Source organism: Herpailurus yagouaroundi, unplaced genomic scaffold (assembly GCF_014898765.1).
Source record: "Herpailurus yagouaroundi ecotype Mexico unplaced genomic scaffold, PumYag 28, whole genome shotgun sequence".
NCBI classification, from domain to species: Eukaryota; Metazoa; Chordata; class Mammalia; order Carnivora; family Felidae; genus Herpailurus; species Herpailurus yagouaroundi.
In genome coordinates, this window is record NW_024412376.1 from 81127981 (window position 1) to 81272159 (window position 144179).

General features: G+C 36.2%; 1 protein-coding gene across 1 annotated transcript; it reads left to right on the plus strand.

Moving 5' to 3' along the window:
• The first annotated feature begins 22812 nt into the window (after nt 1-22812).
• TACR3 (tachykinin receptor 3) lies at nt 22813-115034 on the plus strand. Its single transcript, XM_040477072.1, has 5 exons — nt 22813-24107; nt 63268-63456; nt 66077-66227; nt 111015-111211; nt 113619-115034. The coding sequence occupies exons 1-5, from the start codon at nt 23560-23562 to the stop codon at nt 113929-113931; spliced, it is 1398 nt and encodes a 465-aa protein (XP_040333006.1). The 5' UTR covers nt 22813-23559; the 3' UTR covers nt 113932-115034.
• Nucleotides 115035-144179: the final 29145 nt, after the last annotated feature.

Consider the following 144179-nt stretch of genomic DNA (forward strand, 5'->3'; position numbering starts at 1 on the left):
TAAGTTTGTTCTCTATAGTTAAGAATCTGTTTCTTGGCTTGTACCTCTCTTTTTCTCACCCTCTGATCATTTATTTTGTTTCTTAAATTCCACATATACTGAAATCATATAGTATTTGCCTTTCTCTGACTGACATGTCTTTCTCTAACTGCATGTTGACTAACTGGAATTTAAATAAAAACTTTAAAAAAAAATAAAAACACAGTTAAAGAAAAAAAGACCCATATTCTAGAACTTTAGCATTAAAAACACCTTTTTTGTTTCATTCATTTTTTTTTTTGTCCAGATAATTATTTTGTCTAATACAATTAGGATACTTGCTTTTATAGTTTTTACCATTAATTTTGTATGTGTCTTGTTTACTTCATGGCTTTTGCCTTGTTAGACAATCTGAATATCTTTTATTATTTTAATGCCTGACACCTTCAGATTGAAAGTGAGGGGATGGAAAACTATTTATCATGCTACTGGAAGCCAAAAGAAAGCTGGAGTAGCCATACTTATATCAGACAAACTAGACTTTAAATTAAAGGCTGTAACAAGACATGAAGAAGGGCATTATATAATAATTACAGGGTCTATCCATCAGGAAGAGCTAACAATTATAAACGTCTATACGCCGAATACCAGAGCCCCCAAATATGTAAAACAATTACAAACATAAGCAACCTTATTGACAAGAATGTGGTAATTGCAGGGGACTTTAACACTCCACTTACAGAAATGGATAGATCATCTAGACACACTGTCAATCAAGAAACAAGGGCCCTGAATGAGACATTGGATCAGATGAACTTGACAGATATATTTAGAACTCTGTATCCCAAAGCAACAGAATATACTTTCTTCTCAAGTGCACGTGGAACATTCTCCAAGATAGATCACATACTGGGTCACAAAACAGCCCTTCATAAGTTTACAAGAATTGAAATCATACCATGCATACTTTCAGACCACAATGCTATGAAGCTTGAAATCAACCACAGGAAAAAGTCTGGAAAACCTCCAAAAGCATGGAGGTTAAAGAACACCCTACTAACGAATGAGTGGGTCAACCAGGCAATTCGAGAAGAAATTAAAAAATATATGGAAACAAATGAAAATGAAAATACAACAATCCAAACGCTTTGGGATGCAGCAAAGGCAGTCCTGAGAGGAAAATACATTGCAATCCAGGCCTATCTCAAGAAACAAGAAAAATCCCAAATACAAAATCTAACAGCACACCTAAAGGAAATAGAAGCAGAACAGCAAAGGCAGCCTAAACCCAGCAGAAGAAGAGAAATAATAAAGATCAGAGCAGAAATAAACAATATAGAATTTGAAAAACTGTAGAGCAGATCAACGAAACCAAGAGTTGGTTTTTTGAAAAGATAAACAAAATTGATAAACCTCTAGCCAGGCTTCTCAAAAAGAAAAGGGAGATGACCCAAATAAATAAAATCATGAATGAAAATGGAATTATTACAACCAATCCCTCAGAGATACAAGCAATTATCAGGGAATACTATGAAAAATTATATGCCAACAAACTGGACAACCTGGAAGAAATGGACAAATTCCTAAACACCCACACACTTCCAAAACTCAAACTGGAGGAAATAGAAAGCTTGAACAGACCCATAACCAGCGAAGAAATTGAATCAGTCATCAAAAATCTCCCAACAAATAAGAGTCCAGCACCACATGGCTTCCCAGGGGAGTTCTACCAGACGTTTAAAGCAGAGATAATACCTATCCTTCTCAAGCTATTCCAAAAAATAAAAAGGGAAGGAAAACTTCCAGACTCATTCTATGAAGCCCGTATTACTTTGATTCCTAAACCAGACAGAGACCCAGTAAAAAAAAAGAACTACAGGCCAATATCCCTGATAACTATGGATGCAAAAATTCTCAATAAGATACTAGCAAATTGAATTCAACAGCATATAAAAAGAATTATTCACCATGATCAAGTGGGATTCATTCCTGGAATGCAGGGTTGGTTCAACATTCGCAAATCAATCAACTTGATACATCACATTAATAAAAGAAAAGATAAGAACCATATGATCCTGTCAATCGATGCAGAAAAGGCATTTGACAAAATTCAGCAACCTTTCTTAATAAAACCCTGGAGAAAGTCAGGATAGAAGGAACATACTTAAACATCATAATAGCCATTTATGAAAAGCCCACACCTAACATTATCCTCTATGGGGAAAAACTGAGAGCTTTTTCCCTGAGATCAGGAACACTTCAGGGATGCCCACTCTCACCGCTGTTGTTTAACATAGTGCTGGAAGTTCTAGCATCAACAATAAGACAACAAAAGGAAATCAAAGGCATCAAAATTGGCAAAGATGAAGTCAAGCCTTCACTTGTTGCAGATGACATGATATTATACATGGAAAATCCTATGGACTCCACCTGCAGTGTGCTAGAACTGATACATGAATTCAGCAAAGTTGCAGGATACAAAATCAATGTACAGAAATCAGTTGCATTCTTATACACTAATAATGAAACAACAGAAAGACAAATAAAGAAACTGATCCCATTCACAATTGAACCAAGAAGCATAAAATACCTAGGAATAAATCTAACCAAAGATGTAAAAGATCTGTATGCTGAAAACTATACAAAGCTTATGAAGGAAATTGAAGAAGATATAAAGAAATGGAAAAACATTCCATGCTCATGGATTGAAAGAATAAATATTGTCAAAATGTCAATACTGCCCAAAGCTATCTACACATTCAATGCAATCCCAAACAAAATTGCACCAGCATTCTTCTCAAAACTGCAACAAGCAATCCTAAAATTCATATGGAACCACAAAAGGCCCCGTATAGCCAAAGTAATTTTGAAGAAGACCAAAGCAGGAGGCATCACAATCCCAGATTTTAGCCTCTACTACAAAGCTGTCATCACCAAGACAGCATGGTATTGGCACAAAAACAGACACATACACAAATGGAATAGAATAGATACCCCAGAACTAGACCCACAAACGTATGACCAACTCATCTTTGACAAAGCAGGAAAGAACATCCAATGGAAAAAAGACAGTCTCTTTAACAAATGGTGCTGGGAGAACTGGACAGCAACATGCAGAAGGTTGAAACTAGACCACTTTCTCACACCATTCACAAAAATAAACTCAAAATGGATAAAGGACCTGAATGTGAGACAGGAAACCATCAAAACCCTAGAGGACAAAGCAGGGAAAGGCCTCTCTGACCTCAGCCGTAGCAATTTCTTACTTGACACATCCCCAAAGGCAACAGAATTAAAAGCAAAAATGAACTACTGGGACCTTATGAAGATAAAAAGCTTGTGCACTGCAAAGGAAACAACCAACAAAACGAAAAGGCAATCAACGGAATGGGAAAAGATATTTGCAAATGACATATCGGACAAAGGGCTAGTATCCAAAATCTATAAAGAGCTCACCAAACTCCACACCCAAAAAACAAATAGTCCAGTGAAGAAATGGGCAGAAAACATGATTAGACACTTCTCTAAAGAAGACATCAGGATGGCCAACAGGCACATGAAAAGATGCTCAACGTCGCTCCTCATCAGGGAAATACAAATCAAAACCACACTCAGATATCACCTCACGCCAGTCAGAGTGGCCAAAATGAACAAATCAGGAGACTATAGATGCTGGAGAGGATGTGGAGAAACTGGAACCCTCTTGCACTGTTGGTGGGAATGCAAATTGGTGCAGCCGCTCTGGAAAACAGTGTGGAGGTTCCTCAAAAAATTAAAAATAGACCTACCCTATGACCCAGCAATAGCACTGCTAGGAATTTATCCAAGGGACACAGGAGTACTGATGCATAGGGGCACTTGTACCCCAATGTTCATAGCAGCACTCTCAACAATAGCCAAATTATGGAAAGAGCCTAATGTCCATCAACTGATGAATGGATAAAGAAATTGTGGTTTATATACACAATGGAGTACTACGTGGCAATGAGAAAGAATGAAATATGGCCCTTTGTAGCAACGTGGATGGAACTGGAGAGTGTGATGCTAAGTGAAATAAGCCATACAGAGAAAGACAGATACCATATGTGTTCACTCTTATGTGGATCCTGAGAAACTTAACAGAAACCCATGGGGAAGAGGAAGGAAAAAAAAAAAAAAAGAGGTTAGTGTGGGAGAGAGCCAAAGCATAAGAGACTCTTAAAAACTGAGAACAGGGGCGCCTGGGTGGCACAGTCGGTTAAGCGTCCGACTTCAGCCAGGTCACGATCTCGCGGTCCGTGAGTTCGAGCCCGCGTCGGGCTCTGGGCTGATGGCTCAGAGCCTGGAGCCTGTTTCCGATTCTGTGTCTCCCTCTCTCTCTGCCCCTCCCCGTTCATGCTCTGTCTCTCTCTGTCCCAAAAATAAATAAATGTAAAAAAAACAAAAAACAAAAAAACTGAGAACAAACTGAGGGCTGATGGGGGGTGGGAGGGAGGGGAGGGTGGGTGATGGGTATTGAGGAGGGCACCTTTTGGGATGAGCACTGGGTGTTGTATGGAAACCAATCTGACAATAAATTTCAAAAAGAAAATAAATAAAAAATTTAAAAAAATGCCTGAGTTACAGTCACTTATACTTACTGATATGACCAAACATTTGTTCTCAATTCTGTCACATTATTTATTTTATTGAAAGCCTACATAATGTGGTGTATTTCTTTTTATTTTGTCATATCTTTTGTTATGTAGATAAATTTATAATTTTTTGTTTTGACAATTGGCTTTATACTGCTAACATTAATCATGTATAATATTCTAGGTCTTCTCTTTTTCACACACTATTTTATGATTCCTACTATCAACAATAATTAAGCTAATAAAATCTTCTTCCCTTTTTCTCCCTATGCCCCAACGATCTGATTAAAATCATATTATTTTACTTTTTAATATTTATAAAGCAATTAGTAAACATTTCATTTTTATATAATCTCTCTCTTATCTGCCAATTTATGATAGTTCTATTATACCTATGATGCCAAAGCATATATATTTGTAATTTTTGCATCAGCCAAGCTAAACATTTAGCTTGGTCATACAGTTTAATATACTTTATGCTTATCACTATAGCTAATAGTAAAACTTCCCTTATAATTTCTCAGATGACTAAAATAATTATCTAGAAGATTATTCGTAAATAGTTCATGGGACAACACTAATCAATTATTCTCATGTTCGTAATTGTCTGTGACCTGTATTTGGATGGATATAAAATCCTTGCTTCCTCAAATATGTTCAGTAAGTTGGTCTATTATGAAATATTATGTTCAAGAAGTTTTGTACCCATTTGCTTTTTTTCCCTTATAAGTAATTTAATTCTTTCCTGGTTTCCAAATCCCTTTTTAAAGATCTTTGACATTCATTAATTTGTTGGTGTTGATCATTCTCAGTTGGAATTCACATATAGTATTGAAGTGTTTCAGTACATAGATTTAAGTATCACCTTATTTCATGATTTCTTTTATAATTATTAGTGTTTGTTCTAGTCCATTCATTGTCTTTCACTTTGGAGACGCTAATCATAGTATATTGAATAGTCCTTGCATGTCTAATTTTCTCTTGAAGAGTTTTTTTTTACTTTATTAATTTTTACTTCATTTTCCTTTAGAGATATTGTTATGAATCATACCTTATGATTAAATGTTAAAAAATGTTAAATATTAAAAATCGTTTCTTCTTCTGGAATGCATAAATGCAATCCAAGATCCACACAATAGAATCAGGGACAGGAAGGAAAAAAAGTATGAGAAGTGGGAGAGAAATTAATGCTATGTGCCTGTACCATCCCTCATTCCCTCTTCTCTATTTTCTGCACAATGTCTGAATGATACGTCCAATTATGAACCCCCTTTATGTTCACATATATTAAGTTTTAATACATATTTGTTCAATTTTGCAAGGTAGTAAGCAGCTGTTCCAATTGTACATTCAAATTTTTAATTCTCTACCATTTTGTAGAAGGTAAGATGCAATGTTTCTCAGCGTATTGTTCCACTGCACCTGCAATAAAATGAGTTCCTTGGTCAAATACTATATAAGCAGAAGGTCCAAACTGAAAGGTTTCCTGCTCTAGGCATTACAGTGTTGGAAGTATATTTTTTTAAGTTAATAGATATGTAAATCTAAATTCAGAATAAGTGTCTACACTGGTTAAGGCCTTTTGGTATCCATCCGGCATTATGGGTAAAGAGCCAATGTAATCTGTAAACTATGGGCCTTCCTAGATCTGCTCAACATGCAGCCATGGCTTCTTTTAGTCTTTAATATTCCTGTTGACAAACAAGTAAATACTGTAAGATTCTGAGACAGTAGGATACATAGTTCTCTGCCAGTCTGTGTATTTTTTGGTACCCCTCCCATGCCAACTCATTCATGTGTGCAAGGGATGACTTTTCAGGGACCATCAGGAGTATCTACTGGTTTATTTTAGTCCCTTTCTGAATTTTGATGGCATTCTCTTGGTGGGCATCAATATGGCCCACTTTGATTCCCACTTGCTAAATCCACAACGTTTTCCATAACATTGCACCCACTGAGATTACTTTTACTTCCCAGTTACCTATGTGTCATTTTCTATATATATTGCTGGTTCATTAGCTATTTCCTTATATATGTTTAAAAAATATATACCATATTATTATCAACCAGTCACAGTACAAATGCTTTCCATATTGTTAACCTTCCTCTCTTGAGTTATCTGTCAGCTATGTTGCATTTTTACAACCCTCAAATAACTGATCACTGGGAGGGGCCCATTTAGCCAGAATGTTAGGTAATTCCTCAGGAAGATTTAGAGTGGGATGCAAAGAATAGCAAGCAGCTGTGTGTTCATTTATGTAGTTGGCACCCTCAATGATTTCCCCTGTTGCATTTCTTGAATACTTCCAAGGACCAAGAATATTTCCATTTCTACTTACTAAGAAAAGTCTCTGTGTACTTCCTATCCTATTGGGATGAAGATCTGATATAACACAAAACAAAATAGGTATCTGAGGCCTCACAATACTTGCATGGCGTTCAACAATAGAAACTTCAATTAAAGCCCAAGAAGTTAACAATTGCTAACTAGGTATGGCAGTACAATAGGCACCAGTGTCTAGCAATACTAATAAAATTTCTTCACTACCCCCACGCTATTGTACTTACACAAAAGCAAAGAACTTCTCGACTCCTGGTGACTCAGTCACTCTATCTCTAAGGTTTTTGGATTGAGTGATCTCGACAGTCCCTCCAAAATAAGAGACTTCTGAATAATTTTTCTCTCCCTTGATTTTCTTTCTTCAGCCATCCAAGGAAATTATTTCTGCAGAGAAAATAATCAGTTTCTTTTAGGCCCAGGGAAAACAGTTGGGTCTATAAACTCTTGTCTGAAGAATTCTATAAATGAACTGCATTTTTCATAAGTTTATTCACTAAGATTTCAGAAACACAGTCTTAATTATAGCTCATCAGATAATACTTTTTATCATCAACAAATTTTAGCAGCCAAAAAAGACCAGCAGAAATCACTGCAAAGACTAAGATCAGAATTTTCCCATTTTAAGAATGATTTATTCAGGCATTTCCCCCACCATTTCCCCCACTATTATACCTGATCTACCCTAATGTAAAGAAACTAGAAGAATGTCAATAAGTCTATTAGTCTAGTATTTCTAGAGAAATAATGTTAAATACTTGAATCAAGGATTAATACTAGCTGAATAGAACGCAAGACATCAGGGTTGGATTAAGGGTCTGCCATATAGAGTAGAAATGGTAACTATAATCTCCTAAGATTCAACAAAATCCATCAGGTAGGTGGCCTTACTCTTCACACCACCCCTAGGACTCAGGAAGGTGGCACAAACAAGAGAAGAAATGTAGTTTTCTGTCATGTCAGCATCCTTGCATCCTGCTATTCTAAGTCAACAGGGGGAAATCTCCCAGGGACTGAAAGCAATGCGCCTTCTCTATGGCTGAAGACTGTGGTGGCAGTGAGAGAAAAGAGACAGGAAAAGGAAGTACAGCATTATGATCTTCTATAACAGATTTTCACCAATTGAAAATCAGTACATGCACACACACACAATCATTATCGTATAATTTATGCCTTTTTTATACTATACTAATACATTATGTAAATTTTAAAATATATACCAATAGCATAAAACATTTAAAGGGTGAGATAAATAATAAAAATAATAACAGTTCTAATATGCCCCCCCCATCCTAATGAATCTTCTTTAGCACTACGTGGAATATTTGCACCTCACTTGGAGAACGATGGTATAAAGAAGAGATGCTGGGATTAGAACCATTTATATTCATCTGGATGAAACAATGCTTCCCTTTTTTATTCTTTGATAAATTCTTATTCCTAGAAATTTTCAAATGTTATTTTTCTCAGTTTTTTCAGATTTTCACACTATTTTATTTTGTATAAACTTAATGCATTTTCAAAAATCCTTTAAGAATTTTGAACTTAAAGATTAAACTATCTTGGAAATTTTGTTTTGCCATAGGAAATAATAAAAATAATAAGATTATGAGTGTTGTTTCCAAATTACAGGCATACCTTGTATATATTTCAGGTTCAGTTCCAGACCACCACAGTAAAACGAATATCACAATAAAGGGAGACAAATACATTATGTTGGCTTCTTAGTGCATTTAAAAGTTACATTTACACTATACTGTAGTCTATTAAGTGTGCAATAGCATTATATCTTAAAAAACAGTATATATACATTAATTAAAAATATTTTATTGCTTAAAAATGCTAACTATCATCTGAGCTTTGGGTGAGTTGTAATCTCTTTGCTGGTGGAGGGTCTTGCCTCAGTGTTGATGGATGCTGACTAATCAGCTCATGGTTGCTGAAGGTTGGGATGGCTGTGGCAATTTCCTAAAATAAGACAACAATGGGGCACCTGGGTGACTCAGTCAGTTAAGCATCCGACTTTGGCTCAGGTCATGATCTCACAGTTCGTGGGTTCAAGCCCCGCATCGGGCTCTGGGCTGACAGCTCAGAGCCTGGACCCTGCTTTGGATTCTGTGTCTCCCTCTCTCTCTGCCCCTCCCCCACTCATGCTCTGTCTCTCTCTGCCTCTGAAAAATAAAGACATAATAATAATAAGAAAATTTTAAATAAGACAACAATGAAGTTTGCTGCATCAAATGACTCTTCCTTTCAGAAAAAATTTCTCTGTAACATGCAATGCTGTTTGATAGCATTTTACCTACAGTAGAATTTCTTTCAAAATTGAGCTCAATCTTCTCAAACTCTGCCACTGCTTTGCCAACTAAGTTTATATATTCTAAATTTTTTGTTGTCACTGAAACAATTTCCATATTTTCTTCACCAGAAATAGATTCCATCTCAAGAAACTACTTTCTTTGCTCATCCTTAAGAAGCAGCTCATCTATTAAAGCATCATCATAAGATTGCAGTAACTCAATCACATCTTCAGGCTCCACTTCTGATTCTAGATCTCTTACAATTTCTACCACATATTCAGTTACTTCCTCCAGTGAAGTAACTTTGAACCCTTCAGAATCATCCATGAGAAATGGAATTAACTTCTTCCAAACTCCAGTTCATGTTGACATTTTGACTTCTTCCCACAAATCATGAACTTTCTTAATGGCGTGTAGAATGGCGAATCTTTCCTAGAAGGCTTTCAATTTACTTTGCCAAAACCCATCAGAGGAGTCACTATCTATGGAAGCTATAGCCTTATAAAATATATTTCTTCAATAAGAACACTTGAGCATTTAAATAATTTCTTGATCCATAGGCTAGAGAATGGATATTGTATTAGCATCCATGAAAACAACATGAATCTCATTGTACATCTTCATCAGAGATCTTGGGTGACCAAGTACATTGTCAATGAGCAGTAATATTTTGAGAGAAATCTTTTTTTCTGAGCAGTAGGTCTCAACAGTGGGCTTAAAATATTCAGCAAACCATATTGTAAACAGAAGTGCTACCATCTAGGCTTTGCTGTTCCATTTACAAAGCACAAGAAGAGAAGATTTAGCATAATTCATAAGGGTCTCAGGATTGTTGGAATGGTAAATGAGCACTGTATTCAACTTAAAGTCACCAGCTGCATGAAAGTCTTAAATGGCATCTTCTTCCAACGGAAGGCTGTTTTGTCTACATTGAAAATCTGTTGTTTAGTATAGCCAGCTTCATTAATGATCTTAGCTAAATCTTGGATAACTTGCTGAAGCTCCTATATTAGCACTTGATGCTTCACATTGCACTTTATGTTATGGAGCCAACCTCTGCTAGCTTCCAACTTTTTTTCTGCAGTTTTGTCACCTCTCTCAGCCTTCATAGAGGTGAAGAGAGTTAGGGCCTTGCTCTGGATTATGTGTTGGCTTAAGGGAATGTTGTGACTGATCTGATCTATTCAGACCATTGAAACTTCCTCCATATGAGCCATAAGCCTGTTTCAGTTTCTTATTGTTCATGTGTTCACTGGAATAGTATTTTTATTTTCCTTCAAGAGCTTTTCCTTTGCATTCACAAGTTGGCTAACTTAGAGGGTAAGGTTATTAATTGGTCTAATTTCAATATTGTTGTGTCTCAGGGAATGGGGAGGTCCAAAGAGAGGGAAAGATATAGGAAAATGGCCAGAACATATACAACATTTATCAATTAAGGTGGCCAGCATATATGGGTGAGGTTTATGGCATCCTAAAACAATAATAATAGTAACATCAAAGATCACTGGTCACATATTATCATAATTAACATAATAATAATGAAAAGCTTTTAAATTTTAAAACTGTGAGAGTTACCAAAATATGACATAGAGACACAAAGTGAGGAAACACTATTGGAAAATGATGATGATAGACTTGCTCAACATGGTGTTCCCACAAACATTCAATTTATAAATAACTCAGTATCTATAAAGCACAATAAAACAAGATATGCCTGTAATATAGTTCTCTCATATTCAAGGATCAAATTAAAATCAATTTACTTTACAGATTAGAAAATGCATTTTTTCTTAAAATATACCTATCATATTAAGATCAGAGTTCTTTTTAAGAGAAAAGAAAAAAGAGAAATACTTCCTGCCCTTAATCATAAAATTTTGTGAACCTTAGACTCTATCACCATTAGATATTTGGCCACAATTTCCTAGAAGTACTTGATCTTTTTCTGTCAAGTAATTTACCCCTGCCAAGAACGTGTAATTTTTCAGGTCAATAATAAAACTCTCAAGTAAAATTTCTTCCGAGGTGCTTTGTTTCTTTGAGAAATTGATAAGAGCTAATTTCCATTCAAAATATCAGGGCATCTGGGTGGCTAGTCACTTAAGTGTCCAACTTCAGCTCAGGTCATGACCTTATGGCTCATGAGTTCGAGCCCCACGTCAGACTCTGTGCTGACAGCTCAGAGCCTGGAGCCTGCTTTGGATTCTACACCTCCCACACTCAATCTCTCTCTCTCAAAAATAAATTAAAAAATATATCTAACCAGTACAGTAATAGAAATTCAATATACATTGAACTATAAATAATTTTAAAATATGTGCCCTTTTACTTTCCCTTTATTTGTTGACTTTTAGAGAATGCTGATGTACTGTTTATTCATTTCACCCTGTGTATTTTACACACGTAATGTGTATAGAAATGATTATATGAAGCCTGTGTGATGATTATAGAAAACCATATTAGTCTCTTCCAATAATTTTCCAATTAAATTGAGGCCAAAGAGTGGTTGATTAAGACTGTGGGATTTGCTGTTATGACATCTGGATTTGAATGCTGGCCCTGTCAGTTAAGTTCAAATTATTTCTCTGTTAGTTTCCTCACTCATAAAATACAGATGCTAACAATTATGGCATTACATTTCTAAGTATATTTTTGGACTATATACATATTTATAGTTGACCCTCAAACAATGCAGGGTTTAGGGGCACTGACCTCCTATACAATCAAAAATCCAAACTTTTGACTCCCCAAAACTTTACATTACTAGCCTATTGTCTACCAGAAGACTTACTGATAACATAATTAACATATTTTGTATGTTACATATATTATATACCATATTTCTACAATAAAGTAAACTAGAGAAAAGAAAATCATAAGGAACAGAAAACACATTTACAATGCTATACTGTATTTAATGCAAAAAATGTGCACATAAGTGGAGCCATGCAGTTCAAACCCTTGTTGTTCAAGGGTCAACCCCACTCTAATGTCTTATGTATATTCCTGAAAGACTTCTTTCAGGACAAAAATATAGTTACATTAAAAAAAAAAAAAAAAGACGGCCTATGGAGAAAAAGGACCAGGGACATTCTTCAAAATTTATACAATTTAATAAAAAGAGCACTATCAAATCTTGCAATCAGTCCTGGGAGAGAGACTTTGGACTACGAAAGCAGGCTGCTTAACATGACTGAGGCAGCCTCAACACATATTAAAAATGCACCAACTTCCCAGTAATAGAGTTATCATTCCCTCATTTGCCAATCTCATGCCAGCTAGCACCTACAGGTACTTCGGTATAGAGTATCATATCTTTAGCTGTTGGGATACTGAGGAACTCTAAATGTTCCCAGGGAAAAGGATAAAACTTTCCAAGAGAAAAAAGGAAACTATCTGTGTTTCAACTAATTAGGAAGCATATCAATGTTATAAAAGGTAGGATTGGGGCGCCTGGGTGGCTCAGTCGGTTGGGCGGCCGACTTCAGCTCAGGTCATGATCTCGCGGTCCGTGAGTTTGAGCCCCGCGTCGAGCTCTGTGCTGACAGCTCAGAGCCTGGAGCCTGTTTCAGATTCTGTGTCTCCCTCTCTCTCTCTCTCTGACCCTCCCCTGTTCATGCTCTCTCTCTCTCTCTGTCTCAAAAATAAATAAACGTTAAAAAAATTAAAAAAAAAAAAGGTAGGATAGTCATTTCTGCACACACCTGCTGACTCCCAACTGTATAGGCAGCTGTATAGCAGCCTGCTACTAAACACTTATTTGTACAAGTTGTGTGAGGGAAGTACCTATGGAACATCATTAATATCATTCCAAATTAATCACAGTAGGAGAATTTTCATGTCCATGACCAAATCTATTTTATGTGAATGTAGATTACCTACTGAGATCCCACATGTGTGTGTTCATATGTATATATGTATGTATGTATGTATGTGTGTGTGTGTATATATATGTATATATATAATTTAAATTCAAGTATGTATGTGTATATATATATGCATATATATGTATATATATATACAGTATAGTATTAGTTTCAGGACTAGACCCCAGTGATTCATGACTTACACATAACACCCAGTGCTCATCCCAACAAGTGCTCCCAATGCCCATCACCATTAGCCCACCCCCCTCCTATCTCCCCTTTATCAACCCCCAGTTTGTTCTCTGCATTTAAGAGTCTCTTACAGTTTGCTCCTTCTCTGATTTTATTTTTCCTTCCCTTCCCCTATGTTCATCTGTTTGGTTTCTTGAATTCCACATATGAGTGAAATCATGTGATATTTGTCTTTCTCTACCTAATTTATTTCACTTAGCATAATACACTCGACTTCCATCCACATTGTTACAAATAGAAAGATTTCATTCTTTTTTAAAAAAATTTTTTAATGTTTATTTATTCTTGAGAGATAGAGACAGCGTGAGCAGGAGAGGGACAGAGAGAGAGGGAGACACAGAATCTGAAGCAGGCTCCGGGCGTTGAGCTGTCAGCACAGAGCCTGATGGGGAGCTTGAACCCACGAACCTCGAGATCAGACCTGAGCTGAAGTTGGATGCTTAACCGACTGAGCCACCTAGGAGCCATAAGATTTCATTCTTTTTGATAGCCAAGTAATATTCCATTATATATATATACACCACATCTTCTTTATCCATTCATCATCTGATGAACATTTGGGTTCATTCCATAATTTGGCTATTGTTGATAGTGCTGCTATAAACATCGGGGTGCATGTGTCCCTTCAAATTAGCATTTTTTTATCCTTTGGATAAACACTCTGCAGTACAATTGTTGAGTTGTAGGGTAATTCTATTTGTAATTTTTTGAGAAACCTCCATACTGTTTTCCAGAGTGACTGCACCAGTTTGCATTCCCATGAACTTGCAAAAGTGTTCCCTTTTCTCCACAACCTCACCAGCATCTGTTGTTTCCTAAGTTGTTAATTATTCTAAATTTTTGTTCAGCTATATTGCTTATATTTGTTTTGAACAAGTCTCTGGCTGTGATTTCTTCTTGACCTTTCTTTTGGGGAAAATTCCTCCTTTTTATTATTTTGGCTAAGTTTTTGTCTTTTGCGTATTTTAAAAGCTTGCTATGTGTCTTGCACCTGAGAGTACTTTTAGGGGTCATGCATTGTCCAGGGCCTGGCACTCCAGGAAGTGTTTCTGGTCTATGCCATGTGCACTCTGCTGTTGCATTTAGGATGCTCTTACCCACTTGTCAGTCCTCTGCAGAGCTCCTCCTTTCTTGCAGTGGTAGAGTGCTTGGACTTTTAACTAGGTGTGCTTTGATTTGTTTGTTGAAGTAACCCTGGAAAACAAAGCGGTGGGGGACAGGGGGAGCCTAATAAAAAGAGAAAAGGAAAGGGAACACACACACTCACACACCACACACACACAGAGAGAGAGAGAGAGAGACAGAGAGAGAGAGTGAGAGAGAACCAAAAACTGTCAGGCTGATTCCAAGGAAAAAGAAAAGAAAGAAAACAAAAAGCAGAAGAGAAAAGAAGGAGAAAGAAAATTTTAAAAGCCTGGTCCAAGAAACAAAAGATGAAATGACAAAAAACAAATCAGAAACTATGTGCCTGATTACAAAAGAAAAAAGGGAGGGAAAAAAAGAAAATGGGAGGAGTTGTCTGTTAGTGTCTAGGAGGTGGTGGCTGTGATGCTCTGGAGATGCTGCTTTCGAGAAGAGGCCAGCTGCATTGGCTCAGTCAGTCTTGCCCCTGTAAATAAGTGGTTGCCAGGCACAGAGGAGCAGGGTTTGGTGTAAGTGGGTCCCGCCTCTAATGGGGATTGCAGTGCTGCTCTCTGAAGTCCTGCAGTGGTGGTGGAGGGGGAAGGGGGGCTGGCGGGAAATGGCACCACCCCAGTCTTTCAACCTCAGTCCAGGGAATCTCAATCCCCACTGCTCAGGCAGCCCTCACAGAATAGCGATGGCCGTCAGCTCGTCCTGCTCCACAACTATCCTGTGCCTTCTCCCTGGTGCATTGGCTGGATTCAAAACTCAAAGTCTTAAAAGGACTCAGCAGGGATCCATTCCCCTCCTCTGGAGTAGAGCCTCTCCACCCACCTGACTAAAGGCCTTTGGCTGGCATCTGCAGGGTCTTTTGTCCTTGGGGGCCGGCGGGCGCCCCCAATAAACTCTCTTCCAAAAGTACCCCAAGAAGGGGACTGCTCTCTCCCAGTGCACCCAAGATGTAGACACCATGCTATGTATGCACTCCGGAGCCAGCTCTCTTCTCCCCAGGAATTCGTACCGCGGCTCCTCTCCAGAGAAAGTCTCAAATTGCCAAAATCTCAGAGTTTGAGCTCCAAAAGCTGTTGAAACAAGAACTGGTAAAGTTGAGCACTTCCAAAACCTTAAAGTTTGAGCTCCAAAAGCTGTTTACAAAAAAGAACCAGGACACTCAGTACTTCTTGCTCCACAGTCCAGGGTCCGGCGACGTTTCCTCTTGTGCTAACTTTATGCCACACTCGTTCAACTCCTCTCTCTTTCTCTCCCTTTTGTCTCTCCACAGAAAGGGTTCCCTCCCCTCCATGGCTCCACTGTTTTCTCTCCCCCAATTCAGATCCATGTACCTGGCATCCGCCAAGCTGTCTCCTTCCAACTGTGGAGATCCTTCTGCTGCTCTGCAGATCTACTTCCTGGATGTTCCAAGTAATTTGATGTCAATACAGCTGTGTTTGAGGGACAGGGAAAGCCCATGGTCCCCCTATTTTCAGCCATCTTAACTCCTCCCCTATATGTATATTTTTAAAACTATTGTTAATGGCCTCATCTTTCTTTTTTATTTTTTAATATATTAAATGTACATATTAGTGCAATAATGCAATATATATATAATTTGTTCATAAATACCCAAATATAGACTAAGCCATATAAAGTGCTGATCTTATTATAGACTATGTTCTTAAAATCTTCTTAGACCACTAAGAACATTTTGGAATAAATGCATATTCAGAAAATTTTGTGCATTATTATGAGCAAATTTTACCTATTTTCTCTTTGATAAACTTCCGTTCTTGTTGAGTTTATGCAGTGATAATATTTGAAATTAAAAATTATACCAACCAAAATGAAACATATGTAAATAAAGATATCAGCACTTCTGTACGCACTAATTTCTGATTCCTCCTTTAAATGATAGTAAGTGAATGTGTAGCACAGAAATTATATACCAATCATGGAATCCTGTAATTGCACTGATTAACTTTGATTTAATTAACAGATAGGAGTTCTCTAAGGAGCTCTTATTCTGAGAACTAAAAAAAAGCTGAATTATCCAGCTACTCCCACGCACACACATACTTAGCAGTTTTTAATTTAGAGTAATAGACACTTTAATGAGTTTTGAAAGATGAATTCTTCTCTTAATTATGTCACCTGTATCTCTTAAATCAACATAGGCAATGCCAGTATTTTTAGATAATCAACAGATGTCTTACCTACCACCCCAATGCTTACTTAAGTAAAACCTTTCTCCTTTTTTACAAAAAAGTAAACAAATCTTAATGTTGCTAGAATTCTTTTAATGAATTTGTATGAATATATTTTTGTTTTTTTGGAAATAATCTCCAAATTAATTTAGAGTATAAATGCAGGTAGCAAAGTTATCATCACTATATACTTCTATGGAATTATATCACACATGCATTTAATTTTCTAAAATTCCAATAAATATACTTGGGAAATAAGGAAGGAAAAAGATAGGAAGAAAAAAAAGGAAGAAGAGAGAAAATTTACGTTTTTAGCTAATACACTTTCCATTTTCTTGATTTAGCATAGTCCCAGTGAGAAGAGGAGATAAGAGAAATGTATCTTCAATTCAGTCATTCTTCATTCCCATCTCTCTTTGTGTAAAAATTCCATGCAAATAAGTATGATACTAGTGTTTAAAATGTACCCTGTACACCATCTGGACTCTGAATACAATGTAATAATTTATCTTGTGCTCAACTGAAGAAGCAGCAACAGATTCCAGTTTGAAGACTAGCTATTTGGTTCCTTAGGAAATATGGTGTGTACATATATCATATTTTATAGATGATATAGAGAATTCTTTATGGCAACTTTGGTAACATGATTTTCTCTTGCACACAAAATGTAGTACTCTTCATGTAATCTGTGACTATGTTATGCACGCATATGTTTAGAAACATTGGGAGTGAGTATATAAATCACCTCAAAGTCATCACTGTGGTTCATACCCAAGTCTGGTCCATGGCTCCAGTCTTCAAATGATAGTTACTCCAGTCTACCTTTGTTGGCTGGGTTTCAGTTCCAAAGAGATTATCTCTTTGCTTGCTTGCTTGCTTGTTGGTCAGTTTGCTGGAGTATTTTTTGTCATCAGTGCTATAGTATCTGAGTCTTGGCATGTTTGAAAATGTCTTTCTGTCAGCTTTATGTTTGAAAACAGAGTTTCATTAGTGGGATAAATTTTTTGGAATACATTTTCCTTTCCCTAAGAATTTTTAAGAATTCCTCCATTCTCTTCCAGCAGGTAATGTATAAAATTTCAAGACTATGTTAATTTGTTAATTTATTAAACTTACAGGTGATTTGACTTTTTTGCCCGTTGCATATAATATTATTTCTTTATCTAGAAGTCCAGTGGTCTTGTAACTTCCTTTGACTATGTCTTGACTTTATTCTTTTGCATAAATCTTGATTGTGACATGATGAATCCTTCTGAACTATTAGTTCTCCAGTCCTTTTAGGAACTGTTTCCTGTTTTAGGTGAAATTTACATAACATAAAATCCACCATTTTAACCATTTTAAACGGTACGATTCAGTAGCTTTTAGTACATTCACAGTGTTGTGCAATCATCACTTCTACCTAATTTTAGAACATTTAAAACATGCTCTTCTAATGATAGGAGAAAAGCCCATCTTTGATGATAGTAGGATTCAGTTTTTGGCTATGCCAAAATTATTTTACATTTATGACTTTTATATTTTTGATCTCACAAATATAGCTCCAATATACATCTTTGTACATACATTTTTGTCTGATTTTCTGATTACTTCCTTAGATCAAATCACTAGGAGCGAAATTATTGTACTTGAAGAGTGAGATAATTAAGATTCTTTTTTTAAAAATATAATTTATTGTCAGATTGGTTTCCATACAACACCCTATCCTCATCCCAACAAATGCCCTCCTCTCTGCCCATCACCACTTTCCCCTCTCCCCCACCCCACCATCTACCCTTAGATTGTTCTCAATCCTTAAGAGTCTCTTATGGTTTGCTTCCCTCCTCTCTGTAACTTTTTTTTTCCTCCTTCCCCTCCCCCATGGTCTTCTGTTAAGTTTCTCCAGATCCACATATGACTGAAAACATATGGTATCTGTCTTTCTCTGCCTGGCTTATTTCACTTAACATAATACCCTCCAGTTCCAACCACGTTGCTGCAAATGGCCAGATTTCATTCTTTCTCATTGCCAAGTACTACTTAAGATTCTTGATATATATTACTTTACATCATACCATTTCCTACTTTCTTAGTAATTCATACACTTCATTGAGGGCCATTGTTTTAAAAATGTTTATTATTTTGAAGCGGGGAGGGATTCATGGTATCTTTACTCATAGTCTCTTTAGTCATTGCTTCCCACCCAGTGCTTGATTTGCAAATCTATACCCAGCAGTTGAGCTGTTAGTCTTCAATTTAAAACATTCGTTAAATATGACCTTCAACATTGTGTCCCCCCCCCTCAAATATATTCAAGTCTTAACTCCTAGTACTTGTGAATATGACCTTATTTGGAAATAAAGTGCAGATATAATCAAGTTAAGATGAGGTATGTTGGTTTGATATACTGACCTTATATAAACCCTATATAATGACTTTGACATACTGATCTCATTATTAGAAGAAGTTAATTTGGACAAAGAAAAGGTGATGTAAAGATACACAGGGAACATCATGTGATGACAGAGACAGAATTGGAGTGTTGCATCTACAAGCCCAGGAACACCAAAGATTGCCAGCAACTAAAAGAAACTAGGAAGGAGGCATGCAATAGATTCTCCCTCAGAGTCTCCAAAAAGAACCAACCTTGCCCATATCCTGACTTCAGGCTTCTAGCCCCCCAAACTGTGAGAGAATAAATTCCTGTTGTTTTAATCCACTCAGTTTGTGGTAATTTATTATGACAGCCCTAGGAAACTAATATAAATGTCAAATGCTAATACTACAGAGAGGTCAAGGAAGTTAAGGGCGGAAAGTGACAGTTTGGTTTAACGTGCAGGTAATTGATAGGACAGTGCATTGACAGAAGAGTATTAAGATTTAATACTTAAGAATATTATTGTGAGTGAGGAAGTGAAAATATTGAGTTTAGATATTTTGGTAAAGAAGGTCATGTGGGAATAGAAGAAGAGAGAGAAAAGTAGTAACTAACAGGAAATGTGGCCAGAAAAGGGCTATTTTAATGTAGATTCTTACATATGTTTCAACCCTAAAGGAAAAAAAAAAGAGGGAAAGAGATGTTGAAAGAACAGGTAGCACAGATGAAAGAATGGGTCTTAGGAGAAGATAAACCACTTTCACCAAAATGATAACAAATGATGAAAAGATGGTTGAAATGCATGGAAATGTGAAATTCTTGACTGATGTTCTTAATTTTTTTCAGATAAAGTGGAGACAACTTGCTGAGCAGAATAAGGATGATGGAGAAAGAACACTGAAGGCAAGTTGGGATTCGGGAAAATAGGAACTGATCACAGACAAACCCACATGAAAGGGTATATGGTAGAGAGCAAGAATTTTCAAGTAGCACCTGTCTACACAATTGAGTGGAGTTGTATTGATTGTTGATTATTCGTTGATTACCAGCAATACTCAGTAAACTGATTGTAAGAGCCCACAACTCAGAGAGTGAAAATGACCCAATGTAATTGTAAAGCAGCTATGATGATAACAAAGAAAAAATTGCAAAGCAGGAGTCAAAGTGTGGACTATCAGATCTGAAATTCATAAGAAAAAAGAAATCTCAACACAGTGGGAACGCTGAACATACTGAAACCAAAAGTGTGAGAGAACTGTCAAAGAGAAGATTGATGTCAGAGAAATCTGAAATTCTGACCAGCTCCTCTTTCTGAAAATAACTTCTCCACCGGCCAGCACTAATACCTGAAATTCCACCTTATCATACTTGGGTTTTTTTTGTTTTTTTTTTTTTAATTTTTTTTTCAACGTTTATTTATTTTTGGGACAGAGAGAGACAGAGCATGAACGGGGGAGGGGCAGAGAGAGAGGGAGACACAGAATCGGAAACAGGCTCCAGGCTCTGAGCCATCAGCCCAGAGCCCGACGCGGGGCTCGAACTCACCGACCGCGAGATCGTGACCTGGCTGAAGTCGGACGCTTAACCGACTGCGCCACCCAGGCGCCTCAACAAAGAAATTCTTTAAGAGAAGTTGACAGAATCCAGAATTCAATGAACACATCCTCTTGTTCAGTTGCACACTCCCATTTTTCTCTATACCTTCCTATTCCACTATTCATAATACTTGCTCTAATGTTAAAAATACTGTTGGACTACAAGCTCAGTGAGGATAGGGTTCATATCTGGCTTATATCTTTAGTTTTACCTGCTACATTCCTAGTACTTGGCACAGCTCTTGGAAGGAAATATACTCAATACCGATGAGGGGAATGACTGAAGCAATGAATGAACAATAAGTCCTCTATGGGGAAACAGATTCTATAGAAGGTAGCTCTAAAAGGAAAGCCATGTCCTGGATTCCTCTCTTCCTCTGAAAGAACTCATTAAACCCCTTTTATTGTTAAGTACTTCTAATTCCATCATTATCACTTTTTTTTCATATCATTTCCACTCATGGCAAAGTCCAATAAAGGCAAAATCACAGACATGATAAGTAAAGCAACAGAGTAAACTGAATGGATTTCTACACAAGTAGGCAATTTTACAACTTTAAATATTTGATCAAAATATGCATAATTATTACCAAGTCACCACATGACTCATTTGATGAATGGTGCATGTCATACAAAAAAAAATTTTTTTTTAATTCTTCCTTGATTTCATTAGAGAAGAAAGAAGTTTTCATTTGTAACTCAAGTAATTTCTAAGTGGTGAATTGGCAGAAAGAAATAATCTACCTTTCAAAAGAAAATGGTTTAGTTTAGAATTAGTAAGCAGGACATGTGGAATCTCTATCAAATTCACTTACGATTTATCACATATTTTCATAGGCCTCACTGAGAAGAAATAGTAAATAATAACTTGATAGTTATCATTTTCAGCATGCATTTATTTTGAAGCAGAGTTGTATAATATATTTATTATCAGGTTGCTTCAAACTTATTTCTATATAGTACCTTGCTTATCATAAAAATTACAATAAGGAAAACAGTATCATTACCAATCATCCTAAGTCTATTTGTACAGTAGTCACTGCAGTGGGGTGCCTGGGTGGCTCAGTCTGTTAGGTTTCCACCTTTGGCTCCTGTCATGATCTCTCAGTTCATGGGTTCGAGCCCTGCATCTGGCTCTGTGCTGACAGCTTGGAGCCTGCTTCAGATTCTGTGTCTCCCTCTCTCTCTGCCCCTCCCCCACTCACACTCTGTCTCTCTCTTAAAAGATAAACATCAAAAAATTAAAAAAAGAACAATGATCACTGCAGTTTTTGAGAAATATGTTCTAACACCAGGAAACTAAAGAATACAGAATGTTCACAAATCACACACTACATTTTCTTGAAGCAAGTAAAACTTGCTATGCTAGTCTATCTTACTTGAAAACGTTTAGATAAAATGAGCAATGATAACAACAGCAAAGGGTGCTAACATTTATATAGGTCTCCCTCTTGCTTCCTGTTGTTGAAACTACTTGCTCCATATAATTAGAACTATGTAAATTTGATTTTTTTTAATATTCATTTTCAAATGAGAAAACTGAGTTTCAAAGAGTTCAATGTTTTGGGGGAGTTGCTAATATGTTTAGCCCTAAATCCCTTTGTTTCTGCCCCCAAGAAAATAATAAAGAAGAGTTTCTGCTCTGGAACACACTAATAAATTGCCTGTAACATCCATCTAAGCACAGACTACTTCCTCTTGCTTGTACCCTCCAGAGCCCTGCTGCTCACATGTTGCCAGCCAAAGCTCAGAAGTCAGGCCCTCTGGTCTGCACAGGACACTAAGGTTACTGTCATGCATCCTTATCAATGTGTCCTCACGACAGGCCGGAAAACCAAGGCGCCAAATGTCCAAAGCCGTATAACCAAATGAACATGTTTAAGTTCCTTACAAGATATGTTCACGCCAGGGAAATGAAAAGATGCAAGTGTCCTCGTCGTATTTCAAGAAAATCGATGATCTATCCTTGGTGGGTAACTGCATTCCAACGGGAGCAGAATCCTCCAGGAGAATCCATAGTCTCTGCCAGGGAGGAAGGCGGAGGAGACCGGTTTCTGGTGACGGAGATTAGAAGAGGAGAAACGGGTAGACTTTGCAAATGGGAGCGAGAGGAAAAGGGATCTGGTACGTGAGAACATAAACAAGCAGCAAGTGGGGAGAAATTCCAAGAGCCAGTGACACCTAACAAAATGCGCGTCTAGCTGTGCCCCCAGCTTGCGGCAGGTAATAGCCACACAAGCTCTTTCTGACAAATCTCTCCGCATCGTGCCCTCGCCCTAGAGGTGAATAGTTTAATTGGTTTAGAAACGAGCAGCCCACAATAGATGTCTGAGAACACAGACCTCAGTAAAAATATCTTGAAGTTAAAAGAGGAAAAACAATCTCGTACAGATTTTAATTACAGCTGAAAAAGTGCAGTCTTTCCAGCGCGTCTCACCGCGCGCCGAGCGCCTGCTGCGCGGCTACCAGTAGCGAATGAATGAAATGCAAAAGGGGCGACGGAGGAAAGGAGTGCAATCGTAGCCCTCGAAGGGGTTCGTCAGCTCCGCGGCCCCCACAACGTCACCAAAGCCGGGACTGTAAGAGACTATAAAGCCCGCTGCAGCGCCTGAACCTCAGTGATCCAGCCGGTGCCCGGGAACTCGCGCAGGGGCGATCCCGGAGTTCCCCGCAGGTGACAGCTCCTAACAACTCGCTTCTCGACTGTCTCATCCTTCCTGCCGGCTAGAGACGCAAAATCCTCGGAAAAAAGTGCTTCCCCCGTTACCCATCACCTGCTGGCTCAAAGCATTTCTTAACCATCAAGGGCTGCGGTAGCCTCTCTACCTTGCTTCCAGGCGGAGCTGAGGTCTGCCCACCAGCAAAGGGACCAGGAAGCAGAGAAGACCTTCGGCTGGCGTCCGTGAGTGGGGAGATCGGGGCTGCAGACTAGCCTCGATGGGTTCTCTCCCCGCAGCCGCGAACTGGACCGACCGCGCGAGCACGGCGGGCGCGGATCCCGGGAACCTGAGCGCTGCGCTCGCGGCAGGGGCCGCTCCGGGGGCGACTGAGGCTGAGTGGCTGCACCTGCTAGTCCAAGCTGGCAACCTCTCGGCCTCGTCCTCTGCCCTAGGACTGCCCGCTGCCTCCCCGGCGCCTTCGCAACCCCGGGCCAACCTCACCAACCAGTTCGTGCAGCCGTCCTGGCGCATCGCGCTCTGGTCCCTGGCATACGGCGTGGTTGTGGCGGTGGCGGTGTTCGGGAACCTCATCGTCATCTGGATCATCCTGGCCCACAAGCGCATGAGGACCGTTACCAACTACTTCCTCGTGAACCTGGCTTTCTCCGATGCCTCTATGGCTGCCTTCAACACCTTGGTCAACTTCATCTATGCGCTTCACAGCGAGTGGTACTTCGGCGCCAACTATTGTCGCTTCCAGAACTTCTTTCCCATCACAGCGGTGTTCGCCAGCATCTACTCTATGACGGCCATTGCCGTGGACAGGTGAGGAGAGAATAGGGAGGAAGGAGGGAGAAGGGAGAGAGAAAAGCTGGGCAGTGGGACAATGTTACCGATGACAGGGTGACAAGATGGATTTGATAAAAGGAAAGGGACTAGGAAAGAGCTCTTGGAGAAAGAAGTCAGGAACACATTGATAATGCCCCAACTGGCTGAACCAGTTTCTGCTTCCATGGCTTCCCCCATTCTCCCTCAACGCCCCCTGATCTCTATTAATGGCATCTGGAGGGACTGAGAAGACCAATGAGGGAGATAGGGAAAGTCTGTCATTCCAAGTAGGTCAAACTCAGCTAGAAACACTTAATACGAGCTTTCCCAAATGGCTTCAAACAATTGCTGCAAAACTTACGTTCTCTGTAAAATGTATTTTTTGGTCTTCCTTCTCTCTGTTAGTCACTATTCTGTCAGAGAAATGGACAATGAGTCACCCTCCATCCTTCCTTCCTCTCTCTGGTCTGCTGGTCCTCATCCCCACCCATCCTATTCTCTATCCTTGCTCCAAAGCCAATAGTGGTTTGGCCTCCCAGTCATGGAACATCCATCAGAGGTAATAATACCTCTCCAAAAGATTGCTGTATGCTATAAGTTTCTACAGGGTCTTGGGTTAGATTTCACTTTTAATAATCTGGGGAGGCTATAAACTGGATACACCCTGTGCCTGGAAGATTACATACAACCTAATGTTTCAGATAATGGGCAACAACAACAAAATACACACCACTTTATACATAGCTATTTAAGGTAATTTTTTAGAATGTTCCCCCATCTACAGTGAGGATTCTGAGATTCTTAAGCAATTAAAAGAAGCTCCAATACTTTTCTGGTATCTAAATTTTTAAAGTTTCTGTTTGTATTTGCTCTCTCCTATTGAACATTATGAACTATGCATATTTGTGTCAAGACAATGGTAAACCCCTACCTATTATTGAAAGCTGTTTATACTCTAATTCAATATTATTCTAAAAAATCAATAACTGTTGATCCCATCCCTGTTTTGTGATTGGCAGCTTCACGGGAGATGTGTGGGGGTGAAGTGACTTTAACTTCAAGACTCAATGTCCTCAACTTTGAAAAGAAAAGTGAGCTTCTTTCTATATCAACAAACCTGTTTCAAAATAAAATGAGACAATATTCTCACTACATGAAGCCACTACTATGAGAAAAAATAAGACAAAACCAACTCTTTCCGTAAATCCGTCCTCTGCATTTACCATTTTGAAACAGTGAGCACAAACTACTTTCACATGCTAGGCTTAGAGGATTAAACTGAAAGAGGAATGGTTAGGTGCCACTAATGAGGATAAATAAGCACAAAATCACATTTTTCAAAAGCCTCTGAAACTACTAATCTTCCCTTTATCCCTGATCGTCTACATGTATCTCACCCTTTCACTTTTATGGGGCAGAAGTGAATATAAAGAAGGAACTGAAAAAATCAGCTCCAAGTTGAGGAACAGGAGAAATTGCCTCTGACCTTGCTCTACCAAGATAGAAATGAATGTTCCTTTGGTTTGAGCGTCTGCCTTTTTGTTTTGTTTTGGGTTCCTTTCTAATCCATTACTTGTAAGCATGTGACTTTTAATGTGATCAGGAGGGACATTAGCATATCATGTTATAAAATTCTCCTGAATATTCTTCTTGAGATATTAATAATTCATTATGAAATTTGATGAAAATTTAGTGTGTGTGAAATTGATGTTTCAAGCCTAAGGGGTCAAAAGGGGTATTTTTCCATTCCATTTATACAAAATCGGAAGTGGTCTTGGAATTACTTTAATTGATAATGTAATGTTATTTCAGTCACTGGCTTGAAATTAATGAATATTTTACTATTCATTACTATTTCTTTAGTAGAAACATTATTTAATCACCAAAACAATACAAAATTTATGGAGCATGAAATTTGCAACAAAATTTGAAGCATGCTCAGCTCAGATTCTGAAAATCTTTTAAAAACTGTAATTTATAGTAAGACTTTGGGTAGACCACTGATGAAAAGAAATACAGAAAAACCTCATTAAGAAAATTTTTAGAATAAAATAAGACATATAAGTTATTAGAATTGCCAAAGTTTACCGTTCCACAGAATCTTTCTGCACTGGTGTCTTATCAAACATGAACTGGAAAAGTAGTCCTGTGATATCTGCAGTTACTTTATAGATTCAAGTTTACATGCTTGACCTCCTCTGAGATATTTCAGGTGAGTCATGGCGCCTTTGGTTATGGTTGCATAGACTCTCCACTTCATATAGAACATAGGTAACAGTATGTACTCACAGAAATCATATTTTCCTGTATAATTAATGCTTTCTTGAAATAATCACAAAGGTTATTAGTTCCCTAATTAGTTCTTATTGATAAAAGAATACATCATTTAAACTGCAGTGTGAACACTTGTCTTACTGAATTGTATTTTCTACCCTCATTTAATATAAACTGAATTGTATCCTCCCAGCCTCAATAGAAAACATATTTAACTCACTCTGTCCCTCTGCATAAAATCAAAAGATCTTCTGAGCTTAAAAACTATTTCAGCTTTGACACAGGCACAAATGGATTTTCTTCAGCTGCAGCAAAATGCTTGCAATCTCCTATGAACTTGGAAATTTTAGACCTGATTGTAGATAATCCCTTAATGAACACCTGTATTTCATAAATGGAGAACCTTACGGTAATGGTCACACATTTTGTTGAATAAAAGGCACTGCGTATTTCTTTAAGTGTTTGGTACTCATTCTGCACTGAGAGAATTTCTTGTTTTCTTCCTCCTCGCTTTTTTTTTTTTTTTTTTGTATAATATTAGTATCTGTACTAACGATCTGAATGTGAGATCACAGGTTCTGGTCTCATCCTGAGACACATTACCTTCTGCTTTATTCGAATCTGCAAAACAGTTTTTATTGGCTTAGAAACCATCTTTCAGTTCTACAAAGTTTCCTTTTGCCTGGAAGGCTACTTCAGCATCCCTACACACCCATAATACACACACACATGCACACACACACACACATACTGGAATTCTTTGCCAACAAGGTCACCGTTTCTCTTCACCATCCTTCCCAAATTTGCCATTTTGAATTTTAACATTTAAATATAACATTTATCTAAAAGATGCTAAGCTTTCCCAAGATCATACAATAAAGCCGAGATTCAAACCACTGTAATCCACTCAAGGGCCTGTGCTATTCTCAGCCTCTACGCTATTATGGCTCCTAAGGAATTCTGATGATTGAAGGGTTTAATTAGACAAAAATTATTACTTTCATTTAAATTAGAATTCAGTGCTTATTTATAGTACATAAACTATATAACTATATATATTATATCTCTTACATGTATAATAAACACATCTTATATATATATATATATATATATATTACCTTTGTTTTAATTAAGAATGTAGATATTGGAAATATATAAAAATATTGTCATTTGATTCATTTATGGCATATACTACTTGATATATGGGAATACTAAAAAACAGAAAATATTTTCTTCCATTTTCTAAGTGCATTTTTGAGATCAAGTTAGAAGCTCTAGGAAGGTTTATTAATATATAGTAAAGAACAATTTCCAAGCTCATAGGCCAGTATTAATTGGAATATTTAATTAAAGAATTTTTAAAATGACATTCACTGTTTCTTACGTGGAAACCTTAAGGAACTAATTCAGTATGTTTTATTTAATAGTCCAGAAACATTAACAAAATAACAAAAAATACCTTATATTCTTGAAATCCAGGGACACACCAAGTATGGATAATTATTATTTTTTTGAAATTGTTTAATGTTTATTTATTTTTTTTTAATTTTTTTTCAACATTTATTTATTTTTGGGGGGACAGAGAGAGACAGAGCATGAACAGGGGAGGGGCAGAGAAAGAGGGAGACACAGAATCGGAAACAGGCTCCAGGCTCCGAGCCATCAGCCCAGAGCCTGACGCGGGGCTCGAACTCACGGACCGCGAGATCGTGACCTGGCTGAAGTCGGACGCTTAACCGACTGCGCCACCCAGGCGCCCCAATGTTTATTTATTTTTGAGAGAGAGACAGAGACAGTGACACAGCGTGAGTGTGGAGTGTGGGAGGGGCAGAGAGAGAGAGAGACAGACAGAATCTGAAGCAGGCTCCAGGCTCCAAACTGTTAGCACAGAGCCCTACGTGGGGATCAAACTGACCAACAGTGAGATCATGACCTTAAGCAAAGTCAGAAACTTAACCTACTGATCCACCCAGGCACCCCTATACTGCAAATTCTTACAAAATTAGTCATGAGCACATAGTGAAAGCAATAAATATACACTAATCGAATGGGTAAAACATCAGATCATCACAGCATATGTCATCACAAGCGCTCTTATATAACTAGCAGAACTCCAGTTGATATTAAGGTTATATTCACCATAATGGGAAAGAATATATTGAAAAAGAGTTTGTAGCATATTTAACAGACCTAGTGTAAAAACAAAACCTTTAAAATATATAACACATTCTTACACACAAATAAGAAGATATAGTACTATATGAAAAGAACCAAAGTCATAAACAGAGTTGATAGAAGAAAAATTAAAATGTCTAACAAACATAAATTTATGGGTTGCTTACATTCTGTATCTCCGTTTCTTCACCTGCTATTTGCTCCTCAAGCTACTTAAATCTGATTTCATCTCCCAACACTCTATCTAGAGAGGCTTGTTGTGAAATCCAGGGGGCATTTCAGTCCTCAACTTCCTTGATTTTTCAGTAGTGGCTACCACCTATCATGTGGCTACTGTTTCTTGGCTTCCAATTTCCCTGGTCCCCTCCTTCTTCTTTGGCCTGTCTTCCATGCTTGTATTTCTGATTCTCTGCCTCTATGTAGTGATTAAATATATAGGTTCCTCAATGCTAAATCCTGGGCCTGATCTTGTCCTAACTTTATTCTCTCTCCCCAAGTAAACTCATCTAAACCCATGGCTTTATTTTTCACTTTTGAATAAAGAGTTACCATTTTTTTCTATTATCAAATTGGTTTCCTTTTGGATTATAAAAATGCATAACAATCTATACAGTGGACAAATATAAATGAATGAAAAATTAAGACTGGAGAAAATAAAGAGAGAAAATACAAACAAAATCAGTGTGAAGTTGTAACATGGATAGAGTCCAAACATTTATGAAAGAGTCCTAATCATTTATGAAAGGTGAACTTGAAATATGTCTGAGACTCTTAATATACATGCAAAAGAATACAATTAGTAATATAGTTTACACTATCTATAAAAACAATACATACACATTCCTTAAGGGCTAAGGGATTTCTAGTATTGAGTTTCAAGAAATTCTTTGTATGGGTAATAAAGAAGACACTGTCCTCAACAACATTGTCACAATGCAAAAGCAGGTTTCCTACAGATGTTTGTTAAGTGTTCCTCTGGGTGAGCTAGAGGCATGTGCCAAAGCAGAATTCAGTGAATGAAGTCTTCAGGGAACCAAATCTCTATTTGAACAGTTTCCAGGTGGCCAGATTTGATGCACTGAAGAAATTATAAGAAAGGATAAAGCATATTTCTGCTAGAAGTATTTTCCTCACCTGAACTTTGGATATACCTTGGGAAGCAGATAACTCAAAGTTGTAATACACAGCTAAAACTCTCCAAATCATCTTTATTCCAGCCCCTAATCTCTGATCCTTATATATCCTCTATACCAGTCTTTCATTGCAATGTATTTTGTCACTCATTCATTTTAAGGGGCTTATATTCACAGTGCAAAAATTCCAAATATCCAGCTCTCATTTTCATGATATATTTATATATATCTCACATATATGTATGATATATATACACACACTCTGGTGCACAGTAAATTATACACATGCATAAATATAGATTTCTTTCCTTAAATTACTAAAATAATGTCACATTATTATGTCACTTAAAAAATTTTTTAATGTTTATTTATTTTTGAGAGAGAGACAGAGCACAAGTGGGGGAGGGTCAGAGACAGAGGGAGACAGAATCTGAAACAGGCTCCAGGCTGCAAGCTGTCAGCACAGAGCCTGATGTGGGGCTAGAACCCACAAGCCGTGAGATCATGACCTAAACAGAAGTCAGACACTTAAATGACTGAACCACCCAGGTGCCCAAAATTATTATGTCATTTTTAATTTAACAAACTACTAAACATTTATTGAACAAATTATAAATCTTAGACATTATTTGATATGAGAATTAGAAATTTATCTTACTCTATAATGTTCTTTAATTTTTAATAGATAATACATAAATTTGGTTTAAAACTCAAAAAATAAACAGCTCACAATTGAAAGCCCTGTATCTAAACCTTCTTCAAGCTCTGGTCATGTATATTCAATTATCTACTTGAGATTTCCACGTGGATGTCTGAAAAGCTCCTTAAACTCCACCAAACATGTTATCTTACCCCTAAACATTTTTCTCTTCCACTGTTCCCATTTCAAGACACAGCACAAGGATCCATTCAGTTGTTCAAATAGCTCCCAAATCTATTACCTTTTCTCTGTCTCTGTCTCCACTTCCCAAGTCCAAGCTACCATCATGGTCCTATTGTAAAAAAAAGAATGATGCTTTCAAAACATATCTAAGAACATGATTCTTCACCCCTGCTTAAAACTCCTACCATGTTTTCCCACTGCTCATGTGAGAAAAAGAATATTCTTAAGCCAGACAATAATGACTGATTTCTTGACCTGTCCAATTTGATCTCATACTATAACTCAACTGCCTAAGCTCTGTTCCAGCCACTCCTATCCTCTTTCAAGTCCCTGAATGTATGATGCTATATTTTTGCCACAAAATCTTTGAACACAGTACACCATTTCAAATTCCCCTCTGCCAATTCTTCATAAGTTAAGTGTACTCTTCTATTTATTCTTATAAAGTGTACTCTTCTATTCTACTTATCTATTAGATAAGAGCTCAAATGTCACTTTCACAGGGAAACCTTCTATGAGCCTTCTAATTTAAATAGATGTCCCTTTATCGACTCTCTTAGCATATGCCTGTCATGGCATTTTTCACATATTAAAATTCATATTTATATTTAAGACTATGTGATTAATAATTTCCTCTAATAGATTTGTAAACACCATGAACACACGTTTCATTCTGATCTGAGTGCTCTTTGTATCCTTATGCCTGTCATACCGGTTTGCACATGATAAGCACACAGTCCAGACTGCTGAATAAATGAATCAGAAGAGTAATTAAACAAATGGAAATTAAATAATGAGATATAAATCTTTGTCTATTAAAATTATCAGACATTGGCACGTATGTAGTGAAAAGGGCATTTTTACACAAACTTTTAGGTTCAACCTTATGCAACTGCCATTTTTTATCATTTAAAATGTCAATTACTATTTCATATGGTTTAACCTGGCAGTTGTGTATATTTTGTCAAAATTTTTCAAGAGTTCAATTTGCCAATACATTCAAGGATATTTTTCAAACTAAAATTCAAAGAACTGAAAACATTAAAAATTCCAACAAAAGAAAATGATAGAGTAAATAATGAGGCATCTAAAAAATGAAATTCCATGTAGAAATTTATTTTTTTATTTTCTTTTTTTCATTTTTTTATTTTATTTTATTTTTTTTAATATATGAAATTTATTGTCAAATTGGTTTCCATACAACACCCAGTGCTCATCCCAAAAGGTGCCCTCCTCAATAGCCATCATCCACTGTCCCGTCCCTCCCACCCCCATCAACCCTCAGTTTGTTCTCAGTTTTTAAATCACATTTGAATACAACATAGGTCCTCTCAAGTCTCCAGGTACACATGTATTAATGTGGTAACATTAGCATAAATATCCAAAAATTTTAAAATGTTATAACCTTTCCTTATAAACCCCTTCTTACTAGTCTCCAATGATTTCAGAGTCCCTAGGGAGGTCTGACAAACAGTTCATCAGTAGTCCTCTTTAGCATTTCTATTCCCCCCATCCCACACTAGGGAAAAAAGAAAAGAAAGGAAAATCAGCATCCTTACATTGGTCCAGAGCATGACAGTTTCTCTGGATGGGGAAGCCAAGTCCTACTCCAGATTGTTGTTTCGGGCAAATTTCATCTAAATCTGCAAAACTCGTAAGTCACAAACTTTGCCCTCGGCTTGAAATTTTTGTTACGATTATTTGTGTTGAAAGAGACTTTGGAAGAATGATCTTGTCCCTAATCTTTGCTCCATTAACAATTTCTTAATGACTAATATTCCTTCATCTTCTACTTGCAACTTTCTCTCCCTGGGGCTCAACAATAAATGGCATGTCCAGGATGAGGAATTGTCCATACCTCCTCTCCCTCATGCCTCATCACTCTGAACATAAATCATTTTTATTGAGGTTTGATCACTGGTACATTAAATAAATTCTGCAAAATATAAAATTGGGGTTGGCAGACCTACCACTTCATTAGACACAGAGTTTGAATCCCATTGAGACTCAGCAGGATCTCTAACACATGAAGAATTTTTAGACTATGGATTAACAGTCTAATATAATTCTATACGTGCAATAAGATTGACTTGCTCTGATTGGTGAGACTTTTGTCAGTAATTTTATTTTGCTTTGTACTTTTCTTTTTTAATGATCTATAACAAAATGCACTTCTTTTACATGAAACAAATAATTAAAGTTCTGGAGATTGATGGTGAAGGCTGCACAACAATATGAATATACTTAATACCTGAGATGTACACTTAAAAACAGAGAAAACAGGGGTGCCTGAGTGGCTTAGTCAGTTAAGCATCTGACTCTTGATTTCAGCTCAGGTCATAATCTCATGGTTGGTGAGTTCAAGCCCCACATAGGGCTTTGCTCTAATAGCATGGAGCCTGCTTGGGATTCTCTCTCCCTCTCTCTCTGCCCCTTCCCAGTTATCTCTCTCTCTCTCTCTATCTCTCTCTCTCTCTCTCTCCCTCAAAATAAAAAAAATAAACTTTTAAAAAATGGTTAAAATGGTAATTTTATTTATATTTTGCCACAATACAAGTTTTTTAAATATTAATTAAAATACATTTTTAAAGAACCAATAGTGACTCTAAGGTATATGCCAAACAGTTTGGACTCCAGAATAGAACAACAACTTGATTAACCTTTGTACAGACATTTTTGTGGTAGATGTGTTATGGCAACATTATTAAACACAGTTTCTAAGCTGAATTCAAATTTATGAAGAAATCTCTGGCAAGACAGTACTATTAACATTATAACAGATTAGTTTATAGGCTGTGAAGTCTTTTTCCCAGGAATTGTATAACGATATCTCAGCTGTGTGGAATAATTTAAAAGCCTTGCTAAAGGTACAAGGATAAATTTAGTTTGGTATGTGACATAGGGTTTTTTTTATTTTATTTTTAATTTTTAAAAGTTTACATACAAATTAGTTAGCATATAGTGAAACAATGATTTCAGGAGTAGATTCCTTAATGTCCCTTACCCATTTAGCCCATCCCCGCCTCCCACAAGCCCTCCAGCAACCCTCAGTTTGTTCTCCATATTTATGAGTCTCTTCTGTTTTGTCCCCCTCCTTGTTTTTATATTATTTTTGTTTCCCTTCCCTTATGTTCATCTGTTTTGTCTCTTAAAGTCCTCATATGAGTGAAGTCATATGATTTTTGTCTTTCTCTGACTGACTAATTTCACTTAGCATAATACCCTCCAGTTCCATCCACATAGTTGCAAATGGCAAGATTTCATTCTTTTTGATCACCAAGTAATACTCCATTGTATATATATAACACATTTTCTTTATCCATTCACCCATCGATGGACATTTGGGCTCTTTCCATACTTTGGCTATTGTTGATAGTGCTGCTATAAACATGGAGGTGCATGTGTCCCTTCAAAACAGCACACTTGTATCCCGGTGGGTGACATAGGTTTTTAAATATTTGCTTAAATCCCCCATTTTGAGCTTTTTTATCATCTATCATATATCTTTCTTCTCATCTGCTCAAGTATCAAGGTTATTTAAAATTATCTTTATGCATACCTGTAAAGTAAGGAAAATATGTATATGACTATATCACTAAGCAAGCAAGTGGGCTCAGTGTTCTAGAGCTGGCTAGAGGGAATCAATTGCATGCATTTCTTCCCAACTCAGCATTTAGTGATATTACTTTTGTAGCTTGAAATCATGGTTAGAGTTTACACTTTGAAAATCTGAAGACACTAGAAATCAGAAGTTTTGTTTTCTGTTTGATTTTTTTTTTCCCCTCAGAGCTCTTGTAGTTAAACATTTACCAGCACATAACTCACTATATTTGTAGTTACTCTCTTAACAGATACTTCTCGAGTACCTTCCAACTACTAAACGTAGGTATGGTGCACATTGGAATAAACAAGTTAGATATGGCCCATACCCCAATGAAACGCTGAATTAATATATCTATCTTGAACCCTTCAGCTGTATTTCAGAATTTTAAATCCAACAACCTATTCAACTTCACCATTCAGATGTCTAACAGGCAGCTCAGACTTTACTGAGACTGAGATAGCCCCAGAGTTTACATCCCAACTGAGTTCCTGATATTCCTCCAAACTTAGCCCTGCACTCTTCTGAGGTCAAAATCTGAGCCTCAGGCCAAAACTCTTGGAAGTAATCTTGCCTCATCTCTTCTTTCATACTCCATATCCAATCCATCAGCAAATCTAGCACCTTTATTTTCCAAATATATGTAGAATCTAATCACTTCTTAAGATGTCTACTGCTGCCTCCCTAGTCTGAGTCAATTCATGTCTCACCTAACCCACTTTCCTACTCTTGCTCTTGTTCCTCTGGTTTGTTCTAAATGCAACCACCAGAGTGATCCTGTTAATAATGATTCTGAACATTTCCCCTTCAATAAATTCTCCAGTGGTTCCCCCGTTCTCTCAGGGTACAAATCAAAGTTCTTACAGTGGTCTATAAGTAACTAGTCCTTTGGTACACTCTGATCTTATCTCTTTCACTTACTGCTCCACCATCACTAGTTTTCACTGTTTCAGCAACATACAAGGCATATTTCTACTTCAGGATCTTACACTCTTTTTTTTTAAGTTTATTTTCTTTATTTTTGAGAGAGAGCAAGAGAGAGAATTCCTAGCAGGCTCTGCACTGCTAGTGTAAAAACTGACACGGGCTCAATCCCACAAAACATGAGATCATGGTTCTCTGCGCTGAAATCAAGAGGGGGACTCTTAACTAACTGAACCACCCAGGTGCCCCCAGGATCTTACATTTTATGTGAAACATGCTTTTTTCAGATAGCCATATTGCCCATTCCCTGTACTGCTTCTGAACCATGACTAAGCTACTTAAAATTGCTTTATTCTTTCTTAATCACATGCATCACCTTCTAAAATACCATATAATTAGCTCATCTTTATTGCTTATTGGTTTTTGTCTATCCGTCCTACTGGGTTGTAAGTTCCATGAGGACTAGGTTAGATCTGTATTTCAACTGAATGAATGGATAATAAAGTTCGTGGTAACCATGAGAACACATCATAGGGGAAAGCACATGTAGAGTGTTAGAGCAGAAAATAATCGAAATTGTAGAAGCATTTTTAAAGTTCATTGTAAAAAGGAATAGAAAATATCTCCTAATAAATTGACTATGAGTGGTTAGCATTTAAATAAAAACAAAGCATTTTAAATACTCTACCAGCCTAATGAATGATTATAACATTAAGCTGAATTATCTATGAAGAAAAAGACTGGAGATTTTCTTTTTTTTAATTTTTTTTTTCAACGTTTATTTATTTTTTTGGGGACAGAGAGAGATAGAGCATGAACGGGGGAGGGGCAGAGAGAGAGGGAGACACAGAATCGGAAACAGGCTCCAGGCTCTGAGCCATCAGCCCAGAGCCTGACGCAGGGCTCGAACTCACGGACTGCGAGATGGTGACCTGGCTGAAGTCGGACGCTTAACCAACTGCGCCACCCAGGCGCCCCGTGAGACTTGAGATTTTCAAATAGGCATATGGAACAATTTTGAAGAAAATGAAATATTCACAAAATTGAGTCTTTATGTTGGATAAATACTATTAATCACAGTTCAGAATTCCCAGATGAATTAACCTGTTGAGTTTAAAAGATGGCATACTGCCATGTGTACTGATTTTTATACCTTCAAATTGAATGCATATTTGTAGGTAGGTTCTCCCAATAAGCTAACTACGTGGTATTAAATAAATTCAAAATTCTTTTTTTTTCAATATATGGAGTTTATTGTCAAATTGGTTTCCATACAACACCCAGTGCTCATCCCAAAAGGTGCCCTCCTCAATACCCATCACCCACCCCCCTCTCCCTCCCACCCCCCATCAACCCTCAGTTTGTTCTCAGTTTTTAAGAGTCTCTTATGCTTTGGCTCTCTCCCACACTAACCTCTTTTTTTTTTTTTTCCTTCCCCTCCCCCATGGGTTTCTGATAAGTTTCTCAGGATCCACATAAGAGTGAAACCATATGGTATCTGTCTTTCTCTGTATGGCTTATTTCACTTAGCATCACACTCTCCAGTTCCATCCACGTTGCTACAAAGGGCCATATTTCATTCTTTCTCATTGCCACGTAGTACTCCATTGTGTATATAAACCACAATTTCTTTATCCATTCATCAATTGATGGACATTTAGGTTCTTTCCATAATTTGGCTATTGTTGAGAGTGCTGCTATAAACATTGGGGTACAAGTGCCCTTGTGCATCATCACTCCTGTATCCCTTGGGTAAATTCCTAGCAGTGCTATTGCTGGGTCATAGGGTAGGTCTATTTTCAATTTTTTGAGGAACCTCCACACTGTTATCCAGAGTGGCTGCACCAGTTTGCATTCCCACCAACAGTGCAAGAGGGTTCCCGTTTCTCCACATCCTCTCCAGCATCTATAGTCTCCTGATTTGTTCATTTTGGCCACTCTGACTGGCATGAGGTGATATCTGAGTGTGGTTTTGATTTGTATTTGCCTGATGAGGAGCAACGTTGAGCATCTTTTCATGTGCCTGTTGGCCATCTGGATGTCTTCTTTAGAGAAGTGTCTATTCATGTTTTCTGCCCATTTCTTCACTGGGTTGTTTTTCGGGTGTGGAGTTTGGTGAGCTCTTTATAGATTTTGGATACTAGCCCTTTGTCCGATATGTCATTTGCAAATATCTTTTCCCATTCCGTTGGTTGCCTTTTCGTTTTGTTGGTTGTTTCCTTTGCAGTGCACAAGCTTTTTATCTTCATAAGGTCCCAGTAATTCATTTTTGCTTTTAATTCCCTTGCATTTGAGGATGTGTTGAGTAAGGGATTGCTATGGCTGAGGTCAGAGAGGTCTTTTCCTGCTTTCTCCTCTAGGGTGTTGATGGTTTCCTGTCTCACATTCAGGTCCTTTATCCATTTTGAGCTTATTTTTGTGAATGGTGTGAGAAAGTGGTCCAGTTTCAACCTTCTGCATGTTGCTGTCCAGTTCTCCCAGCACCATTTGTTAAAGAGACTGCCTTTTTTCCATTGGATGTTCTTTCCTGCTTTGTCAAAGATGAGTTGGCCATACGTTTGTGGGTCTAGTTCTGGGGTTTCTATTCTATTCCATTGGTCTATGTGTCTGTTTTTGTGCCAATACCATGCTGTCTTGATGATGACAGCTTTGTAGTAGAAGCTAAAGTCTTGGATTGTGATGCCTCCTGCTTTGATCTTCTTCTTCAAAATTCCTTTGGCTATTCGGGGCCTTTTGTGGTTCCATATGAATTTTAAGATTGCTTGTTCTAGTTTTGAGAAGAATGCTGGTGCAATTTTGTTTGGGATTGCATTGAATGTGTAGCTAGCTTTCGGTAGTATTGACATTTTGACAATATTTATTCTTCCAATCCATGAGCACGGAATGTTTTTCCATTTCTTTAAATCTTCTTCAATTACCTTCATAAGCTTTCTATAGTTTTCAGCATACAGATCCTTTACATCTTTGGTTAGATTTATTCCTAGGTATTTTATGCTTCTTGGTTCAATTGTGAATGGGATCAGTTTCTTTATTTGTCTTTCCGTTGCTTCATTATTAGTGTATAAGAATGCAACTGATTTCTGTACATTGATTTTGTATCCTGCAACTTTGCTGAATTCATGTATCAGTTCTGGCACACTGCAAGTGGAGTCTATCGGATTTTCCATGTATAAGACCATATCATCTGCAAAAAGTGAAGGGTTGACTTCATCTTTGCCAATTTTGATGCCTTTGATTTCCTTTTGTTGTCTGATTGCTGATGCTAGAACTTCCAGCACTATGTTAAACAACAGCGGTGAGAGTGGGCATCCCTGTCGTGTTCCTGGTCTCAGGGAAAAAGCTCTCAGTTTTTCCCCGTTGAGGATGATGTTAGCTGTGGGCTTTTCATAAATGGCTTTTATGATCTTTAAGTATGTTCCTTCTATCCCGACTTTCTCAAGGATTTTTATTAAGAAAGAGTGCTGGATTTTGTCAAAGGCCTTTTCTGCATCGATTGACAGGATCATATGGTTCTTACCTTTTCTTTTATTAATGTGATGTATCACGTTGATTGATTTGCGAATGTTGAACCAGCCCTGCATTCCAGGAATGAATCCCACTTGATCATGGTGAATAATTCTTTTTATATGCTGTTGAATTCGATTTGCTAGTATCTTATTGAGAATTTTTGCATCCATAGTTATCAGGGATCTTGGCCTGTAGTTCTCTTTTTTTACTGGGTCTCTGTCTGGTTTAGGAATCAAAGTAATACTGGCTTCATAGAATGAGTCTGGAAGTTTTCCTACCTTTTCTATTTTTTGGAATAGCTTGAGAAGAATAGGTATTATCTCTCCTTTAAACATCTGGTAGAACTTCCCTGGGAAGCCATCTGGTCCTGGACTCTTATTTGTTGGGAGATTTTTGAAGACTGATTCAATTTCTTCACTGGTTATGGGTGTTTTCAAGCTTTCTATTTCCTCCTGATTGAGTTTTGGAAGCGTGTGGGTTTTTAGGAATTTGTCCATTTCTTCCAGGTTGTCCAGTTTGTTGGCATATAATTTTTCATAGTATTCCCTGATAATTGCTTGTATCTCTGAGGGATTGGTTGTAATAATTCCATTTTCATTCATGATTTTATTTATTTGGGTCATCTCCCTTTTCTTTGTGAGAAGCCTGGCTAGAGGTTTATCAATTTTGTTTATCTTTTCAAAAAACCAACTCTTGGTTTTGTTGATCTGCTCTACAGTTTTTCAGATTCTATATTGTTTATTTCTGCTCTGATCTTTATTATTTCTCTTCTTCTGCTGGGTTTGGGGTGTCTTTGCTGTTCTGCTTCTATTTCCTTTAGGTGTGCTGTTAGATTTTGTATTTGGGATTTTTCTTGTTTCTTGAGATAGGCCTGGATTGCAATGTATTTTCCTCTCAGGACTGCCTTTGCTGCATCCCAAAGCATTTGGATTGTTGTATTTTCATTTTCATTTGTTTCCATATATTTTTTAATTTCTTCTCTAATTGCCTGGTTGACCCAGTCATTCTTTAGTTCTTTAGTTCTTTAACCTCCATGCTTTTGGAGGTTTTCCAGACTTTTTCCTGTGGTTGATTTCAAGCTTCATAGCATTGTGGTCTGAAAGTATGCATGGTATGATTTCAATTCTTGTAAACTTATGAAGGGCTGTTTTGTGACCCAGTATGTGATCTATCTTGGAGAATGTTCCACGTGCACTTGAGAAGAAAGTATATTCTGTTGCTTTGGGAATATATCTGTCAAGTCCATCGGATCCAATGTGTCATTCAGGGCCCTTGTTTCTTTATTGACCGTGTGTCTAGATGATCTATCCATTTCTGTAAGTGGAGTGTTAAAGTCCCCTGCAATTACCACATTCTTATCAATAAGGTTGCTTATGTTTGTAATTGTTTTATATATTTGGGGGCTCCGGTATTCGGCGTATAGACATTTATAATTGTTAGCTCTTCCTGATGGATAGACCCTGTGATTATTATATAATGCCCTTCTTCATGTCTTGTTACAGCCTTTAATTTAAAGCCTAGTTTGTCTGATATAAGTATGGCTACTCCAGCTTTCTTTTGACTTCCAGTGGCATGATAAATAGTTCTCCAGCCCCTCACTCTCAATCTGAAGGTGTCCTCAGGTCTAAAATGAGTCTTTTTTAGACAGCAAAGGGATGGGTCTTGTTTTTTGATCCATTCTGATACCCTATGTCTTTTGGTTGGCACATTTAGTCCATTTACATTCAGTGTTATTATAGAAAGATATGGGTTTAGAGTCATTGTGATGTCCGTAGGTTTCATGCTTGTAGCGATGCCTCTGGTACTTTGTCTCACAGGATCCCCCTTAGGATCTCTTGTAGGGCTGGTTTAGTGGTGACGAATTCCTTCAGTTTTTGTTTGTTTGGGAAGATCTTTATGTCTCCTTCTATTCTAAATGACAGACTTGCTGGATAAAGGATTCTCGGCTGCATATTTTTTCTGTTCATCACATTGAAGATCTCCTGCCATTCCTTTCTGGCCTGCCAAGTTTCAGTAGAGAGATCGTTCACGAGTCTTATAGGTCTCCCTTTATATGTTAGAGCACGTTTATCTCTAGCTGCTTTCAGAATTTTCTCTTAATCTTGTATTTTGCCAGTTTCACTATGATATGTCGTGCAGAAGATCGATTCAAGTTATGTCTGAAGGGAGTTCTCTGTATCTCTTGGATTTCAATGCCTTTTTCCTTCCCCAGATCAGGGAAGTTCTCAGCTATTATTTCTTCAAATACCCCTTCAGCACCTTTCCCTCTCTCTTCCTCCTCTGGAATACCAATTATGCGTAGATTATTTCTCTTTAGTGCATCACTTATTTCTCTAATTTTCCCCTCACACTCCTGGATTTTTTTTTTATCTCTTTTTCTCAGCTTCTTCTTTTCCATAATTTTATCTTCTAGTTCACCTATTCTCTCCTCTGCCTCTTCAATCTGACCCATAGTTGTCTCCATTTTATTTGCAACTCATTGATAGCATTTTTTAGCTCCTCCTGGATGTTCCTTAGTCCCTTGATCTCTGTAGCAAGAGATTCTCTGCTGTACTTTATACTGTTTTCAAGCCCAGCAATTAATTTTATGACTATTATTCTAAATTCACTTTCTGTTATATTGTTTAAATCATTTTTGATCAGTTCATTAGCTGTTGTTATTTCCTGGACGTTTTTCTGAGGGGAATTCTTCCTTTCGTCATTTTGGATAGTCCCTGGAGTGGTGCAGGACTGCGGGGCACTTCCCCTGTGCTGTCTTGAATAACTTGCGTTGGTGGGCGGGGCCACAGTCAGACCTCATGTCTGTCCCCAGCCCACCACTGGGGCCACAGTCAGACTGGTGTGTGCCTTCTCTTACCCTCTCCTAGTGGCGGGATTCACTGTCGGGTGGTGTGGCCCGTCTGGGCTACTTGCACACTGCCAGGCTTGTGGTGCTGGGGATCTGGCGTATTAGCTGGGGTGGATCGGCAAGGTGCACAGGGGTGGGAGGGGCAGGCTCAGCTCGCTTTTTCTTCAGAGATCCGCTTCAGGAGGGGCCCCTCTTCCATGAGCCTCTAGTCTGTGCTTGGCTCCGGAGACTCCGTTCTGCTAGTCTTCTGGCGGTTTTCTGGGCTATTTAGGCAGGTGTAGGTGGAATCTAAGTGATCAGCAAGACGCGCAGTGAGCCCAGTGTCCTCCTTCGCTGCCATCTTCCCAGGATGAGCTCAAAATTCTTAAAGTATGCATCATGTTTTCATTAGCTTAAAATATTTTACTTCTTAAATCAAAATACTTTCAAGATCTTTTCAACAAAGATTTACATAATCCTAATTTCATGTTGCAGGCTCTAGCATTTCAGAATCCAACAAAACAGGTATAATCCAATATTATTAAAAACAGAAAAATAGATTTTGGGCACATGGGTGGCTCAGTTGGTTAAGCATCTGACCTCAGCCCGGGTCATGATCTCACAGTTTGAGTTCCAGCCCCACATGGTGAGTTTGAACTACACTTGGTGAGCTCAAGTCCTGCTTCGGGTGAGCATGAGTCCTGCTTCAGGTGACCCCTGCTTCTCTCTCTCTCCCTTTTTCTCTGCCCCTCATGGGATTCTCTCTCTCTCCCGCTCTCTGCCCCTTGCTCACTTGTGTCCTCTCTCTCAAAAACAAAAGAAAATAAATAAAATTAAAAATTAAAAAGTAAAAATAATAGGTTAAAATATCTTTCCTATCCAAGAAATTACTGGCAATCCTCATTCGCCAGTCACAGAACCATTGCTGATAAATATCTTCAATGACCAGGAGTGAAACAGATCTGCTTAGAAACATATAAATAGATACCAATTTTATAGCTTTAGCAGCTCGCAAACAGAATACACATGCTAAAGATTAAATAAATAAATAAATAAATATTTGTATAAATAGTTTACCAATTTTATACTTTGCACAAATTTCAGTTACCAGATTTAGTTATATAATATCAGTCCTCTCAAGAACATGGCTAAAATTTCAGTTACTAAGTCATATTAACTGCAATGCACTGGTGAAGTGTGAAGAAAGAGTGGGTGTTCTAGAGTCCTGTCATGGTCTCAGTGTGAGTGAGCATATGCCTCTGGCCTGTGAACTTCATAAGTGTTTTTCCTTTTTTTAATTTATTTAATTTATTTTAATTTTTTAATTTTTTATTTTTATTTTTATTTTTTTTTACTACCCCCTTAGATGGGCCAGGATGGCTAGAGTGGGTTAGAGTGGGATACTTCCCTTCTCCTACTTGGAAATGCTATATGGGGCTGGACTTGGCTATATGCTTCCCCTAGGACAGTTGGACTCTGATAGTACTCTGTCTGATTAGGCTCTGGCTAATTTCCTCTGAGGGCAGGCCTTGCTAAGAAGAACAGTCTTTGATACATTTCAAAATGGTTCCTTTTCCCCTCTCCCTGCCAGAGCATGAGGGGTTGTTCCTCCAATAATTAATGTGGTAACATGGTCAAATTCCTGGAGGTAAATCTGATGATACTGTGGGGGACCCAAGCATAAAGGAAGTCTTTAACTTCCAGTCATGTCCACTCTGGGCCTCCAGCAATTCATCTACTACAGCTCAGGTTTTCCTACCTCGACACTAGTTCCAACAGAGGTTTTGCATGTGACCCTTTGCTCAGGTATTTGCTTGTCTATCTTACCAAGCTTCGGGGCAGTGCATCCTCCCCTCTCTTACAGACCCAAGAAAAGTTGTTGATTTTTCAGTCTGTGCACCATTTTACTTGTTAGGATGGAGTAGCAAGTTCCAATCTCCCTACATACAGAACCAGAAACCAGAAGTCCCATGATGCTTATTTTCTATAAAAAAGTTAATTTTTTAACATTTCTAATGTTTCAAATTATACTGTATTCAATATTAGTTTTACTATTTTTTCATTTCCTTATTGTATATGTAACTGAAAGTAAGAGTTTTAAATTTTTTGACAGAAATTTTTAAAGGTCACAGAAAATGTGTCATTTTTCTCATTGATTATTAAGATTACTTTGCAGTTTCAACTTGCATGGTCAATATGATGTTCCCTTAATACTTTCCAAAGTGAGAATTGCTTGTATGTCAAATATCACAACCTAATTGCCTAAGTTTGGCAATAAATAGATACTTTTCTCTGAGACATTTGCACACTATTTTGCTAGTTGGCACATATAAACCATTCTATTCACCAAATATAACTAATGTATTACTCACCCATAAAAAGGAATGAAATCTTGCCATTCACAATGATATGGATAGAGCTAGAATGTATTATGCTAAGTGAAATAATTCAGTCAGAGAAAGACAATTACCATATGATTTCACTCATATGTGGAATTTAAGAAACAAAACAAGCAAGCAAAAGGAAAAGAGAGGCAAACTAAGAAAGAGTCTCTTAATTGTAAAGAACGTTACTAGAGAGGTGGTGAGTGGGGGGTTGGGCTAAATAGGTCATGGGGATTAAGGAGTGCACTTGTGATGAGCACCAAGTGTTGTATGGAAGTGTTATGTCACTATATTGTACACATGAGACTAATATTACTCTGCATGTTAACTAATAGAATTTAAATGCAAACTTTAAAAAAGTACCTTTGTCAGAGATACAAATTATATAGCTTTGCAAGGGAAATGGGAGAAAGGAAACATCTGCAAGGAAAGACAACCCAGACAAATAAGAACAGCTGAATACCAGAAACTATGTATATATGATGTCAAAATAAAGCCAATGATCATCTAAATAGATTTTGAAATGCATGCAGGATAACTCAATACACATTCCTAATACAATTTTTGGTGAATTACAATATATGATATTTTCTTAACATGATAACCAAATATTTATCCCCAAACACAGTATGTCAGAATTACATGAAATAAACTTTACACACACACACACACACACACACACACGCCTGAAAACAGAAGATATATAGTAAAAAATAACTAAATAGTAATAATATATCTATTGTTTTAAGGCTCAATGTAATTCTAGTAAAACCACAGTGGAAGTTGAATAGAATCTAAAATAGTCTACTAAAAATTTTTTGAGAAGGAGTTGCTTAGATTAATCAAGAAATGTTTGTTAATAATAAAAAGAATAATAAAGGAAATTGCCAATAAGAATGAGAAAATACTATAAATTATAATAAAAGAGAAAATTTGGAACTTGAACAAGAACCAAGGAGGGTTGACAGTATATGTAATGAAATTCCTATACATGTAAGATTATACAAAGAAAATACCAGTAGGCAATAAAAAAAGCATAATTAGTAAAAAAAATAAGAAATTCAGAATTTATCTAATTAGGAAAAAACAAGTTAGAGCCTCACTTTACACTATGTGCTAATATAAATATCAGATAGATTAATATTTAAAATATAACAATTAAACCATGAAGAAAAAACAAAATATTGTCATTAAATAATCTTAGCTAGGAAAAAATTCCTGAGCAATAGGGAAGCAGAAGAATATAGAGAAAGATATCAGTTGATTTGACTGTAAGAAACTGTATAACCAAATCATTAGACAGTTTAACCATAAAATCAAAAGCATAATTAAATAGCAAGCAAACTGCTTTCATTATTTTCAATATAAATGATAGACACAGGGTTAATAACTTTAACTTATAATGAACTCCTATAAATCAATAAGATAATATTAATGCAAAATGCAAAACATGAAAATTTTTAAAAATAAAACTATTAAATAAATAAATGAAAAATATTTATCTTCACAATAATGAAATAAATGCACATATACCTACAAATATTTTATATTAATACAGTGCTAAAGAAAAAAGCAGGTAGAAATAGAAATCAGAACAACCTTTCAAGAAATCAATTTGGTAATGTATATACTGAAATTGCTCATTACTTTAAGCACAACAATTTTACCTGTAGGTATCTATCCATAAAAAATAAACTTGCAAAGAATGATTCATTGTTTGTAATTTTTTCACATTACAATAGGTCAGAAATAGACTTTCTTATGCATGTTTTAGGCTATTATATGGTGATTAAGAATAGTGTTTTGAAAATATTTATATTCAAAGAGCATGCAATAAAATATTAATTAAAGAGAATGTAGGTAATTATTTAAATAGATAAAAAATATAATTATATAATGATATATGAAAAAATACACATACACAAAAATAAAATCGCATAAAGGAAATGAGAAATGAACCAGGATATATAGCAATGTTGTCTTTCAGTAGGAGGATTGTGGGGGAATTTGTATTTTCTTCGCATACCCTAGGATCTGGGGAAAAACTGTAACTTTCTCTAAAGCAGGATAAGATTATTTTTCCAGAATTTCATTTTGTAGTGAGACCTGAATGTTCATATGCTTTCTCATTACTCTGTTATTTTGTTGATTTATTCCACAGAAGCCTGGACAATGGTTCTGCCTTTTCTATAACCAGTTCCTTAGAACTCATCCTGAGTTTCTTTACATGTACCTGTTTCTGCAAATCTCTGGAGTTATATAAAAGAGGATATCTAATGACCCTTTGTACAGTATTTCCCATTTGTGTGCTATTTGGATACAGTTCAACTATTTGATTTGTTAATTTTCAGGGAAAAACACTCTGATAGGTTGTTTAAACAAATCCTACAAGCACCACATATATAAAGATTCAAAATAAATGGAGATGGAGAAAATTGTTGACATTGTCTGATATGATGAACTTTCCTCTGTAGTTTTATGAAGTTCATTAATCATCTTCAAATCTTCCTCATCTTTACTAGGTTTTGTTATAGTCATTGTTTTGTTTTCTGTTCTATCAGCTACTGAGAGAAGTATGTGATAGTCCAACTATGAGAATGTAATTTTCATTTTAGTTGTGTCCATTTTGCTCTGCATATTTTATAGCAATGTTAATACAATTCTAGGATTTGTTATGCTTTCCTTTTAAATATATCTTTTTATCATTATTAAATGTCCATTCTTCTATTTAGTATCACTTCATGCCTTAAAGTCTAATGTTTGTGATACTTACACAGCCAATCTTTTCTGGGGGAGTTAATGTTTACATGATAACCTCCACTGTGCAAATGTTTTTATACCAAGAATATCTAATATTATTAGAAATCACAAATTTGATTTCAGTGATGTGTGGGAATCTAAGTTCCAACTATATACCTTCATTTCATTTCAAAATTCACATGCAGTAAAACTGATTTTAATTGATATGCAAATGTAGGACTTTTAATGCACGTATAGATTCCTTTAACAGCCACCACAAACAGAACACAAAACAATTTTTCCCCTCATGCTATACCTTTGTATTCATACCCTCTCCCTGGCCTAAGTTCCTGTAATCACTGATTTATCATCCACCACTGTAGTTTGGTCATAATCATATAATATATACGCTTTGACACTGGATACTTTCCTACCATCTCTGAGATTTATCTAAGTTTTTGAGTGCTTCAAAAGCCTGGTCCTTTTTATTGCTGAGGATATTGCATTGTGTGGATGTACCAAAGTTTTTTCATCCCCCCTGGGAAAATATTTGGGTTGTTTCTAGTTTTGAGCAATTGTGAATAGAGCTGCTACAAACACCCATGCACAGAATTACGTGTGAACAAAAGCTTTCATTTCTCTAGGGTAAATAACAAAGAGTGAGATTGCTGCACCCTATGATAAAGGTATAAAGTTGTGCTACCGCCTCATTCCTGTTAGAATGGCTGTCATCAAAAACACAAGAAATAACAAGTGTTGGTGAGGATGTAGAGAAAAGGGAACCCTTGTGCACTGTTGGTGAACAGCCACTATAGAAAACAGTATGGAAATGTCTCAAAAAATTAAAAATAGAACTCCCATATGATCCAGCAATTCCATTTCTGGGTATTTACCCAAAGAAAACAAAAACACTAATATGAAAAAAAATGTACCTTTATGTTCGTTGCAGCATTATTTATAATAGCCAAGATATGAAAGTAACCTGTATGTCCATCAGTAGATGAATGGATAAAGAAGACGTGGTATATGTATACAATGGTATATTACTCAGCTGTAAAAAAAAAAAAAAAAAAAAAAAAAACAGGAAAAGGAAAAGGAAAAAAAAAGAATCGAAACATACCATTTGTGACAACATGGATGGACCTGGAGGGTATTATGCTATGTGAAATAGTCAAACAGAGAAAGACAAATATCATATTACTTCACTTATATGTGGAATCTAAAAGATAAAACAAACAAAACAGAAACAGACTCATAAATAGAGAACAAACTGGTGGTTGCCAAAGGGGAGGTGGGTGGGTAGATGAGCGAGACAGATGAAGGGGACTAAGATGTACAAACTTCCAGTTGTAAAATAAGTAAGTTATGAGGATGTAAAGCACAGTATAGGAAATACAGTCAATAATATTATAATAACGTTGTATGGTGACAGATAGTAACTACCCTCATCTTGGTAAGCATTTTGCAATGTATATAAATGTGAAATCACTGTGACGTACACAATTAATATAATATTGTATGTCAACTATACTTCAATGAAAAAGAGAAACAAACTATGAAACTGTCTTCCACAGTGGCTGTACCATTTTGTATTCATACCAGCAGTATATGAGAGTTCTACTTATTGCAGATCTTCATCAGCAATTGATGCTGTCAGAATTTTTGTTTTGATTTTAGCAATTCTAGTGTGTGTACAGCTGTATCCCAGTGTGGTTTTAACTCACATTTCATTAATGGATAATTATGTTGGACATCTTCATGTGCTTCTCACTAATATTTATTTCTTCATTGGTGAAGTTCAAACCATTTGCCCATTTTTCAATTGGATTGTTTTCTTATAGTTGAGAGACTATTTTAATAGCTTTATTGAATCATAATTTACATTCCATAAAATACAGTCATTTAAGTACACAATTCAATAATTATTCATAAGTTTTTAGTTATGTAACCATTAACACAATCTAATTTTAGAATATTTTCATTACCTCAAAGAAAAACCTCACTGTAACTGTAGTCACTGCCTAATCCACACCCATACCTAGACAACTACTATGCTATTTTCTCCTGCTATAGATTTTCTTTTCTGGAATTTGGTATAAACGGAATCATACAATATCTAGTTTTTTGTGTGTACTTCAAATTGTTTTCTCTGTTTTTATTTTTTAAGTTTTATTTATTTATTTGTTCGTTTGTTTGTTTGTTTAGAGAGAAAGCAAGGGAGGGGCAGCGAGAGGGAGACAGAGAGAATCCCAAGTATGTTCTACACTGTCAGTGCAGAGCCTGACGTGGGGCTCAAACTCACTAACCATGAGATCACCACCCAAGCTGAAATCAAGAGTGAGACAATTAACCAACTGAGCCACCAGGGCACCCCTGTTTTCTCTGTTTTTAAATTGGGTTATATGTCTTATTAAATTGTAAGAGTATTGGTGTATTTTGGACACAAGTCCTTAATTGGACATATTATTTACACATATTTTCTCCCTGTCTTTGGCTTGTCTTTTCCCTTCCTTCATGGTGTATTTGAAGAGCAAAAATTTTTAATTTTGCTGAAGTACAGTACATCATTTTTCCCTTCATTGTGCTTTTGTGGTCAATTCTAAGAAATAATTAGTTACTTCAAGATAGTGAAGATTCAGTTCTATGTGTTTTCTTGATAGTTTTATAGTTTTAGATCTTACATTTGTATATGATATCCATTCGGAGATGATTTTTGTGTATAGTGTGAGATAACAGGACAAATCATCTTTACTTATGTGAATATCCAATTGTCCCAGTACTGTTTGTTGAAAAGACTACAGTTCCCCCCACTGAGTTGCTTTAGCACATGTGTCAAAAATCAAGAAATAAATGTAAGTGTTTATTTCTGGACCCTTGGTATTTCTAGTTCATTGATCTACATGTCTATTTTTCTGCCAGTACTATACTCTCTTGATTACTGTAGCCTTGTACTAGGTTTTAGAATATGGAAGTGTAAGTCCTTCAACTTTGTCCTTATTTTTCAAAATTGTTTTGACTATTCTAGGAGATTTTCATTTCCAAATTTTTTTAAGATCGGCTTTTTATTTATTTTAATTTTATTTAAATCCAAGATAGTTAACATATAATGTAATAATGGTTTCATTTTTGGTGCTACTGAATGGAATTTTTCAGTTCATTTTCAGATTGTGCATAGCTAGTATGTAGAAATCCAATTGATTGAACTTGTATCCTGTGACCTTGCTGCACTTATTAATTCTAATGACTTTTGGTTTTTGTGGATTCCTGAGGATTTTCACCATGGAAGATCATGCCATCTGCTAATAAAGACATTACTTTCTCCTTTTCAATATGGGTGATAATATTATTAATATATAATATATTAATAATTATTATTAATAAATATATTAATATATTATATATTAATAACATATTAATATATAATATATTGATGTTATTAATTATAATAATTAATTGATATTAATATTATTATAATAATTAATTAATATTAATATTATTATAATATTATTAATAATAAATATATAATAATATTAATTACTATAATAATAATAATCTCCTTTTATTTCCTTTTTTTCTTTTCTTTATTTTTTCTTTTGTTTTTGTTTGTTTGGCTTCTGCCTGATTGATTACCCTGGCTAGAACCTCCAGTACAACTTGTAATGGAACTGATGAAATGGGACATCCTTGCCTTTTTCCAGATTATAGGGAGAAAGAATTAAATTTTTAACAATTAAGTATTATGTTAATTGTAGATTTTTTCATCAATGCATTTTATCAAGTTGAAGAAGTTTCTTTATATTCCCCGTATGTGGAGAGTTGTTATTCTGAAAAGATTTGGGATTTTGGTAAATTCTTTTCTGCATCTGTTGTCATGATCATGTGGTCATTGTTCTTTATCCTATTACTATAGTATATTACATTAATCAATTTTCAGATCAAACTTGAATTTCCAAAATAATACCCACTTTTCCACGATGGATAATACTTTTCGTATGTTTCTGAAATAACCGACATATAACATTATATTGGTTTTGAGTATACAATATAACAATTTGACATTTGTATAAATTATAAAATTATAAAGTATACAATATTTATAATATTGTATAAATTATAAAATTTTATTGTATAAAATTATATTAACTATAGTCTAGTTAACATCCATCACCACACAGTTAAAATAGTTTTTTTGTGATGAGTACTTTTAAGATCTATTCTGTTAGCAAATTTCAACTATGTAAACAGTATAACTATAGTAGCCATGCTATACGCTACATCCTCATGACTTACTTATTTTATAACTAGAAGTTTGTACCTTTATGCACCCTTTGGTTCTGGTATCATGGTAATACTAACCTTACATAATGAGAGGGGGAAGTGTTTCCTCCTCTGTTTACTGGAAGAGTTTTGAGTATACAGTCTTTTGTTTCCTTTTAAGAATTCTTCAATTTGGGGGCACCTGGGTGGCTCAGTCAGATAAGTGTCCGACTTTGGCTCAGGAATGATCTTGCTGTTCCCGAGTTCGAGCCCCACGTTGAGCTTTGTGCTGATAGATCAGAGCCTGGAGCCTGTTTCAGATTCTGTGTCTCCCTCTTTCTCTCTACCCCTCCCCTTCTTGTGTTCTGTCTCTGTCTCTCTCTCTCAAAAATAAATAAACATTAAAAACTAAAATTAAAAAAAGAATTCTTCAATATTACCTAAGTTTCCTAATTTGTTGGCATATTGTTGTTCAGGAAAACTTGTTACAGTTATGGCCCACAAGGAAGAAAGACTATTAAGATAAAATTATCTTATATTTACAGGTGCATTGTAAGAAGAGAAAGAAGCAACTCTTACAAAAAAGTGAATAACTACGTTTTCATTTTCTCAGTGTATCTCATGTGTGAACTGAGTGATCACCATCTAAAGAGTAGCCTCATGTTACTTTCTATCCACGTTTTCTAATTTATTTTCCTTCACAATGTTTACTACTATTTTGTTTCCTACTATATTCATAGCATCTAGGATACTGACTACATATAGTTGGCACTCTACATATTTCTTGTATGACTGGCTGAATGGATGAACAGAACACATTTTTAAATTGCTCTCCTATCACTTCCTACCATTGAATAATGTGGGCACAATTTACCTTAATGAGATATAATGAAAATATAATTAAAAAGAAAAATAAGATATGAAAAAGCCTTCATTTTCCATCTTTATTATCCAAGTTTAAAGGTTATCCATTGCCTGTTTTTCCTCCATTTGCACAGTTAAATAAGCCTTTACATCATCACAATGTAAATACTCACAGATTTGGAAATCCTCCTGCTTGATGAGTGTCATCATCCCTATGATTTTAAGGATAATCTAGTGGAGCTGCTACATTCCAGTATTTATTTCAGAAAGCAGTCTGATGTGGTGTAGATCCACATTAGACAAAACTGGTGGGAATTAATTCCTAGTACACGCAAAGAAATTTAACAATCTCCAAGTGTAACACTGAATGTTCCCATTTAATCATTGAACCATTGAGCAGGAGTTGTTCTTATTGAAGTTGCGTAGAAAATTGCATTACTCTCTGTATAGAAATATGTTTCAGATGGAGATTTAGAAAAGAAATAACTGATATACTGTACCACCCTGATTGGATAGGTTTGTATTAGAGAGCTAGGGACAATATCAAAAGATTTTCCAATCTTTAGATTAGAATTTGGCATAAACTTATTTTTCTTTCCATGCCAATCACAAGTTTTAAGAACCACGTTAATTTTTTTGTTTGTTTTTATCTCAAACTTACCTCTTTAGCTGGTTTTTTATTTTTGTTTTTGTCCTAAGTGTTAATTTCATTTTATTCAACATAGTTTGGGATGATTTAGATTGAGTGTCTACTGTGCCTGACATTATCTATATCTCTTTGTATATAGTGTGTTATTTAATGACATTTTAACCTCATGATCATACTCTATTATTCCCATTTAGTAAAGTTAAGGAAACTATTCCTTTAAAAAAAAGTGCATACATGCTGAAGTCTCCTTTTGTAAACAGCTATTCACTCTATCCAAATATTCAACAACCTTAGAAGTAGTCAAATATTCAACTGTCCAAATATGCAGTAGCCATTTGCAGTCAGTATTCAGCTCTCATTTGACTCCTATAGATACTCTGTTAGGTGCTACAGAACACAGAGATGAATAAATCAGAATCTCCAATGAGTTCAAATCAAAGTATGAGCATAATACTGTTGGAGCACTGAGAAGGTTAAAAACTAACTCTGGACGGAGGGAAGGGAAGAAATCCACAGTGATCATTCTGTAATCTGAGTGGAAACTGAAGGATGCCTAGAAGTTTAGCAGTCGTAGAACTTTACAATAATGTATGTATGAGCGAGAGGGAAATCATTCCAGCAAAGACACTACCATGTGAGAAACATGAAATTGTCAAAGGATATGTGAGCTGGACAATTTCTATTTTTCAAGTCAGATCTTCTCTCTACTTATTCTGTTCTTTTTTCTGTCCCCTCCTCCCAGGCTGAATATTTCTGTGGACTATATGCATCGAAAGGGTCCCCTGCTCTCTGGCCTCTTCTTTGGCTTTGCCTAGTGGGAGACACTTGAAGGAGATGGGAGGAAGAGAGGAGAGTGACTTTGGAATGTATCCACTCTCCTTCCATTCAGGATTGCTGCAAATTGGCTAAGCCCAAAACAGTATCCATATCTCTTGTCAAGTGATACTCCCCGAAGTGTTCATCTCCTCAGTTCAGATTATAGCATCCTTTCATCCTTGAGACCTGGGCAGGAGGACACCCATGCCTCCCAACTCCTTGTTGTTGCTAGTCCCAGGAATATTCATTTCAAGTTGATTTCCTTTAACAACTTTGTAAAATGGGGTTTGTAAATGGCTTATTTAATTTTGTAAATGACCTCTTTATTAAACTCTCTTCAGTTTTCCCACTGGAGTGTGCCATTGTTTTTCCTGGAGCTCTGACTTATACAACATAGCAAGTTTGAGCAAAAGTTAAGATATTTAGTGCCAGTTAAGATATTTAGTGCCACTGTAGTAAAATGTGTGCAGAATTGCAGCTAATCCTGTCAAAAGTGAAGAAACAGTGAAATTATTTAGAAAGATAACTTGAAAGACATTGTGAAGAAAGCTAAGAAAGAGTAGCATCCAGGAAACCCATTATGGTGATGTTGCAATAATCCAGGCATTGAGAGTTGGAGGAGAGGAACAGAACAGATTTGGTGATGTCAGAAGGTGGACTGATAAGATTTATGATTGTGCAAAGGAAATGAGAAAAAGAAGAGGTTCAGAGTAACTCATACATATATACAAATAATATTTATAATGAGTATACTCAAAAAGTATTCATTTTTCAAAAATGAAAAACCTATTATTGAAACATAAGCTTTTTTTCATATATGCATAGTAATATTCATGTTTTTTTCTGAAGATATTCACACTGTAAAAGTGTATATATAAAATCATTTCCATCCATTCTCATAAAGCTCTTAATGTCACTGTTGGTTAAAAAAAAAATGTCTGCCAGGGGGGCCTGGGTGGCTCAGTTGGTTAAGCATTAGACTTCGGCTCAGGTCATGATCTGGCAGTCTGTGAGTTTGAGCCTCATGTTGGGCTCTGTGCTGACAGCTCGGTTTCTGGAGCCTGCTTCAGATCTGTGTCTCCCTCTCTTTCTGTCCCTCCCCTGCTCATGCTTTGTCTCTCTCTGTCTCTCAAAAATAAATAAATGTTGGGGCGCCTGGGTGGCGCAGTCGGTTAAGCGTCCGGCTTCAGCCAGGTCAGATCTCGCGGTCCGTGAGTTCGAGCCCCGCGTCAGGCTCTGGGCTGATGGCTCAGAGCTTGGAGCGTGTTTCCGATTCTGTGTCTCCCTCTCTCTCTGCCCCTCCCCCGTTCATGCTCTGTCTCTCTCTGTCCCAAAAATAAACGTTGAAAAAAAAAATTAAAAAAAAAAAATAAATAAATGTTAAAAATTTTTTTTAAAAAATAAAACTGTCTGCCAGAACTATGGACTTGCAGTACCAGTTATAATATGTGGCTTTACTTAATCACATGTATATAAAAGACATATAAAAGGAAAGCCAAGTAATTATAAGGGGAAGCTAATAGATGGAAGGAAATTTTGGTTCAATACTATTTGATATATAAGTCATACTGTAGTACTCTGCAAATTACACAAACTAAGTTACTTCACTCGGTTGTCCCAACAATCTGCTTCCTGTCATAATTTTGATTATAAGGGCCTGGAACCATAATTAGTTTTCAGACAACCTCCCTCTGATTAAATTTATAATCTCAAAGTTATGCGGGAAACTACTTTCATCTATTTCAACAATTCACCTGAAGTTTATAATCCCTTAACTCACTCAGTAAGTGGTGATTCATTCTATTCCTGATTCTTCAGTGACTTCAACAACAGAGGAAAAAAAAAAAAGTATTACCACTGGAGACAGTCCATTGTGCCCTACAGAGTTGTGATTCATCTTTCTCCAGAAAATGTGGTCTGAGCTCTACCTCCTGTAGCAGTCTAAAACTGCTCTACTATCTACACTATAGCTCTTCATTTATGTGTATTAATACTTATTTTATATTTATGTTAATGTAAATTAATATAAACATATAAACACACATATATTAATATGTGTATTAATATCTATTTTATATTTATATATTTTAATAATTATATACTTATATAATATATAACATATTTTATGTATTATATATTGTATATATTCTTTTTGAGAGAGAGAAAGAGAGAGGTAGAGGGAAAGGGAGAGAGAGACTTTTAAGCAGGCTCCATGCCCAACGTGGAGCCCAACTTGGGGCTCAATATCGCAACAAGATCATGACCTAAGCTAAAATCAGGAGTCACATGTTTAACCGACTGAGCCACCCAGGTGCCCCAACATTTGACTAAAGCTTGCAAGTGTCTCAAGTCTTTTCTGGTTAAGAAATTTCATTTCCTTTACCCATTGACTATAATATGACCTGTCTATTGCCTTTACCTAGGAGTTTTTTAGCTCTTATTCTAACTCCTCCATTTTGGGGCAAACTTTTGAATTCTCTCTTCATCTAAAAACTCTTTTCCTTATAGAATGAAATAAAATTGGATTGAATTTTTTTTTTCTTATTGACCTGAAAAAGGGCTTTGGATGCATATTAGGAAGCATATTACCTTATAGTATAAATAGAATATCATGTATAATTACACTATACACAACTACATCTAGTGTTTTGTGTTATCTGTATAAAATATTGAATACTAAAAATATAAGTCCTTTTCAGCTTCAAATATATTTTAATGAAAGCATTGCTTTCAAGAAAATAATCTGCCAAGAGTTCAAAACTATTCTCATGGGGAATTAGTTTCTATATATATTATATATATAATTTATTTAATGTTTATTTTTTAAGAGACAGAAAGAGAGAGCATTAGCAGGGGAGGGGCAGAGAGAGAGAAGGAGGCACAGGATCTGAAGCGGGCTCCACACTGTCAGCAGAGAGCGCGATGTAGGGCTGGAACTCATAAACTGTGAAGTTATGACCTAGCTGAAGTCAGATGCTTAACCAACTGAGCCACCCAGGCACCCCAGGAACCAGTTTCTTAACAAAGTTAACTTTTCAATATATGATTGATAACATAAAGATGACTTTGTGAAAGCAGCACTTTCAAAGTGATATATAGAAGTGGTTATATATGTTCCCATTAATTTTCTGAGACAATATAGAGATGACACAAAATATTAGTAAATTGGACTTTAAAAAAAGGGTTTATAGTTTTACAGTATTTATGGTATTTCACAGATGAAATAACCTATTATTTTCTGATTTTTAAATTATTTATCATCAGAGATAATATAAATAGCATAAAATAATTTTTAACAGTAAATTTTATATTGTTAATATAGAAAACTATTTCTAAATTGAGGTCTGAAATGTTGAGGAGAAATTGTTTTATGTGGTACTCACTAATGAGGTAGCATTTTATTATAAATCATTTTGTAATTATTATAAATAATTAGAATTTAAAGATTACCTGATTTATATATAAAGCTCTTAGAATAGAGTCTGGTACAGGTGTTAGCAATTATTGCTTTTATTGTTAAAAAAGAAAACCTAAATACATATTGGATATATATCAGTGAAGTCATGATTAATACCTCTCCAGCTTTATTTGACATCTTTGCTTTTCCTTCCTCTGTGCTGTAGAGAATCTGGCCTTTCTTTTTTTTAATTTTTTTTTCAACGTTTATTTATTTTTGGGACAGAGAGAGACAGAGCATGAACAGGGGAGGGGCAGAGAGAGGGAGACATAGAATCGGAAACAGGCTCCAGGCTCTGAGCCATCAGCCCAGAGCCTGACACAGGGCTCGAACTCACGGACCGCGAGATCGTGACCTGGCTGAAGTCGGACGCTTAACCGACTGTGCCACCCAGGCGCCCCGAGAATCTGGCCTTTCTAGTTTCTCAAATACCTCCTGCTTCCTCCAACCTCAGTACTTGCTGTTCCACTTTTTCTTCAAATCCCAATTCTAATTAACTCCTATTTATTGTTCTAAACCAATGTTGCTTCCTCGGAGAAGCCTACTAATATCTCTACCATCATTTCAACCCACACCCCAGCCTAGGTCAAATTGCCTATTTTATGCTTTATGATTACTAGTACATGTCTTCTTAACACTGTGTACACAGTGGAGATAATTTTGCAGACTTCCTAAAGGATTGGGCTAGATAAACTAGCCTACTGACAGAAATGCAAAACTGGGCTAAACTTGTCAAGGGGTTGTAAATGACAGGGTCACCCATGGTACATGTAGAGTCCTTTAAAAATTGCAGAATATAAAATGAGTATAACAAAGAGAAGAAAAGTCAAGTTTAGAATCATAGGATAAAAAGTGGTGGTGTATTCTCCCCTCCCCTAAATTCCTAAATCCAATAAAATTTTGAAATCTGAAATGCTTTATATAATTGGATTTGTTGTGGAAATCATATGACAGTACAAGTTTGCATTCAGGTTCATAATGGGTGACATGAAAGTATTTTATACAGATTCAAGAATGGAAACAGAGGGTACCAAATGGGTTAGATTGTATTTCACTTAGAAATCATGGGGGAAGGTGCTGAACTCACACAGGCCATTACAGTAAAGCTCCATGGAAAGTTTAACCAAATATCCAAGAGGCGATGTTTCCCAAAGAACATTTAGGTAGTGATTTCTTACATATTTTGTGATTATTTGAATAATGTCTTTCTTCTGTGTTAGACTCTGAATTCTACAAGAGTAGGAACCATATCTATCTTATTTATCAATATGGTCAAAGAATGTAATAAAATCTTGGGAAAGAAAGCATTCAAGAAATAATTGAAAACAAATAGCTGATAGTCAATTAATAAATGAATAGGTAAATCTAATTGCTGAATTTAAACCAAAAGTATATAAAATGAAAGTCAAGTACTTTCACTATTATGAAACTTTATTTTTATTTTTAAAATTTTTTTAAGTTTTATTTATTTATTTTGAGAGAGAGGGAGTGAGTGAGCACACATGCATGCATTCAAGTGGGGGAGGAGCAGAGAGAGAGGGAGAGAGAGAATCCCAAGTAGGCTCTGCACTGTCAGCATGGAGTCCAAGGCAGGGCTTAATCTCAGGAAACCTGAAATCATGACCTGAGCCAAAATCAGGCGTTTGACACTTAACCAACTGACCCAGGCACCCCTGAAACTTTATTTTTTAAATCTAATTTTCCTCAAGTGCTAGTCTATAAATTTTACTTATAAAAATCAAAAAATCTGGGTAAATAAGCAAGTTATTTGTTGCTTGATAGTATTTTGAAGTTCCTATTATATGTGTACATATATTTGAATGTATGTATATACAAGCTTATTTTAATAAATACTTGTTCCCTTCAAAATTCACTAAGACAATAGTTATGACAAAATAATTAACTGGCTCACTCTTATTTAAAATACTTATGAAAAAGCATAAATAAAATTTGTCTGCAAAATGCCATTTCAAAAAAGATTATATTTCTCTCTAGTGATTTTTCAAAGCAGAAAATGCCTTAGCACCAAAGGCCAGAAGTTGAAACAGTATGGGTCATGAACAGCTGTTACAACGAATCTTTATCTTGTACAGACAATAGGCAGACAGCATTATATATATGGGCTTTACAGCCTAAAACATTGTCTACCGTGACCGGAAGCAAATTGGAAAACAGCAAAATCCACATCATTTGAGGGAAATATTCTTTGCATTGTTAATCAAGTGCATATCTGAAGGCTGCACACTGCCTTTCATACCAAAATTTTAAAATGTGTAGAGGCATAGTAAATCCAGAAACAGAGCTTACTAAAAATGCTAACAAAAGGAAGAATCATACCAGATATCAAGAACAATCGCACATGGAAAAGGCTTGCTTATTGAAAGTAAGTAACGGTATGTCGAAATATTCTGTTTAGACATCAAAGAACCAGAAAAGACCCTTCAATTATATCAGAAAAGTAAGTGGTAAAAGAATGTGGTCTTGTCTTAGAATGGAAAGGAAAATTGATAAAAGATGGCATTTAAAATAGGAGCTTTCAGTGGATGCTTCTAAGAATTACAGACTCTATAAAACATAATTTTAAACTTGTTTGAGTGATATGCTAATTGAAAGAGTGAAGAATCCAATCTTAGCTATTACCTATCAAATGATCATACTAAGGGCACTAATGTATTTGAGAATCTGTTTAGTAAAGGTAAGAATGGTAGTGAGAAGCTCAGACAAAAACCTGGGCAAAGCTAATGTGATCATATCAAAGATACATATTTCTTTAAAGGAGAAATAAAGTACTAACAATCATTTGAGTGATATTATATCGCAGATTGGATTATTTCTTCTCAAGGTCCAGAAGATATTTATTTGGATGAGCCTAAGGATCCATTTTTTTCATGCCTACTTTTGAGCAAATTGTTATTGCTGGAGAGAGCCACAGAACAGGAAATACTGATGCCCCAATGAATTCCTAATTACCAGTTTCAAATTAATCTTGTCAGCAGTGCCTGGCAACTGTACCTACTTCTATGGCCAACTGGCTCTCCCTTTCTACAATGTTTTAACATTCTTTTATTTTCCTCAAACCATTACCATAATTCAATCTCCCTGGTAACACCTTATTTCAAGCAACAATCATCTCTCACCCAAAACAAAACAATAGCCAGTTTACTTATTCCCACTGCTTGCATTATTTTCCTTCCTTCAATTAATACTAAAATCTCCTCACTAAAGGCTGATTATTCTCTTCCTTTGACTGATCACCTTGATTTTTCTCCATAGGACAAAAAATCTACGACCTGCTCTACAACTCTATCTCAGACCACTTCCTCCTTCACACTCTGTTTCCATTACAGTAGTCTTTATTCAAGTGCACAATGCTTTCCCCATCCTTTCCCTTCACTTTGGTTTCCTGGGCCTCTTGTACCAAAGTGCCACAGAGTGACTGGAAACAAGAGGATTTTACTGTCTTACCAGCTCTGGACGCTAGAAGTCTGAAATCAAGGGATTGGCAAGGGCCATGCTCCCTCAGAAAACTGTAAGAAAATCCTTCCTTGCCTCCTCATAGCTTTCTGTGGTTTGCTGGAAGTCTTTGGCATTCCTTGGCTTTTAGATGCATCAGTCAAACCTCCATCTTCATGTGGCATTCTCCATATGTTTCTCTCTATTCCCAAATTTCTTTTAAATCAGTCATATTGGGTTAGGGCCCACCCTAATGACCTCATTTTAACTCACTTGCCTATATAAAAACCCCATTTACAACTAAAGTCACATTCTGTGGTATTGGGGTTTAGGACTTAAACATACCTTTTTTAGAGGGACACAATTCAACCAATAAAAACTCAGCATTTGTGCAGGAGTTTTTCACATGTCATTTGTTCTTCCAGAAATCTTCCTAGCAACCCTTACTCTTCTGCCACCTTGCCTAGTTACCTTTCCAAATTTCAACCCAGAATGACTTGTCTTAGGAAAGACTGAGTCACAACCTAAATATGTTTTTCCCAGTAAATGGACTCACATGGCTATATATTCCTTGCCTTTTAACACTTATCATATTTGTAGTTTTGTTTATTTTACATTCCTTGGTTATTATCTGTCTACTTCACTAGACTGTGAGCTCTGTGAAGGTCATTTCTCCTTACTATTGTTTCATATACCACAGTAGGCATTCAATAAATGTTTGGTTGAATGAATAACAGATCACACCAGAAATGACAAAAATGTCAGCTTGAAGTTCCTAAATTTCTGCCTTCACTGAAGTGTTAGTTAATGAGAACATAAATTGACTGTCTTCATATAATCCCAACAAAACAATATTCTATCTGTTTGGAAATAATTTCTGTAATATAGAGTAACTTAACATCAAAATCAAGAAGCAACTTGTACTATTTTGAATTATCTGTGCTGTAATAGTAATACAGGACTTTAACACTGCACATGCCAGTCAAATTCTCTTTTCAGTCTCAAAAAAATCAACTCTCTAAACATCCAAATTTCATTCATAAACTTCCAGGCAAGCAAAAAAGCAAAATATCATGATAGAGTTGAAGAATATTCAGTTCAGTACAACAAAATTTATTGATAAGTGCTGTGCTTGGCTCTAGAAACTCCTTAAGCAACCAGCTAATATAATGAGAGAAATGCTGTGGTGAATCATAACCAACAGCAGTGGGAACAGAAATACCCAACTATAATTATTCCCTTTCTATGCTTGACTCTTGTCTTTAATATTGCACATAAACGCTTTCAGATTCAGAGGCAAAATAGGATTCTTTGGACGGTATCTACCTTGAATATTTTTTCCTCTCTTCCACAATTCCTTATATGAACTGCCATATTCAAAGTCTTCATCTGTATCCATATGGACTTTGGAGACTGGCAGAACTGTTTTAGAATTCCAGCTCTTACCATCTGGGTCATTTTGGCCAATCTACTTAATGTATTTAAGCTTCAGTTTCTTTTTCTGTAAAATAGAAATAATAATATTATCTGGTTGAGTAGACTGTTTTGGATGTTAAATATATATAATGTGTATAATAAATTGCCTGCTTATGGTTGGCAGTCAGGAAATGTTGCTATTATTCACCAACATAAGCATAAGAGATAAATTATAAAACAATTTTCAATTTCAAACATAGGCATTTTCAAAGCATAAGAGACTCTTAAAAACTGAGAACAAACTGAGGGTTGATGGGGGGTGGGAGGGAGGGGAGGGTGGGTGATGGGTATTGAGGAGGGCACCTTTTGGGATGAGCACTGGGTGTTGTATGGAAACCAATTTGACAAATAAGTTTCATATATTGGAAAACAAACAAAAAAACATAGGCATTTTATTTTAATTGTGTGGTTCACTTTATTTCCAAAAATATGGTACTGTTTTTATGATTTTTTACTTAACATTCATTTTTACCTATTAGCTGTCATACATAATAAATTAAGGATATTTCCTTTAAGTAAATTTCAACTAAAGTTAATATGATGAGTACTACATAGGTAAGTTCCAATATATCTATTAAAGGTCCAATTCTGCCTAATAGTCATAAAACAAAGGGCAATAAGCAAATTAAAAAAAACATTATTCTTATCTTGAAATATTTATTCTTAAAATTAAAATGTTTGGACTTAAGTAATAGTCATTCTTTGATTATATTGTTGCCTTTGAAAATTTTACATAAATCAAAATATATTTGAGAAACACATAATGGTCAATAGCAAAAACAATGTCAACAATGTTTTGTTGATAGAAATGTAAAAATATAATTAGTTTTGTGTATAATTTCAAATTAATTTTCTACTCTATTAGCCAGAATTTGGCAATTAGGCACATTAACCAATTTGAAACTGTCAATTGTTTCTCCCAGACATATTATTAATATTTTAACAAGTGAATAAAACTTGATTTTTGTTACCATATTCAAAGTTTCCAATTTCCCAAAACTTTGCTCTCTAAAAATCATATGTGTGTTTTTGAGAGTCTCAAGTATATTTTTCTATAACTATTATGTTATACATAGTTACACAGGCACTATGAAGATTTTCATGGTAAACCATGAATTCAATTTTAGAGGTAACAGCAAGGCATGGCCTCAGTCAAACTTGACTTATTTATTATTATCTGAATCCTGATCTTGTCTCGATATTTTTAGATGGAGTTGTTGATGATATCCTTTATAAGGGATTCCTCATTTTTGTCAGATAGGTTTATCCATATTAGTTCTCCAGAATTTTCTTCTAAAAAGTTAAACATACAGAAGAAAAATGGAGGTCTTGAGGTACAGAACTCATATTTTTAAGCACTTACTATGCACTTTTTCAGTTCCATTCAACAGACATTTATGAATTCTGATAATGTGCAAGGCACAGCGCAAATAATCAACACCTTTCACTTACCTTATTTCTATTGATCTTGACTTCACCCCTATGAGGTGAATGTTCTTGTTTCTATTTTTAAAATAATAAAGCTGAGGTTCAAAAAGTTTGAATAAGTGACAGAATAGGATTTGAACCTCAATATGCCTGATTCCTAAAACTATGCCATGATTATCATTCCATGCTGCCTCTACAAAGCAAAATCCTTATCAACTTGCTTACCAGAGACAGATAACTCCTTTGAAACTCCATTTTTAACTCTGCTAGCAAGAGAACCAACAAAATGGTTTTGTTTGTTTTTGTATAGGTATATGGCCATTATTGATCCCTTGAAACCCAGACTATCTGCCACAGCAACCAAGATCGTCATTGGAAGTATTTGGATTCTAGCATTTCTACTTGCCTTCCCTCAGTGTCTTTACTCCAAAATTAAAGTCATGCCAGGCCGTACTCTTTGCTACGTGCAATGGCCAGAGGGTCCTAAACAACATTTCACGTAAGTTAATTCTCTATTGTGATTTTCAATTCAATTTATTGAACATTTAAAGAACTATAGGTTGGGAGCAACAATTAAGCAAATAAAACATAAACATTTCCCTCAAGGGTCCATATGTTATTTGGGAAAAGAGACACATTGAAGTACTAGAATACATGGGTGCCTGGTTGGCTTAGTTGGTAGAGTAACTCTTGACCTCGGAGTTGTGAGTTTGAGCCCCACAGTGGGTGTAGAGATCACTTAAAATCTTTAAAAAAAAAAAGTTTAAAATACTACAATATGGTATGGTCAATAAGTTTTATAAATTACAAAGGTTACTAACATGAAAAATGAGATGACTTTTATATGGGGTAACTCTAGAGAGTTTCCTGGAGGAAGTGATAAAATCCCTGGAGATGAAAGCAATGCACAAAGGAAAGCAGGGTTGTTATTAATTGAGAAAAGAATGGGAAAGGAAGAACTGAAGCCCAAAGGTGCTGATTGTCCTTTTAAAGTCCTGGTTAGGGAAAGGCAGTTCTGGTAGGTTCTTGGTTGTGCTCCTTTGTTTTAGCATTAAAGAAACATAAACACTAGGTTGGAAAATAATTATGAATGTTATACAATAGAATTTGGTATTTCATATTTTGGACACATCTTAAGAAAAGCAAAAGGAAAAAAAGTAATTGGGCAACTGTTTGCATTTTTTATTCCGGTAATTTAAATTTTAATTCAATAAAATCTAATGCAGTGTCCTATTTTTTTCTTTAAAAAAAAAACCAATGATGCAAATACAATGGTAATCTTTTATAATTTTTTTAATGTTTATTTTTGAGAGAGAGACAGAGCACAAGCAGGGGAGGGGCAGAGAGAGAGGGAGACAAAATCCAAAGCAAGCTCCAGGCTCTGAGTTGTCAGCACAAAGCTGGACATGGGGCTCGAACTCGCAAACCACAAGATCATGACCTGAGCTGAAATAGGACGTTTAATATAATGGTCATTTTTTAAAGAAGTCACTTTATCAAACTTCTCTACCCAAAGTGCAGATTTGTTTTTAAGTCTTTATTATAATTCCAGTTAGTTAAGATACATTGTTATATTAGTTTCAGGTGTACAATATAGTGATTCAACAATTCCATACATCATCTGGTGCTCACCATGAGAAGTGCACTCCTTAATCCCCATCACCTTTTTAACCCACCCCTTCTCACCCACCTCCCTTCCAATAGCCATCAGTTTGGTTTTTTTTAATTAAGAGTATGTTTTTTAATTTTTCTCTCTCTCTTTTCCCCTTTGCTCATTTGTTTTTTTCTTAAATTCTACATATGAGTAAAATCATATGGTATTTGTTTTTCTCTGACTTCCCAGAGTCCAGATTTTTAAAGAAAAATATTAGGAAGTATTTAATTGAAGGAAAAGCAGGAAATAGTTATTAAACTGAAATACTGTTATTCTATCTGATATTAATAAATCTTAGCTGTATAACAAAATAAAAGTAATCGTAATAATAAAATTAAGTTATTTATTGACTGAATCGCTTCCCACTGACTGTAACTCAATACTTAAAAAGCTATCAGGAAACTGGAAGGCACGGAGGTTTAAGATTCCCTTTACAAAGAAACAGGTATTGAGAAGACTAGTATACCGAATTCTTTAATTTCCTTAAAGCCTTCCTAAGACAGCGGAAACTACACAAAACTTTATACAAATTTTAATTGTGTGGTTATATTATCAGTTGCCCTTCTATTCCTCCCCAACTGCATCCTTATCAATTTTTTAAATATTTATTTATTACTTTTGAGAGACAGGGAGAGACGGGGGAGGGGCAGAGAGAGAGGGAGACAGAGGATCCGAAGTGGGCTCTGTGTTGACCATGAGATCGTGACCTGAGCAAAAGTCGGATGCTTGGCTGACTGAGCCAGCCAGGTGCCCCTACATCCTTATCACTTTGACTTAAATCTATAAAAACGTAGAATTTAGTTTGCTAATTTATAGTATCTTGACACTGATGTGACTAACACACCCGAATGTTATTTACCAAATTAATAATGCTATCAAATGTGTCATGACATTAGAAATGCATGTAAATGTCTTTACCTGATGTTTTAAATTATAGTCATATATCTTGTGGATCCAGGATGGTTTAGAATATCTAGTTACATTTTTTTCCTTTGGATAAAAACAATTTATTTCAAATATTACTGATGTTGCAAGGGTATATAGAATAATTTTGCATGTGAGAAAATACCTGTCAGTTGATTTGTTTATTCTGTCTCATCTTTTTGTCTCTCATGATAAATTTAATTAGGTTAGCTCAACAATTACCAAGCAGAGAAATGGCATTCGTCCAGAACCTCTAGGCAAGGAGAGCATGGGCAGTTTAAATTAGCACTGCAATGCAGCTATACTTTTTGTATATGAATCAAAGATTGGCAAGGATCAGCTGGTAGCATTTGGACAAATATAGTGGACAAGAGCATGATATTTTGATCAATTTGTGAAATGAGGACTTGGAGAAAATGTGGAAATAATCTTTGGAATTTTCAATTATGATTTAAAAGAAAATGAATTCAAAGTTCCCCACATATTGCATCTCAATATGATCTTCAGCTTGCGTTTGTTCGTTTGTTTTTATTTCTTGCAGCTACCATATTATTGTCATTGTACTGGTGTACTGTTTCCCATTGCTCGTCATGGGTGTCACATACACCATTGTTGGAATTACTCTTTGGGGAGGAGAGATCCCAGGAGACACCTGCGACAAGTACCATGAGCAGCTAAAGGCTAAAAGAAAGGTACTGTTCATATAATTTTACCCAGCATTTGTGTAAGCGGCTCATCAGAGAGGAAAAACCTAGTTATGACATTTTAATGTAATATGATTTAATGCTTTACTCCTATTTTTTTGTCTTGTTTTCTTTCTATCAACTCTTTCTTTTAATTTATTTTTGTCTTCTATAAGCACTATCCATGTACAGAATCGGTGTGGAATAGTCACTTTCTTACAGGACTTTTATTTACCTTTTATAGAGTATTCTCAATTACTCCACCTGCAACTTATGAAATTTCACTTTAAGCCCAGTGATTATATTTCTGCAGTCCTTTATTGAACAGAATGCCTCGGATGCCCTCTAATCAACCAGCAGTTTCCTTTATCCCCAGGATCTCTCTTAGTATGTGCTATAGTTTCCTAATATCCATCTTCCTATCCCTCTCCCACGCCTCCTGCCCCTCCCCTACCTCAACCCGCCCCTCCCCTCCCTCACCCCCATCTGTACACAGTCATCATGTATGTCTGATTAAGAGATGAGAGCTGCATTAATATTCTTCTACAACTTATTGGGTGCATGAAAAAGCTTACTTTTGAACAATTCACATGAAACAAAAAGCTTCTAAAGATTATTATATTGACATTTTACTAGGATTATTTTTTTCATTAAGATGTTTTTACTATCATGTGACTCAATATGTGAAATTTTAAACAAATGTGTGGAGTTAAAAAGAATCTTACAATCATCTATTCCATCTTTCTCTCTTCAGTCGATGTATTCCTAATGCAAATCAGAAATGCTTTCCCAAAGATAAGAGTCATACTGATTATGCCAATTATTATTTATTCCATTTACGATTCACTTATTTATGTAGAACTACTACCTACCACATGGACACTTCCCTTAAAAAACACTCAACAATTTAAAAACCACTTACCTACAAACACTCACTTAACAAAGATCAATCGGGTTTTAAAATCTAATGTAGAAATGTGATTCTATTTTAGTACTGATATGTTTTTCCTCTGTTATCAGTAAATAGTGGAACATAAGACTTATGTTCAGTTAACATTTCACCATGGTCTCTAGTATTTGGAAACAAAAGAGTAAGCATGAAGTTCACATTAATTTAGTCATTTCAGCCTATAATATTATGGATTTATTTCTCTTTCAAAAAATTACCTTAAAAATGAAGTATACAAACAACTAAATCATGCCTTTAGCGTCTAACAAAAATTTAAATTTAAAATTTAAAAAAAGCCTCTAAAACTAGAAGAATTTCAACAACATGGTGACCTTAAGTTAATAGTTTCTCTTTCTACTTTGTAATTTCAACCCTCACTTGCTAACATCTTGCTCATATTGCAAGATACTCTTTGCAGGTACTATTTTCTTATAGCTATACTTCAGGTTCATCACATTAAATAACTGATACGGATTTCAGAATAATGTCTGCCTTTGTATTACTCACCTAATTTCTCATCTTTCATTTCCTTCTTATGGCTTAGGCATCTTTTTTTTTCTTTTTTCACATTTTTTCCCTGTTTACTCCTAAACAAATTAAAATAAGCCCAGTATTTGTTGATTATAGTTCTCTTTTTCTCATATACGTGATATCTTCTAGAAAGAAATGAAAAGTTAATCTAACTGTTCCTCTTTATTTTTGATTTGAGTCCCAGGGACAGGAAAAGCAAGAAAGAATATTTTTGTCTTTGGCCTTATATACCTGATGAAAGTAAGGCATAAATATTTAATTTTTATTTCATTACTCTTCAATTTCAAAGTATGAATATCAACTCAAACTGAGAGAGTGACCCTTCTAGAACATTTTAAGAAAGTCAGACATTTAAAAGCTTCAGTCCATATTTCTCTGAGATTGTGTTCTGGGCTAAAATAATACAAAATGACATTCATGCCATGAACTCATAATAAATCAACTTGTCCTTGGATTTCGTTCACAGGCATTTATTAGTATGATCATCAGTATCTCAGAAGTAATACTCATTTTGTCTAAAAATTTAAAATTTCAAAATTGAGCTGGCTTTCCTCTTAATTATTTGTATCCAAAATTAAAATATTGTCTGATATGGCTTGGAATATAGTTTTTTATCTAGTAATCATATGTTTTGGGTTTTTTTTAATGTATGTTTATTTTTGAGAGAGAGGAAGACACAGCACGAGCAGGGGAGGGGCAGAGAGAGAGGGATACAGAATCCAAGCAGGCTCCAGGCTCCGAGCTATCAGCCCAGAGCCTGATGTTGGGCTGAAACCCACAAACCATGATCATGACCAGAGCGAAAGTCAGATGCTCAATCGAATGACCTACCCAAGTGCCCCATATGATTTTTTTTTTAATTTTTTTTTAACATTTATTTATTTTTGACAGAGAGAGACAGAGCATGAGTGGGGGAGGGGCAGAGAGAGGGAGACACAAAATCTGAAGCAGGCTCCAGGCTCTGAGCTGTCAGCATAGAGCCCAACGTGGGGCTGGAAGTCATAGACCACGAGATCATGACCTGAGCGGAAGGCGGACGCTCAACCTGACCCAGGTGCCCCGCCCCATATGATTTTTATATTTTAATACGACAACTTAGGTCAAAAATATAAACCCTGCTCTGGATGAGCATTTTTAATTATACGCTATCTTCTGGAGAATAAATCTTTGATAATATAGATTGGATTTCAGAGATTAAACAAGAGAGTATTGGTTATAACAGTGCAAATTCATCATGACCATGGGGGGAAACAACTCCATAAGAAACTCTCAGCCAGCCTCCTGGTAATAAATGAGTAGTGGAACCCCCAAATACATGAAAAAATGAAAGCTTAAGAAATTTTAGTCAAATCACTGAAATCTTTGCAACTGTTGAGAAACATTGCTTTCATTTCTCTTTCTCCCCCAATCTGCAGAAATTGTGCTCAATTTCAAACATTGATTAAATTCTCTGAAGAACAGTCAGTAAAATAAATTACTATGTCTATGTTAAAGAGAATGTATCAATCCAAACATTAAACTAATATGAAACTTTCAGATAATTGAAGATTAACTTCCCTGTTCAATCTTGACATATGTCCTACCTAAGTATATATATATTGTTTGAAAATAATACTACTAGTTCTAGCCAACACCAGGTAAAAAGACTAAATATTAGTCCTAAGAAATAAGTTAATACTTCTGGAAATATTTCCTCATTAAAACTGGAGTGCTGAAAATGAAAATCACTATTAAAATCCAATGACTCTACAAAGCTCACTAAACGCTAGAAGGATTGTCTGATATTTGAGTCACATATATAGAACTAGTCTTCCAAAAAAATGGTAACAATCACACTAACAAACTCTTTCTTATATAAGTGTATTTTACAACTTCAAAGCACATTGTATACCTCATTGCACAACCAGATATCCTTAATTTATAGTAAATGTTCTAGATTTTAAATTACTGTATGTTATATACCTATTGGCTTTCAATATAAGACTATTTAAAAATGCATATTGAAATAATAATGTACCTTTAATGTAATAAAGTGATTAACTTAAGAATTCTGGCACTTTATTTTTTTTAATTTTTAATTTTATTTAAATCCAAGTTAGTTAACATATAATATAGTAATGATTTTAGGGGTAGAATGTAGTGATTTATTTACCTATAACACCCAGTGCTGATCCCAACAAGTGCCCTCCTTAATGCCCATCACCCAGGTAGTCCATCCCCCCACCCAATAACCCTCCAGCAACCCTCAGTTTCTTCTCTATGGTTAAGAGCCTCCTATGGTTTGCCTTCCTCTCTCTTTCGCTTCTTATTTTTCCTTTCCTTCCACTATGTTCACCTGTTTTGTTTCTTAAATTCCACATTATGAGTGACATCATATGATATTTATCTTTCTCTGACTTACTTCACTCAGCATTATACACTCTAGCTCCATCTTCATTGTTGCAAATGGCAAGATTTCATTCTGTTTGATTGCCAAGTAATATTCCATTATATATACATATATATATGTGTGTGTGTGTATACATATATATATATATGTATATATATATATAGTTATACTAATGCTTACATTCCAGTGTGAGAATAATTTAGAGTCTAGAAGAAAAAACTGACCCTGGTCTACTTTATTCTACTTACAGATGGATATAGCCACAGATTTTGGCTACCTTTAAAAGCCCGGCTAAGATACCATGTATGAAAGTAATCTACTTGAAGTCATAACAATTATACACCAAAATCTGAAACTGTATCTCTTTATGTTGGAATATAAAAAGTCAGAATTTAAATATCTAGTGCAGGGGCACCTGGGTGGCTCAGTCAGTTAAGCATCTGACTTTGGCTGAGGTCATGATCTCACGGCTCGTGTGTTCGAGTCCCATGTTGGTCTCGATGATGACAGCTCAGAGCCTGGAGCCTGGTACAGATTCTATCTCCAACTTTCTGTCCCTCCCCTGTTTGCACACACTCTCTCTATATATATAAATAATCATAAAAAAATTTTTAAATATCAAATGCATAACTCACAAGCTGATTTAAAATACATTTGCAGTTTAAAAAATCTATACTAGAATGATAGCTCTGATCATTAGCTAAAATTTAATGAATCCCTTTCTTACTGCTATTCTAGATTAAAACCAAATGCAGTATAAGGAGGAAATGAGTAGGGGGTGCTAATATCTCATATTTAGGATGTTTTGGTGAAAGAAATCAGACATACTTTGACTTTTTTCAGCTTTGTCCATATTGTTCCATTTCCTTCAGTTTCTAGGAGTCAGAAAACTAGAGATACTGTCTCGTAAACCATTGTAATGCTTATTTGAGTTAGGATCCTATCTACAACTAAATCTACACAGCTACGATTTGAACTCATTCACTTTAGAAACAGAAGAGTTGCTATCCGTCTCTCACATAGTATTCTCATAAATTGAGTACTTTTGGCAATGTGACATTCCCCTATAAATGATACTAAATTCTTTGCAATGACAAAATATATCCCAAAATATATGTATGAGTCTGCTGGCATCTTGGAGTAACCATGTACAACTTAAATTCCAGAAGCTCAGTGGTCAGCAAGGTGGAAAAAATAAATTATACTTATTAATAGATATATGCGGTAGACATAAAAAATAGCTTAATACTTTAATTATAATTATTAAATGTATCTATAAGAAAAATAAATGTGGCTAGATAGAGAATGAAAACCAATGATAAGAATTATATCCGATCAACTTTAATTCATTCATCAAAGGTGATTTATTAAAAGTTCCCATTGTGGAAAGACCATTGATAAAGTTGGTCTGATATCAGAAAAAAAAAAAAGCTGTCTTGTAATATTCTTTTTTTTTTGTCTTGTGATATTCTTATAAATCAGGTAAAGAAAAATGGCCCTGTTGCAAATCGCATTAATATTGATTGAATTTGGATGCTCCACGTGTGCTGATGAAAAGAATGAAGTCAGTCTAAATGGAGGCTTTGAGGGGCATGCCACAGAGATCTACTCTTAGTACTAGCTCATCAGAATTGATAAATAACATGAATATCAATTCTGTGGCCATGATAAATGAGTCTACAGATAGAGACAGAATATTAGATGACTGAATCAATAACTAGGAAGGCCAAGTACACAGTGTCATATGCATGATAAGTTGTCCACACTTGTATGGTCTTGATCCCATGGCTGACCAGAAAGAGCAGGGTTTGGATGTCAGTGATCTCTATTCTAGTTATTGTGCTATCAACATGTGATCTTAGACACATCTCTTTAACTTTATTAGGCCCTGTTTACTGAAGACTGTGGAGGTTTGAAGAAGGCCCCTTTGGGATTAAAATTCTTTGATTCTAATGCCTAGCACCATGCCTTTTACCTAGCAAGCACTTGGTTCTTATGGGTATTTCCCTCTTCTCATGCCATTTTCTATCACTTTCGATATGGGGAACCTAAAACTGAATGCAGAATTCAATTCTGGACATTTACACCCAACTCTCATTTTACTCCTTTTAATAAATCAGTGATTTGCATTTAAGATGGCTGTAGATTTTATCAAGACTTAGAGTTGAAATACATTAACTATAAAATCAGTTTTCAAGAAGCCTAGAGTTGCTTGTTTTTTCCTATATATTAATTTAACAAAAAATATAAATGGAAAATTTCCTGTGATGACATTTAACCAAAGTACAACAACAGCTCAACCACAGGGAGAAAAAGAGTTAGCTTCAACTTTTCAAATTCACCCTATAAACCCCTTATTCCTAGAAAATTTCCATTAAAATAAGGTGAATCAATAATTTACTAGCACATTTCCTTCTCTGTGTTTTAATATTTACATCAAATTTTATGCTATTAATCTGAACTTCTTCCTAACAATTGTCTTCCTTTAGCTACCCAGCTGGAGCAAATAAAGTAATACAACATGTGCACATTTTTCTAAAAGAGAACTCACTGTGCAAAGTCAGCAGTGGCAAATGTCCAGATTAACTGAAAATCTGCTGAAATGTTGGCTTTGTGAATAAACTAGAAGTTTGTGTCTGAACTCTTTCTCCATAAGCAATTGTTTAATCCTTATGTTTTTGTTGCAATAAAAACACTTGATATAATTTAGACTTCAAATATTAATACATTATGTAGATGTACAAGCTTGTATATAATGCAGTGTGATTTTCCTATCTTTGTGTTCCTCCTTCATTTCTCTGCCTCTATGACACATTTACATGTATTTCCATGCATCTTTCCCCAATAACTTGGCACAATATTATTATTCATATTATTAATCATAAAACCATATATCCCTTTTCAAATATCTCAGTTTTTAAGAAATATACATCTCATGTGTTCTTTCTTTTCAAATGTATATTATCGTCCAGGTACAAAATCAGTATTATAATAGTAGGATTTTCTAGGGAAATGAAATCAAGAACTATAAAATATATTTTTAAGTTTTCATCATGTATCACAAAATATCTCCTCCATAAAGAAAAATATTTTAAGCACTTTTATATAGAAGTTCTTGATAATTTATCAACCATTTTTCATTCAGGCACTTTGAGAAAAGTTTGTGCTTTGGCTGGTGGATCAATGAGAATCATTAGAACATATCTGCTTTTTTAACTTTGAAAATTATCTAAATATTTTAGTCCATCAGGACACAATGAATATTTATATGATTGGGTCTTTAAAAACCTTACTGTCTTCAAGAAAAAGAACAAAGATCAAAACAAAGTAAAAAAATACTTGAAATTGATGGTAGATAGGAAGAATATTACCATGAAGTACTTCTAATTGAAACAGTGAAGCTTAAAGAAAACGAATACCTGTGGGCGCCTGGGTGGCTCAGTCGGTTGAGCGTCCGACTTCAGCTCAGGTCACGATCTCACGGTCCATGAGTTCGAGCCCCGTGTCGGGCTCTGGGCTGATGGCTCAGAGCCTGGAGCCTGCTTCTGATTCTGTGTCTCCCTCTCTCTCTGTTCATACTCTGTCTCTCTCTGTCTCAAAAATAAATAAAAACGTTAAAAAAATTTTTTTAAAAAAGAAAACGAATACCTGTTCAGTCCACTAACTTTTACCCCACCTGGGGCTATAACCCGCAATCAGGAGTGCCTCCTGCACCTGAGCTTTGCATTGACTGCAAATGCCACTTGGTTTAAAACCTTTGATTAAATCTTCTCCCTGTTCTCTATGGGTGGCAGTGGATAGGAATCATTTTTAAAAGCCTAGAAAAGTTTCTATATATTTATTTCTGCTTTTCCAGTAATACTCAAGAAGAGTAATTGTTTACTCCTTTTTGAAAAGATGGCACTTTAGGAGGAAATATCTACCGCCCTTCAGTGCTTGGCAATCACTTGAAAAGATTTCTCTATGGATTACCCATTAATATTTCTCATTCTGCAATCACAGGTGCAGGAAGATTTGGACCAAGTTCAGAAATCATGGATTTCTCACAGGAAAAATTAAGTTTAGTGTGTGAAATCTATAACAAGTGCTACAAAATCAATCTGCAGGAATCTGTTGCATTTCTATACACTGATAACAAACTATCAGAAACAAAAATGAAAATCCCACTTGAAATTGTATCAGAAGAAAGAAAATACTTAGGAACAAATTTAACCAAGGAGGTAAAGACCTGTACACTGAAACGATAAGGAATTGATGAAAGAAATTAAAGGTAACACAAATAAGTGAAAGTCCAGGCTCAGGGATTAGAAGAATTAATATGTTAAAATGTCCATACTACCCAAAGCAATCTACAGACTCAATGCAATTCCTATCAAAACTCCAATAGAATTTTTTTTTTACAGAAATAGAACAAACGATCCTAAAATACGAATGGAACCACACACACACACACACACACACACACACACACACAAAACCCTGAATAGCCAGCTAAAGCAAACTTGAAGGTATCATAAATGGAGGTATTATGATCCTTAATTTCAAACTATATTACAAATGTATAGTAACTAAAATATTATGGCATTAGCATTAAAGCAGACACATCAATCAATGGAACAGAACTGAAAGCCTAGAATTAACTCACACATATATGGTTGATTATTTTACAACAAAAGAGCCAAGAATGTAAAATAAGAAAAGGAGAGTATGCTCAATAAATGATATTGGGAAAACTAGACAGATACATACAAAAAAAATGAAACTGGACCACTGTCTTACAATTCTCAATACTTCAGGACACACAAACACATAAATGTACACATGAGCATAGTATCAATTATTATAGGTTTTACAAAATCACTCTCTATATGGACAGATGAGATTGAATAAAACTCATCTACTGATGTGTGTTATCTAAAACTTAGATCCAGCTCAAGTTTATTTATATGAGTTGTGGATTGAGATTCCAGTTTTATTTTCTAGATGCTTCTCTGTTGTATCCACCACTACTTATTGCATAACCCATCGTTTCCAACACTAACTTAAAATGTCACAACTATCATATTCTAAATTCCTCAAATGTGTTTGAGACTCAGTCAACTTTCTGTTCTGTTCTATGGAGCTGTTCATGCTCATCACCACATTGGTTAAATTAATGAAACTTTATAATGTATTTTAATATCTAACAGGGCAACTCTCCACTGCATTTGTCTTTTTTCTTTCCAGAATCTTCCTAGCTATTTTTACTTGTTTACTTTTACATAAAAATTCTATAAAAACATTTTGTCTATTTAAAAATGATTTTTGTTTTTGGAATTAGATGATAACATTTATTAACTTTGAGAGAACTGGACCATAAATATTTAGTAAGGAGAAACAGAAAGGGTTAATGAGTGGATTAAACCAATGGCATTCTTTTATGTTACTTGAGACAATTGAATGTAATGACTGGGAGCAGAGATTCTTAGTGTGGCAAGTTCAAATGCTGACTCTGGGGCATATCTTGGGTAGTATAAACTACCTGAGCCCCAGAGAGGCTACAACCCTTTTAAAATGAAGTGAAAATAATAATAATGCATGAATATCCATATGGTTGTATAGACATTAAGTGAAGCAATACATGTTAAGTCTCCAAAAAGTACCTAGCTCATAGAACTGTTCTCAGTGGGGCACCTGGGTGGCTCAGTCGGTTAAGCATGCGACTTCGGCTCAGGTCATGATCTTGCGGTTCATGAGTTCGAGCCCCACATCGGGCTCTGTGCTGACAACTTGAAGCCTGGAGCCTGTTTCAGATTCTGTGTCTCCCTCTCTCTCTGACCCTCCCCCGTTCATGCTCTGTCTCTCTCTGTCTCAAAAATAAATGTTTAAAAAAATTAAAAAAAAAAAGAACTGTTCTCAGTAATTGATATCTGTTACTTTAGGCAACTTTACCATGAATATACATGCCAGTATTGTAGAGATCAGAAAGCATCATGTGGTAGCAAATTAAAGAGGTATAAAGTTGGCCATTTGTCTTTTTAAACATAATATTGACCTACATTGTGTCTGTGCTCTTACTCCCCTTCATTTATATCATCCATCCGTCCACCTGCTTACACTGACTTCCTTCCACATACATATTATTTAATTCTCACAATAGCTATATGAATTTTTCTTGCTTTACAGAAAAAATGAAACTAAGTCTCAAACTTATAAAACTAGTAAGTGGCAGAACTTGGACTTGAATCTTGGACACAAGTTTTTAGGGCTGTGTTCTTTTAGAGAACTAGTTGAAAGACCCAGGTTTCAGAATGATACCTTATGTCTATTACTTGTATTATACAAGGTACATTCCTATATATTGTCTGTACTGACCTTCATAATTTCCACAGTAAGTAGGCCTCATGGAAGGTATTTCCTTCCATTCAACAAATGAAGGAATTAAAGCTCTAGGAAGGTGAACGTTGCCCAAACTTAAACAGCTGGTAGTTGTACACATGGAACCCATTTAGTGCTATGGAATGCAAGATAACCATTCCTTCCATTACGTTCAACACACAGAATTGGCAGCTACCCTTAGCCAATATTTTGCTCATTAAAGTTTTCTGCCTGGTCATTCTGTTACACATCTGAGCTTACTCTAGAATAGTGCTGTCCAATGGAAATTTCTGTAATGAAGGAAAGGTTCCATATCTGCCATGTCCAATGTGGTAGTCATTAGCCACATGTATCCAATGAATTAACACCAAATACAGCTACTATAACAAGAAATGAAAATTATTTTATTTTATTTTATTAATGTAAAATGATATTTAAATCATCACATCTGGGTAGTGACTGCCATATTCTTATCAGTGATGCTCTAAAAAGACATAAGAACAATAAACCAACTAATTATTATACAACCAAGTGTTTACTCTCACTTACTGTGATAATATAGTAAGAATTGAAGAAAATTAGCAATTCTACCATTAGATTCTTAGAAAAAATAAGATTCCTTTAACATTTTGCTTATAGGATTCTGATATTTGAAATATTTTTTCTCTATTCTTGATTCTTATTATGTGTCTTGTGCATTTCAACTGTATTGTGTCACATATATACTTATTTTTGCTAAGTTTCTGAAGCCATAAGTAAAGATTTCTTTGAAACAAAAGGGCCATCATGACTTCATTGCATTTCTGACATCATACCTAAAACAAACACAGGTAACATATTTGTGCAGGGCTAATGGGAAAAACAAAACAAAACATGAACTGTGGAGTCACATTGGCTGGTTTGATTCCTGGATTGTCAGCTACTGGTTCTCTGACTCTTAATCTCTCACCCTCCATTTCTTATTTATAAAATACCAAAATACTTTTTCTTTTCTAGAAACTTTTTGATGAGGGCTAATCAAGATAATGTATGTATTAAAGTGTCTGGTACCTAATGCTCATGAATATGCGATTCCAGTCTGCTCTCACTTTCATCGTTTCGTGAGACGAAAATAAACCTAATTATGATCACCAATAAAAAGAACAATGCTTATGGTAGCTTTATAAAAGCAACAAGCATTTATTGTGCTTGTTCTGTGCCAGACACTTGATTTCGGTACTTTAAATAGATTAGCCAATTTAATTCTGACCACCACATGGGGAAGGAACTATTATTATTTCATTTTACAGATGAAGAAGCAGTCAATAGATAGGTTAAGGAACTGCCTCATCTATTGAATAATAAAGATTTGAAGTCAGCAAATCTTATTCTAGAGAATGTGTTCTTAACCTATTACACTGATCATTTCTGTATGTTGCTCAAGGGGGGAAGTAAATAAGATAAAGTAGTTCTTTACTTATTTTTTGATTTGTTTAATTAGCAATAATACAATTGAATTACATTATTATATTATTTACTGACATTCTTTTTTTTAAGTTTTATTTATTTAATAATACACCCAACATGGGGCTTGAACTCACAACCCTGAGATCAACAGTCACACCCTCCTCCAACTGAGCCAGCCAGGTGCCCCATTTTTATTGACATATTCTGAGTTAAAAGGCATTTGAAGATTAAACTAACCAAAATATATAACAATGTTTTGGAAAAATAATTATTTCCCAGTACCAGCAGTCAACTTAAAATTTATTTCTAGTACCAGCAATCAACTTAAAAATTAATTCTTAATAAACAATTCATCGGTAAACTAAGACTGCATGCAGTTACCCAACTGAAGAGGCATCTACTTTAGATATGTAAAAATGTGCACTAAAAATGTGTTTCTGATCATTACAAACCATAAAAATTCCCCAAATTTTCATAAGAAGAACATTATATCACATCCTCTGAAGGATAATAACGGTGAATAGAGGCACAACCACCTACTGAGCATCGTGAGCACAAATTCCTCTGCTCATCTCTCTTGCTCCTTCCTTCCATTCTCCACACCAACAACCTACTGAAGCCCAAGTCAGAGCTGCAGAGAAAAGTGCTTCTGCCAGAACTACCTCCTCCTATTTACATTTATTTTATTTCAACTTTTTATTATTTCCAATTCATTTTTAAAAACCTTTCAACCAGTGCAGAAAATTCCACCGATAGCGTTGCTCCTCTTTACTAGAGGTAACTACTTAATAGCAGGTTAGTAAAACATTCTTTGAAAGAGATGAATTGCCGAGTGATCATTTATGCAGCTATTTTTGTGCTTCCAAAAGGAAGAGAGGGAATATCACCTGTTTTCTTCTATTCCTATTTAATTTTGCATCATTGTCATACAGGCTGTGTTAATAGTCACGTGCAGTCTTCAGCTTCTGACACTTTGTCAGCAGGGGATGACTCTAGCTGTTTATTCAGCATGGTGACAGATTGATTGGTACTGACTCATATTTATATACTTTCTCCAGCTTCCATTTCAAAAGACCCCATTTGTTGGAACAAGAGCTAACTTGGGATACCTGTGGTAAAAAAAAAAAAAAATTAAAGCAAATACAGCTAACCTAAACCCTAAGAAAATGAGCTCATAAAACCAGATGGCCATTTTTTTAAGCAATTCAAATGAAGACAGAAGTCCTCTCATTCAAATTCATAGTAAATAAGCTAGCATGGACCTCTGTTACTTTATTCATTTTTGAAATAAATGGCCATTAGGATTGTAAAATCTAGATTTGATAACATTGATACTCAATGTTTCTTTAGTTAACTATTTTTAATTATAATAAGATCAGAAGCTTAAGCACTGATGGGTGGGTGGATGGATGGATGGATGGATCGATGGATGGATGGATGGATGGATGAAAGAATAAGGTTTTGAATCAGCTACCTACTCATGAGTCACGTATATGATCTCATTTAATAGTCTCACTAACTCTGAGGTTCTACTGTACTACCTAACGGCTAGTGTAACCAAGGTTTAGAGTTTAACTTGCTTAAAATTATGTATTAAGTGAGTAGAGGAATCTTATTTGGATCCTAAACTAACACTAAAGTCAAGGAAATAACCCACTGCTATCCTATCTCCCTTTATACAGTTAGAGTACATTATGCATAATGTCAGTAAAAGAGATTTTAAAAAGAAGGGAAATAATTCATGTTACCATTCTAACACTGTTTAGCTTTTTATACAATGAATGCTCAATACATAAATGTTAAAAAAACAAATTCCTTCCATAAGTTAAATCAGTCTTATTCTATTGTCCATGTAACTCACAGTACCTCTCACCTCTTTCAACTATCCATGAATGTTCCATTCATCATGGAATTTTATGTTAGATTTGTTTTAATTTAGTGCTGACATAATCTTCCATCTTTCTACATGGAATCTCTTATCTGGAAACAGATTGGTTTTTATTCTTTAATGTATAATTTTCTTCTTCATTCATGACTTTTCATTCCACTTTCAGTACATACAGCTTTGAGGCTAACAAGATTCTTGTTAGAATTTATTTCAATGTTTTCCACCTCTTATCTGATAAAGTAAATCTCTATAAACATTAATGTCTCTTCCCCCTCCCAAGACTAACGTCCATCTCTAAATGCTGTGTCCTCCTGTTTCACATGCGTGAGTAGTTTTTAATGTAAACTTAAAAACTTTTAGCCAGGCTATGTGTGCATACATGAAATATCCACTTTGCCAACAATGACATATTATTTAATAACCATTTACAATATTTAATTTTAGAATTAAGCTGTATTTAAGTTTGAGTACTTTTAGAGTATTCTAAAAAGTAGAGAATGAAAGAATAAGGTAGATTAAAAAGGCAAATGATCTATATGATCTGAAGAGAAAACAGTGTATTGAAAGAATACAGCAGATTAAAATTAATTTAAACTTAATGTTTGTAGTGTTCCTAACAAATGTGGGTCATTTTATCACAGGTAAAGCTTCTGATCTATTGTAGAATACTGAGTAGGAGATATGCCTTACTCACCATTGTATCCTCAGTGCTTAGCATAATGCCTCTGGATGAATGGATGGATGGATGAAAGAAAAAGGTTTTGGATCAGCTACCTACTGATTATATAGATTATAAAATGTGAAGTCACCTGATGTGACTTGTTAAAAGTCAAAATCATTGAAGGGAAGAACGAGGTCTGGAATTTGGACTTCCTGAGCTCCACCCTGCTATTCTGCCCCTCGTCCCAGCACACACAGGAAAGATTTGAGTCTAAATCTGCAGAATAAGGTCAGTGTCTTCAGAACTATGTTAATATCCTCAGCACTAAAAATGAAGTCTACTTATCTATTGCTGAATGAGTTAAACTGCTCTTGAAAAGTTTTCATATTTCATTAAATAAAAGTATTTCTCAGCCCAGCCACAAGTAAAATATGGTATAGGACTTTCCCTATTGTACAGATTCTTCCAATAAGCTGAGAAGTCTAGTCAGTAAAAAGACTTTATATTATGCATATAATACTCATTATACGATTCTAAATCCCTTTAATATAAAACTATGCTAGAAAAAAAAATGCCTCTTTTCATAAAGGAGAAAAACACATCCCTGCACCTTATTCAGCTTTTTAAAGACCCTGTTTCTAAATTCAGTCCCATTCTGGGGTAGTGGGGATTAGAACTTTAACACATGAATTTGGGAGGGGGACACAATTCAGCCCTTATCAATATCAAATATAAGTTGCCTGACCATGTAAAATAATTAATCAAGAGGTTCAGTTAACAGAATGATGGGTAGCAGGGGTATACTTTTATGCTTAAGTTTTTCGTACCTCCATCGCAGACTTGCTAGCCTAGCAAACATTTCCACAAACTTCCCATTCTGCCCCATGCCCTCAGCTGGTAAACTTCAGCTATAAGTCTTTTTCCTAAAAAAAAGAAAGAAAGAAAGAAAGAAAACTCCCTTCCAAAAACCCAAGGAATACATTGAAGAACAAGCTTTTCTTTCTTAGTGCCCCTTTGGTTGACATCTAGGACACAGGGGTTGACAGAATCAAGGGCTCTCTCTCTGCTGGAGGCAACCAGTACAAGATATCAGATTACATTAGCCACTTCAGCCACTGGAGTAGCAGCTATGTGAATTCCACATGTGTAAGTATAGGGCTCACCGTGGATCTACCTTGGTTAGGTAACAGAATATGCATATCAGTTATATTTCAAAATATCTGCCAGATATGATTTAGGAGTGTTGAGGTGATGTGGGGGAGAAAGGTGCAAGGAAAATGTATGAGTTCGATAGAGAAGCCATAATTAACAGCCACAGACTAAGTGACTTAAAAACAGAAATTTATTTTCCCGAGGCCCTGGAGCCTGGAGATCAAGGTGTCGGTAGGGTTTGGTTTCTTTAAGGTCTCTTTCCCTGGCTTATAGATGACCATCTTCCTCTAGAATCTTCCGGTGAGTTCCCTCAGTATCTAAGTAAGGACAGGAGTCATATTAACTTAGGATCCACCCATATGACCTTCACTGCACCTTATTTAGCTTTTTAAAAACCCTGTTTCTAAATTCAGTCCCATTCTGAGGTACTGGGGGTTAGAACTTTAACACATGAATTTGGGAGGCGGGCACGATTCGGCCCTTAACAAAGAAGTTATTCATAACTTTTAGAAAGAAATCCTCTGATTAAGTCATTTCAGGGTTCTGGAACTTGCTGGCACCAAGGAGTATTTCTATTTCTGCTGTTACAAAGATGTAAGTTCCTTAACAAGTTGAGAGTGGCTAGGTTAGTGCTCCCCTCCACTTCATTCAATAGGCTTATTGTCAACCGAAAAAGTCGAAACCATTTTTGTGTTTGTTTGACTTGAACATTTTACTCTTTTTCATCTTTATTTGGCAGTTTGCTTTTGAGAGCCCTTTCACCACCGTTATCCTCCAGCCCTTTTTTTTTCATCCCTACCCTCAATGGAACAGTTCCTTTTAAAACTATTTCACCTTCCCATCTTTACACAATCTTTGCAGTGATTCGAAGTGCCCGGCATGATACCTGCACCCCCCAACCCAGTGATCTATGACTCTTACTCCCCCCTCCCACCCATGGTTAATGAGAGCCAGTTCCCAGTAATATCCCATTTTCATTGACCATCAGTTATGTGACCTGGTTTTTAACTAACTTCATGTATATCACTTTTTCTCGTGTGTCCTGAATGAAAAATGTAAATTTTCCCAAGGACTGTAGATTAGTGGAAAGGGAGAATTTGTCTCTCAAAACATAAAACTCCTTTGGCATGTCTTCCCAAGCCAGCAACCAGGTAATTATGTACATCTCTCTCTCCCTCTTTATCTTCTCTTTCTCCACCTTTCCTTCTTGCAGCCCCTGCTTGGTCCATTTCTCTGCTCCAGAAAGACCAATGCACCCACAATTTTTAAAGAAAAAGTTAGCACTGTCCCAAATTTAGTTCAAACTGTAGCACTGTTCCTATAATTCAAATAAGTCCAAACTGGCAAATTCCCATCTATGTCTATTACCCTTCTCAGCAAACAATATATCCTTCTTTATACTCAATTTTGCTCCACTCCAAGACAGGAGATGGTTACAAATAGAAAGATAATGTTGTTGTTGTTGTTGGCAGCGGCATCACTGTTTTCTGTCACAGTACGTTGCATAAGCCCTTTATGTATGTGATTCTAATTATTTGCTCTAAGCCTTTTTCAGATGTCTTTCTGCTCCTTTTTTTATTTTCATTTCATCTCTGAAAAGATTTCAGAGAGACTTTACTCCTTTGTGTAGATGGCTAATGCTAAAGGACCACGATTCTCTGTATTTCTATATGCTTTCCTCAGTGTATTTCTGAATTTATGTATTTTTTAATACATAATACATAAATATACTTATATTCCTTCCAAAGCTCTCTTTAATCTGTTTTTATTTGGAAATAGTTAGAACTGGTGAAGTCATACATTGTGAATTTTTCTTATGTTTTCATTCTCAGGTATTATCCTCAGATTATTTCTGCCTCATTATTTTATCATTCTCCAACATGATCTGGCAGCATTATACAAATCTCTGAAATAGGAATTTCTAAAGCCTTTTGCCACAGCCATCTAAGCCCAGCTGAGAAGAATGATTTTCACATTGACACCTTAAAGGAACACATACATGTTTCACATATTAATTCTGTATAGGAAAAGAGCATCTTAAAAGAACTGAAAACAATGGATAGAATAGCGGTTGCATACCAAAAAAGAACAGGAATTCCAGTACTAATTAGAATAAACAACAGGTCCTTCAATGCTATCCATACTGAATAAAAGGCGGAAGATCACATATGAGATAGTAATTTCCTTTATATTAACAGCACCTCACTGGAAATTGAAAACTGATGATTGATGGTCATAAGCTTATATACCACAGTTAATCCAGCTTGAATCCCACAGACTGGTTTATTTTCAAACAAGGTTTCATGGACAACTAGAAGACACTGCTTCGTTCACTTGACTGAGAAAATAAGCCAGGTCTCCATCATCATAACCCCAGGCTACATTCTAGCCATAAGATTTCATAGGACATCTCACAGAACATTTCATTACCAGACCAAGGATTTTTACTAGGAAGGACTCTGTACAGGGAGCTCTAATTCCACTGCTGGGAGACAATTAATAAATCAACTTGCATTTACTTGGAGATCACCTGTAATACACTGAGTGGGAAACCATAGACCTTATAACTCAGTTTCTATTGATCTCCTGTCTTCCTATAAGACATTTTAGAATTTAGGCAACTTTGAGAAAATGATTCAGATGTGAAGGTTTTTACCCACACCTTCCTCAAGTCCCATAGTCCTAAAAGGAAGCATAGTGCAGGAATGTTTTGCTATAGTGATTTCATTTCTTAATACATATGTGATACACAAATGGCTGTTTGATTATATCCATTATATAACAAACCAAAAAATATTTTGCCATAAGCAAAAGGAACTGTTTTCCAGCATGTGAAGTTGTTAATATTTTCTAAAGGTTTTGGAAAAAAGTCACAGAATCCCTGTCTTTGGGTGATTGAACAACACAGATCAGATTCTTATCTCTCTGCAATATGTTGCCTCACACACAATCATCTTTTTTCATCCAACTAAAGTACCAGGTTATATTAGTTGGATGAAAAAAAAAAAAAAGCTTCTAGGTTTTTTTTTTTAGCTTCTAGTTTTGTTTATATTAATTTTAAGAAGAAAAGGATGAATCTATTCATTTTGAATTCTCTTTCTTTTATTTTATTTTTCAGAGAGAGAGAGAGAGTACACACATGTAGGAGAGGTGCAGTGAGAGAGGGAGAGTAAGCAGGGGAAGGGCAGAGAGTGGGAAAAGACAGAATCCCAAGCAGGCTCCACACTGTCAGCACAGAGCCTGATGCAAGGGTCAATCTCACTGACCATGAGATCATGACCTCAGCCGAAATCAAGAGTTGGATAATTAACTGACTGAACTACCCAAGTGCCCCCTTGAATCCTTTTCCTAAGACTGTTGTAGCTATACTCCAATTTGAGAGTGGGTAGATCCAGCAAATGACCTTAAAGCATTTCTACTGATTTTTGCCTTCCAATTCATTCTGATTCAAACTTCAATATGCATTTCATTTTAATTTTAGGAAGTATGGCTCCTTAAAGCTGGTAAATGCCATTCCCTTAAGGCCTTAACAATGGTCACTTCTGGGTCTGATTGCTCCTTGATCTTAGCTCCACAGCAACACAGCTCTTCTGCAGTACTGAACAATTCCCGGAATTCTATCTGGATTCACTTCAGGGTGGAGCTTATTACTCACAAGGCTCATCGTCTACACACTTCATCACGCTTCCGCGAACTTCCTCTGGCCACAGTGTTCACATGTTCTTTATCCACGCATTACTTGGGCTCTGATCTTTGCACTTTCCTCTCAAGAGCAGTCTTCCATCAATTAAACCATCCTTCACTTTACTATGACTCCCCTCAAAATTCAAGCATGCTCATATCTCTTCCATCTCTTGTTTACATCCACTTTCTCCTCTTGTTAACCAAACTTTTACTCCTCTCATTAAAGCTTTGTGGCTTCCAACACACTATTCTGCTGAAACTATTCTTGCCAAAGTTAATTTTGCCATGTTTGTTGCTAAATTCATTGGATATATTCAGTCCTTGACCAGATAGAAGAAATAGGTATCTCTGATCACTTCCCACTTGCCATGTCTCTCCTGTGTTATTTGTCTCTTTTCTTGCCTCAGGCCATTCCTCTTCAGTGTCTTTATCTGGCTTTTCTTCTTCTAGCCACCTCTAAATGCTACCCTTTACCCCAGAGGCCCATCCTTCTTATTTTTATAGCTTTTGCCTTATTGGGATCATTTCATCTACGTCAACAACCTTGAAAATTACTTCAAATCTACATTTACATTATGCCCATATCTAGACTTTTCTTCTGAGGTCCAGGCTGTAAGCTCCAGACTAAAATTCTATTAATCATCTCTCACCCCAGTCCTATGTGTAATATAATAAATGTTTCAAAATACGCTGGTCAAAATGAAATAATCATCTTTATTTCTGAATTCTTCTTCCCCAGTTCATAGAATATTACTAATAGCTGTAGAATGGCCCAGACAAAACAGAACAAAAAACAAAACAAACAACAACAACAAAACCTGGAAATAATCTGTAACATCTCCCTTTTATCAACCGAAATAGAATCAGTAACAAGGTCAAATTAACTCTGAAAGCACTCAGATTACCTTCTTTGGTAAGCTCCGGCTCTACTCTTATTTAGATATACATAATTTCTCCCCAGGTTATATACTTGCCTACGAAAGAACCTCCTGCCTCCATTAAGTCTCACTCAGATAAAATCCATTCCAGTGTCTTCAAAGTGATCTCTCTAAGATCTGAATTTTTTAATGCCCTCCATAAAATCCTTTAATGGCTTCTCTGGCCTATAAACTGCATGTTGCCCCTCCCTAATCTCATTTCCATCTACTCCTCCCAACTTCCTCATCAGCAAGTCTTATATTATACACTATATGCAAGTGGGTCAAACCATTTGTACTACTAGAGTAAGGCATAAATTTTGCATATTTTATTTTCTGTGACCAGGACACTCTTATCCCCTACTCTTTCACCCCTTCCTTTTCTGCTCCCCTCACTTGACTATTTCCTTTCTGTCTTTTGATTATATCACAACCACTTCTTGTAGGAAGCCTCTTTGATACCTCCACCCCAATTTGCATTCAGACACTCACAATATCATATGGAAAACTCTAGCATGCAACTTATACTACATTATATAGAAAATACCCATTTGCTTAACTATCTCCTCCAACAAACTCTACAAAGCTGAAGAGCAACGTTCATGTGTTATTCATCTTTAGATATTCAACAATTTAGAGAGTGTCTAGCATAACTCAGGAACTCTTATAAATGCTTTTAAAATGAACTAATGAAGCTGTTTCCTTGGATTTTTTTTCTGATGACCAAATGCCCTTGAAAGAAGATTGAAAAACAGTGAAAATTTGATACTTCTAAATTCATAGACATTGAACTTTCAATATTTTGCATAATTTTCACTCCTCATTTTTCTTCTCTACCTATAAGCTTCATGAGGTCTCAAGGTATATTTTCTTTAATAATTGACATTTCTCCTGGATGCCTGATGAACATAATTCTTTCAAAGTGGGGACAGATGATAGCTTAATTCTGCTATTCCTTTATTCAAGTGAGTCATTACTTTAAAAATAATTGTTATCATATGTGAAAGTTTATACATAATGTGAAGAATAGAATATTTCAAATGAATCAAAGGTTGCTCTATGTTGCTTGCTTATGTGTCTTAAGCCATTACTCAAGTGAATCATGGTCTTCTAATATTATGACTCAAATATTAAAAGATCATGACTCATTTTGGCTTTCCAAATCTGGTTTTAATTTTTGATAAGACATTGTACACTAATTTTCATGTTTTATAAGTTGCTAACAAGAATAGACTCCAGTCAAAAATAGCAGCAATTAATGGGAACTCAACACTTCAATGATTTTGCTAGTTTAAAGGTTCTAAGAAAATTATTGTTCTCTTCTAGTAGTGATAGAAAAAAATCGTATTATAGGAGTATAATTTTGGAAAGTGATATGAAATACTGACAAAACAAATCAAGTATTATCAAGTAATTATCAGTATTCACATAGTCATAATTGAAATATCTAATACCTTGTATTGATTTCAGGTATTGTTATAACATTTTCATTTGTAACAGTTTTGATATATCTCCTGAGAACCTACATCCTTTAATTCATTATAATCACCTTTTCCTGTAACTATTTTAACATATTTATCATGGTTATTTACAGGCCTTATATGCGAACTGCCGAACCTATCGACTCCTCTTTTCCTTGATTATGGATCACATTTTTGTATGTGCTTATATAATAATTTTTGGTTTTATACTGGATATCATGAGATAGGATGTTAAGAGACTCTGTATGCTACTCTCTTCATCTGAAAACTGCTGTGCTTTCTTCTTGCGGTCAGTTAAATTACTGGTGGATCATTCAAATTTGTGGAAATTGGTTTTATACTTTGTTAGGGTAAATCTATTTTAGTTTTGCCCTTAGTTTTAGGGTTAATCTCTTAACTGTGGGTATAGCATTTACTCTTAAGGCCTAGCTCTTCTGGAAAAACCCAAGATGTTTACTGAGACCGTCTAATTTGGTGAGACTCAAACTCTAAAATTCTGTCTCCCCCTTTAGAAGTGGCTGCTAAAATCTCTCCACTCTTGCATCCTTTTAGCTATTGTCTACCTCCCAAATTGCTCATAGCCTTGGTCCTGCACATGTGAGTGTAGGACTGCCAAGGACTTAGGAAAAGTTTGCATATATATATATATATGTATTTATATATATATATGTATGCATGTTCACTCTCCTTTTGATCACTCTCCAGTGTTATGAAACAGTTTTGCTGTTGTTACTGTTGTTTATATTTTTTTAAGAATTTATAACTATTTTTGGGAAAAATGAATTATGTGCATACACACATATACGTATGTGTACCTGTGTGTATACATATACAAGCCACTGTCTATGTACTGTATGCAATACAATATACCCTCTATATATACTTGTGTACATTATATACAAATTACATAATATATTAGTGGGGTTTTTTTTTGGAAACATCTTTATATACGTCCTGTCCTTTATCTTTGGTTGTACCTTTTGTACTATGTAGTGACCCACGAACCTGGACTAATGTTTCATTTCATATTCTCCAATATCCCAGCTAGGAGTTTCCTCTAACACAAGTCATTAGTTTCTGACCTTACTGATCTAATTGAACCCCCAAAATTTAATTTTCTAGATCACTTCCAATTTTCCTGACACATGATGAGGAAGACTTAAATTTTCTATTTTAGAATATATTTCTGGAATCATTAGAGCAGAGAATATCACTTTTTCCCAGAAGTTACTCATGCATCTAAAGGAGTAGATACATAGGTTATGTTCTTTTTTCTCAGATAAACTTCACAAACCAACTGAAAGCTCAAATAGTAATAGGAAAAAATCCTGAGATTATATGCCTTGAATTGATTTTATGTTCTATGTATTATGGTTAACAGTTAAATGGTCATTACAGTCAAACTGTTTTTTAACTTTTTAAGAATTTTATGATGTTTTTATTGTTCAATTAATAGTTTATTAAATAAGTTTCACTTTACTAATTTTCCAGTGGTAAAGCTAAAACAAGTATCAACAACAGAACATTTATTAATCTTTTTCTTCCTGGTAATATAATAGTGTTTAATATAGGATAGCTTTTCAAGGGATACATTTTATCCTGTTATTTTATAGAAATATGTTATATTGGAGAAATGGCAAAGCCACTGTTAAGTATAAAATAGTTAGGCTTGTTATTTTCTTTCACTGTAATGGAAAACATAGATTTGATGCCACTTCTCACTTTTTTATTCTCTCTCTTAATATCTCTGTCTCTATCATTCACAATCACATACACACATATATACACGAATAATAGGGACTATAATGAAAAGAGAGCTGTTTTTTAAACTCCTATTGTCTGCACATTTTCTGTTATAAAATTTGACAAAATTTCTTGGCTTTCTAGTACTCAGTCTGCATTTTACCCATTATCCCCCTGTTGCCGCCATAGCCTCTCTTTGCCTTTAAAAAAGGCATGTTCATAGTCAATTTAGGCCAGTGTGTCAATGATTTAAAACACACATATAAATTAGTCAGATTTGGGAATAAAATAAAAATGAATATCTCAGCATGCCCAGAGTATCTTATGAGCCTGGCATCCACATTTCCATTTAGACATCACAACCCCCTGCATGATGAGTGTTCTTGTCTTTTCCCTCCTAGTAACACTATTTATATGAAGAAAGATTAAGTAATTTTCTGAAGGCCACAGAGCTGTTTCTGAACAAGGCCGAGATTTAAATCAAGTCTTAGAGTCTAGTGCTCTTGACACCATATATATTTCTGTGCAGTGAAGTCTTCAAGGTTTCCTTGTAACTATTCCAGAGAGTCTGTGCTTAAACATACACCACTGATTAGCCATTTGATGAATGATTAAAATTTTTTGGCCTCAACACTAAATAGAACCAACTTAATAAATCCTTAAAATATCAGGGAAAGAATTCCTCTCTGCAGCTCCTTAAATAAATTCTGTGTTTTGGGTCTCTCCAAATTTGGAAATCATTCTTCCTAGGCCAAACAATAAATTGTGATATATTAACATAAATATTAAAACTAATATCAAAAGAAAAACATTACTTTCTAGAAAATATCATAGATAATTAACAACTCAAAGGAAAAGTCTAGAAAATAAAAGAACTAAACACATCCATAAATGAGCAATTGAAAATATAATATCTTACATTTATTATTGCTAAGGACCAAATTGTGTCCCCCCGGCCCCCAAAAATTCGCATTTTGAAGCTCTATCCCTAATATGATTGTATTTGAAGATAGGGCCAATAGGGAGATAATTAAGGTTAAATGAGGTCATAAGGATGGATGGGGCCTTGATTCAATAAGATTAATGTCCTAATAAGAAGACACACCAGAGAGCTCACTCTCTTTCTTTGTGAACATACAAAGAAGAAATCCTGTGAGACCACAGTAAGATGGTAGCTGCCTACAATCAGGAAGTGGACTCTCATCAGAAACTGACTATACTGGTACCCTGATCTTGGACTCGTAGCTTCTAGAACTATGAGAAAATGAACGTCTGCGATTTGAGCCATATAGTCTACAATATTTTATTATAGCAGCGTGAGCTAACACCATTATTTTATTATCAGCTATTAAAATATCATAGTAGTGGGGCGCCTGGGTGGCGCAGTCGGTTAAGCGTCCGACTTCAGCCAGGTCACGATCTCGTGGTCCGTGAGTTCGAGCCCCGCGTCAGGTGCTGGGCTGATGGCTCAGAGCCTGGAGCCTGTTTCCGATTCTGTGTCTCCCTCTCTCTCTGCCCCTCCCCTGTTCATGCTCTGTCTCTCTCTGTCCCAAAAATAAATAAACGTTGAAAAAAAAATTAAAAAAAAAATAAAATATCATAGTAGTTTTGACAGTTTTCCCCCATGGAATCTTTAAAAGCATTATTTTAAATAATCTTCATCACAATCCTATGAGAAAGCTGAAGTTTAGGGAGATTAAATAACTTGCACAAGATCACACAGATAATTTGCTAGTGATGCTGTGTGACTAGAATTCTTATCTCCTGGCTCTGCATCCATTCTTCTATCTCCATACCCATGTTGTGAGACTAAATAATAACCGCTTTGCATATGTGAAGACTCATTAGCATTAGCACCATCTATCACTGTTAAAAATATGACAATGTTAAAGACTGTTTTTGCACAGTGCAAAATTATCCATGTAATATTAATTAGTTCTGCAATATAGAGAGAATCCAAGGAGAAACTTTATAATGCTCTCTCTCTATGAAGATAAAGGTATATTTTATTCAGACTGCCACAGCCTTGGACTATGTATAAGAATGCCAATTATTTCATTTTTTAAAAAATTCTAAAATATATATGTTATACTTTATATTTTATTTTATTTTATATTTTATTTTATATATTAAATACTCTTCCATTCACATATAGATTTATTTATTTATCTGAAAAAGCGTAATCGTGTCTTGTATGTATCACTGTTCTAAATTCTAGAGATATAGGGATAAACAAAACTAAAATGTTCAAGACCCTCATGGGATTTGCATTCAAGCAGAGCAGAGAGACCCCCTAGATAAACAAAATAATGAAAAGATGTACTGGTAGTAATACCTGGAACAGGAGATTGACGTGTTTAAGGATGAGAAAGACGAATGCTGGAGCATAAAGAACCAAGGAGAATATGTAATGGGTAAGACTAGAGAAAACAGGGCAGAAGCAAAATGCAGTAGAAATTTTAAGCAACAGTAAGAAGATTTGGTTTTATTTATTCCAGATATGATGAGGAAATCATTTTAACTAGAGAGTCAATCTATTTCATTTTTTTTTTTAAGTCACTCTAACTATGGAAGTAAAGACCAGTGTAGGTTATTATTACATTCAACCAGGAGAAAGATAATGGTAACTTTTGCAGAAGCTATAGCAGTAGAGATGAAAAGCCATGAAGAGATTTAAAACATATTTTGGTGACTTGGCCAACAGGATTTGCCTCGGCAATGAATGCAGCAGTAAAAATGAGGGGTACGAAGAAACAAGCATGTCTTCTGAGTGTCTGGCTTCCAGTGCTAGATGGGCGGTGGTGTCACTTACTGAGATAGGGACATTCACAGAAGAACCAGCTTTGAAGAAGGGAAGAGAATGGAAGCTTTTTTTATACATAAAATTTTGAGATGTCTCTAAGACATCCCGATGAATCATCTATCCGGGGGAAGATGGTGGCCTGAAGCTCTACCTTCTCATCTACAACTTGCTAATTTTCCTGAGTGAAGCAGCAACTGAGATAGGACAGTGGGCAAAGCTCAGAGGGGTGTGTGAAATACACCTCATCATTGCTGAGACTGTGAGAATGTTAAAGCTCCCATTATGTACACGTGGGGCAGACTACCCTCTGCATCTTCCAAGAACACATAAGCAGATTTGCTGCTTGAAGAGAACACTTCCAGTTTATCTTCACAGGCAAGGATGAACAGAGCCTGGAGTTGGATAAAAGAAATAAAAGCAAGGGTGCCTGGCTGGCTCAGTTGGTACAATATGTTTGTGACTTGATCTCAGGGTTGTGAGTTTGAGCCCCATGGTAAGTGTAGAGATTAAATTTTTATAAATCTTTAAGAATTAAAAAAAGAAATAAAAACAAACCATAGGGAACCCAGCTGCTTAGAAACAAGAAGCAGAATACCAACAATAAGCTATACTTCATGAACTAAAACACAAAAGATAAGATCATTTAATTATGATATGAGACTAAATATATGATTTTTAAATGTAAAACCCAACTTTTAAAAAAGATGTCACCATTGAGAAGTGAAGAAATATATCAAAATACAAATATACAAAACATCTAAGGATTATGAGGGGAAAAAAAACAGGTTAGAGGAGAGGTCTAGGTTAGCGATATGAATTCATTCACTTGAATAACCAAGAACTTACTGTATACAAGAATGTTTTATTGGGGTGCCTGGGGTCTGTCAGTTGAGTGTCATACTCTTGGTTTCGGCTCAGGTCATGTTCTCATGGTTCATGAGTTCAAGTCCCGCGTTGAGCTCTGCGCTGAAAGTGTGGAACCTGCTTGGGATTCTCTCTCTTTCTCTCTCTGCCCCTCCCCCACTCTCTCTCTCTCAAAATAAATAAACTCAAAAAAAAAAAAAAAAAAAAAGAATGTTTTATTTATCTTTATCTCCAGAATGAGCTTCTTGTACTTCTTGACAATACTCCCTGTTAGAGAAGAAATGCGTATCTACTTGACATTTAACTGTAATTAAAACACTGCCAGGCACCTCCCATATGTACCAATTGGCATTAGTGAAACTGAGGTAACTCATACAGTGCATGTAGCATAGTGCTTTTCAGATAACAATTTCTCAACAAATTTTAGTTTCCCTTCAACTTAGGAGACAACTGTGTGTCCTTTACTTTTATTTTTTGAGATATGTATGTATATATGTACTTATGTATGTATGTATGTATTATCCTCTTTCCTAAACTGTCTTATAAAACCAAAAGTACAACATGTTGTTACATTTTTGAGTTAATTACTTACAAAGAAAAGTCATTTCTTTTTTCTTTCCTTTTCTTTTTTCTTTTTTCTTTTGTTTTCTTTTTTTTTTTTTTTTTTTTTTTTTTACCGTTGCTGCTATTAAAGGACAAAAGCACAAGCTTCTATTGACTTATATTTGCCTTAGGGTGTAAATAAATCTATCCTGACACAAGATCGCATTCTACAAAAACAAGTTTGTGTGTGGAAATAGTTTCTGTAGCCACCATTGAAATAAAATGCAGTGAACAACACAGACATGTATCTAACTTACTCTATTTGTGGCATATCAAAGTCAAATCCAAGAACATATGAAGGCTATGCTACTGTAATGGTCAATTTAATGCATCAACTTGACAGGGCCACAGGATGCCCAGAGATCTACTTAAACATATCTGGGTGTGTCTCTGAGGGTGTTTCTGGAATAAATTAGCATTTGAATTGGTGGACTGAGTAAAGCAGATGGCCCACCCCAGTGTAGGTGAATATCCAATCTGTTGAGAGTCTGGAAAAAACAAAAACAAAAAACAGGATAGTTGACTTTTTCTCTGCCTGACCACCTGAGACATCAGTTTTCTCCACCAGCTTTCCTGGGTCTCCAGCCTGCACATGGCAATCATGGCATTACTCAGCCTTCCTCGCTGTGTGAACCAAGACCACACATATAAAATGTTCAATATATTTGCAGAAATAATTAATTAAGTATGAAGCAATGCCATAATGCCATTAGCTAAACTGATTACAAATGGTTGGATAATCGGGAAAAAAAATGTATTCTCTCTTAGATCAAATACATTTTTTATATGAAAATGCTTAGAAATTGGCTGCTTCTAGGAAAGCCAAAAATATGGAAATATGTAGTATATAATAGGGAGCTGTGCAGCACAGTGGATGTCATAGTTGTAGTAGTGTTCTCCAGAGAAACAGAACCAACAGGAAATATATATATTTACACATATATTTACACACATATATAATTAATTCATATATATGAATACGTTTAATATATATAATTCATTCATTCTTATATTCCTATATTCATTCCTATGTTCATTCATTCCCATGACATTAAATATCATCTATAGATCACTGACTCTGAAGTGCATATTATAAATCAATACTACTTCTATGAACTCTAAGTTTATGTGATCAGTTAAATACTTGAGGTCCTTGCTTTGAGTATTTCTCAGGTATTTAAAAATATAAGATACACAACTGATCTCTGAGTCTCCATGTCTGACTTTTCCAAATACCAGTGCATGACACCTCCATTTACCTAGATACTAATTCCTAAGAAGAGTGATTCTTAAACTGCCCCCCTCCTTGCTCTCTCGCCCTCACCTGATCCACTACTAAATCCTAATGGTTTTTCTCCCTAAGATATCTCCCATCTCTGTACTTTTCTCTGTGTCCATTGAAATAATTCTCCAAGATTCTATCATGGTCAACAAGTCTACCACGACAGTCTCTTCCCACTCACTTCTGCAGGTGTGCATTTGTTCACACCAAATTCATTCTTCACTCAGCAGCCACAATGAGTTTTTAATGAGATATAATTTACATATAACGTTCTATTAGTTTCAAGTGTACAGCATAATGATTTGGCATTTGTATGTATTACAAAATGATCACTACATTAAGTGTGGTTATCATCTATCACCAAATATAGTTAAAAGTTCTTTTCTTGTAAAAAAAAATACTTTATTTTCTTGTGATTACTTTTAAAACCTACTCCTTTAGCATCTTTTAGTATACAATACAGTGTTAGTAATATAGCCACTATGTTGTATATTACAAATGGTGTTTTTAAAATATAAATCAGCTCAGCTCCAAGCTGTAAGTGTGGAGCTTGCTTGAGATTCTCTCCCTCCTTCTCTCTCTACCCCTCCCCCACTCATGCAAGCCCAAGAGCACTGTCTCTCTCTCTCAAAATAAATAAATAAATATTAAAATGTAAATCAACTCACTATCAGCTTGCAATTTTTCAGTAGCTTCCCAATATTCTTAAGAAAATAAATAAAGGAAATTGCAAAAAATAAATAAAGGAAATTGCAAATCCTGAAAATAAGCTATACGGTCCTACATGACCTTGCTGTCACTTACTCTGCCAACCTCGTTCTGTACCACTTTGCCATCACACACCATGTTCCAGTAACACTGGCTCTTAGTTGTTTGAACACATCAAGCTATCTGCCATGTTTCGGTCTTTACACTCTATTATCAGGGCCTAAAATGATGTGCCTTTTATTCATCTGTCTGTACATCCTCTGGGTTTCAGCTTAAATAGTGCTTCCTCAAGTAGACCTTCCATAGTATTCTACAAATCTAGACATGATTATTTTTTCTTTTTTTTTAATTGTTTTAATGTTTATTTACTTTTGAGAAAGAGAGAGAGAGCAAAAGCGTGCAAGCAGGGGAAGGACAGAGAGAGAGGGACACACAGAATCTGAAACAGGTTCCAGGCTCTGAGAGGTCAGCACAGAGCCCAACGTGAGGCTCAAATTCGAGAACGGCAAGACCATGACCTGAGCTAAGGTCAGACGTTTAACTGACTGAGCCACCCAGGTGCCCCTGATTGTTTTTTTTTTCTATAGAACTTACCATAATTTGTAATTTCACAGTCTTTTTATATTTACTGTTTAATAAATGTCTCATTAATAGGATGTAAATGGTGGGGAAATAGATAACTTTTTTCTCTTTTTTTAAAATTATTTTATTTTTTTTATTTTTGAGACAGAGAGAGACAGAGCATGAGCAGGGGAGGGGCAGAGAGAGAGGGAGACACAGAATCCTAAAAAGGCTCCAGGCTCTGAGCTGTCAGCACAGAGCCTGACGTGGGGCTGTAACTCACAGACTGTGAGATCATGTTCTGAGCTGAAGTCCGATGCTTAACCGACTGAGCCACCCAGGTGCCCCACTTTTTTTTCTTTTTTAATTTAGCACTGTATCTCTAGAGGCTGGGGCCTTGGTTTCTTTAGAAAAATGGCATTATTGTACAACATTCATAATCTAAGTGTACAATAAATTAGATAAGCAAAAATAATTGACTTCCTTCTGAAGGCTGTGCCATCACATGGTTCAAATAGCTATTCTTTTCAAATATCTTGCTAAACACAAAAGTCAGGGGCAATAATAATTATTTTAATTTAGATATAAGATATTTAAATGCATTTTTGTTTTATTCACTTAAATAATATTTTTGAAGCAGAATTAGACCCATAATTACAAAGGACAAACTGATGGTTGTCAGAGGGGAGGGAAGGAGGAGATGGGCAACTGGGTTAAGGGGAGAGGGAGATACAGGCTTCCCGTTATGGAAAGCATAGGGCATGGGAATAAAAAGCACAGCATAAGGGGGAAAAAGAAAATGAAATTCTTCCTTCCATGTTCAAAAATACATATTTTTGAAATCTTATTACATGCATAATAGGGCAAAACACTGGTAAAACAAAGATAAATATGCTTCTTACAATTAAAGTGTTTACAAAATGAGTGGGAAAATCAGATAACTTCAGTCAACAGGTAATTATTCAATGTCAAGAACTATTCTAGGTTCTGGAGACACAAAGAAGTATAATGCATATGCCCATATCTGGACTGAAGGAAACAGAAGCATGCTTGACTGTAACATGTATCTGTGTTATAAGATATAAGCATGATATGCTAAGTCAATTAGACAGCATCTAACACTACTTGCATGAAGAAATGAGAGAAGCTACTGAGAGAGGTGAACTTGAGGTGACCTCCTAAAAAATGGATAGAGAAGTTTACATGGAAATGTATCAGATCAGGGCACTCTAGGCAAAGTGATAAGCATGTGCAAATCACAAAGATTTATTTCAAGGTAACTACAGATAAGGATAATAACATTATTTATAAGCCATGCTTTCTTAGTTTATCATATATTATAGAGAAAAATGTTAATTTTAGTGGCTGATCTTATTTTCTACTAGATTTGATATTGGAAAGCATAATTTTAAACATTCTAGATTTATACGGTTTCAAAAAGCAATTAAAGTGTGCACACCTTCAAGATAAAAAACCAACTGCAAAAGTATCTTAAAACACTGGCTGGATCAACATTTCAGACCACAATGTATTAATAACAGTGTTTTATTTGATTTTAATTTTTAAAAATGTTATTTATTTTTGAGAGAGACAGAGACAGAATACGAGCAGGTTAGGGGCAGAGAGGAGGGAGACACAGAATCCAAAGCAGGCTCCAGGCTCTAAGCTGTCAGTACAGAACCCAACATGGGGCTCGAACTCATGAACTGCAAGATCATGACCTGAGGTGAAGTTGGATGCTTAAGTGACTGACTCACCCAGGCACCCCTTAGTAACAGTGTGTTTTTAAAAGGACAAGTGATGTCAATATAGAGGAAGACAAAATCTCGCAGTCTGGCAAATGATATCAGCCTAGCCTTTTTTCCTGGCCAGGCATGCTCCCAAGATACCAGATCTACCCCAGAAATTCCTGGCACAGAAACGGAGTTGCCCTATGGCAACTGGTTGCAGTTGTTTTTTTCTTTTACACTCACTTCCCCGGAAAGGTAACTGAGGAAAAAATTCTCTTCACTCTCTCCCCTTCTGTGAATGTCAAAGGGTCTTAAATCCTAACAGCAACTATTTATTTGGGACTAAAGTAGTCTTCTCAGTAGACCTACTTTATGGCTACTGGGTGTAAAGAATACAGCATTGTTAAGAACTTATACTTCTTTTCCATTTGTCTTTAAACACGCTCTACATAAATGAAATATATCGAAGTAAATGGTACCACATGAGCACATAAAACATTTGTAGTACTGAATCCCTATTTCATAGTTTTAGTGTACATAAATCTGTCCATATTCACATTGCATTAGACAAACCGAATTCTAACCTCTTGTTCCCGGCCCACTCCACCATTCCAACTTCTTTTCTCACTCTTTCATCTTCTAGCTTTAGGAAAATGTCTCATCTCACATTAAGTTCAAGTGGGTAGATCCTCAGCAAAAATGGATGTTTGACTATCCTTTACTTACACATCCCCTGAGCATCTAAATGCAGAAAGAAGCAAGGGCTATTTTTCTAAAGGTTTTGAGAAGCAGAATGTATGCAAAATGAGTCCTTAGCCAATGAAGAATTAAGAGACCCAGGAGTCCTAGCTCTGACCCTGTCTTTGTGATCTTGAGAAAACACTCCACCTCCTTGGTTTTAAGTCTCTTATTCATAAAATAAAGAAACTATGTGGTCAAAGGTTTATCATGATAAGTTCATACATTTGAAAGGTTTTTTTTTGTTGTTGTTGTTGTTTTTAAATGAGTATAAAAAGCACTAAGCCTGTTACTAAGCCTGTAACACAACTCCACTGGGTCATCCATCAGTGTTACCCACAAATGCATCTGCTGGCCTTGCCTCTCTCAAAGGACAATGTTGCTATCAGCACGATTTTCCTTTGTTGAGTCTCAAAGTGAGTGTTAGAACTACCTGGCCAATGCATACTCTACAGCACTCGTGCTGGGCATTGCATTCTGTAGCACACAGTCTGTATCAACAGAAACTGGCGCAGGAAGGTAATAAGGGAATAGATGTTTTGAAAGGTAGGATGAAAACGTCATTAAGCAGAGCACAAGTTTAGTTTGAAAATACTGGGGTATCTTCTAGAGTTTTATATAAGGGAGAAATTTGAAATGCAGAGTCAGGAATGAGCTCTTTACTGCACTCCAGTTAAAATGTTAACAACCCAGCCCCTCTCGGTAGGTAACAGCACAAGATACTGATCAAAGAATTTCAGACTCTATTCTCGTTATCAGACCACCTTCTCATAGTCCATTATGAATTAGTATTTTTGTGTTTTGTCCATATGTTGTGAACAGTATACTTTTATTACATTTTTGTAATGTAATCATCTCTGCCCCTCCCCTGCTTGCAGTCTGTCTCTCTCTCTCAAAAATAAATAAACATTAAAAAAATTTTTAAAAAAGCTTTTGTTAAAATTGCTCTTGATTATTTGGATACCCATGAAATGATGGTAAAGAAATCTACTTCTACTGTTTTTTTAAACTATAGAAATTGTTTTCTGGCTATTTTCTGTTTTAATTCTCTTCCTCTAACCTATAAGCCATAACGGCCCTGCTCCTTCAGAGGTGAACACCTAAGTGTGATAACAAAGAAGTTTTGCCTTAATCAATTGGATTTTGAATTGTATAAAAACCAGGAAAAATCTATCATCTCATTCAGCAAGCAAGCTTTCTATGTGCTTGACATTATTTCTGCTGCAAAGGAATTATCATGGAAAACAGTGCTCACGAGGAAGACCATCTATAACCTAAGAGAGGATCAACTGATATAAATAGAGATCCTAGCCTATCTTGCTATATATGCTATATTGCTATAAGCAATATTGCTAAAAGGAATTCTATATTGCTAAAAGCAATTCTACAAGCAATCCAAACCTCTTTAGAAATCTCCATTTTCTGGGACCCTGCATAGTATTTTGCCTCCTATTTTGCTGGCATGAAGCCATATTACCTAGCATCCTCAGCATTTCAAACACCATTATTGTCTTTTCAGGCCGCCATAACAAAATACAATAGACTGGTGGCTTAAACAACAGAAATGCATTTTCTCACAGTTCTGGAGGTGAGCAGTCTGAGTTGAAGGTGTCATCAAGGTTGGTTTCTTCTCAGGCTTCACTGCTTGGTTTGCAGACTGCTGCAAACCTCTGTCTTCCCATGGTCTTCCCTCTGTGTGTCAGTGTTCTAGTCACTTTTTTCAAGAACACCAGTCATACTGATTTAGCCCTCAACCTAATGAACTCATTTAACTTACTTAGCTCTTTAAACACTTTATCAACAAATATAGTCATATGCTGACATACTGGGGATTAGGACTTCAACAGGAATTTTGAAAAGTGACATCAGCAAGATGACCAAATAAGACATGTCTTGTCATATCCTTAATAACAATTTGGCATCTATCCACAGGCAAAAGTGCCTTTTGGGGAGTTGAAGGATCCAAATAGGACACTCTTGATTATTCTGATGCAGTCCAAGAAAGAGGAGAATCATTTTGAGAAGGCAGGCCTGCATCCAGGAGGCTGAAACGAAGTCCCACCTCTGGACCCAGAAACATCTCTATACCCTTGAGAACTTGGCTATAGCTCCCTTGGCTTTAAGTTAAGGGAAATTTGCCTCTCCCTAAAAGTGACCCAGCCCAATGTCAACAGAGTCTTTCTCAGAGGTAATTCCTCCTGAGGGGGTATGAGAGCATGTGAGTGAGTGAGTATCCACTACCCCAGCTCTGCAGGTGCTGCCGTAAAGGCCCATGTCTCTCTCTCTCCATCCAGAGAACTAGATCACGAGCTGCAGGACTAGGAAGCTGGTGAGTGATTGGGAAAACAGCAAGCAGGGTAAACGGAACCTATCATCAGAAGCACTTGGATTCTACTAACCCGTTATGGACTCCACCACAGGCCCATCCACAAGCAGCTGGGAATGCCTCTCCTGCAGGTCTCCCACCGACCCAGTTACCAAATTAATATGTCCTGAGGATCTAATGTAAAGCATGGTGACGTAGCTAACTATACTGGGTTATATATTTGCAAGTTGCTAGTAAATCTTAAATGTACTTACCAGGCACAAAAATACAAAAACAGTAACTACGTGTGAGGAGAACTTATTGTGGTAATCATCTCTCAATACATCAAATCATCACATTGTACATTTTAAACATACACAGGATATATCAATTATATCTAAATAAATAAATAAATAAATAAATAAATCTTATAAATTTTTTAAAAATGGGGGATCACAGTTCGGTCCATAAGAAGCCTCCATTCATTTTCATCTCTAACCAGGATCCCATAACATCAGTCTTTATTCTTCTTGCTATAATGTACTTCCTTTTCTAATTTCATTTCATCTTCCCTTTTATGGCTGCATCATTTTCTTTGGCTTTAGATAATCATAAGCCTAAAATCTTACAATGTTCTCAAAGTCTAAGTTTCCAATGGAAAAAATGAAAACACACTAAAAATGAAGCATGACCAATAACACGTAAAGAAGTAGAGTACAATACCACACACATGCACACACGTAGACAGAAATGTTTTCCATATTTGTACACATACACACGTAGTTTTCTTTTTCATTTGTTAGGCTTGACATAATTTCGTACTTTTTTAAGTTTATCTATTTTTGAAAGAGAGAGTGCATGCGCATGGGGAAGGGGCAGAGAAAGGGAGAGAGAAAATCCCAAGAGGCTCCACACTGTCAGCATAGAGCCCGTCATGGCGCTCAATCTCACAAAATGGGAGATCATGACCTGGGCTGAAATCAAGAGTCTCAACTGACTGAGCCACCCAGGCACCCCTTGACATAATTTCTTTCTTTTTATTTTATTTTTTAATATAATTTATTGTCAAGTTAGCTAACATATATTGTATACAGTGTGCTCTTGGTTTCGGGAGTAGATTCCTGTGATTCACCACTTACATACAACACCCAGTGCTCATCCCAACAAGTGCCCTTTCTCAATGCCCATCACTCATTTTCCCCTCTCCCCTGCCTACCCCCCCCCCCCCATTCAACCTTTAGTTTGTTCTCTGTATTTAAGAGTCTCTTATGGGTTTGCCACCCTCTCTGTTTGAAACTATTTTTTCCCCTTCCCTTCCTCCATGGTCTTCTGTTAAGTTTTTCAAGTTCCATATATGAGTGAAAACATATGATATCTGTTTTTTTCTGACTGACTTATTTCACTTAGCATAATACCCTCCAGTTCAATCCATGTTGTTGCAAATGGCAGGATTTTATTCTTTCTCATTGCCCAGTAGTATTCCATTATGTATATAAACCACATCTTCTTTATCCATTCATCAGTTGATGGACATTTGGACTCTTTCCATGATTTGGCTATTGTTGAAAGCACTGCTATAAACATTGGGGTACAAGTGCCCCTATGAATCAGTGCTCCTGTATGCTTTGGATAAATTCCTAGTAGTGCTGTTGCTGGGTCGTATGGTAGTACTATTTATAATTTTTTGAGGAACCTCCACGCTGTTTTTCACAGCAGCTGCACCAGTTTGCATTCCCACCAACAGTGCAGGAAGTTTCCCATTTCTCCACATCCTCACCAACATCTGTTATTTCCTGAGTTCTTAATTTTGGCAACTCTGACTGGTGTGAGGCAGTATCTCAAAATGGTTTTGATTTGTATTTCCCTGATGATGAGTCATGTTGAGCATCTTTTTATGTGTCTGTGGGCCATCTGGATGTCTTCTTTGGAAAAGTGCCGATTTATGTCTTCTGCCCATTTCTTCATTGGATTATTTGTTTTTTGGTGTTGTGTTTGGTAAGTTCTTTATAGATTTTGGATACTAACCCTTAACCCATAAATATAACCCATAAATATATGTCATTTGCAAATATCTTCTCCCATTCTATCGGTTGCCTTTTAGTTTTATCGATTGTTTCCTTTGCAGGCCAGAAGTTTTTATCTTGTTGAGGTCCCAATAGTTCATTTTTGCTTTTATTTCCCTTGCCTTTGGAGACGTGTCGAGTAAGAAGTTGCTGTGGCTGAGGTCAAAGAAGTTGTTGCCTGTTTTCTCCTCTAAGGTTTTGATGGTTTCCTGTCTCACATTTAGGTCTTTCATCCATTTTGAGTTTAGTTTTATGTTTGATGTAAGAAAGTGGTCTGGTTTCATTCTTCTGCATGTTCCTGTCCAGTTCTCCCAGAACCATTTGCTAAAGAGACTGTCTTTTTTCTATTGTATACTCTTTCCTGCTTTGTCAAAGATTAGTTGGCCATACATTTGTGGGTCCAATTCTGGGTTCTGTATTCTGTTCCATTGGTCTGTGTGTCTGTTTTAGTGCCAATATCGCACGGTCTTGATGATTACAGCTTTGTAGTAGAAGCTAAAGTCCGGAATTGTAATGCCTCCCACTGAGGTTTTCTTTTTCAATATTACTTTGGCTATTTGGGGTCTTTTGTGGTTCCATATAAATTTTAGGATTGTTCTATCTTTGAGAAGAATGCAAATTTAATTGGGTGCAATTTTAATTGGGATTGCATTGAATGTGTAGATTGCCTTGGGTAGTATTGACATTTTAACCATATTTATTCTTCCAATTCATGAGCATGGAATGTCTTTCCTTTGTGTGTATGTGTCTTCTCCAATTTCTTTCATAAGTTTTCTATAGTTTTCAGCATACAGATTTTTGACATCTTTGGTTAGGTTTATTCCTAGGTATTTTATGGTTCTTGGTGCAATTGCAAATGGGACCAATTTCTTGGTTTCTCTTTCTGTTGCTTCATTATTGGTGTATAGAAATGCAACCAATTTCTGTACATTGATTTTTGTATCCTGCGACTTGTTGAATTCATGTATCAGTTTTAGCAGATTTTTGGTGGAGTCTTTAGGGATTTCCATGTAGAGTATCAAGTAGTCCGCAAAAAGTGAAAGTTTAACTTTTTTGTCAAGTTGGATGCTTTTTATTTCATTTTGTTGTCCGATTGCTGAAGCTAGGACTCCCAATACTATGTTAAACAACACTGGTGAGAGTGGACATGTTTGTTGTGTTCCTGATCTCAGGGGGAAAGCTCTCAGTTTTTCCCCATTGAGGATGATATTAGCTGTGGCTTTTTATATGTGGCTTCTATGATGCTAAGATATGTTCCTTCGATCCCAACTTTCTTGAGGGATTTTATTAAGAAAGGATGCTGTATTTTGTCAAATGCCTTTTCTTCATCTATTGACAGGATCATATGTTTCTTATCCTTTCTTTTATTAATATGACGCATCACATTGATCGATTTGCAAGTATTGAACCAGCCCTACAGTCCAGGAATGAATCCCACTTGATCATGGTGAATAATTCTTTTAACATACTGTTGAATTCGATTTGCTAGTATCTTGTTGATAATTTTTGCATCCATGTTCATCAGGGATATTGGCCTGTAATTCTCCTTTTTAGTGGAGTCTGGTTTGGGAATCAAGGTAATGCTAGCTTCATAGAATGAGTCTGGAAGCTTTCCTTCCATTTCTATTTTTTGGAACAGTTGAAGAAGGTTAGGTATTAACTCTGCTTTAAATGTCTTGTAGAATTCCCCTAGGAAGCCATCTGGCCCAGGACTTTTATTTGTTGGGAGATTTTTTTTTTAATTTTTTTAAATATTCATTTATTTTTGACAGAGAGAGAGATAGAGCATGAGAGGTGGCGGGACAAAGTGAGAGGGAGACACAGAATCTGAAGCAGGCTCCAGGCTCTGAGCTGTCAGAACAGAGCCTGATGCAGGGCTTGAACCTACAAACTATGAGATCATGACCTGAGCTGAAGTCAAATGCTTAACCAACTGAGGCACTCAGGTGCCCCTATTTGTTGGGAGATTTTTGATAACAAATTCTATTTCTTTGCTGGTTATGGGTCGTTTCAAATTTTCTATTTCTTCCCATTTGTGTTTTGGTAGTGTGTGGGTGTCTAGGAATTTGTCCATTTCTTCCAGGTTGTCTAATTTGTTGGTATATAATTTTTCATAGTATTCTCTAATAATTGTTTGTATTTCTGTGGTGTTGGTTGTGATCTCTCCACTTTCATTCATGATTTTTATCTATCTATTCTCTCTCTTTTCTTTTTGAGAGGTCTGGCTGGGGGTTTATCAATTTTGTTTAGTTTTTCAAAAGACCAGCTCTTAGATTCATTGATCTGTTCTACTGGGGGTTTTTTTGTTTGTTTGGTTGGTTGGTTTTGTTTTTGTTCTTGTTTCTTTTTTGGGCGGGGTGGGGAGAGAATTCTATATTGTTTATTTCTGTTCTAATCTTTATTATTTCTCTTCCTCTGCTGGATTTGGGGTTTCTTTGTTGTTCTGCTTCTAGTTCCTTGAGGTGTGCAGTTAGATTTTGCATCTGTGATTTTTCTTATTTCTTGAGATAGGTCTGGATTGCAATGTATTTTCCCCCTTAGGACTGCCTTTGCTGCATCCCTAAGGGTTTGGACTGTCATGTTTTCATTTTCATTTGCTTCCATATATTTTTAAATTTATTCTTTAATTGCCTGGTTGACCCAATCATTTTTTTTTTTTAGTAGGGTGTTCTTTAACCTCCATGCATTTGGAGACTTTCCAAATTTTTTCTTGTGGTTGATTTCAAGTTTCATAGCATTGTGATCTGAAAATATGCATGGTATGATATCAATTCTTTTATATTTATTGAGGGCTGTTTTCTGACCCATCATATGATCTGTCTTGGAGAATGTTCCATGTGCACTTGAGAAGAATGTGTATTCTGCTGTTTTTGGATAAAAAGTTCTAAACATACCCCCTTGACATAATTTCTTATAGGCATTACTCTAAGTTAACGTTAATTACATGCACATGTTACTTGGAGTTGGCACAAGTGTCACATTTCTTGGATGGCACTAACCCAGTATGCCCATATTCTCATCCATTCTCATGCTAGCAAAATTCAACTCGGCTTCTGGACCACCCTGCACTTTTTTCACAGCTATCATTGCTTAGTTCTTATTTTCTCACTTGAGACTGAACTTTTTAAGACTAGTCTTTGAAACAGAAGTAGCAAAAGCTCAGCCTAAGTAGCCCATGAAATGGTACCTCAAATTTTGATGCTGTTATTGAAATTTTTTCCATATCTTGCTCCTGAGAATATCATTTTAATTTGCTAATGTGTGGTTAGAATGAACAGGCCTGAAATTTTGACTTAAAGAAATATAATGGTCCCTTTAAGAACATTTGCGCAGACAAAAGGCATGGGCCAGTGTTAGGTTGTGATCCATGGGACAGTCCTCCAGAATGCACGGTCTGAAGAGGTTCTAATCAAAACAAGAAGCTTGCTTTCACATGGAGTTGGTAATTTCCAGTTCGGACATTTATAAAGAATAAATCCTGCACTGAAGAATATGACTCCTAGATTTTTTTTACGGTTGGCAGTATTTTATTTCATTTGCTAGACTTACGTTTTTTCTTTTATGACCTAAACCTCAAAATCATCCACCCTACACTAATTTAATATGAAAGATAAGAACAGCTGCAGGCATTCCAGTCTAACCTATACAGAATACAAAAATCAAAGATTTTTTTCCCCTTCGATACACTAAAAAAAGGTGCCCAAAGCTCATTTTCACTAACCAAGACATGCATTTCCATCCTGCCTATGTTTGCTTGTCACACCTCCCTTCTTCCTCCTGCTAGGAAATGTCTGTGCCAAGGACAGTGGTGGGTAGCCACAACTGTCCATGTTGCCATGGAAAACAAATCCCCTTGTCTCAGAGGCAGGCGCATGTCTCAGATTCATGAAATGCTCAACATCAATCAATGTTTTTATCAAGTCACAACAAAATTTGTTAGGACATGATGAAAGATTTGAATCACCTCCATTTCAGTCTCTTTATCTTGCCTAAAAATTTCGGGATTTTTAGGAAGTCTACCAACTGAATGCCTTCCCTGCCTCGTATTTATGTGCTAGTGCCATTGTCCAGCCATGAGACACAGGGGAACTGCTCACAGCATGTGCACAGCTGTCACTGCTCATGGTTTGTGTTTCAAAGTGTTCTTTTCCTTAGCAATTGAAAGAGTAGGATTACAATTTCATGACTTTGGCACTTCACAAAGTAATGCAATTACTCCCACCCAAGACCCCACTTTTGCATTTACATTAAACCTGGGTCCTGAAAGTTTGATATCAGAAATAATTCCACAAGGTTTTGTGAGCAGAGACTGAAGCTAACAGTCAAAATGTATTTTATAGAAATAAATGAATGAAGTATATTATAGCCGTGTTTCACTGTGAAAGATCTTTTCTTTTAGGGTCTTTTAGATTTTTCCTAAACATTGTCAAATAAGTTTTGAAATGTTTTATATCAAGGTCCGTAAGGCTCTATATATGTGAATTAGAAGTTATCTGAAACTTCTCTTCCAGGCATTTTCATTTAATTCTCCACTTACACTTTATTATTTTTTTTTTAATTTTTTTTTTCAACATTTATTTATTTTTCGGACAGAGAGAGACAGAGCATGAACGGGGGAGGGGCAGAGAGAGAGGGAAACACAGAATCGGAAACAGGCTCCAGGCTCTGAGCCACCAGCCCAGAGCCTGACGCGGGGCTCGAACTCACGGACCGCGAGATCGTGACCTGGCTGAAGTCGGACGCTCAACCGACTGCGCCACCCAGGCGCCCCATCCACTTACACTTTAATTTTGCCCCATTACGGACTTCTTCCACGTGGTTGGAAGTCACGTAAAAGACTCTGATAGCCTTTGTACGTCTTTAACTATTATTGGAAAACAATTTCATGCATAGGGAGTTTGTGGTCAGCCTGCAAAAAAGCATTCAAAGAAGTGTTTATGCATATTTGTTCATACCATATTTAACATAGTAGCCTGTACCTTGTTCACATTGTTACAGATTTTTTTTGCCCTTAACACTTATTCAGAATAAAATTTAATGCTTTCATGCACCCCAAAAAATATATTGGTTATATTGTTTGTATGCTCATACTCTTGAATTTGTTTGCCTAGAAATATGAAACAGCAATAAAATGTCATGCTCATTTTATATATGCATGCCCATTTTAAACTTGGAGGACAAATGATACCAGTAATCAATGACTGGATAAAATTATGGACATCTCTTAACCAACTATATGTCCTTTAGTTTCTTTCATTTTGTATTCATTTTCATTCATTAATTTAAAAAAATTTTTGAGCTGATTATATGTGAAGTCCAGCCTATGTGCCTGAAATGCATCAACAAACAAAGTAAGAAGAAAATTCTTGTCCTTTTATATTCTAGCATGAGGAGACAGAAAGTAAAGAATAAACATAAAAAACTGGAAAGAAAGAGCAAGCTAAGGGGTTGGGAACTGGAAAGGCAGACTGCAATTTTAAACAGGTCGGTCAGAATAGGAGTAGCAGAGAAAGTGACAGCTGTACCAAGGCGTGAAGGAGATGAGGGTGTTACCAGTGGGAATAATTACGGGAAGAATGTTCTGGAGGGAGAATACTTTTGGGCAGGAGCTTGCCTATCATGTTCAAGGAATAGTATGATGTTCATATGTTCAAGATAAAAAGGCAATAGAACTCGTTCCATTCCTCTTACATCCCCTGAGACTACAGTTACCATGCACTGCATCATTCTTGCTTAAAATAAACTAGTAAGTTCTTATAAATATTATTTCAATTTTATATACATGTTTATATTCACATTTCCATGCATTTTTTAATTTACATTTTTTTCATTATATTGTAAGCTTCTTCAAGATAAGGAATAGTCCTCTATTCATTATTTTTCTCTATACTGTTTTTGAGACCTACCAGACATTCAATAAATGTTAACTGTAGGCAAGGGGGAGAAAAGAATTAAAAATTTTACTTTTAAAACTCTAGCCTAAGGGCACCTGGGAGGCTCAGTTGGTTGACTGAGTTGGTTGACTCTTGATTTCGGCTCAAGTCATGACCTCACAGTTCATGAGTTCGAGCCCAGCATCAGGCTCTACAGTGACAGCACAGAGCCTGCTTGGGATTCTCCCCCTCCCTCTCCCTGTCCCTCCCATTCCCTCTCTTGAAATAAAAAAATAAAAAATATATACTTAAAAATTAAAAAATAAATAAAATCTAGCCTAGTTTCATGAACCATAGCGGTCAAAACTCTTGCTCTTTGCCTCAGTTTCTTAAAACACACTGAAAACCAACTAATAAGTTATTAAATATGTGAAACATTGTATAAGTGTGAACTGTAATAAAATATAACTCTTAACTTGTATGCCACAAATCCATGAATGAGAAATAGGAGAGATAAATGCAGAAATCTGAACATAGCTTTTCAGGAGGTGGAAATGCAGTTTAAAGAGAGCTGAGAAAAAAGGCTTTAGATGGTGCACCCAGTGATGACATTCTGTGAGCTATTGACCTGGATCTTCAACTCTGATGACCAATGTCCATCAGATCAATGCTAGTCACATGGATGTTAGAGTGATGAGACCCTTAGGAAAGCTTTGCCTTCCACAGTGATCCACTTCATGATTTGCCTTGTTCTAGAATCTCTCCTGACTCTTAACCTTGCCAACATTTCATCTGAATCCCTAGCTTGCAGAGAAATGACAAGCCCGGGTCATAAATAGTGTGTTTCCACAGTTCTAAGATGCCCCATAGGTCATTTATGTCAAGACTTTCTCTGATTTGTGTTCTGATCTGTTATGGGTAAGCTCCCAAGTTAGTTTATTTAGCATATATTATTCTAAACATTTTACTATTTCCATATTGCCAAAAGAAGTATGAACAAATTTAGTAGATAGATTGTTAATGAGAAATGTTAAATGAGGTCATCATAGGATAGTAGTATTATTTCCTTTTCCACACAAAGCCAAGCTACTTTGAGTTTACCTTTCTTATAGTCACAGACAATGCACAGATTTTATTTTATTTAGGGACACATAAAACATCCTCTCATTCAACCCACTATTGCAAATTGTATACTGTCATTCATTTTTCGTTCATTCTATATCTAATTGTTTATGTTCAGCTATATACTTGGGGTTGTGCTAGATTCTGGGGATATTAAGATAATTAAGACATTCTCTTTGCCATTTAGGAACTGAAGGCCTAGAGGTAGAGAAATACAGGTTGATATTCTTCTGCGGCCAGGGCTTTCTAGAATATTTTGTTTCAGAGGTGTGGAAACCGAGGAAATGATTCATGCTTACCAAAAGACCTAATGTATAAGCCAGATGATTGCCTATTTACAAATTTAAAGTTAATGGCATTTCCTCAGACTAATGTGAATATTCATCATCACTATGCAGAGAAAGCTTCCCCAATATCAGATTATAAGAGAAACCATATTAATATTCAGAAGGTTGCCTCATGAGCATGGTATGAGAGTAAAGAAAACCAAATAGTCTTCACTATAGTCAGGCTATAATAAATACTGAGGAACCAGCCCAGCCCTTACAGCCTAAATTATCCCCAGTGATGCAGCAGTTTGTCTAGGTATAATATCTCTGCTATTTTACTGTGCAGGCTAGCACAGCCAAATCTTGCTCCTCTCTCCCCTAAGCTCTTTGGATTTTTGTAAACACTTACTGTCTTCATGCCAGTTAAGATATATTTGTTTCTATTTGAGTTAGTGCCACCCATTCATGTGGGCTAGGTAAAGAAGGATTAGTGACATTAGCATGCTTTCTTGAGGCTTACCTTAGGCAGCTGTCCCTGTATTACCTCTTACTTTTCTAATACTAAGCCTTAAGCATGCCATGTATTTAACTATATTGGCAGAAAAAAATATGATTTGCAGTACATTTAATGACTTTTGAATTTTCCAAAACTGACCTCTTTACTTCTTTCCTTTTAGGTTGTAAAAATGATGATAATTGTCGTGGTGACATTTGCCATCTGCTGGCTGCCTTATCATATTTACTTCATCCTCACAGCAATCTATCAACAGCTGAATAGATGGAAATACATCCAGCAGGTCTACCTGGCTAGTTTTTGGCTGGCAATGAGCTCTACCATGTACAACCCCATCATCTACTGCTGTTTGAATAAAAGGTAAAAACAAAATTACTAAATGCAAGTTTCTTGCCACTCCTGGCTTAGCTGAAAGCATATAATGTTGTTCCCCCTTTTGCACTAAAAATGCAAAAGTAAGGGGTGCCGGGGTGGTTCAGTTGGTTAAGCATCTGACTTTGGCTCACATCATGATCTCACAGTTCGTGGGTTCGAGTCCTGCATCAGGCTCTGCACTAACAGTTCAGAGCCTGAAGCCTGCTTATGATTCTGTGTCTCCCTCTCTCTCTGCCCCTTCCCCATCTGTGCTCTGTGTCTCTCTCTCTCAAAAATAAAGAAATATTAAAAAGAATTTTTAATGCAAAAAGAAGGGAAAATTGAAAAATTGACTGACAGGAGTACAGAGCATGATTTTTTTTCTAGACTTCCTCCTACTTTATGAAGTATCCCACCTTAACCATTACATTCTCAAAACAATATGCTTAGAAGTTCTAACTGGGAAATTTTTATTTCTGCCTCCAAACCCATCAGAATTTTGTCTGCGCAGGAAAAAAAAATGCCCAGTTCAAAGAAATGAAGATAATTCATAGAAATGTACAGATAATTTCGACAAAATGAAAAGATGATGGCACATGTGAGTGGACTCTATTAAGAAAGATGTTTTGTAAATACATTTCAAAATAGAAGATGTTGCTGCGAGGGTTCTAGAAGCAACAGTCAGGGCAAGGAGAATTCCAACCCTCCTTCCTATATAATGAGGTCAGTGAGTAAGAGATGGTGCAGCCTCCATGGAAATGAGTTCTGAAGAAATTGAGGTGGCCAGGGAAAAGCTACTTTCAATTTTTTCTAAGAAGTTTATTTTGAAAGAGACAGAGAGAGCATCAGCAGGGGAGGGGCAGAGACAGAGAGAGAAAGAGAGAGAATGAGAATCCCAAGCAGGCTCTGCACTGCCAGCACAGAGCCCAATGCAGGGCTCAAACTCACAAAACTGTGAGATCATGACCTGAGCCGAAAGGGAGAGTTGGTCGCTTAACCTACTGAGCCACCCAGACGCTAAGGAAAATCTACTTAAAAAAATATTTGTTTAGTGTTTATTTATTTTTGACAGAGAGAGAGAGAGAGAGAGAGAGAGAGAGGCAGAGCATGAGTGGGGGAGGGGCAGAGAGAGAGGGAGACACAGAATCCGAAGCAGGCTCCAGGCTCTGAGCTGTCAGCACAGAGCCTGATGCGGGGCTCGAATCCACTGACTTTGAGATCATGACCTGAGCTGAAGTCGGACGCTCAACCGACTGAGCCATCCAGGCGCCCCAGGAAAAGCTACTTTTAAAGTAAACTTTTTAAAAAGCAGTATTTGACTGTAGTCAGATTTAAGACTGGAAAGAATCATAAAATGTCGTTTCCAGATAAAATCATCTTGGTTGTAATGGTCAGAACATGGAAGGGCATGGTTAAATTTCAGCAGATTGATAATTCCCTTAATAAACCAGTGTGTTCTGGGGCACCTGGGTGGCTCAGTCGGTTAAGCGTCTGACTTTGACTCGGGTCATAATCTCACAGTTCGTGGGTTTCAGCCCCGTGTCGGGCTCTGTACTGACAGCTCACAGCCTGAAGTCTGCTTCAGATTCTGTGTCTCCCTATCTCTGCCCCTCCCCTGCCTGTGTGCTCTCTCTTCCTCTGTCTCTCTCTCTCTCTCTCTTTTTCAAAAATAAATAAATAAACATTTAAAAATTAAAAAAAATAAATAAACCAATGTGTTTTGAGCACAACTAGAAACAGAACTTCATGTAAGTAACTGTAAGCTAAATCCTAGGCTCTCTTTCCAGTTGGACTCCACTATGCAGTGCTTTACATTTGTTAATTACTTAATTCTTCTTTTCTTTCATTAACTGCATAAAGCATATATCAATTCAAGCCACCCCACAAGCAGTACATCTGTTTTTCATCAACTTCACTTAATGGTTTACAAAGCAAAGGATTTTGTATTTTCACATATGATTAGATAAAAACCATCAAGGTTAGTAATTAATTCTAACATTAAATGAGACTTTAATTTATAAATGTGTAATCATTTCTAAAAGAAGCTATTTTGAAATGCATCATTTTTAAGTGCCTTAACTGGCAAGCCTAATTCAAGTACACTTATGCAGATGTATAAAATTACTGAAGAAATGTACACTGTTTCTTTGGCATATGGATTACCTGATGCTGGACAACTTTACTATTCAATGACTTGCTTCTAACTGATAGGAAGTTAAGACTCAATTCATGAAGAAAACTTAAAAGATTAGTACCAATAGTGCGGCATACATTTTAAGAGTTTGACTGGAAAATCAAATTCAAAAACTGATTGTGTTTAATTGCCTTAAATAGGGTTTTCTGTGGCAATTGAAGGAAATTTCCACTTGAAAACATGGCTTTTTCTCTCTGTGGCCTGCTTCTTTCTCTTCAGATTTCGAGCTGGCTTCAAGAGAGCATTTCGCTGGTGCCCTTTCATTGAAGTTTCTAGCTATGATGAGCTGGAGCTCAAGACCACCAGGTTTCACCCGACTCGGCAAAGCAGCCTTTACACGGTGACCAGGATGGAGTCCGTGACAGTGGTGTTTGAGCCCAGTGACCCAGACAACTCCAAAGCCAGTCGAAAGAAGAGAGCAACCCCAAGAGACCCAAGTTTCAGTGGCTGTTCCCGCAGGAATTCCAAATCTGCCTCCACCACGTCAAGCTTCATAAGTTCACCCTATACCTCCGTGGAAGAATATTCCTAAATCCATTTTCTGAAGTGCAAGACTAGCGTTAGGGCATCATGGTGCCAGCATAAGCCCCCATTCTCCTGTTTAGCAGTCCTGTCATACCTACTCTCTGGAAACAGAGGGCAATTTTGGAGCAGCTATGCTTCAATTGAGAAAGGTAGCAGAGAAATGTAACAAAGACACTATTAAGAGATTTACCCCCTCAAAAATAAAATGGGCTCTTAATTTATGCTTTGAAAATTCCAAATTATTACATGCAACAAACTAAACATAGATCTGAAAAATACTTCTAAAATGTTTCATTTTTCTCATTTAAAAGTTGCAATTACAGGGGTGCCTGGATGGCTCAGTCGGTTAAAGCATCAGACTCTTGATTTCCGCTCAGGTCATGATCTCACTGTTGGTGAGTTCAAGCCCCTAGTCAGGCCATGCATGGACAGTGAGGAGACTGTTTAGGATTCTCTCTCTCTCTCTTTCTCTCTTTCTCTCTCTCTCTCTGTCTCTCTGTCTGCTCCTCCCCCACTTGCACTCATGATTTTTTTTCTCTCTCTCTCAAAATAAAATTTTTTAAAAATAAAAGAAATTTTAAAATTGCATATGTATTTGTGACACTAAAGTGACATATGATTTTTCCAAAAGATTAAAGAAGCTTTGTGGTGAGTGACAACAAAATCTATATAAATTGAACATTCTCATCTAATAAAACAGAAAAAAGTTAAATGACTCATTTTTCTCATTAGAATGAAAGAAAATTAGCCTCAAAGAGTAGGAATTAATGAAAATCTTTACTCAAATGAACTCATTTGGAAGAATGAAAAATTTTAAAGATTTAAAGATTTTTCTCCATGAAATGTAACTGGAAAGGAAATCTAGTAAAATTATTATACAACATACATGTTACTCTTTTTATTATTTTTTCTGAGAAAGTGGCATCAAAAGAAAAAAAAAATCCTCTACTTTTTGACCGTTACATATTTTTAAATACCAAGCTAAGAAATAGCCAAAGTTAGGATCTTAAAAGGACAAAGCAAATTCCTATGATCCTCTTTATTTTTCACAAATACTTAAACATTTTTAGAAAATAGGCAGATTATAGGGGCGCCTGGGTGGCTCAGTTGGTTAAGCATCTGACTTCGGCTCAGGTCATGATCTCATGGTTCGTGAGTTTTAGCCCTGCATCAGGCTCTGTGCCGACAACTCAGAGCCTGGAGTCCACTTCAGATTTTGTGTCTCCCTCTCTCTCTCTCTCTCTACGCCTCTCCTGCTCTCGCTCTGTGTGTGTCTCTCTCTCAAAAATAAAGAAACATTAAAAAAATTTTTTTAAAGAAAATAGGCAGATTATAAAACACTAAAGATGCCTTCTAATGAAGGGGAGAATCCCAATTGTCTCTGAAACTGGGTTACCAATTTTTGTAGGCAAGAATTAAAGATAGAAACTCATAATTATTATGGCAGACAGGAATATCTACCAGCACCAAAGAAGTGTCTCTCCCCCAGAACTCAAAGAGAAACAAAGAAGTTGGACATCAACTTTATCAATTTTGGAGCACCCTTATCCTCTTTCTCCTCCCATTGAAAAATGTGTAAGGACTAGGGAAAAGTATCAGAAGATATACTCAAATGAAAATCCTTAGAAAAGAAAGTTTATGTACTACCTGTATATACTAATAAACATATGTAGAAAGGTGAATCAATTGTTAGAATAGAAAGCAGGACAATATTTTGGATGTATGTGAACTAATAGTAGGCAAACAAGAGTATGATATACACCACTCCACAGAGAGGTGTATTTTGTCTATTTAAATAATTCAGAAGCCCCCTAGAAAGAAGTGAGCTAATGGTCCTGAGGAAGCATCTATTTACTATAACAAAAATTTACTGACATATTTCTGAGAGCCATAACAAAATAAGATCTACTTTAAGTGTAGAATTTATCTTCCAGACCTCAGTGCTTATAAATCATCTTTCCTTGAATTAAAGATACTGTCAATCTTCCTCAAAAAAGCAGAAATCTTCTGAGAATGTGGATGTACCACACAAACTTTTCAGAAAGTCTAAAATATTCAGTTAGTTTTTTTAAAAGCTATCCAGCTAAAATAATTACCTGTAATGCTTTACTCGACTGTTATACCTCCATCAATATAGAGTCAACTATTGTTTTGAAAAACAAGATAAAAGCAATTATTCAAGAGGAAATCATAGTCTGTTGCCACCACTAAAGTAAATTTTCCAATCCTTTTTCCTATTTTGAACCCAAAGCCAGAAATATTTGATTGTTACAAGGTGTTCAAAGTCTAAACAACTCCACCATGTATGTAAACTGATTTCTTCTGATTACACCAATAAACAGACACACATACATAAAGACACGAGTATGCAAATACAATCATCTCAATGTATGTAACTTCAAAGAACTAAATTCAAACTTGAATGCTAAAATAGTCAATGGTTATTACAGGGTTGCCACAAACAGTTCAATACACTATGAAGCTTGTGTGCATGCTTTGGATAAGCAAATTTATCATTATTTAGTATCTCGTTGAATATAATGTTTTTAAATGTTCATTCTAAAACATGTAAATGCTTATCATACAATGTCAAAGTGTCAACAAAAGTCTAATATTTTAAAGCACACATTATCTCCTTAAACTTACAAATGATTATGAGACTAGCATTAAGTAACATTCTAGATACACAGGACCATCTTTAGCTGCAGAATGTGGATGTGAAGTTTGGCCTTCAGTTTCACTGTAGTCAGCTACCACCAAATATAGGTTGAAAAACATAACTCTTGGCCTTCACACATAGTAGGAGCACTTAGTATAATTTGCTAAAACATCTAAGGAAAAATAGTCCTTCAATCTGGTGTTTTGTTTTGTTTGGTTTGGCTTTGGTTTTTTGGTCTTTTTCAGTAGATTTGGTGTTGCTGGGTGTAGCAAGTATCATCCTTTGAGTGTGACAGAAATACCTGAGGTCCAGATAGTACTTTTCTAACACTTTTAAGGGGAAACTGACATCATTAACCCACTGTTTGTGACTCTTAAATGAAAACTTATAAAGCGGAACTTTTTAAGGTCAAAAGTTTAAAAAATAATTATAAAACAAGAACAGTATGAAAGAGAGAAGATTTTAGCCCTTTTGTCTGAATTCTGACACTGACAATTATACAATAATACACATGGAAGTAATTTTCAGTAGAGGTCACTTTAAATAAAGCTATGTTGATATTTTCACATTTGTCAGGGCTTGGAATAATTTCTCTCCAAAATTCACCCTACCTTCTGAGGTTAAAGTTCACTGCAAATCTTTTTCATTGTTTGAAGGTAAAAACTGGCTAGAAATACTAGGGAGATAGTTAAAATATCCTAGGATATTTTGGATTTATATCAGTGACAGAAAAATACAAAATATTTTGGGAAAAATCTGAGAGAATCAAGAAGCTTTGCATCATTTTAAATACTTATAAAAGACAAAAATAAATAAATAATTAATGTTGTATTTTCATTATTTTGCATCTGGAAAAAGTGTTTTTGAAATTACTTGCATAGGAAAAAGTTAAAGCAACATGATTATTGTAGAATCCTATCTAAAAGCTTTTATATTTTTAGTAAGCTTAGTATGCTGCTGCATTATTCCATCTCCCAATTTCATGATGGTGACATTTCTGACCCAGCAGCCAAATCTGTATTCCTTTCCAGATCCTGCCAATCTCTTATCAGCAGAGATCCGACCAACTTCAAAGTGACCTCCACTCTTACAAAGCACATAGAAGAATGCCAGGGAGCTTAGTATCAAACCTCAGAAGCACAAAATAATTGTGAGAAATCAATGCTGGCCAGCTCTAATCTGAACTTGAATTTTGTTGATGCAGAATTTCAGCAGAAAACCTCTGATTCGTGTCTGGTAAATGATTCCATCAAATGCAAACGCAGGAGAGTTACAACTTCTCACAGGTTTAACAGTAACAAGTTGAGATCCCAATAGTGCCGATAGTTGCCAATAGTGTTCCAAAAGTTAAGGAAATGAAGCATGACGCTGGTCATGTAGAATAATATTGTAATAATTTCCCTTAGGGCCAAGCAGGAATGAAGAATAAAGTACAACAGCTCTCTGTACAAGGTCAGTAATTGTGTGTTGTAAAATAGCTTGGTGAAAACTCTGTGTATATAAGAAATAAATGAATATAAAGTTTGTAACTAGTGAATAAAGTATTTTTAAGTTGTGGTAATTGTACTGAATGGGGTTTAATATATTCATACCCTTTGTGTATGTGGTAATATCTGACAGATTTGCTTTTGCTTTTTTTCTGTAAAATATTAAAAATAGGATTAAAAATGAAAGCAGCCCTAATATTTTCCTACTGGCTAGCAAAACATATATTATGGAAGGTCCTGTCTTGTCTGAACACACTCACCCTCAGAACTATCCTTCCTTATCTTTTCTCATTAAAAATATCTAGCTTTCCTAAGTTAACTTGATGCAGGAAAAAAAATCTATAGAAAGAAAAGTTACCAAAATGCAGAAAAATATTCGGTGTGGATATCAGGAGCAAGTGAATTGGAATGTGGAGCTGAAACAGTATGAAGTTGAGTATATAACATAGCATTGTAGAGCCATGACTTCAGGGCTCTAACAATCAACACACAAGTTTAAAACCTAAGTCCCACCAGCTGATAGCTGAGAATGCAGAAAAATTTCTTTGTAGGCTTCCTGGGCAGCTCCACAGACTGCTCTCTCAATGCCTTCTCCCATGTGCTTTGAGAAGAGTGCCCAAAGATAATTCTGTGTCAGGAGTCAGCAATGACCCTCATTACCTACCCATTTCCAAGAGTTGCTGTGATCCATTCCTCTATCCCTGATCCATTCCTCTGTCCCACTCAGAGAGAAACAAGTGTCCCCTACCTTATCTTACCAACTTGCCATAAACAGAAGAGAAAAAAAGAAACGGGATATTTTCACCTGACCACCACATATCCAAAGCATCAGGACATAAATTAAATGTGGAAATTAAATTACATGCTATTAAACAATCAATAGATCAAAGAAGAAATCACAAGGGAGATTAGAAAATACTTGAGATGAATGAAAAGTAAAACATATTCCAAAACTTATGAGATGCAGTGAAAGTAGTGTTTGGAGGGAAATTTACAGGTGCAAATGGCTGCATTAAAAAAGAGGAGATATTTCAAATCAATTGTTCGACTTTACACACTTTCTAGTTAGAATAAGAACAAACTAAACCCTAAACTACTAAAGGGAAGGAGATAATAAAGATTAGAGCAGAGATAAAAGAAATAGAGAATAGAAACACAATAGAGAGAATCAACAAAACCACCAGTTGGTTCTTTGAAATGGTCAACAAATTTGACAAACTTTTAGCTAGACAGTCATAGAAAAAAGAGAGAGATATGCAAATAACTAAAACCAAAACTGAAAATGATAAAAGAATACTAGATTAGATTATCCAGTTAAAATGCAAATTCCTAGATATACACAAATTACCTAAGGTTAATCAAGAAGTAATAGAACATCTCAAATACCTATAACAAGTAAAAAGATGGAATTAGTAAAAAATAAATAAATAAATAAATAAATAAATAAATAAACAAAAACAAAAAGACTAAGAACAGCTGGCAAACATTTAAAGAAAAAATAACAGCAAGCCTTCTCAAATTCTTTCAAAAACTAGAAGAGGAAGATTTACTTTTACAGCTCATTCTATGAGGCCAGCATTAACCCGATAACAAAGCCAGATTAAAAAAATCACAAGAAAACAAAATTACAAATATCCCTTATGAATATAGTTACAAAAATCCTTGACAGAATCCTAGTAAACTGAATCCAACAGCATATTACTAAAGGGAGTGAAAACCTCATACACTGAAAACTACAACACATTGCCAAAAGAAGTTAAAAACAAATAAATGAAAAGACATTCTATGTTCACGGATCAAACAAATAATAAACTTAGTATTAAGACATCAATACTACCCAAAGCAATCTAAAGAGTCAATTCAATCCCTATTAAAATTATAAACAGCATTTTTTTTGCAGAAATGGAAAAGTCAACCTTCAAATCCATATGAAATTGCAGGGTAGCCACACTGATGAAACAATCTTGAAGAAGAACAATAAAGTTGAAGGGCTCCAATCACACTTCTCAATTTCAAAACTTAGTACAAATTTACAGTAATAAAGACAGTGTAGTACTGGCACAAAAACAGACATATTCTTGGGCCAATGGAATAGAATTAAGAGTCCAGAAACAGACTTGTACATCTATGGCTAATTGATTTTTGACAAGAGTGCTAAGACCATTAAATGGGGAAAGAATAATCTCTTTAACAAATGGAATTAGGAGAACTGGATTCACAAAAAAGAAAAGAATAAGGATGCAAAGAATTACAATACAAAATACAAAACTGAATCCAAAATGCATCAGTAACCTAAAGATAAGCACTGAAAGCATTAAATTCTTAGAAGAAAACATAGAGGTAAATTTTCATGACACTGGAATCAGCAATGGTTTCTTAGATATGACACCAAACACATGAGCAACAACAACAAAAAAAAAATATATAAAATGGACTTTAGCAAAATTGAAAACTTTTGAGCATCAAAGGACATTCTCAAGAAGGTAAAAAGACAACCTACAGAATGGGAGTAAATATTTGCAAATCATATGTTTGATAAGGGTTTCATACTCAAAATATATAAAGAACTCCTACTACTCAACAACAAAAAGACAAAAAAAAAACCCAGTTTAAAAATGGATGAAGGGTTTGTGGGGTGGCTCAGGTTGGTTGAGCATCCGACTTCAACTCAGGTCATGAATCCGTGGGTTCAAGCTCCACATCAGGCTCTGTGCTGACAGCTCAGTCTGGAGCCTGCTTGGGATTCTGTGTCTCCCTCTCTCTCTGCCCCTCCCCTACTCACACTCTGTCTCTCTCTGTCCCTCAAAAAATAAAACAAAACGTTAAAAAAAGTTTTAAACAAAATGGTTGAAGGGTTTGAATTGCCATTTCTCCAAAGAAGATATAAAAATGTCCAAAAAAGCATATGAAAAATGTTCAACATTATTAGTCACTAGGGAAACCACAGTGAGATACCACTTCACATCCACTTAGGATGGCCATAATTAAAATTGAGACAATAGCACAGTTTGGCAAAAACGTGGATATACTGAAATTGAGTTGAGTGAAAGATGGTACAGCTGCTGCGGAAGGGTTTGGTAATTCTCCAAAACGTCAAACGTAGAGTTTCCATGGGTTCCAGACATTCCACTCCTAGGTATCTACCCAAGAGAAATGAAAACATGTCCACGCAAAACTTGTACACAGACATTCATAGCAGAATTATTCAAATTCGCAAAAAGTGGAAATGATCCACATGCCTACTAGCTGACAAATGAATAGACAATACATGATATTTCAATAAAATGAAATATTTGGCAATCTATAAAAAGAAATGAAATAATAATGGTGCTACAAACATAGGTGAAACTCAAAATCATTATACTAAGTGAAAGAAGCCAGTCACGAAGGACCACAAACTGTATGATTCCACTTATATGAAATGAACAGAATAGATATATCTAGAAAGAAAGAAAGCAGATTTGCTGTTCCCTGGCTGTCTTGTGCTGAAGGGGAGAGAAAGGAGTGGAAAAGGGTAGTGATTACTAGTGGGTACAAGGTTTCTTTGGAGAATGATGAGAATGCTCTAAAGTTAGATTTTTGTGTTATCTACACAACTCCGTAAACAGGCTAAAAACCATTGGATTGTATGCTTTAACCAGGTATAAATTATACTTCAATAAAACTGTTTGAACAAAAAGGAATAAGAATTTCAAGGAGTAAATCTAATGGGAATATCAATATCCTATATCATTAAAAGAGCCCAAAGGGAAAAACCCATCAAATCAGCAAGAAAAACTGTTGGTTGAACAGACCTTAACAGGACCTTACAAACTAGTGGAAGGATTGGTTCTTCTTTTACAAATGCAACTGAATCTCTTATAATGTTTGCCCTTATTATGGCCATTATCCTATGAGGTATTGTGATTTATAATAAGAAATATGTGTTTGGTCCTACGTCCCATTGCTAGCACAAAGCTTATAAACCTCTTGGAATTTCCTAAATTCTGAGAGCAATAATGAGGTGTTATGTTAATGCAGTGACTTTGGGCTCCACCTAAGGATTAGGACTGGTTGCCGTGAGAACTAACCACATTATTAAACTTTCAGTCCCACCCTTTACCTCCAGAGAGAGGAGAGGGAATGAAGTTGAATCAATTTCTGATGACCAATGATTTAATCCATCATGCCTATGTAATGAAATCTCCATAAAAACACAAAAGCACTAGATTCAGGGAACTTCCAAGTTGGTGAACACAGTCTCCACTAGGTGAGTGGCCCACCTGGAGAGAGCATGGACCCTCCACACACTTTCCTCACACCTTGCCCTATGCGTCTCTTCCATCTGGCTGTTCTTGTATATCCTTTATAAGTATATAATAAGCCAGTGATCTAGTAAGTGAAATATTTCTCTGAGTTTTGTGAGCTGCTCAAGCAAATTAATTGAACCCCAGGAGGAGGTAATGGGAACCTCTGATCTACAGCCAGTTGGTCAGAAATATAGGTAACAACCAGGACTTGCAATTGACATCCTGAACTGGAGAGGGTTGTTGGAAACTCCAGTCTGTCACCAAAGGGTAAGAAACACAGGTAGCAACCTTGGCTTGAGACTGGCATATGAGGTGGAGCCAGTTGGGGAAGCAGTCAGTCTTCTAGGACCGAGCCTCTAACCTGTGGATCCTGATGCTACCTCCAGGTAGACAGTGTCAGAATTGAGTTGAATTCTCAGACACTCCCTGCTAGTGTCTGAGAATTGCTTGGTGTTGTGTGGGAAAACCTCACTTGCGCGCGCGCGCGCGCGCACACACACACACACACACACACACACACACACACACATTGGAACTGGGTCCAGGAACCAAAAGACCCTGAAATTGAACTTAAGTTATTTCCTTCAGAGAATCCCAGCCCATAGATAAAATTTACCCTAGACTCAGAAGCATGTTGTAATAGGTTTCCAATCATATAATAAAAAGTAATCCAGTGATTCGGTATTTTTAGTTACAAGCAATAGAAATGAACTCAAGGGCACCTGGGTGGCTCAGTCGGTTGAATGTCTGACTTTAGCTCAGGTCATGATCTCAAGGTTCATGAGTTCGAGCCCCTCATCGAGCTCTGTGCTGACAGTTCAGAGCCTGTGCTTTGGATTCTGTGTCTGCCTCTCTCTCTGCCCCCACCCCCACCCCCGCTTGTGCTCTGTCTCTCTCTTTCTCAAAAACAAAGATTTAAAAAAATATTTTTTAATTAAGGAAAGAAAAAGAAATGAATTCAGGTAATCTTAGTCAAAAAGAATTTTGTAAAACACATTAAGGTAACTCACCAACTCTCTTTGAGAGCTGGAACATCAGGCCTGGGGCAATGCAGTCACTGGCCATAGACAAAAGAACATCTCAGAGGCGTAAAAGTGGCAATACTGCCACCAGAACTGCTGGGCACAATCATTATCATTTGCAAAATTTTCATCCCCAAAACCAGGCACCCAAGGCTGCTGCTAGTATTGCCGCTGCTTTAGCCTCTGTTAATCGCATGTCGGTGCCACCGCAGCCACACCTCCACTGGAATGGGTCCTCCTGCATCTCTGCTGCTTTGCTTCACTAGCTTTCAATCCAAAGCCCACAGTGGCTGCATCCAGTTGGTACAGCCTAGGCTGGGTGCTTGCCCTTAGCTCCAAGCCCAGTTGAAAAGGACTATCAGATTTTCTGTTTATAACATGGGAGACAGGCTCTGCCTTATAAGTGGAAATTCCCCAAACACACACACTAGGTATTCAGTAAGAATGATAGATGTCTGTTACAGGTGCCTTGGGGAAAGAAAATGTATTTAAATGTTATGTAAATATCTTATTTACTACAAGCCCAGTTTGCAATTTTCCTTTTATTTTGGTTATTTATTTTTATGGCTTTTGTTAACCATATTTTACAAAATTTTCAAGAGCATTATTCTGAGGAAAAAGGTGAAGCTGTTTATTTTAATTGAATTCTCAGGCAATTTCTTCACTTTTTTCAAGGTTATTGTTACTGTGGCTAGCGAACATGAAGAACAATTGATACAGTTTTTAGAGGTTAGAATATTTGGCTACTGATTGGCAGATGACATCACCATTAGGGGAAATTAACATAGTTGCTGTCTAGATATAATGTCACCTTCATAAATATATGTTTAATTAAAATAGCTTCTATGACTCTGACAAGACAAACAAGGAATGAGGAATGACCCAAACTCCTCCTAATGAACTTGAAACCCTTCCCAGTCTGAGATTTCAGGAGGACTAGGTGAAGAACTCTTTTGATTAATTTATACTTTATTATCAATAAAATGCTATTTTCAGTTTATAACAAGACAACTGTAGTTCCTTTTAAAGTATATTGGAAAAGCTACAGAAAAAGATCCTAGTATATAAATGAAAAGGCATCAGAATATGGTTCTGTGTGCTAAATCAGAACTCTCATTTGTACCAGAGATCTCAGTTGCTGGGTCCCTTCTGCCTCCAACCTCCAAATAGCCCAAGAGTGGATGGATCTGTGTGGGTGGCCTTAGGTGACCTGAGAGGATAAATGGTATTTTAATGAATTTATCCCCTGAGCATATATGTTTATGCACCAGGCTAAGGAAAACACTATATAAAGCTTCAACTTTGTGTTCCTAAAAGGCAGACCCCAAAAGTAAATGACTCTTTATTTAACATAGCACCTTTAAGTCTTACATAAGTAAGCATAGTGGGTGGAGAGAGTTTGCAGGATGCATGGTTGAACTAATTGATATCAAAATATGCAATCATGACACCAACAAATTCTGAGCGCCCAAGAAGCCACTGAGAACCTGAACTAAGCAAAGAGAAACCAAGTGAAACTGACCTAGTGGGGGGTCCAATGGAGACCCTGGATCAATGAAGAGTAGAATGAGGTTTTTAAGCAAGAGAAACTGACTTAAAAATGTTGGGTACTAGGAAAAGGACCCTGACATCTCAAAGACAATTTGCATACCTTAAAATATATTTGTATATTCAAAGAATTCATGCTAAAATGACAATCTTGACAAATATGACTAATTACTAAAAAAAATGAAAGGATTTGGCTGAAATTAAACTTTCTCTACTTACATAATAAAGGCACAAGAGATCAAAAAGAGCATCAATTTCCTACACAACACTCTTTACCCTTTCATTCAAGGCCTTGTGAGTATAGGTCAGAATAACAGTGTTTGTTTACTTAAGTATAGTCATCCAGACTATTTGGTCCAAACAATTGTGAAACGTTACCTCCCTACTCACCAGGGTAGACCTTGCTGCTACACAGGAGTTCCATCTCTTCCTTTCCAGTTGCATCTCATCCATTCCCTCCGTCCCATACCACCCCTGGCCAAGTCAGTGCTCTGCCTTTTTCCTACACTTATGTTAGCCCAAGGTGGGGTCTGCGAATGCTTACAGTGGGAATGATAAAGAGATAGTTGACTACAAACTGAAAAGCTTTAAGAGGAACCAGAGGGACAAATGATTTCTTAGCCCTCTACAACTTAAAGAACAAGATTATAGTATGGAAAACATAGGTCTATGATGAATTTACTAAAGTTGACAACTACCTCAATAAAAAAAAATGAAGAATAGTTTTAAAAATCAGATGCGGCATTCACTTACAGACAAAAGTTGAAAATAGTTCTACAAACATACAGTCAACTTAAAGCCATCAGAAAATAAAAGTTAAATAATTTTTCTTTTGATAATTTGACTTTTCAATACCAAATACATATTTGCATTAAGTAATGATCAATTAAATGTATGATGCCAAAAACTTTACCTTAAACAGTTTACTTTTCATATGAAGTCCAAAGATAGAACTCTTGCTTTTAGAGTATGTGGCTCTCAATGAACTAAGCTCTTTTCCTCTGCGGCTTTGGTATTTTCTAAACTCAGCTTCCAGTGTGAGTGAGTTTTCTTGAATCAAGGCATGTGGGAAAGTTTAGGTATACCTCATTCCTAATTATATTCCACTGACAAGAACTAGACACATGATACCACCTAAAGCAAGAGAGCCAGAGAAATATAGACCTTGGTTAGGCAGCTGCTTCTTAGCAACAACCTTGCACTGTGGCAGGGCAACATAATTCTTTGATGGAAATCTAGCTTCTGCCGCAGATTACCCATCTGATCATCAAATATCTATGCGCAACATTAGTGCTCAACACAGAATATACCCCCCCACACCCCACTGTAGACATCGCAAAATGGCGTCCAGTTACTGTGTCCAGCAAAAGACCAGGATATCCTGGTGGTGCACAGTCCTCTCCATCTGATATGGATAGGGTTACTCATGGTCCTGCAATCGACAATCTAAAATGGCAAGCCTTCTGCCCCACTCCACATCCAGTATACAATGGTGGAGAAGGGACAGAATGAACATAATTACAAACTCAAATTCAGAAAAGGGAAGCATGGGAAGCACACAGCCAGCATTGGTCCTTAGCAGTGATGAAATTCCAGAGGATAAGTATTGGGTATACCTCTTCTCCTGGCAATGGACTCCTTTAGTATCACATTGTAATGGCTGTCATGTCTAAAAACACATGCACCTGGGACACCTGGGTGGCCAGTTGGTTAAGCATCCGACTTCAGCTCAGGTCATGATCTCACATTTCGTGGGTTTGAGCCCTGCATCAGGCTCTGTGCTGACAGCTCAGAGCCTGGAGCCTGCTTCGGATTCTATGTCTCCCTCTCTCTCTGCCCCTCCCTTGCTTGTGCTCTGTCTCTCTGTATTTCTCAAAAATAAATAAATGTTAAAAATTTTTTTAAATAAATAAAATAAAAACATATGCACCACAAACATACGTATATACTCAAATGGAAAAATGAGATATCATTAGCTTCCTCTACTATTGACTCTGGGTATTAAAACATAAAATAAGTAAAAGTGCTCCTTATATGCAAATAAACATGCAAAATCATTAATCATTACACTAATTTCTCACTAATTACATGTAAGTTTTTCTTAATATTCTGGTCTGTAATTCAATCGCTTACTCAAATACTGAAAGGTGCTATATTTTCTTAGGCGATTAACAAATATTTTAACCAGTCTTATATGAACATTGAAGAATGGAACTCTTAATTTAGAAGATTTAAATATTTTAGGAAAAAATTGTTTTCAAGTTTTGTGAGTATGCATGCAAGAAAGATTTTATAGGAAGTATCCTTCTTTGTTCTTGGATTATGGGAAACCTTCTTTCAGACTTGGAGGTTCAAATTCTTAGTGAACCAAAATTAAGCAACCTATTTGCAAGTTCTTTTGACCCTGAGTATGACAACTAAGGTCTACATGCTAGCTGTTCTCCTCAGGCTGAGAAACCTATTACCTTAAATTTAGATATGTCTGCTTCCTCTCCTGGCTTAGCCTCTCTCAGATTTCATCTCCTGATTTCTCTCAGAAATCAAAGGAACTTCTGCATCCATGAATCAGCTATTTCCTTTTTATGCCTGTCAGAGTCCATGGAGATCATGGCCAAATATAAAAGGTAGTCCCCACCTACCTCATATGATAACAGAAAAGCAGACTATGAAGGACAGCCCTTTATCGATAAAAGTGAAAGCAACTAAAAATATCTAAACATTACATAATTAGCAAAATATAATTACACGTTATGTAATAATAATTCAGTTTATTATTATGACCATCCTCAGAGAATATAGTGAGTATATAGACTATTAGGGTATAGACCATTCACAATAGTCCATATTTTACCGAGGCCATGAAGATTTCCTTTCAACGTAGACTTAGAGGATGCTCAATTTATTCCTCTTATTTTGTCTGTTTTGAACAGCAAATATTTGTGAGAAGGCAAGAGAAAAGCATGCCCAATTTAGTAAGAGATTTATTTTTAAGTTAATGTGTTTATTTCAGCAAATCAAGTTCATCACCAGCTTCAATCACCCTCACCCTCCTTATTACCAATTAGAGCACTTAGTCTATATTTTTAGTCATGAATAGCTTATTAATTTTTCACACTATCTTATAAAGTAATAAAGAAATTAAAGCAGAAATTTTAAACATCCTGCCCAAATCACAGCTTGCTACTGGTAAAACTTAACTTCGAACCCAGGCAGTCTGACTCCAAAAACTACCTATGCCTTCGACTAGTAGAGTAAGATCCAGCCACATGATCTTGGTGAAGCAAAGGTTGTATATGTCTGTCTCTGATAATAATCTTAGGAAACAAACAACCCTGACACATTTTGACATTTTAATCTTTAAAGTGTGAATATTATGTGGCAGTTTTGAAGTAGATGAACTACTATTTCCAAACCTCTCAAAATATGTGGTGTTTCAGAGAAGATGCTGATCCATAAGATTCTGAGACATTTCACGAGGTCTACTTATCCTGATGAATAAACTCCCGTTCTGGTTCTTATTCTAAGCTGAGGGTATCCCAGGGTTGATTCCAAATCAGGAGAGTTGTTTTAGCAAAACTCACAGGGAACTGGAGAAAATATCAGAATATTGGCTAAACGGCGCATTAATTTCCTCCATGGAAAAACAATTATTCAGGAAATTGAAGAACACAGAATCACAAAAAAGGCTATTATATAATGTCATTTTCTTTTATTGTCTTTCTCTATTTTTTTCCTCAGACTGCAATTCTTATCTGCTACTAAGACACTGTTGATAAATGTAGCATCTATCTTGTTGAATCCTCAAAACATTAAGCCCAGTCATTTATGAACAATAATTTCACTACAACAAAATAAATTATTAAAAAATATATGGTAAGGTGCCATGGGAACAGACTGAGGAGAGCACCTCTGCCTACCTGGAAGAATTATGAGGAAAGAAGAGATGGATAGAGAATAATTTTCACAGGTGATGCTGGAGGTAGATCCTGAAGGATAAATAGGCATTCTCAAAGAGAAGAAAAAGCCAAGCATAGAAATCAGAGTGCACAGAGGGAAAGAGGCCTAAACAATCCACAAGTTTTTTCCCACTAACTCTAAATTACTTTCAAAATTAAGAGTGAAGAAAGATAGGGGCCCCTGAGTAGTTCAGTCAGTTGAGTGTCCGACTTTGGCTCAGGTCATGATCTTAACGGTTTGTGGGTTCGAGCCCCATGTCAGGCTCTGTGCTGACAGCTCAGAGCCTAGGGCCTGCTTCAGATTCTGTGTCTCCCTGTCTCTGCCTCTCCCTATTCTCTCTCTCTCTCAAAAATAAACCCTTTAAAATTTTTTTAAAAAAAGAGTAAAGATGATGGTACATCATTAGGCAACACTAAAATTGCCTTGAGGTTTGAATATGCCAAATAATAAATTACTCCTGCCAGATAGAGCCAGTTACCTTTTACAATATCAATTTAGATTCACACAAGCAAAGAAGTGCTCAAATCTTCCTCACATTCTCCTTAGGTTCTTCCAGCCATTCATCAAAGTCATAGGAATGGACACTAATCTGATTACAAATGACCAAGGCCTTTCCTGTCTATAATATTTCAGATCAAACTCAGTGTGAAGTGAATTTTCTGAATCATTACAAGCAATGAAATAGATTTTTTATTCTTCTACATTATTGGTATAAGCCGTTGGCTTTATTGGATACAAAACATTTTATTTTGACCCAGAAACATTAATGCAATAATTTATGTTTATTTCAGGAAGACTTTAATATGAAATATATAGCTTTGTTTTATTACCATGGTATTTAAAACATATGTGTTCAGGGGCGCCTGGGTGGCTCAATCGGTTAGGCGTCCGACTTTGGCTCAGGTCATGATCTCACAGTACGTGAATTCGAGCCCCGCATCGGGCTCTGTGCTGATAGCTCAGAGCCTGGAGCCTGTTTCAGATTCTGTGTCTCCCTCTCTCTCTGCCCCTCCCCTGTTCATGCTCTGTCTCTCTCTGTCTCAAAAATAAATAAAACGAAAAAAAAAAAAAAAATAAAACGTATGTGTTCGCTCGATGTCTGACACTAACCTCTTAACGTCAGGGATGAGATGAAGGAAAAGAAAAGGATCAAGTTTGAGTGGAGAGATAAATGGCTTAAGGTAGAAGAAAGATATATGGAGAGATTGGAATGGAGTGACATCAAGTTCAGAATGAGTCAAAGCTGGAGTGAGGATCATGCATGAAGTAACTGAGGCATTATTCCATTACTAACAAAGCCTTCCCATAATTGTCATTTATTACTGTTTAAGAGACATATGCAATATTAAAATAATGATAGATAGATAGATAGATAGATAGATAGATAGATAGATAGAATTATTTTGTTGCAGAATTTTATATTAATTAGGGTGGCCCTGTTTGGAATTATTATTATTATTAAGTTAATATGACAGTTCAAACTTTGAGTAGATTTTTATAAAGAACAAAGTTGAATACACAATACTAATATTCTAAAAAAAACTAGTCCAATAAGTCATCTTAGGCATAGGTAAAACAAAAAAAAAAAAATTGAAATGGGCTTTGTTCTTATCCTTACTGTTAAATGAATCCTTTCCACTTCTACTTATGACTGAGAAAAGATCAAAACATGTACTGTTCATTCATGCTATGCTAGGATTTGTGCCAAACACTACAAATATCATTAAGAACAAAATAGAGATCAGGACTTCCTAGAACTTACGGACAAGTGAAGAGATGGTACTCAAAACAATTACCTGGGTATGCATTTAATTATGACCATTGAAGAGTTGAAAAGGGAAAAAAAATCACAATGAGAATGCTTAGGAAGGAAACATAACCTAATTTGAGAGGCCAGGGAGGTTTTCCCGAGAAACAGACATTTAAACAGAAACCTAGGATGATCCTGATTATCCAGAAGAAAATGGGAGATTATTTTTTCAGGCACAGATAAAAGTGTACCCAATTTTTTGAAGCAGGGACCTGTCTTGCTTGTGAAACCAAAAGGTGAGCAAGGCTCTGGTGTAGGTATTGAGGGAGTGTGACATGAGAGGAAGCAGGGCCATGTGGTGGTTGCTGTACCTCTGCCCTATTGCAGTATCTCATGTGATAAATACTCACCTCACAAATTCTTACAGTGGCCTCTGAAAGAGAGATAAGGCTAACTTCCCATGCAAAAAAAATGAATGCTTATTTTCTATATGCATGTGGCTCAGATTCCATCGGGTATTTTTTGTTGTTGCTACTGTCAAAATTAAACAATAACAAAATGCTAGAGACCAGTAGACAACACTGGTTTCGCTGAGCTATAAATAGGGACCAGCAAATAATGTCCAATTTTCTCCCCATTTCCCACAACTCCACAGATACTCTCTGCTCAAGATTATCAGGTTATAAATCCAACGATTACTTCTTTTACAAGACAACTCAGGAACATTTGTCACATATGATCACTTCCTTCTTGAAGTGCTTCTCTTGGATTATGGTAATTCACCCTTCCGTTCTCCCTCTCCCTCTCTCTCCAGCTACTCTTCTTGGTCTTTTTGATACTCCTCTCAATGTGGAAATGTATCCAAAGCTAAATCCTGGGCCCTTTTCTCTTCTCTGTCTATATACTCTCCCACCCAGACCTATCATTTAACATATCCCTATCTCCTAAATCATCACCTCCAATACTGATCTCTAGTTACATATCCTAAATCATTACCTCCAATTCTGACCTCTAGATACATATCTCTATCTCCTAAATCATTATCTCCAGTTCTAGTTGTGTTTATCCAACTTGACATTTCTACGTGAACAGAATCTTCACACAGGCATCTCAAATATAATATGGTCAAAAGAACTCAATGCCCCACCTGTATTATAAGAACTAACATTTCAAGTGCTATCTTGATGTCTTCAAGTCTCACAGGGTCTCAAAAGTCTAGCTGTGAGCTCCCCTGCTCTTTCCAGAAGTGCTCCTACTCAGTGGGAAAGGTTCCCCTAGTACTTCTCCGATCAGCTGGACCAAATGCACCCCTCCCACCTCGTCTTCAACCTAACAGATTCACCTCCCAGCTGGCCCATGAAATTCCTCAAACAAGCTAATCATATCCTCTGCAGGAACCAATGGGCCCTGCACCCTCTTGTTACTACAAGGCCTGCCTTCCACAGCCCGTCTGGTTCAGCCAGCTCCCAAGTACAACACCTATATGGCCTAATCTAGCATGCAGTGCCCTCTTCCCCTGGGCTAAGAATACATGACTAATAAACTGCTGTCAATCTCATCCATCCAGTATCAGGACGTTTGACCATCTCCTAGATTTGGGGGATAGGATCCTTCCTTCACCAATGGGACCAATCGGAGGTGGTCATAACACCCCCAAAACTAACTCTTCCTCTGATCTACATCTCAATACATGATGCTACCATCCAACAAGTTGCTTAAGCCAGTAAGCTATCTTTGATTCTTTTCTTTCCCTCCTACCCAAACTAACCAGTTTAAAAGTCCTGTCAACTCTGTCTTAAAAACTGTTTCTTTCCATCTGCATTACTTCCTACATTTAGCTAACATTATCTCTCACCTATATCACTACAGTGACCACGGAGCTGGATCCTTAGCCTTTACTCTGATCATAAACAATTCATCATTCACACAACAGTCAGTTTAAAGAAACTCCAGTAGTTTTTCATCACACTTAAAATATACAATATTTCCCTAGTTTACAAAGTCTTAAATGATTGTATTCTGCCTGCCTCCTTGATTCATCTTGCTTTATGCTTTACATCACCCACTCTGCTTCAACCATATTAACCTTCCTCTGTCCCTAGGACTAGATTTTTGCCTTTGGGCTTTTATATTAGTTGCTCTTTCTGCCTGGAAAGAGTACCTTCTGATCTTGTCATGGCTGGCTAATTACTGTCCATCAGATCTCAGTTACAATTGTATCTCCTCTTAGAAATATTCCCTGATCTCTCAATCTCTTATCGTATCATCATCTTTTAATATCCTTCATACATTTATCACTATCTGATATCTTTCTTGTTTATTTATTTGCTCATTTCCTTTATATCTGTCTCCGCTCCCAGACTGAAAGTTGATGAGAGCAAGAATCTTGGTTGGCTTATTTACCAATGCAGTCTCAGATCCAGAGCTATGACTGACATATAATGAAAAATTAATGGTTAAAAGAACAAATGAATTAAACAAAGGAATGCAATTGTTAAAGCATAAAGTTTGGATTCATACAGGCCATTGTTTAAATCCCAATGTATGATCTCTCTGAATCTTAGTTTTCTTCAGTACAATGGGAATGATAACGATTTCACAGGGGTTTTCTGGGAATTAAATTAGATACAGTGACTTTTATTTTTCTAAGAAATTCCTAGAATATAATAATAATTAATAATAATAATAATAATAACTATCTGCTTCAGTCAGCTTCTAATAAAATTTGAGACAACACACAGAAATAAGTAAATCAGAATCACAAACTCCAATTCATTCAGATTACTCAGTTGCTAGACAGTTTCTTTAAGAAGATTGAATAGAAGTTGTATAATTTCCTTGCCAGCTTCTAGTTATAATCCACCCTTCAAATAATAGCAAAATAAGTAAGCTATTAATAAGAAGTATTTATGAGAGAAAGTCTTCCCTTTACAGCTCATTTGACTGGATTATAATCTTATTATTTATATTAAATACTATCTCTCAAACAATGCTTAAGGCTCAGGACAATTGTGTAGAAATATACAAAAGTCACAGTGCTATAATGCTACACTGAAAATTTATGTAGGTGCTTGGTATTAAAAGAGTGGAAAAATTATTATGCAGTTTTAAAAAGCTGAAACGCAATTCAACTTCCCTCATCCTTTTGAGCTACAAATGCTATACATTTTACATTATTGAGAAATGATCATGACATGTATCTAACAAACTTTCATTGACAAGAGAAAGATTAATTTCATCATGAAACATGATTTTTCTATGAAATTGTGTACACTAAAACCAAACATTTATCAGAAACAGACATTTAACATTTTTCCCCAAATTATTTCCATTCACACCATCTCCAACATACAACATAGGATCTATTATATGATGACAGAAATTGTTCTATTCTTGTTCTTTTTTTTTTTTTTTAATTTTTTTTTCAACGTTTATTTATTTTTGGGACAGAGAGAGACACAGCATGAACGGGGGAGGGGCAGAGAGAGAGAGGGAGACACAGAATCGGAAACAGGTTCCAGGCTCTGAGCTATCAGCCCAGAGCCCGACGCGGGGCTGGAACCCACGGACCGCGAGATCGTGACCTGGCTGAAGTCGGACGCTTAATCGACTGCGCCACCCAGGCGTCCCTCTATTCTTGTTCTAAGACTATGTCAAATCCATAGCGCACGACCAAAAATAAAATTCAACACTGGAAGCAAAACTTAAGTAACATTTGAAAGTAGTCACTGGGAACCTCTTTTACTGTATGAGATTTGAAAATTGGTATGTTAGATTAATGTGGTATAGTACTCCACTGTATGTAGTTATCATACTATATTGTATGGTTGAACACTGGGGTGTTTCCAGTATTGGGTCATTATGAACAGTGATGCCAAGTGGTATTCTTATATTTGTCTTTAGATGCATTGGTCATAGGGTTGTAGGGCATATGTATGTTCAGCTTTAGTAAATGCTGCCAAACAGGTTTTAAAAGTGGTTGCAGTAACTTATTCTCCTATTGTTTCTAGTTGCTCCACACCCTCATCAACTTTTGGGTTATCTTTTTCACAATAGCTGACCTGGCCCCTGCCAGGACAAGTTATATTACTGTCTTAATTCTTTACTTAGGACCAGTGAAGTTGAGCACCTTTTTAAAAATGTATTGGCAATATTAATCTATTCTTTTATGAAGTGCTTACTTGAGACCCTTGCTCAAATTTTTATTGGATTGCTTGTTTCTTCTAATTGATTTGTAGGATAGCTATACATTTTAAGTATGAGTACCTTGTCAGTTATGTGCATTTAAATATATTCTTCTACTGTGTGGCTTGAATTTTCTAAGATTTGATTAATATCTTTTGATGAATAATAGTTCTTAATTTCAATATACTACTATTTACCAATCTTTCCCTTTATGGTTAGTGCTTTCTGTGTCTTTAAAGAAATGGTTGTCTACCTCAAATTTATGAACATAATCTCCTCGGATTTCTTTTAGAATCTTTTTTGTTTTACTTTTGACATTTAGATCTGGAATCTGTATGGAATGATTTCTGTGTATGGTGTGAAGTATGTGTCAAGATTTTTTTTCTTACATATATCTAATTGCTTCAGCACCACTTATTAAAAAAACCATCTTTCTCCTGCCTCATCACATTGAAATGCCACTTTCTGGCAGTATGAATATGTGTACATATCATTCTGGATTCTGTTCTATTCCATTGGTATATTTATCTGTGTTCCAAACTGTCCTAATACTATTGCTTTTAGTAAGTCGATAATGTGTTAGGTGAAATCCCTCCAGCAGTCTTGGCTACTCTAGGTTCATTAAAGTTTGGCATTAGCCTGTCATTTTAACAGGAAAATTGTTCACCTTTAGTTGAGATTGCACTGAATATAAGAATAAATGAGAGGAAAATTGACACCTAAACAATATTGAGTTTTTAATTTATGAACATATATACTTCCATTCCTTTAAGTTTCTTTTGTTTTTCTCAATAATAATTTGTAAGTTTCTGTGTAGAAATCATTAGAATTATTCGTAAATACTAGGTATCTTAAGATACTATATTAATGGTATCAATTTTTAATTTTATCTTATACCTATTTGTTTCTGGTACATAGGAATAAAATTGATATTTGTATGTTGATTTTGCATCTGGATAGCCTTGTTAATTCACTCATATGTTCTAAAAATATGTCTACAGATTCTTTTGTATATTCTACAAACAGCACCATATCACTTGCAAACCATAACAATTTTATTTTTTTTCCTAGTTCTTTAACATTTATTTCTATTTCTAGCTTTTTTATACTTGCTAAGAACTCCAGTAAAATATTGAATAGAAGTAATGATAGTAGTCATACTTGTTTTGCTCCCATCACAGGGGGGAATGATGCTAATGTCTCTATCAAACATATTGTTTTTATAAGATTCTTATGATTACACTGGGCTCACTGAGCTAAACAATGAATAGATGAATAGATGGATGATGGATGGATTGACTACCATCCCAAGAAAAAAGATTTTATAAGTTTCAGGCACAACTCAGAAAAGTTTTTAACTACAGAAAAATGTTGACACAATCAACAATTTCATCCAGAGAAAAAATACTTTTCATTTATTTATATGTAAAAGATGGTCAAATTCGAGAAGGCAAATGATTCATTTTACAACTGTGGTTAGCACCAGATCAGAGGGATATAAAAAACCCTTGTGTTAGTGGTAGAAGGAGAGACAGTTGGAAGAAAGAAAGCAAAGCAAACAGCTGTTGAAACTTTTATCACTACTTTGTTCAAACATACATTAGAACTGTTTTTGAAAGATGTTAATTTTCAATTTAAACCTGTAATGTTCCAGTCCTAGGTATATATCTTAAAAATGTTCCCATATGTGTACCACGAAATGCATTCAAGAATACTTATACCAGGGGTGCCTGGGTGGCTCAGTTGGTTAAGCGTCCAACTTTGGCTCAGGTCATGATCCCACAGTTTGTGAGTTTAAGCCCATGTTGGGCTCTGTGCTGACAGCTGGGAACCTGGAGCCTGCTTCGGATTCTGCACCTCTCTTTCTCTGCCCCTGCCCCATTCACACTCTGTCTCTCTCTCTTTCAAAAATAAATAAACATGAAAAAAAATTTTTTTAAGAATGCTTATTATACCAGAGCACCTGGGTGGCTCGTCAGTTAAGCATCCAACTTCAGCTCAGGTCACGATCTCCAGTTTGTGAGTTTGAGCTCCACATCAGGCTCTATGCTGACAGCCCAAAGCTCTCTTCAGATCCTCTGTCTCCTTCTCTCTACCCCTCTCTCACTCACTCTCTCTCTCAAAAATAAACATTAAAAAAAAAAGAATGCTTATACCAGTACTATTCATAATTGCCCCAAGCTAGAAACAACCCAAATGCTCATCAGCAGTAGAATGGATAAATAAATTGTGGTATATTCATTCAAAAAAGTAGAGCAACAGCAATTTTGCACACAGCAACAAAAATTAATGGGCTGTTGAGAGAGAGAAAGATGCCTGAGGACTCCCAGCTATTTCAGCCCTCAGCTATTTGAGTCTCCCCAGACTATGCCCCAAACACATCAGTGAAGATACCTTTGAGATGACTCTAGCTCTAGCCACTATCTGAACACAACAGCATGAGAAAACTTGAGTGAGAACAGCCTACCTGGGCTGACTCAAGACCCATATTCATAAACAATATAAACTATTTTGACTATTTAAAAAAATGGGCAGGAGAGTACTAAGAAGGGGAGTGCTGAGTGGATTGCTTGCTAGTCAAACATATTTCTTCCTGCCCTCAATTTGTAATAATGTCAATACTCTGTCCTGATCATAAGAATTAGTTACCTCAGCCAGGAGGAGGACAGAGGACACAAGTGGAATTATGGCTTATAATTCAATAACCCAGAGTTCTAGAAACGAGGCACCCAAATTTCTCCAACGTGGTCAATAGGAATGATGGCAAGTGACGGGTCCTGCTTAGACCCCCTTGTTTCCCAGATCCATGTACTACCCTTTTTGAGGATCAAAACCATAGAAAAGTCTTTTACTTATGGTATATACTGAGATCTAGAGGATGACTCCCAATGCTACTAAAATGTTGTCTTTAAACAGAACTTCACCAGGCCTTCAGCAATCCATTACAACCCTCTACAAGGCAGCAGCTTCTGGGTGGTGCAAAATGTCATATGACCAGTGAATTCCATGTTCATGGGTGTATTTCCATATACTCTTGCTATAAATTGGGTCTCTTCATCCAATATGATGAAGAATTCTGAGAATTCTATGACAGCGGATCAAACACTATACTCTCAGATAAAGGTGATGGCTGAGACCCTGCAGGCAAACCATTACCTGCAGTATGTATATATTCCTCTCAAAAGAGCTTCAGAGTGAAAAGGCCCAATCTATTCAGCCATTCCAATATTTGGGGCTCAACATTGGTTTCGGTTGTTGGAAAGTTAGACATTCAACAGTAGCAAAGCTACATCCACCTAGATAAGTCAAGACGTATACTGTTAGGCCCAGATATACTTCCATCTCCCCCATCATGGCCACTTTGTACATGTTCCCATCAGTATGAATAAACATAGATATTAAAAAATAATTTTAAACCCTGTAATGTAATATCCTAATAATTGTTAGAGAAAATAAACTATATGTGATTATACATGTTGTATATAATACATTAATATATTACCAAAGATCTCCCTATACTATTATCATTGAATATACTTTCTTTCTCGAAGAAAATACAATTCAGGAAGTGTATCTTTATTTTTTTATGGACTTAACCTACATTAACTTTTGAAAAACTAACTCTCATCCGAACCTCTGCAAAGAACTAAGTTTTAGATGACTGCTCAGGGTGTGCACATTAACGTGTTTATTTTAATAGCAGCCTCTCTACAATAAGTGTCTTGACTTAACGTTAGAGAAAAGTACTTCTCAGCAGTAAGGGCATCGTCTTAGTCAATTCAGGCTGCTATAACAAAATACCATAACTAAGTGCCATATAAACAACAGAAATTTATTTCTTGCAGTTCTGGAGGCTGGAAGTCAGAAATCAGGGTGCCAGCATGGTCAGGCTCTGATGAGAGCTCTCTCCTGGGTTGCAGACTGCTGACTTCTTGTTGTACGCTCACATGGCATATAACAGAGAGCAGATGTGAGCTCTATGGTGACTCCTATAAGGGTACTAATCCCATTCATGAAGGCTTCACCCCCATGACTTCATCTAATCCTAACTACCTCACAAAGGTCCCACCTCCTAATACCATTACCTTAAGGCGTAGGGTTTCAACATATGAATTTTAGGGAAACACATTCAGTTAATAGAAGGTCATCTACTTTATTACTAATACTTTGATCATTGCAGCTTTGTGCATGTAGTTGTACAGAAATTTGGAGAGTGATTGTATTTTCAAAGAGTTTTGAATGATGTTGAGACTGACTGCATAAATGGCTACCAACTCTTCTCCTCCCGTCAAAGGGAAGAGTCCATTTCTCCAGCCCTTGAATCTGGGTTAGCCATGTGACTTACTTCACCTAATGGAACATTAGCAAGCATTATTTTGCAAGTAGAAGGTTGCCAAGAATTTGTTTTTAATGCTTGGAACAAGAATAGAGCTTGCCTATTGTTGCATTTAAAACCTATGTGGAGAGATATATGGTCTACCTGCTCTTTGGTCATTCCAGGCATTTGCCAAACATGTAACTGAGGCCATTCAGAACCAGTCAGACCTAGCCACCACACCAGCTGATCATAGATACCTAAGTAAACTTAGCTGTGATCGGCAAGGCCAACCCAGATCAGAACAACCCAGAGGCAATGGGAGCTAAATAAATTGTTATTTTAAGCTAATTTTAGAGCTATTGGAGGTTGTGGTTTTTTTATAGAAAAGTTTACTAGTAGATATAGTGGTGGTTGTTTACCTTTGTCTTATTGATTTTTTAAGGAAACAAATAACTTCTATTAAAAAGTTAGAACATGACAGGGATGTCCACTCTCACCGCTGTTATTTAACATAGTGTTGGAAGTTCTAGCATCAGCAATCAGACAACAAAAGGAAATCAAAGACATCCAAATTGGCAAAGATGAAGTTAAGCTTTCACTTTTTGCAGATGACATGATCTTATACATGTAAAATCCGATAGACTCCACCTGCAGTGTGCTAGAACTGATACATGAATTCAGCAAAGTTGCAGGATACAAAATCAATGTACAGAAATCAGTTGCATTCTTATACACAACAATGAAGCAACAGAAAGACAAATCAAGAAACTGATCCCATTCACAATTGAACCAAGAAGCATAAAATACCTAGGAATAAATCTAACCAAAGATGTAAAAGATCTGTATGCTGAAAACTATACAAAGCTTATGAAGGAAATTGAAGAAGATATAAAGAAATGGAAAAACATTCCGTGCTCGTGGATTGGAAGAATAAATATTGTCAAAATGTCAATACTACCCAAAGCCAGCTACACATTCAATGCAATCCCAATCAAAATTGCACCAGCATTCTTCTCAAAACTAGAACAAGCAATCCTAAAATTCATATGGAACCACAAAAGGCCCCGAATAGCCAAAGGAATTTTGAAGAAGAAGACCAAAGCAGGAGGCATCACAATCCCAGACTTTAGCCTCTACTACAAAGCTGTCATCATCAAGACAGCATGGTATTGGCACAAAAACAGACACATAGACCAATGGAATAGAATAGATACCCCAGAATTAGACCCACAAACGTATGGCCAACTAATCTTTGACAAAGCAAGAAAGAACATCCAATGGAAAAAAGACAGTCTCTTTAACAAATGGTGCTGGGAGAACTGGACAGCAACATGCAGAAGGTTGAAACTGGACCACTTTCTCACACCATTCACAAAAATAAGCTCAAAATGGATAAAGGACCTGAATGTGCGACAGGAAACCATCAACACCCTAGAGGAGAAAGCAGGAAAAGACCTCTCTGACCTCAGCCGTAGCAATCTCTTACTCGACACATCCCCAAAGGCAAGGGAATTAAAAGCAAAAGTGAATTACTGGGACCTTATGAAGATAAAAAGCTTCTGCACAGCAAAGGAAACAACCAACAAAACTAAAAGGCAACCAACGGAATGGGAAAAGATATTTGCAAATTACATATCGGACAAAGGGCTAGTATCCAAAATCTATAAAGAGCTCACCAAACTCCACACCCGAAAAGCAAATAACCCAGTGAAGAAATGGGCAGAAAACATGAATAGACACTTCTCTAAAGAAGACATCCGGATGGCCAACAGGCACATGAAAAGATGCTCAACGTCGCTCCTTATCAGGGAAATACAAATCAAAACCACACTCAGATATCCCCTCACGCCAGTCAGAGTGGCCAAAATGAACAAATCAGGAGACTATAGATGCTGGAAAGGATGTGGAGAAACGGGAACCCTCTTGCACTGTTGGTGGGAATGCAAATTGGTGCAGCCACTCTGGAAAACAGTGTAGAGGTTCCTCAAAAAATTAAAAATAGACCTACCCTATGACCCAGCAATAGCACTGCTAGGAATTTACCCAAGGGATACAGGAATACTGATGCATAGGGGCACTTGTACCCCAATGTTTATAGCAGCACTCTCAACAATAGCCAAATTATGGAAAGAGCCTAAATGTCCATCAACTGATGAATGGATAAAGAAATTGTGGTTTATATACACGATGGAGTACTACATGGCAATGAGAAAGAACGAAATATGGCCCTTTGTAGCAACGTGGATGGAACAACTTATGTATTTTGAGTCAATCTGTGATCAACTATGTGATTAAATATTCTAACAGGGATTCAATACAATACCAGTTTCATCCAAATTTTGTTCTTGGTGCTTATATGTTTTCTACTGGAATGAAAATAGATAATAAGGATTTATATGGCTGTATCTACATTAGAAAAAGAAAAAAGAAAACATTTTGGAAATGAGATAAAAGATACCAAAGATATTAACATCACTGATACCATTTTTGAATCTAAGTCAGAACTCAATTATTGGTTGTATTTGCTGTTTATTTAAAAAGTTACTTGGAAAGTCCTTTGAGGTACTTGTAGCAGTGAAATCATTTGCTTGCGTTCAGCAGGAAGGGACTTGAATATACTCCTGTTTGGTCCATCACGAAATGTTAAAAACAATAAGAATCTTAAAAGAACCACACAAACATGTTTAAGATGACTCTTAGACCATAAAAATGTTCTCAAAACCTAACACCACAAAAGAAATGATTCACACAACAGAAACACAAGAAAATAATTCATACAAATTCAGAGGAATTACTTTAACAATTCAACGTAAGAAAATGTCTAGAGTGATCAGAAAACAAACGCAAAATATTTAAAGACTGGAAGTATCTATATAATTCCTTAGCTCTTCACTCAGGAAAATAGGATGACATAGCCTGCCATCATGCCCTTTAGTGCTTTCATTAATTAATTCATTCAATTAATGGTTTCATTAATATGCTTTTCCAAACACACATACAGAGAAAAATGAAACTATAACATAGATGCACATTAAATTTCCATTTAGATTGTCAAATATTTATTAGCCTTTCCATAGGTTAATGCATGTGCTTTTGTGTCTGTTTCTATTGCTAATTATGTGATCTCAGAAACAGTACCTTTTATGTGTTTCACTACAAAAAATTCCTGAAGATGGGGCGCCTGGGTGGCGCAGTCGGTTAAGCGTCTGACTTCAGCCAGGTCACGATCTCGCGGTCCGTGAGTTCGAGCCCCGCGTCAGGCTCTGGGCTGATGGCTCGGAGCCTGGAGCCTGTTTCCGATTCTGTGTCTCCCTCTCTCTCTGCCCCTCCCCCGTTCATGCTCTGTCTCTCTCTGTCCCAAAAATAAATAAACGTTGAAAAAAAAATTTTTAAAAAAACAAAAAAAAAAAACAAAAAATTCCTGAAGATTTGATCAGAGAAAAAAATAGGTTTAGTGTCTAATGTTCACATTAGTCCTTTGCAGTTTTCAAAGCATTTTGATGAAAACAATTATTTTGTCTCTTCACAGCATATATAATATGCATATTATATATATATATAATATATAATAGGTATTAGTGTCTATATTTTACATTTAAGCAAGTTGGAGTTCATTAAGGTTAAGTTCTTTGAAATGTACAAATAGATACTAATGTATATTTAAAATACATTTTAAAAATATGATCCAGAAAATGACTTGGCATTTCAGAAATATAGATGTGATGCCTACCTTACTTGATTGACAGCAAACAGATGACCAAGATTAGGAGCAGACAGTTGTCAGGAGTATGATTTCTTTAAAAGTAATGTGGAAAAAAATATATGTAAGTCACTATATTGGTCAGGGTTCTACTGAAAAAAGTATATAAATCTACTCTACCTAGTTTGGGCAAAAAGCAATTTAATTCCTTGAACTTTCTAAATCATTAGAATGCTTGAGAAGTGGACCCTGGGCAAGTCCCTAGGAATGACTCCAGCAAGGGCATCACAGACCCCACCTGCCCAGGATGCCACCTGCTCGGTCTTTCCAAAGTCACAGAGGCCGGCCGATTCTTCTTCATTATCCAGCCGAAGTTCAAGATTAGTTGTAATACTCCTCCTCTAGGAAGACTGAAGAACCACCCGGGTTTATACCACCTCTATAACCAGTATGATGTCAGTACAATGCAGTTTCCATTTGCATTCCATTCCATTTATTTGTTTTAATGTGCACTTCACCTTCTAAACTCAGTTCTTAAGGATGTGTTCTCTTTTTAGTTTAGCTATATCCCTAAGTGTTTATATCACCGGCCCTGAATTATAGTAGGCCCTCAATAAATTTTATTAAATACTTATTTCATATCAGTCATAATACTAAGCATTTTACATGAATTAACTTATTTAATATTTGTAATTTCCCTGTGAGGAAGGCCCAATTAATATCCTCATTTGAACCTAGGCAGTCTGGACCCAGAGCTCACATCCTAACCACTATACTACCTTTCCTCACTGTAAAGGTAATGTCTCCTTGGGGCTCCTGGATGGCTCAAGTCAGTTGAGTTGAGTGTAGGACTCTAGATTTTGGCTCAGGTCACAATCTTATGGTCTCTGGGATGGGTTCCTGGGATGGAGCCCTGTTTAGTGCTCTGCACAGCAGGGAGCCTGCTTGGTATTCAATCTCTCTCCCTCACCCTCACTCTGCCCCTCCCCCACTCTCTCTCTCTCTCTCTCTCTCTCTCTCTCTCTCTCTCACACACACACACACAAAATAAACATTTTTAATTAATTCATTAATAAAATGTCTCCCAAAGAAAGCAGAAGGTTTCTTCAAAAGGTTTAGACAAAAAGCAGTTAAAAAAACAAACAAACAAAAAGAATAACAGTCAATAAAAGAAAGACAAGATCCACAGATTTCAATCAAACTATAGAGACTTTGAACTAATTTAATGGAATTTTAATGAAGTTTTTTAAAGGCCATGTATATTGAAATAATCATCTATCACAGTTTATTACTTTTTACAATTAAAAAAAAAACCCACAGAGCTAGAACCTGTTTATAAA

What these genes read in the sequence shown, in the direction of transcription:
- TACR3 (XM_040477072.1), top strand. Translation starts at nt 23,560, where the DNA reads ATGGGTTCTCTCCCCGCAGCCGCGAACTGGACCGACCGCGCGAGCACG. An exon ending in AGCTAAAGGCTAAAAGAAAG is followed by an intron (nt 66,228 to 111,014) that starts GTACTGTTCATA and finishes CTTTCCTTTTAG; the next exon opens with GTTGTAAAAATGATGATAAT. An exon ending in TACTGCTGTTTGAATAAAAG is followed by an intron (nt 111,212 to 113,618) that starts GTAAAAACAAAA and finishes CTTTCTCTTCAG; the next exon opens with ATTTCGAGCTGGCTTCAAGA.